Source organism: Halichoeres trimaculatus, unplaced genomic scaffold, assembly GCF_033239565.1.
Source record: "Halichoeres trimaculatus isolate MK-OKI-2021-1 unplaced genomic scaffold, fHalTri1.1 fHalTri1_scaffold_7, whole genome shotgun sequence".
NCBI lineage: Eukaryota > Metazoa > Chordata > Actinopteri > Labriformes > Labridae > Halichoeres > Halichoeres trimaculatus.
Window position 1 is genome coordinate 24,542,461 of NW_027437185.1, and position 103,379 is coordinate 24,645,839.

Consider the following 103,379-nt stretch of genomic DNA (forward strand, 5'->3'; position numbering starts at 1 on the left):
TGAGGTAGCTTAAAAGAAACTATGGACAGCTGTGTGACCCAGGTGAGGGAAAATGTTTAATATTCCACACATCAGCATTTCTTTAAATAAACACACAGACTCCTGAGGAGTTTAGAAGGCAGCTGTGAAGAGAACAACATAAAATGCTGTCTTTTTCAGTTGACTGACCCCATCCCTTCTTCTTCACTATTACTGATTAACTCTCAATCAGGTTCGATGTTCTTTAAACTTTGTGACGCACTCTAGTTTTATAAATCAACTTGAAAAAAAATAAAATAAATAATAATAATAATAATAATAATAATAATAATAATAATAATAATAATAATAATACTTATTATTTTTATTTTATTTTATTACAGCATTATTGCTTTACCCTGAGTTGCTTGAGTGTAGCTGAGTGACTTCAAAAAAAGCCTGCCTCTAAAGAGGCAAGTAGCCAATCAGGTTAGTTTTCTTGTAAGATGGTTATTGATAAGTCAAAAAAAATGTATTAACATATTTTCAAGAGTATTGTCACAGTTGTTTTTTGTTTTTTTTTTTTAGAAATGAAACTAAGCAAAACAACAAGCAAAACAGTGTATCCCCTGGTGTTGTTACCCCTGATAATAACAATGGTGGCACATTAGTAAACATAAGGTGCCATGTCTGCCCTGTGACCTATTTTCCTAAAAGAATAAAGAAGAAATGTTTGTCAATTCTTTACAACAAATATGCAATAGACATGACCTGGAGTCTTTTGGTTCATTTCATGAAAAGTATTGAGTGTTATTTGTGCTCCATGAAAGAAAATGTTTTTTATCTTTGAGTTTGGGGGCATTCTTGATGGTGTCACATTGCAGCCAAAGTCTTACCAGTTTCGTAACCTGAAGTGGGGTCGACTGGCTCTCTGAAGCCTTGTGGCAGAGTCCAGTTTGGAAGCACTTCCGGTTTGGAGCTGGAGGCTACGCTAGGTCCCAAATCCCCCCGATCGTTATGCAGTAAGTTAAGCAGGGATGTAGCATATTGCTGTCCAGTTAGACTAAGGCCATCTTGGGACAGGGAGTATGGTAAGCCAGGAACCTCTCCTGCCCTGCTGGTAAACGAGTGCCAGGAGTCAGGAGAGTTGTCGGTAGGACTGAAGTTTATGAGACGTCCCCCCACAGGAGCAATTTGGGAGTCCAGGTAAGAGTCGACAGCAGTACCTTGACAGGGGTTGCTCTCCTCTGTGAAGTACGGGGGGAAAAAAAACATATACTGAGTAGGAATGGGGTTGATTGTTTAGTTGATTGTTTTTGTTTTGTTTTGTTTTTCATTTTTATCTTCTTGAGCTTACCTTTTTTAATAGTTTTACGCATCTCCCTTTTTTTGGCCACTGGTGCCTTGGACTTGTAGCATTTGCTGAGAGCTCGCTTGAAGTGGGCATCCACCATGCTGTTGATGTCCCCCTGGAAGTATGTCAAGATGACATACTGTGAGTGTTTCTCCACCTTCACAGCCATTTGGCTGTCTGCTCTGTCCTCCATTGGGTCAGCTGTCACTAAAAACAGAGACAGGATCACAAAAAGAGGGCTGATGCAGAATATCCAGCGTTTCAGTGATTTGGTGGAAAATGTTTAGCAATCTTGTGTTAATTCACAAGTGCAATACAACAGCATTTCCAACATGACTGATTTTTTGTTGCTGAGAAATAAAGCCCCCACCGAAACCTGCTTCACAGATGTTTCAAAAGTGGCACTTCCATGTGCAATTCAATCCCCGTGGGGTCCATATTGCAGCATATGAATGTTAAACTTCAGAAATGTCTGAAGACTCATCTGTTCAGGGAACACTTAGGCATTTAATCTGACCCTTCTGCTCTTTGTCCTCAGGGGTGGAATGAATCAGGGGTCTAAGACTCAGCTCTTAGTGAATACTTAACACTGGTTGTTAAATGTCATTGAAGGTTGAAGGATATTGTTGACAATGATTTTTAATTATGGTCAAATATGGCTACAGTATTTTAGATTTTTTAAAAAGTGCACTTCCTCTGGCACTAGATGGCAGCACCTGTGGCCAAATAACTTAAAGCACTTAGTCGCACTAACCAAGGCTTTGCCTCCAGTCTAAATTCTTGCTTGTGTTGTACATCGCTTTGGCTAAAAAAATCTGCTCAATGGAATTGTAGAATTGAATTGTAGACTTCAGAGCAGAGTTTTAAATATTTTTAATTCTTGCACAACAGCTGTTTTTAGTCACCGTGGATAGTTTCTCTATTCATAAATGCCAGTTACTCATAAGTCTGCCCTTTCCTGCTTAATGAATACCAGAAGTGGTTGAATATGAATATTTTTATTTTATTTGAAATCCAAAGTCTGGTCCAGAGCTGCTCATTGTTTCAAGTGCCAGAAGTACAGATTCTCTTTTTTTCTGCACATCCAAAGCAGTTTAAACTGGACTTGCCCTGGAGGACTCCTGATCTGTGGCATGTCTTTGAACCGGTTATTGCACACAAACAGGGATAAAGTGTAGAGTACATCTGTCCTTGAGTAAACATTTCCTTTGGAAAAAAAAAAATCAATTCTCCCAAGTGTCCACAACTGGATAATGCAAAAGTAGCCAAAAAATAGCAACTAAAGCCTGTGTGTAGACTACTCCTATAAGTAGGTGTTATGTGTTGCAATGGAGTTATCCAGAGGCTACCAAAGTATTCTTTGTTTTACATTTTCAAGAATCTTCATAAATAATACTTTTAAGTGTTGACAGAGAGCATGAAAAAAGAAGAAAAGAAAAGAAAAGAAAAGAAAAGAAAAGAAAAGAAAAAGACATTAAACCAAACCACATGAGGATGGCAAAATGGCACAAACATAAAATTCCTCGAGGGAGATTTGATAAAGCATTTCTTTTGTGTTTGTTTTTGATCAGTAGAGGGCTGAAAAGCATCATGGAAGCGATCAACAGTGGAAAAAAAATCAGCTGCTCTGACTAAAAGGTAGATAACGAGATCAGGTTCATCCCATGGAGCAAACCCAAATGATCTTACATCTGACTTTATGAAAGCGATTGTAAACAAACAGCCAGACCCCTGTGTTGGTTATTTACCGAGTGCCTTCCTTCTCTTACCTGACCTGAAGTTCCACTGAAGATGACCAGCGAGCGCGTCCTTTCATTGACTGCCTTATCAAAACTGCTGTGACTGTCTACATGAGCTGCAGCCGAAAACATTGGAGAAGGACCCCTTAACTTGAATTTTAAGATGAGTGTCAGTAACCAGGAACTGAGAAACGGTTTCTTTCTTTCTATCTGTCTTCCCTCAATGGAACAAACATTTTGCTCACTGAGGCTTCAAACTTTCTTGATGTGTTCAGCTTGGAAGGCGTGTGGTACATCATGAATGCAGACAGCTATGACCAGAATGTCACCCATCCAGTTACACCAGAAACTCAGAGACACCTCATTAAAACATTCCTGGGTAAACACAGTCAAAAACTCACACACAGGTTGATGGCAGCTCTGAGATGACTTAAACGTTAGAGGAGAGGACAGATTTCATATTACAAAGACATAAAAATAATAATAAATATGTTTAAGTATTCAAGGGATGCAGAAAAAGACTCTTAACCCAGTTTAAACGGTCATTATATTTAAATGACCTTTATGTTTGGACTTTGAGGTTGATTAGTGGTCCTCACTGCAGTATTTCAATGTAGATTACTAACTGATAGTTTTTGTTTGTATGTTGCCTTGCTAACATTCCTCACTGTTTATGCTCTGCATGGATGAGTGGAGAGATGAACTTGACTGGCATTTGTAATGAAAAATACTAGTATAAATAAAACTGTCGTGGGTTAAAGTTGAAAATTAAGACACTGCAATAAAGAGAGTGAACGGACTTCATCAATCATCAGCCATTGAAATTTTCTTTTCACTTCACTCAACATTTCAGCCCTTGACTGTCTCCAATCAGCACAGGACACTGCTACCAGAGTATTAGCCAGGTCAATCATCTTCTTATCATCCTCTTGGTGAGATCCCTCCACTGGCCTCCTGTTGCTTTAAGTATCCAGTTTCAAGTCCAAACTCTCATAGATCCAGAATATTCAGTTGAACAAATCCAGCTCCATCAGTCGAAATCTTTATTTACTATCAGTTCCATGACCAGGTTTAAGACCATCTTTGTATGCTAAAAGGCCCCAAAAATATTTGCTGTAATTATGCAAAAACACAAGCTAATATGAAGATGTTTATCTATTAGTTTATATTTTGTGCCAGGTTACATTTTTTAGTTACCAGCTTTTCGAAAGTTTTCAATAAAGAATTTAAATATGGTAGTACTCTGTCAGGGATGCAAGACTTTCTCTCTATCAATAAATGAATTAATGAATTTTCAATTGCAAAAAAAGTCAAAATTTGGATGGATTGACAGCTTAACAAAAACAGACAGTCTGAGGACATTATGAATGCCAAGATTCGAAAAATATAAATAACACAAAACCTGCAGAATAACTTACATCAATTGTTTATTAAAGTATAAGTTATGACAACATGTAAAGTTTCTAGTATAGTTTGCATGATGGGAAACAGAATATCTAAGTCCATAGAAAATACACTACAATCCTAGAGCTGCACCACTGACAGTTAGTGTAACTTTACATATACTGTATTTAAAGAGAAAAGAATACACCACTTGACGTCCAGCACACTGCACCCTGCTATTAGTTGTATCCACTTGAGTTTTTTTTTTTTTTTTTAACTTGCCCTTCCCCATACAGAATATGTTCTGTTTTCTTCTCTGACTGAACAAAGGACCTTGGGTTGGAGACAACAGTTTAACAGTACGGCCTAAACAGAGGCTCGATCACACCCTCTGGTGGTGATTTGGTGTGGATCCTGTAGAGGAGTCTGACACCTTCCTGGTGGTGGTGTTGTCAGAAGCCATGGAGTCAGAGTTAACAAGAATATTTTTTTTTCCACGGCCACCTCCCACCGTCAAAGAGCGGCTCAAGTCTGAACACAAGGAGACACGAAAGAGAAAATATATCAGTCAGACTAGTTACCCATACTGCTGTTATACTTCAGCATGCCCAACAAATACTGCACAAGCATTATGTTTTACACGGTATACCTGAGGAGTCACCGGGTCCAGAATGTCCACAGCTCAGGTGAATTCTCCACTGTTTTCTTACATTCTCCTTCATCAAACAGTGAAACAAAAAAATGAAGAAGCCTGAGAAAAAAAGACAAAACAAAAAAAAACACTTTTATTTTAATCTGTCAAAGTTTTTAACAATGCTTTTTAGGTTGTGAAAGCATTATGGTGTTCCAAACTTTTCAACTCATGAATGCTGTGTGTGTAATGATGGTATGATGCAAAACGTGTTGTCTGTGGTTTCCAAATGTTCCTATTCTTTCCCTGTTTGTTTTTGTCACTACTGTTTGTGTTTACAGTGGAAAGGCAACTAGATACGTGCAAAACTTAGGTTTAAGAGCAGTGGAAAACTATATAATGTTTCAGATATCAAGGTGAATCATAATGTATCGTATCGCACCACATCATATCGTATCAGATTGAACATTACTTAACGAAACATAGTGTGGCTCTGCCTTGCGCAGCATAGCCTAGCACAACACAGCGTAACATTACATAACCTAACCAAACATAGCCTAGAGCTGCAAAATGTAGTGCAGCATAACCTAACATAACCCAAGGTAACCTAAGATTACCTATCCTACCATACCCCTGTCACAGGCACCGCCATTGGCAGCTGTTGTGCAGCCAGAGTCTGCTTAGTATAAGCTATTAGGAACTCAGAGAATCTGAGTGAAGTAAATGAGTTGTTTTTTCTTTTAAAAGTCTAATCTCTTCTTGGGTCCCCCTCCAAACTTATTTTACGATCCCCAAAAAAAAAAAAAACAGAATGTCAACTGTCAATCATTGTTAATCATGACGTAAAGCCTAGTTTTAACTTCTTATAACTGATTAAAATGAAACTTTTTTTAGAAAAAGGGGGCCTGAATGGAAGGCAGCCCAATAATATCTTCAAATCACCACAACAAATGGATATGAGAATCATTTCTACGAGGTGTATTAATTTTTTCAAGTTTGAACACAGCTCATCAGGAATGGCTGGGAAGATGGAGTTGAAGTTTTTTTATAACTACACTGCAGCCAGCCACCAGGGGGAGCAGTTTTTGTGGTGACCTCACTTCGAGCCAGGCAAGATGATGTCCATCCTTTTTACAGCCCATGGTACTGTATCGTACAATGCATCATATTGTGTCATATCATATCCTACTAAAGCATAGCTTATCTTTTTGTAGCATATAGTATCTAATAATAATTGCTAGTATCGTACAGTATTATGTCATAGCATATTGTATCATATCATATAGTTTTGTAGCGAACATATAGTATTGTAATCTTGTATCATGTCGCAGCATAATACAGTATCATCATAGCATGTCCTATTTTATAGTATTGTATCACAACATAATGTACTGTCTCATTATGTATTGAGTTTTATTACATACTTTGTTTGCCTTACTGTATCATGTTGTATTATATGATATTGGATGTTATTGTATGGTATTGTTCTGTACTTCTTCTATCTTACCACATTATATCATATTAGATTTGATCAGATTTTATAATACTGTGTTGTAATATACTGTATACTGGCTCACTAGTACATTTACAGATGTCTGTAAAAGAAATTTGTCTTTACATGATGACACATCAGCTCCTTATTACCCTGTAAAGAGTTGAAGATGCAGAAAAGGTACAGCATGGCCACTCTTCCGGGGCCAACTGCAAAGAAGCCCATCCCCCAGGTCAGACCTAACAGCACTGTGAGGCTGGCCACCGCCCTCAGGTCTTGCAGAGACGTGCGGCTGTTTGCTGAAGGCTTATTGACCCCCATCTGTTTGATTTGGATCAGAACCACGATGAACACGAAGATGTTGCACAACAGGATCAGAAGAAAATAAGCCATCACCGTCACGTATATGTAGACGTCATTCTGCAGCCAGCAACTGAAAGGAGGAAGTTTGTCATCATGTCACTGACATGAGGATGTATCATCACTGCCATAAACAGCAGTTATTTATAGTTCAGTCTGGTCTAGTCTAGAGTGTGGCTTTTCAGTGATCTGTAACATTTTCCCACCATTAAGAATTTCATGTACTCTAGTAACCTACTCCTAAGATGAAGATGACTCACCCTGTGCTTTTACTTACAATGGATCTGTGGACTGGAGAGCCACGTTTGCCTTTTCTGGAGCAGTGCCGCCGTAAGCATCTTTATCTATGGCCAGCACCAGGCTGACTATCACCAGAGGGAAACCTATGGAAACACAAAATAATAAAAAGCACTGACAAAAAAGTCAGCAATACATGCAGAAGGCAAGGAAAACAGGCTAATTTCTTAACATCTTATTCCCTGATCAACCACTGTAAATCTGTTGTGTTCTTCTGCTGTGAGGAACATTTAAGGTGCTGTCTTACCCCACCCCACGGCACAGAACTTGAGGATATAGGAGGGAACATAGATGTTGAAGACTTTGACCAGGGCAAAGTACATATGCAGCGCCTCTAGGCCCATCCAGGTGAAAGAAGCCAGCAGGAAGTAGTGCAGCGAGGCAGCTGTGGCAATGCACAGGCCGTAGTTGGAGAAGGATGAGAGCCAGGAGTCAAGCAGGAAGAGCATGCACAACCCAAGCAGGGCAGCTGAGAGATTGATGAGTATCTTAGATGGGTAGTCTCTGCGCAGCTTCCTGAAGTTTAGAGAGACATCAAAACACCGGGAGCAAGAAAGAGAAACGTCTCAGTGTTCATTGGGAGCCTTTAAGTTTATGTGTCATACAGACTCAAGTTTGATTATGAATTCTTCATCTTTTCAATTGCAGTGAAGATGGACCTAACAATATAATCCTTTTAAAGTTAGTGTCATAATCACTCACTCAAAAGCAAGGTAGGTGAGAAGAGTGATGCCCAGAAAGATGGAGGATATACCACAACCCAGATAAGAAATCACTGTCAGAATCTCAGTGTCAGTATCGCTGGTATCACCGCCAAAAAAATCCTGTGACCAAAAATCAGTAGAACAAAGTATTTGAGTCATACTCAAAGAAAAGCAGTCTGTAGTGTCACCAAGCTTTCACAAGCTGTTCAAACACAACATAGTTGTAGTTTCATCAAGAATGTACACTGTGGCTTTAACGTCAGCATCCTGCATCATCGAAAAAAAAAAGATGCAAGCCTTTAGCGAGTGGCCAGATTGTACAAAATATGTTGGTATGTACGTGGGAGTTTTCTGTTCCCCGGTTTTATTTATAAAGAGCTAACACATGACTCACCACCAGAATAGCAAAATGAGTGAGGTGATCACACCGGCAGCTGGTCCGATTAGAAGAGATACTCCGGGTATCACAACCTCTGTTGTTCCAACCGCCTTGCCCGTCTGACTCACACACACACACACACACACACACACACACACACACACACACACACACACACACACACACACACACACACACACACACACACACACACACACACCAATACCCCATAATATTTCATTGAAGCTGCTTATAAACACATTAAACACAATCTTAACACCCAACTTACCGTTTTTCTGGAAATCCCAGAACACACACTGTACTCTGTAGTTTTTCTGCAAAACAAACAAGCAAACAAAAAAAGAAAGAAAGAAAGACAACCCCACGGAAGTCATAAAGGATATATAGTCAAACAAATACTTTTCTTATTGGCAAATTTCTCACCTGTTTGTGACTTGGATGGTTCATGGTGACCACGACTGGGTCCTTTAAGTTGCTGACATGGCTGCTATTGACACTGGCAGATATTATATAGGAAATCAGTGCTGAGGCATTCTGAGTTCCATTTTTTATGCTTGGGTCCTGTTAAAAAATAAAAAAGGTTGTTACTTTAAAGCTCCTGTTAGGAACTTTTGGTCAGAGCTGATTTTGATACCCTCTTTGGACAAAGCCACCTTTACTTATTTTATATTGTATATGTGCAGTTTATGTTTCTTGTTAAAATAAAAAAAAAAAAACATCTCTCTTTAAGAGTTGGATTTATCTTTAATGAGAATCTTTTTCATGAAACAAGGGTTTATCAGCAGTGTGCTGTTAATCACCTTGTCTAACACATGTTTATTATTCTGTTTGCTTTAAAAGGTTGTAAAGAGGCAACTATATTAATTTCAGCCTGTTACATAACAGATACATAAACTCCTCAAAGGGGCTTTAAAGTGAGCAGGACTATAAATAAAATGAGGTAAGCAGCATTTCACTGTAGCTGTTAATATCAAAAGTGAAGTATATATGCTAAAGTGAGAGAATCAGTCACATTAAATATATGGATACCTATGCTACACTTGAAATATCAATCAAAATTTTGTCTGTTTTTGTTTTATTTATTTGTGGAAAGTTTGACAGTTTGGAAAAAAACACTTTTTTTATATATGATTTATGAGGCCATTTACTTTATGGCAGTGGCTCTGGAATATTTTTTTCTAGCGTCTCAAATCTTCTAAAACTGGCAATCGTACAGGTTACATTGAGTTTGTATTAACCCCCACAAATACCCAAGTATAAAAGTAATTGTGGATGCCAAACTAAGAAGTATGCTTGTGCGTACTTCAGTCATTACAAATGTAGAGAAAGAGGCAAAGTTGATTGAAAAGTCACAAAATGAAGAGAAAAAATATGAATAATTTTGGTTGGCGGTACCGGAAAAAGCTCCTGAGTTCCGTAGAATTGAAACTGAATACGCGTTGTATGGACATCTCCAGGAGGGAACAGGTCATGGAGGGCAGCGGGCAAAGAGATAGTTGCATCTGATTCAGGTAGTGGTTCACTCACAAAGCTCTGGTTGATGAAAATCTGAGAAAAAGGTAAATGAATGCAAACACAATTCAACAGAGTTACACCAAAAAGTATTCTCATCTGTTCAACCTAATTTCAGAACAGACTCCCTTGGACTTCAGTTGTTTTCAGTTTTTTTCAGCATACTACAATTCCTATGTGTTCACATTCACAGTTGCAGAAAGGACACCAGAGAAACTGAATAGAATCACATTAGAGTTCATAGAAAACTGGAATGTGACATTGCTTTTTACCTAAAAAGTTGTCACTGTGCCGTTTTTGCTGCAAATCTAAAGATTTGTGGTGGCTCACCTGTGGGTTTTGGACTGGAGAGATGGCAGACACACCAAACGTGAGGCCACTGAATTCACCTGGGGCAACATTCACCATGGACAGGGCCAACGAGGGTGCTGTTACACTAAAAGATTCCTCTTCAAAATCTATATTGTTTCCCATTCTCTCTGTCAGGTTGAGGACACTGTTTCAAAAGAAAAAGATCAACAAAAGATAAATATTACACAAGTGAAGTTTTTATGAATATCTGCACCCATGTCATTTCCATATTTAGTGGAATAATAAACAATTATTGAAATAGATTGTTTGTTTGTGTTTTTGCATTCTTACAGTTGTAACATTGAGTGGAGATTGTAAATTTGAGTATAGTTCACACAATAGTTATAACTAAGTTATATTTCATATGTAGACATAGGAAGTTCACCCCCTGACCAATACCAATTGTGTTATAGTGGATCTGATACAATCTGTGTAGAATATGAATCAATAGGTAATAATGAGTTACATAGGTCATTTCAGCTGCATCAAGACCTGACAGGGTATGTCGCAAATTTGCGACAAATCATCAAGGGTTAAAATACTTGTCTCTTTCTCTCTACTTACATGCCTGCAACCGGAGTGATGTCAGTTTTGGAAAACAGCACATCTGCTACAATGTTGACAATATTAGCACCAACAGCTGGTTTGATGGTGCCGACATCAACTACTTCGCTGAGCTTCTCCACCACTGTATCCAGATCAGAGGGAGAGAGCTCTGTACTGCTTCCCAACTGATTATCTACAAGGTCCTGAATCATGCTCACCACCTCCTCTGCATTATCTGGAAATCAATAACAACACTTTAAGTGATGTTTTAAAATTAAAGAAAAGCTTCTTTTTTTATTTCATGAGCTTCTGGAAATGCTTTCCTGATGTTTTAATGCCACACTTGTGATGATAATATTAAAAAATACACATCAAACAGGGTCTGTGAGAGGGTCGGATCCTCTTACCAGTGGTGACTGTGATATTTTCCAAGTCTGATATTGTCACCAGAGGTTTGCACCTCGACATGTCAGGATCAGCCCAGCTGGTTGTGTCAGTTTCAATATCTAATTTGCTGCAGAGAGGGAGAGAAGGGAAAGCATGGTTAATTAACAGCACATGGACAGGGTTCTACTTGGTCCTCATCCATTTATTGCAATTTTTCCACTAAGGGTGATAAATCTTTAAAACCCACCTGTCTGCTGAAGATAAACCTATTTGAACTTAATAAGCATCACTACAGAGTTTCATAAGTGACCATAAAGCACAGTATTACCTTGTCGTGGTCCATCAGGGTTATTAATTCAAGCCATAAATGCACTAGTAACAGTTCACTTAAAGGAAATTGTTTTTTCACCTGTGGTTAAACCTGGCTGGGAGTCATCAGCACAATGTGTGTTAATGTTTTATGTTGGAGCTTGTGTGCCGAGTAGGTGGGTTGAGTGAAACAGGACATTGTAATTGAGGGAATACTCTTGTAGTGCTGGGCTGTCTCTATGGAAACAGATTGTTGCAACAAAGAAAACCAAGGTTGGTGCTTATAAATAGAGCATAGCGCAAAAAAAGCCTCCCATCTTTATCCCTGTATTTACAAACCAGGATAAATATTAGCTCAGATGATTCAGGCTGCAATAAAGAACATCTCAGAAGATTAAAGATCTCAGAATATTCTTGAAGGCAAAGTTAAGAAACAGCTAAGAGCATGATGTGTCATCCAATGCAGAGTCTGTCTTTGTTTGTTACAATATGTACATTTTTGGAAATATATTCAGACCCATGAACCTGGTCACGCTCCAAGGTGTGGACATCATAAACCTGGAATAAAATATTTGCAGTGGATGACATCACTGCTCCTCTGTGCTCTTTTAGTCTTAGGTGCATGTTTGAAAGCTCAGTTGTCACTGGCTTTCTTCAGATTGAAACCTTTTGAGTACATGGAAGTGAAGTACTCACCAAAGCCTGTAAGCTCTTTCATATCTTGGCTTTGTGCATCCCATTTCTGCTACAGTTTGAGGAAATGTATCAGGCCAAAAATATTTTCCATAGATTGTTGAGGTAGGTTCCTCCAAACAAATATCAGGCTCTGAAATAAAGCACCAGTTTTTGAGTCTCATGTCATAACAACAGTTAGTGTTTGAATAGTGCCAGGAAAAAGACAGCTTACCTATATGCTTGATCACAACTTCTGTAGTTTGAATAATACAGGAGTCACTTTCATACTTTGATGTCAGTGCTTCATTAATAAGCATTTTAGTGAGATTCACATTGCTTGAACTGTAATCCCGGACATGAAAGGCGCAGTTATATCTGCAAAGGAAACACAGTTAATGGTTACTCAGTTTGCACTGCAGGGATTCATCCCTGTAGGTTCATTATTGAGAATGTATCCAACATTTATACAGGATTCAAACTGTGCTGCAGAACGAAGCAGGGAGGTCATGCAGCTTTTGGCAAAGTAATTATTTTGTGTTTTTCAGTCACCTACTTTGTTTGTTGGACAAGGGAGGTCTGAAAAAAAGGAAGCGAGATGTTGCACCATTATCGCTTTAGTATGCCATACTTTTAGTACTTAGCATCCAAGAACTTATAAAGTATAACATTTTAACCAGTTTTGTCTTCCTGTACTTACCATAAGCCCATGCCCTATGTCTCTGTAAAACAAGAAAGATTTGTCATAATCTACCTAGCACTTTAAGTATAGACACCATATTTGAAGCATTCCATGGATTCAGTGCCCACCTGCTATCACCTTGCTTGATGATGAGATTCAGCACAGTCACGGTCATATTCACTTGAAGCTGCTGTGTTAACTTCAGACACAGAAAAACAAGTCAATAAACACACTTTTGAAGCAAAGAAAACATTTAAGTGCTGTAATATTAAACCCTTACCCATTTATCTATAAAATCTTGTGGATTTGTTGGGTTGCCAGTCAAACTCAGGTTCAAATTGACTCTGAAGAACATATCAGGCCGTACTGCAAAGATGAGAAGACAACTTCAAATCGTATCACAATGATTGTTCAACAAGTAATACCAAATATATTTTAAGTCTTACTTTCATTCTTCAACTTAAGTGGATTACAAACCTTTACTTTTAACAGTAAATATTTTCCTCAGGGGACGAACAACCTTCATGGAAGAAAGGTTTTAAAAGTTTTGTTTAAATTTTAATATGAATATGTTATAAGTCACTGGTTAGTGCCCAAGGCCTTCAGTGACTCTCCTCTTAAGGTGCATATCCTCTTCTCTTTAAAACCAGCAAAGTGAGCTTCATGAGGCTGATGGTACATGTTCTCTTAATGCGTAAAAAACCCTCAACCAACAGGTGGCCGTGCAAGGATCTGTCTCAGGAGCAGAGGCATAAAGACTGAGGCATGCTGTATCCAAATAGCAACTTCATGAGTCAAAATTAAAGTCATTGTGGAAGGGCAAAAAATGCAGTCCCTTCAGAGTCCACAAGGGTTCCGAAAGCTAAAGAATCCCCTTCAGATCCCATTTAAAAATATTTTTACATCAAATTCTGCATGACAACAGCCTGTTTAGGGAGACAGCTGACAGATCAATGGGCACATTGTAGTTGAGTCTAAAGGTCTGCCTCAGCTCCACCTCTTTTGTTTTGTCTCAGTTGGACAAAAGTTTGGTTGAGTTAACATTTCCAAGCATTTTCGGACTTTTCCAAAAATCTTCAAGTGACATCGCAGACAAAGCGCATGTTTTTATTCAGTCTAAATCTTTGACGGGCGTCATCCTAGTCACCCATTGCATTGTCATTGTTTGTGTTATTTTACAGTTTAGCTAATAACCACAAATCCAGAACAACAGAACTACAAAACAAAATTTGACATGTAATTTGATGATCTGCTCATAGAGGAAGTAAAAACCCTTCAAGGCACCCCCAGTTTTTAAACCAAAAAGACTGCCTTGATGATTTTATACATTTTAAGGCAATATGATCCCACTGTTCATGTCTTTGTATAGGACTTTTTTTTTTTACCCAACTTTCAAATGTACCAGATTGTCTTGGGGTGATTTTGCTTTGCACAGATAAAGCTCTATTTCAGTTCTGTGTTCCAACAAAATTTTATTTTAAAGACTGATAACGATTTATTTAAGTAGTTTTGAGAACCAACCAGAAGTTTCGTTGAAATCTAGAGGCCCTCCAGTTGTTGATGTGTTACTGGGGCCAGCTGGTAGACTTTGAGTTGGACCTGTGTCTCCTGAAATGACATTTACAAAAAAAATCCTTGTAAAACCGCACAAGGAGAGAGTTTTGCAAAGTTTGAATTTAATGTAATCCCAATTTTGTATGTTTTTTTGTTATTTTGCATGCTCACTTGGTGTAGTTGCGTTAGCGCTGATGGTTGGAGCTGGATCTGATTCTGCAGGGAATGACTCTGAAATGATTTAAAATAACTTAGAATCAGGGTTATAACCACATCACTGTCTGAGAGTCAATCAATCAAAATTATTGTCATTGATTAAATCAACTGCCAGATATTTAAATGTCTATTGCAGACATCCTTTTCTGACATCATCTTCTGTATTATCAGTGTTTCTGATTTATCTCATTAGTTCAGCATATAAACAGAGTGAAAGTGTTCTGATCTTGTGCAGTGAATGTTTCTAGATTAAATTTTGTTTCACACCAGAAACAAACAAATATTGCAGTTATGTGGCACCAACATAAATCTTTTTGTCAGGACAGTAATAATTAGTATTTGTTTAATTTTTAAACTCATGAAGAAGTTCCCTTCAAATGGAGATAACAGAAGTTTACTCTGAAACATAAGTGAACGTACCCACAGGCAGAACGCTGATGCTATGAGGATCAGCGGTCAGGTTGAGGAAGTCATGAGAGAATGTCACACTCAGTAGTGCAGTAATGGTCGCCTGAATCACCTCTACTTGAGCAGCAGGATCCACAGTCACATAAGCTTCACAGCTGAAACTTGGAGTGAATCAAAATGACATGGAATAAATCTTCATGTTAGCTTTACCTAAAATATCTGCCTCTTCATGATGTCTATTCATGCTCTATGACTTACCACTTGTCACAGGCGGAAAATGCCAAAGATTCCTAAAGACAAAAGTCATTTTCATATTAAGCCAAAGGTCATGTCATTTTACTGAAACAATCTTTCTGTAAATAACTCACAGCCACCTTGCTGATATCTCTGCTATCATACAGTATGTCAGTCATTTCCTTGGAAAGTACACAGTCTTATTAAAAAAGCCCTTCATGTTTTCTTTAACCAGCTGTTCTCTGAGGATATTGCTTCTTCTTCCCCTGGAAAATCAAACTGAGGACAATTTGTCATGTACCTGAGATGTATGAACCACATGGCAGCTTTGGCTGTGAGGGAACACAGATAACAGAAATTACAGAGAGGAATGAAGCCATGACCACACTTCATTCCAACAACGCATCAGTCACATCTACTGTCCTCTGCTGATACAATAGAGTTGAGCTTGGCAGAAGTAGAGAGTGCTCAGTATTTCTATCCACATACAAGTTGTTTGATCATAACACAGTCTGCTGTGTTCAAATTTACTTCCCCACTAGTACAAGGAGAGTACAAAAGTGGGGACTTTCGAATACTATTGCTTTTACAGATCTGAGTTGTTCTCATACATCAAATATATTTATGAAATGAAATGTTACTGTCACTGATTAATAGCCAAAATGTTACAGTAGTTCTATCAAGAGAATGTTTAAAAAAGAGCGAATGACCCAGTAAAGCCAAAACATTAAAGGGCCATTTACATGACAACGGTTTTGCATTGCAAAAGTATTGATGCCTTTTGGCCTCGCGTTCAGACGGAAACGGCGTTTAAGCCAACCTAAAACAAACTTTTGAAAACAGCCTCCAGAGTGAAGTGTTTTCCTGAAATTCTGCCAACCCCGCTGCCGTGTAAACAGCAAGTCGGGGAAACGCTGACGTCACGCTCCGCTTTGCGCAAGCGCATACATGTTACGATCGTTGCGAACTACCGTTTCAAGCTTGTGCTGCTGAATCTGCTGAATCTGCTGACTGTCTTTCAACAAATTATACATCTGTTACACCACTTCTGCATTTAGTATTCGTCAATACATACACCAGATGATGGGTTCAACTCTACTTCAGTGAATAGCTCACAAAAGCGGTTTCTGGACGAGACAGTTATAGCGCCACCTACAGGCCTGGCATGCTTACTACAGAGTTTTCGGTCCCTCAGCATTTTTCTGCAAACACAGATTTTTTTTTCACCGCGTTTTACCGTTTTCAGATGAAGCAGTGTTATGTAAATGGGGCCTTAGAGCTCTCCAACTTACTGCTTGTAATCTGCTGTTTAGATTGGAGGCTCAGTATCTTCCAAAATAACAGATGAGACTTTGCTTAAACAACCCCTTGACTTGGCTAAGCTTTACTTAATTTGTTTGCTTTAAACCAGCAGAAAAAAACAGTTTTTCAAGTTTTCAAACCTGAGAGATCTTTGGTTTACAATTAGAAATGTGATCGAGAGTTTCACTTAAAGAAAACTGCCATGATGTCTAAACCATGTACCATGCCTGATCCCTCCCAGTGTGGCCACGCTGGGGCTTAGTCTTACTAAGGGGTAGAATATGTGTTTGAAGCTTACATTTAAGTATCCTGTAGATATTCTATTTCAGTTTACATTTTGCTTTAAAATGGTTGTATGTTAAAATTGCATCCTCTTCAGCTTCTTCAAAGTCACCTTCTGAAGCCCCAAAGCTGACAAACTCTCATGCATTGCTTCACTGATTGAAATAAATTTATCAGTGATATTTCAATTCCAAAACATTTATGGTCTCTTTCTGGTTTAAAGAAGATAAATGTGAATTTGGTACCTGTCTAGAGAGTTGTTCTACTCTGACAAAGTAATCCTGTGATGAGGGGAACCAATCATAGTTTAGTGGAACTGATCAGGTTGGATTTTAAGGTGGGCATGAGTCACCCCTGGCCACCCTTCTGAACACGCCCTGACGGTCGAGGCTTCTGCTCTGAATGTGGCGGACATCAGCTCCCGTCTCAGGATATTTTTTGACAACACTTGCTTAAAATGGGATTCAGACTCATCAACTGTCTTTATTTAAAATAAATGCTTCCAATTAGACCAAGAAAACCTGTATGAAGAATTTTTGTACAGCGGAACTGTCACGTCTAATTGATCCTCCTGAGTACTTCCTCTTGCTGCCAGCTCAGAGAAGTGCTTTGTAAACAAATGTTGTGTTACCTTGGAGATGACACAGAGATGTCATGGACAGTAATGTTCCGAGGGAAAATGCTCTCCAGCTGATAAGAGATGACAACAAAAAGAACATTGCTTTGAACTGTCTGTTTGTTCAGCATCAGTGGTGGACAAACTTTAATTACATGCTCAAATATTCCTCATACCCAGTTTCTTGTGACTTCCTCTGGTGACACTGGACACTCTTCAGCCCTTGGAGAAATATCCATGAATGTCCACATTTTGATTCTGTACGGTGACCATCCTGAAAAGGAAGCATATAAACATAAGTAGCTTTATGAACTGTGAAAAAAGTTGTTTAACTCTTTCCTGGCCTTTCACTGAACAGCATACAGTCAATTCTACAGGAGCTCACCTTGTTGTGTAAATAGGTGAGAAAAGCCTGAAAGTATTTTTTCTTTCAAATCTGGATGACCATGAGATGTACTGGAAAGCGTTTACGCTGTAGTTACCACAATGCAAGTTGCTGCCCGGCTCAGGAGGGCATTTAGATTTCCACTGCCGTGTGTCCCAGCTCAGCACGTCTCCATCAGCACAACTCTTGGCCCTAATTTCCTCTGCAGTCCACTCTCTGGCCCACATCCTGAACAGACCGATCTCACCCATCAGATCCTTCCCATCCTCATGCTGCACTCCACCGTTGGAGACAAAATGAGACGCCCCCAGAGTGAGGGTACCATTCGGGGACAGATGTTGGCATTGGGGACAATCAACAGTGGCCACATGCTCATTGTCTCCATTTACGTAGACCCGTAGCTTCTGAGTTTGACCAGACCATGTGACACAAATGGAGTACCACTTGTTGGTTGTCAGTTTCTTTGCCACGTGTACTTCTTTCCCAAACAGGAACACTGACAACATTTCACTCGAACCCTGGAGCCCAAGCTCTATGCTTCTTTCTCCTGGTGCTTTGTAAACAAAACCTGTCCATTTGGTTTGAAGTGTGAAGTTTAATCGTATGCATACAGTCAACTCCTTCAAGGCTGGTACTGAAGTGTCTGGGTTAAGCTTCCAGAAACATCTACTACCCGTGGCCTTTAGTGTCTTGCCCCACAGGCTGGGAATGTCAGAGGCATCTTAAAGAGAACACACAAGTAAAAAAGACACAAGTAGATTAGACAAAATCAGTCTCACTTTTCCTCTGAGCAGCTCAGATCTCAATTATCTCACACAACACCGTCAAGACAATAAAATAATTCAGGACATAAATGCATCCGGTATTGCTCACGGCACGTGCATGCGATAAAATCTATCTGATACTCAGTGCATATATCAACAAAAGCTTAAAAATTATGAATCTTACCTGAAGACAGTGGACACACGATCAGCAAAATAGTAAGACAGAAAGTGGCTGAAAACTTCATGGCCCCAAACAAAAAAACAGGAGTTCAAATTCCAGTCAAGTGATCATCTGCTAAAAGGTAAGAATGAGACACTTTGATACACTTTCTTCCACCCGGAAGAAAAATAAGTGAACACAAATATCTCTTTAATTTTTGAATACATAACTTATACTTACAATGGTTGATCCCCTTAAATAGTCAGATCTGAAGCCATTTGTGAGATATATAAAGCAGATCAGAGGTGAAGAGAAGCTGACAGAACTATGTGTCTGCGTCCAAATGTCACTTTAGTTTTCCATGAGAAGACCTCCACACCTTCTATGTTCTCTTTCTAGTTACTCATTAATCACCACCAGCAATAAACATGACTAACACGCACAATAATGCTATGACCTTACCTTCATGAAACTTTTGCTACACTGACTCTAAAGAATACTAATTTGAACCAATTATAACAGCTTTTCCTGTTCCCACTGAAACATTATATCTAGTGCAGAAGCTTGAGAGACTCATTGAATTTTTTATTTGGTAATAGTTTTCCTATCAAGGATTGAAGTTTAACCAAAGAGTGCAGAGTGTTCAGAAAAAAAAGTCAAAGAATGTCAGATAACAGCACATCTCAATGCATAGCCCCATTTTATATTTATGGATGTCACATAAATCCTGTTAATCCCTGATACCAACAAGACTTTAAGTGTCCAGCTGTAACTCCGGGTGTAAATGTTCATCAGTGCATGGTAGGATCTGCCCCCTCAGTCCACATGTAGAGTTGGTCTGGGAAAAAATGCCCCCCCCCATGTCACGTCATTCCACCAAGTGGAATATTTTACGTATTAAAGTAAGGTGAACATGAAAGTAAAGGCTATATCATGTCTATATTTACTCAGATGCTCCTCAAAAGACTGTGTATTTCATTGATCACTCTCAACTTCCCTTTGATCGCACATTCATTTCTTTCATAATTTCAGCTACATTGTTATCAGAAATTCTCATAAAAAGATAAAAGAAAAAAAAAACTTACAGAATGTTGTCTTTCCTTACAAAATAGTGAAGACATGTGTGTGTGTGTGTGTGTGTGTGTGTGTGTGTGTGTGTGTGTGTGTGTGTGTGTGTGTGTGTGTGTGTGTGTGTGTGTGTGTGTTTTGTTTTGTTTTGTATCTGTTTTTCAGAATCAGAAAGGAGCTATGTTGGTTGGATTTATGGCATCATACCACCACAGTGTGGCCAAACAGTAAATTACAACTTTATGATTCACTGAGTTTGTCAACTCTTATTGTATGTGGTTAACTTTTCAGTGTTTTCAGGGTGAGTGTTCAGTAACAGAACTAGCTTAAGTATTAAGTGTATTTTTCTGGCCTTCAAGTACAGACATACACACACACATACACACACACATAGTCTCTGTGCTGGAAAATAATTCTTAAACAAGGGTTTCATTGATGCAATCATTTCTTTACCCTCCTTCTCTGCCATCTCCTGATTGAAAAGCCAGATTCTGAAAAAAAAAAAAAAAAAGCAAGACCCCTGAGGGTAATATGAGAAGACCAGGTGTGACGTAAAGAGCCCAGGAGGGGGGACTTCTCGTGTTCATTGGTCCACTGGTCAATGTACTGGTCAGGAACCTCTCCTGCGTCACAAGTGATGTGATATGAGGGGGATTCCTGTAGAGCTTTCCTACTACTTTTACCTTTGTTGAATGTGAAGAAGTTACACACTTCTTTAAACTAATGAATGAACAATTTGCAAATGTGCTAAGTGTATGTTTCTTCTCGTGTTTTGGTTCTAGCTGTCTAATGTCTAACAGTTGTCAGAGTATAACAGTTGACTTTTATAAAGAAAGGGCTTTTGTGATTACAGGAAATCCAGACTATTTCATGGTTACATTTTCCTGGGAGAAGCACCATGGACAATTTGCTAAAGGAGGCTTGTTTTTATGCTGCCCTGCTCATGGTAGGTCTGATTTTTCAGTGAATCCTTAATGTTTTCAGTGACAGTCAAGAAAGAAGAATTTCAGGATGAGCTCTGCAAAAATGTTCTTAACACTGAGTAATATGTAATCTTAGGACTGTTAAACTATTCACTGTTTTAGACAGAAATTAAATGCCCCTTTCCACGGTTAATTTTCATAGTATGTGATATATTTCACTTTTTAAAGAATGCTGATATTTCTGTGAACTCTGTCAGGTTTGGTGTGTGCTGGTGAAGGCTGAGCTCAGCTGTGATCAGACTGAGTTCTTGCACTCTAATGGCACTTGTGTTGCCTGTCCTGTTTGTGGGCCTGGAGAGCAGCTCTCAGAGGTATAACAATATTCATTTACAAAATATACAGTATCTTTCTGTTTCCCCTTGTCTCCAAGTTTGTACTGTGTGCCCTTTTCAGGACTGTGGTTTTGGGGATGCTGGTGAAGGTGTCTGTATTCCATGTGAAGAGGGGAGGTTCAGTGTAGATACAGGTGTAGCCCCCTGCATGCGGTGCACCAGTTGTTATCTGCTCAACCGCCTGGTGAAGTCGGCATGCTCATCCATCGGTAACGCCCGGTGTGGTCATTGTCTTCCAGGGTGAGTCACACCTATAGTTCAGCTATAAAAAGGTGTTAATAGTTTCATAATGCTGTTGTCTGTGCAGGTATTATGAGCTCAGGAGCATGACAGGGGAAGCCGAGCTGCCTTGTGTGCCTTGTCACAGCCACTACACAGCTCACGAAGAGTGTTTAAATCTGACAACTCAAGGATCAAAAGATTTCAAAGAACCCGGGGAGCAGCGTGAGTAACCCTGCAGATTTACAGTACTGCCATGTCCCAGTGTACAGTTAATCTTGTCTGACTGTCTCAATTAAGGGGTTAAAAAAGAAACATTTTCAGTTGTCCTGATTGGTTCAGCAACAGCCTCCTTTGTCTTCCTGGTTGCTCTACTGCTTTGGGCTCTTCTCCTGACTGCAGAGAGATTCAGTGAGTTACAAACATGGCATTCCTGCTCACTTTTTCCATTCCTCTTCTAATTGCGTAGTTAATTTGGATCATGTGCTCTTGTTGCATGGTTCAGAGCCGATTCCTCATCTCTGTCCTGTTCCTGAAGAACCATTGTCCGCAGGGGTCCTTCAGTACAAACCTTTGTCCAGGCCTACAGAGACAGAGACTGAAGAATCAGAGGCCTCATCAGAGCAGCTTCCTCGAACTCAAGATTCCCCCAGGTGCTTTGAGAATACTGTAAGCTGCCTAATTACTCATGCAGTTCACCTCAGCCAAAGTAATAATGAAAATCTATTTCACTTCTACCCAGAGGCCTTAACTCAGTGAGGCATGAGAATGAGGTCCATCCTCCTTCTATTGTGATTAATGTCACCACCAACATTAAGCCCTCCGGCAAGAAAGAGGAGAAACAGCAAAGAAGCTGCAATACCAACGAGGAGGAGGTAAAGTGGTTAATGTAACATATACACCCTGATTTTAGTGGGTTAAGCTCCACATTGAATGTTCTTTTCAGTTGCTGTTACTGAGGCATAAACACCTTTAAAAAAAAATGTAATGATCTCTTACCCCCCAAAATATAAACAAATAGTTGACCTGTAACAATGGTCAAAGGATTTATAAATACTCATTATGTATCACTTCATTTAGATTATGCCTTGTCAAGACGATTAAACACTTTTTGTTTCCTTCTCTGTCATCCTTTCATGTAAAAATTAGATGGAACAACAACTTCAGACAATCTGGGAAGTGGCTCAGGGTATGTATTTTTCTGTCTCAACATAATAAAACAATAGAGTTCACTCTCCTCCTGGAAATCCATGCCATGCTTCTGTTCTGACTCTGTCCAGATCAAAGTATTGAGAAACTTGATTACAACTCAGTCCAGGACTTGTCCCTGCTGCTGGACCCTGATGATAACAAAGACATGTTAAGGATTCTGGGGCGGTCTCTGGGTGCCCCACCTCAGGTCATCGCTCATCTCCAGGACTTCAGGGATCTTTTTGAGTACCTACGCGCCTCCACATACACACTGCTGCCCCAGCTGGCCCAGGCAGCTGCTCTCCTGCCTAATCCTCAAGTTGTAGCCAGGATACACAAAGCTGTAGTGAATAAGTGACCACGTACAACCCGAAGGATGTGTTTCTATGGCACCAAATGCTCTACAGAGGATGAATAAAACTACTTATTGTAGTTTGAGTTCAAATCCTTTTTCCTTTACATAATGAATATTTTGGAGCTAATGACAATAAAAACCTGGCTGAAGTATTTGAAAGCCTAATTTGAACTGTATTTGTTTCATTGTTTTACACAATTACACAATTGAGTAATTACTTTTTAGTGTTTTTATATGTGTCCAATGGTTGATCAGGTTTACAAGTGTCAAGAAGTCACTGTTGTGAGTTTTAAGCAACACAGTATCAACTGTACCCTGCATGTGGTGTTTGCTTCCTGTTTACCATGTAAAATAGATGAGAGGCCCTCTGGCTAAAGCATGTGAGGTAGAACAAGACAGAGGATACAGTGTTCAGAGCAGGAAAAAGAACAGTGAGCCCTGAGAAAGTTTAATAGTCTCAGTAGGAGAAGTTTGCTTACAGACCCTTTACTTTGATCCTTTCCTGAGAAGATCCTTCGGCACATTCAGGTAAAATCTGATTATTCTATCGTTATATTTTTGTAAAGCAATGTCTGTACAGAGGAAACTACAGTAATGCTTTCTGCCTTGTTTACATAGGCTTTCTGAACCTAAAAGGCCTACTTACATCAGGCTATCTGCAAGGGCTTTTTATAAGTTTTAACTGTTCACCTGGTTGAGTTTCACCACATTAAGTGATGATAGTTCTTGTCTGTTTTTTTTCAACCTGCTTTGAGTCTCAATTGCTGCAGTATATCTGATAAGACTCCAGTGAGCCACGATGCAAGTCTGTAATAGGAACACTAGAGGGCGCAATTGAACTGCGGGGCGAAATTAAATGTAGCGTTTCTATCCCCCAAAGATCGTCGATTTTATCGATGAACCACCACAGTTCAACTATACAAACTATACGTTTGTACAGCTTTCGGTTGGGCTCCTAATTTGAAGCCTCACATAGACAGTCATAATCTACAAGATTCTACAACCTCTCAGGGGTCATGAAGATGTCTTAAAAGTAAACACAGGGTTGTTCAAATGTTCAAATTCCAAATCAAATTCATTTTAATTTCATTAGTTCATTTTCGTTTTTTTTTTTCATTATATATATTGCTTTACATGACTGAAAAAACGCTGAAGTCGCGTTTTGTTTTTACTTTATATGGAATTAAAACCAAATGGATTAAGGATGATAAAAGTTATTTAAATTAAGTTTCAACGATCATATGTTTACTGGAAAACAGTAGTTGATCTAATTTCAGTTGACTTCCAATGCAAAGAACAGCTTTTTGCGACGTTGTTGATGATCTCCAGGAACGCATCAGAGTCAGACCTCTTTACATTTCATCCGATCTTTGATGTGTCCACGTCCCCGCGGTGTCCGAGTCCTACCGGCTGCGATGCTTTGCGCGCCCCTGCTTTAGAAAAAAAACAGAGAAGGAAAAACTTCAGAGAAATGGCGGAGGGTGCTACTACTCTCAAAGGCTTGCGAGCCCAAATGGGTAAGAAACTATTGGAACTTGGTTTTATTTTTGCAGAAGTTGTTTCTCAAAATGTTGTATCACTTTGCAATGTTGTCTTGCAACTGCCGCCGCTAACCGGGTTATTTGAACGTCGGCCAGCCTTTCTAGCTAGTAACGTTAGCTCTGTGTCCGGTTATCTGCTGACAATGGATGCGGAAAAACCTGCAACTTAATGCCCCGTCAAACGTTTTTAAACTGCATTTACACAAATGAGTTGATTGCTGTAACTCCTTCAACGCCCTATAAACTTGTTTGACTAATTAATATCAAAGTATCTTCAGTCAACGCCCAAATAAATGAAGTTTGAACGCTGTATCTTGCAGCCTGAGCCGGTTGACATATGACGACTTTACTTGTCTGGCGCTTAGCTTACTTAGCAGTGCTTTAGCATTGCTTTATCGCATTGTATTCACATCTTATATCAAAAAGCTTCTGTATGCCTTAGTGGACAAAGAATCTGTAAAAGCTTGGCGAACTAATCTAACCAGTTGCTCTGTAACTGGCTTTCGCTTAGATATCGTTTCCAATCACTTGGGGATTACTGTCCGAAGTGATCATCTGCTATCTCTATCAGGAAGACAGCAAGCAGCGCTTCTCTCTGTCTCGTGCTTCAGTTGACAGAGGTCTGTGATAATACTTACAACAGAATCTAGTTTTTAAAGCGAGCTCATCTGTTAAGTTTTGAAGCTTATTGTCGACCAGGGTGTTACTTTCTCTCCTCCAAACACTAATCGACAGTTATTCTTATTTGTTGACATATGGCATAACCCCCTCCATTCACAAGGGAGGGTGACCATAACAATGTCTGACCTGAATTTCACATAATGCTGTGGTGTCAGACACTATCACACATTGAGCTGTGCTGAGGGGGTGAAGCTGCATGCTTTCTTTTCTCGAAAAGTCTTGATGAAGTGATAAAAGTCTGACCCGGCCCTGTGCCACAAACAGCACTTTTCTTTTTTTGTAGATAGCACTTTTTAGGCCAACTGCTGCAGTAACATCTCAATCAATGCCTGTGTCTCAGTCATGGATGTTTACCGTGTCTGCATCTGTGGGCATGAATGCATAGTTTGTTATGACTTGAGCTGCAGCGGGGCTCACAGTTTTTTTAAAGCATAAAAGGGAGTTTTCTACATACCCAACGTGGGTGTAGGCATGTTTTACTACTCCAACAGCTACTGAACCATCTTTAGTTCGGATCTTCTTCCTGTTTCCCTTGACTTTTCCATTCAGTATTTTCAACCTGGAATGTAACATCCACCCCATTCTGAGGTTTTATGAAAATAGCTGCTGTGAAATGTTGGAAATCTGGCTTCCCGAGGAGTAAAAAGGATGTCAGTTGTGCTCGTCCTCCCATCAGAGCAGAAGACTCACAATGCTAAAATAATGTCAGGAATCTGGCTTGTATGCACGATCATTTCCACAAGAATGTGAGCGAGTAGAAATGAACCCCGCTATTATAATAAAGGGAGATCACACCACTGCAAGTCACACTACAAGGTTATCCTGATCCTGGCTCAGCTACTGCTGCTGCAGGGCTAAAAGCATGAGAAGTATTTCTGAGCTGGTTGGATTTAACCAAAGGAGGAAATGGACCAGCCTTAATTTCACTGTGTAGGTTCTCAGATTTGTGTTGTCTTTTTAAACTTCAAAACTAGCCAGCAGTCTCTGCATTCACTCAAGCACAGCTCTATTTGATTTGAATGGCAAAACGTAAATTTGTGTAGGGCCATCTATCAGGAGCAGAACTAGGCAGAATGTATAAACAATTCTTTACTTCAGTCACTTTATATTTCTCTCACTAAGCAGTAAGTTCACTCACATCTTCACTTAAATCTTGGGTTGGTTTTAGGAGGAGATCTAAGCTGTCCAGTTCTAGGGAGCTGGTTACCTCTTTAGATGCAGTGACAAAGTGTATGTGAATTTTAGGGATGTCCTGATATTACATTTTCCCTTCTGATACGATACCGATACTGCAGAATTGAGTATTGGCTGATACCGATATTAATCCGATATGATATCAGCATTAAACATGGTTACTTTTATTACTTATTTTGTAGTATGTCTGTCATGTTAGAAAAGGCTTGATTAAGTGATATTATTCAAACAAAGAACAGTAGTCACCAACAGTAGGTATGAGGAAAAACTGACCCATTTATTATTTACCAATGGGTAACAGAAATTTTAACATTAAACATAGAAAATACAAATAATTAAATAAAATAAAGAATAAATTAGAAGACCCAGAAAATAACCTAAATAAATCAAATAAAAACAGCAGGAGCTGAGTCTGGAATTGACTGCTTATATCGGAGATTTTAGATGCATTCCGATACATTACCGATATTTGTTTTTTTGCTGATATCGGACCAATATCCGATATCAATATCGGACTGGGACACCTCTTGTGAATTTAGTTTTTACCATTGTAAAATGTCTTCACAGCATGCTTTTGGATTAGACTGTTGGGCTCAAAACTCATGTTCTAGCTTGTTTTAGATTTAACAAGATATTCCAGAATACTTTGACAACATGTGCTGGCTTCAAACTGATTATTTATTTGTAGATTTATTGGGTGTGTCCTCTGTTTTATAGAGTCTTATCTTAATGTAAGCAACAAAATGTATTCATTGCTGTGAAATCCTCTGTATTTTTTATTTTTTCCAATTAATATCCGTATATTTGTGCGATAAATTAATGAATCCTTGAATTAAAGAAATACCAAGAGCTTAAAGAGCTCGCTTCACGTAGCTTCTTTTGTCCAACCAACTATCTAAATCCCAAAGACACTGCCATTATCACAATTTGGCAAAACCAGAAATGATAAATCTCTTGTTCAAGGTTAATTTTCTTTATTCATTTGTTGCATCACATCAAACAAAATGGTACAGTCTTCTTGAAAGGTCCACCTCGTGGAAATACTGGTCCACCTGTAAGAGGAAACTCCCCTGCAGACTAAGATGTGTCATCATTATCCTGCGAGTACTGCAAATAGCCGAGGCTTACCTTAACATGAACAGGTCTCTAGTAATCCCATGGTAGATCTGGTGTGTTTGTGAGCGTGCATGTGTGTGCACGTTTGTGAGCGTGCATCAGCAGTGTTATCTGAGGACCTGAAATCTTGAGCCACTGATTAGACGTTCTGTGGCGCAGACAACCAAGGCTTTTTGTCCGTCAGCCAAGTGCTACCCAAGGTGATATGAAGGAGTTTTTTGTCACAAAGAGAAACAGTAGCAATGGACTAACCAGCTAACCTGTGTTTGACTCCTGGTTAAAAAAAGGAATCCCAGCACACTCACTGGAGAATGGCAGTCCACCCTTTCATTAAGCTTTGCAGACACTTCCTGTGCAACAAGCTTCTTAATTATAGCATGCACAGTGCACAGTGAAGGCTGCAGTTGGAAAGGGGGACTGAATAGGGATCTAACCTGCGCCTGCCTCTATAACAACATTGTCTCCTCAAAAAAATCCTACCATTACGTTGTCTTTTTCCAGAGACAGCCTTTGATCAGTGTTCGCATTCAACCACAAGTGTTATGATGTAATCCAGACTGGGTCGTTTCCTGTTTGGTGTTTTGTCTGGGCTACAGAGGGGGATGGTCATCAGCAGCCCCCTTGGTGGTCTTTAGTGCTGCCATAATAACTCTGTAGCCAGAAGGTAGAACCACATACAATCAATGTGCATGTGTTCTACACGGACTTGTCCCTGCTCCTCTCATACCTGAGCCTGCTGGGTAAAATTCTAACTCTGTCTTTTACTTCAACAGAGACGGCGTTATCTTTTATCATACATTTGTTCCTCTCATCTTGTGCAGGGTTTTGCTGAGTCATTTCACGCTGCCAGCAGCAGTGATGTATGTTAATGTGTGCAAATCTCCATAGTGATGGAGTGATGCAGGACAGCTCCCCTGATCGGCTCTTCCATTTCTAAGAGCACACCTGGCCCTCTTGAGGTCTGTTGGGAAAATAAGATCTTTCCTCCAATCCCACAGAAAAGCTTCAGAGAGGCTTGTTTCACTGGATACGCACGTTAATGATGTGCATAAGAGTCTTTCTGGTTGTAGCATAGCAGCTGCTACTTTTCAGGCCCCATGGCTGCAGAGTCTGTTTTTTACTTCCTTCATAACTCATGCAGCGCCTGCAGTTTGAAACCTTTGATGACAGAAGTTCAACCGAAATCTTATTCTGGGGTTCAGAGCACAGTTGTTTTAGCATTCTATAATGTATCTATCCTGTGATAAGTACTGTTCATCAGCGTCTTCATTTATTTTATGTTGAGTCACCCATTTATTGGTGCAGCATCAACATTGTTCATTTCACAAAATGTTATTTTGGATGGGTGGATTTAAGCAGGTATGAGCTCTAATTCAGATTTGATTGTATTCAAGATTTGGTCTTTACAAGTAGGGATGCACCAATCCAATTTTTCATGTCTCCATACTGATACTGATACTTGGGTTTTGTGTAATGACAGATACCAATACTGATTTGATATCAGTGTTAAACAGTAACCTGCATGCCCTACTATGGGAAAGACAGGGAATGTTTTGAGTAAAAGACAAAAAACGTGTACATATGGAATAACTAAAGTGGATATTTATTTAAACTATGAGTGTTTAAATGTTAAATAGCAGTTTGGTTAAAACAAAGCTTTAGAACTTACAGAAATGACTATTTAATTGTAAATTTTTTATACCCTGTATACTAAATTATAGTTGGGACTTGTAAAGTTCGAACCAATCCTTTACCAGGATTGGATCCGTGCATCTCTGATTACAAGCGCACAAAGTAATCCTGGTATAAGTGGTAAATACTTGTATCCCAGTTTCTGATGACTGCGTCTTTTTTGTCTGGAAAAAAAAATAGACCGCTTAGGTGTATTGCAGGAGCCACAAAGGGACAGTTCAGTTTTTTTGAAGTGGGGTTGTATGAGCTCTATGTGACCACTAAGGATATTAGATACAGTAGAAAGTTGTCTCCTCTCCCTCAGTAAGACACAGACTGTAATCGCTGGTGACAAGGAAATAGGCGCTAACAGGGAAATACGGTACCGGATTCAAAGGCTATTTTCTCTGCTTACAAGAACTAAAATCAAAAAGTAATACCACAGTTTAAGAGTACGCTATATAAAATATTTTTTTAAGTGCATTAAGTCTTCGGAAATATAAACATTTATTAACATCCGTGGATGTTTTCTCTGTATTCCTTTCAGTCGCCATCTGTGGCAGCTCTTCTTCTGTGTTCTCCGGTTCATACAAGTATCCTTTTGGTTCCAAAGTGAATGGAACTTCATCATCGCAGTCATAGTCACTCATTTTGAATTTCCTACGCTGCCTCACAATCCTTAGAGTACAAACAAAAGAATTACGATACATGATCAAACTTACGCGGGGCTACAACCGGCGCCCGAAGCATAGCTTGTTTACATTCCCTACAGCTGAAAGGAGGAGGGGGGACGGAGTGCACTAGCGCTGCGCGGAAGGATACATGACCAGTTAGTTAGGTCCGGATAAATGTTAATATTTCCGAAGACTAAATGCACTTAAAAATTATAATATGTAGCGTATTCTTAAACTGTGGTATTACTTTTTGATTTCAGTTCTTGTAGGCAGAGAAAATAGCCTTTGAATCTGGTACCGTATTTCCCTGTTAGCGCCCATTTCCTTGTCAACAGCGATTACAGTCTGTGTCTTACTGAGGGAGAGGAGATAACTATCTACTGTATCTAATGTCCTTAGTGGTCACATAGAGCTCATACAACCCCACTTCAAAAAAACTGAACTGTCCCTTTAAGATACCCAGCTGTAAGTTTGATGAAGTAGTGAGAGCTTTGCTGCCACCATGTTTGTTTTGCTGATGACTCTGTGCCTGTGCAGGTAGTCAGAAACTGGAGTAATATGTAAAAATGCCACAGTATCCCAGTTTCTCTCCAGGTTGCAAAACTGTGTTTCTCAAACCCTAGGGGAAAGGTTTTTCCTGGTTTCAGAACTCAGGATGATGTTTTAATGCACAAAAGTGAAAAAAATATACTTAGAAAACTCAATTGAGACCTCAGTTTCATGTAAACATACTCAATATTGAGTAACCAATCAAAAACTGTACAGTTCAGTTCCCTTTATTTAGCTATGAATGACCTAATTTTACTGTCCGTGTCTTGCATCATGCAGACCCAAGCCTGGCTGAGAAGCACTTCATTCATCCCAAGCTGCTGTGTGCATCACTTAGCAACAGGAACTGAGTTACACTTCATGTCATACAAAGCTGGAGAGAAACAGTGAAGATTGTGAGATATGATGCGACAAAAAGATCACAAGCTAAATAAAAATTCTAGTCGATGATCTATTGTTATGAGGTAAACAGCGTTTTTATCCGTGACCCTAAAACATGCAAATCTGTCAATCAGGCATGGCGTGTGTCACTGTTAACATGCTCTGTAGTTGCTTTAAAGCTTCATTTACTGACAGAAAGGGTCTGTTTTGAAGTTTTGAGGGAAAAACTAATGTGACCTGTTTATTTCCACTTGGCATTAGCTGCAGACTTTGACCCTTGTAAGCCTCTTTGACCAGGCAGTGATGCTTCTGCTGAAAACAGGTAATCAGAGCGTGATTGATCACCACTTATCCAATCATCTCTGCGTCCTCTGTCTCTATTTTTTTGTTTTTTTTCTACAAAGTTCACCCAAATTCCTTTCATTAAAAACACTGAACATGTGATCAGGCTTTGAATTCCCATCTTGTTGCCTGGTTTAGTTTGATCATCAGTTTGTGATCAGATCTTATCAGTTGTGATGTCAGTGTCAGTGCAGTCTGCTTTCAGAAAGAGTGAAGTTATTTCCATAACGAAGGAACATGCACGCAATGCTTTTCTCTGTCAAACCATAATCGTTGCCTGTGGTGAGCACAGTGTGAATATTGTCCATATGCAAAGACAACAGAGTAAAAGGTGTTGCCTGCTTGGATGATGGCCAGTAACTGCTATCATGCGGGTATTGCATTTCATTCTGGCAACTCTTGTAAAGACAAATAACTTATTCTCCTCAAAAATGTAAAACTGTACTGTAACTCCCTCTCCAATGGTGTTGAAGTCTGAGGTTTGCATTGATGATGATGATGCTTTGCATCCGGGATGAGAGATTTGACAATTATGCTGGGAAACAGTGTTAATCTGACTGAAACCATCATTCTGAAGAGTCTGAAGACTATGCAGCTGCTTTGTGAAAACTTGTTTTCGTGGAGTTTCTAAAGACTGAGCCTCGCTGCACCACAAGTGAAGCTCTTTGCCGGTGACAGTGTGGCTCAAAAACACAGATTCTGTTTGTTTAGAGATGATCACAGCCCTGTTTTGTCAGCAGTCATCTCTTGGTTTGAGAGCATGTATGATTCTGACTTGACCGATCCAGTTTTCGGTCTAAATAGGGCTGGGTACTAAATTAGGTACTTTTATAGGTACTGACCAAATTCTGTCAAAAATATCAGGTACTGATTCATGTAAAATCAAAAGGTACCATGTTTAGGTACCTAAATGCATTCTTGTGACTGTGAGGGAGTGGAAGAGTAGGTGATTTTCCATTCTGGACATGAACACAGCATTGCAAGGTTATATATTGAAGAATAAATAAGTTAAATTGAAAAGAGTTTAGGTTTTATTATAAAACAAATTGATATTTTTTACCACATGAACACACAAAAGTACCAAGTTTGCCAGGTACCGGGAACTGATACTGTATCATTTAAAATGTGAAAGGTACCCGCCCCTAGGTCTGCATGCAGATTGCTTCAGGAAGTTTTCTATGTTGTGTGATTGTTAGGCCTGTCACAGTAATCAATAAATCAATTAACCAAACGATAAGTAAAAACGTCCTCTGTAAGTTTGCCAGCCTCGATAAACTGACACGTGCATGCATGTTTGTTTTCCTCCTCTCTTTCAACCAAAGAGGCTGAATGAGAAGATGGCTCACTACGTCTAGCTTTCCTAACATCGGGGTGCATAGGTTCTATAGCAGATTTAGCAGATTTATAGCGCAGTGAGCATCTGTCAAAAATGCAATCTTTAGGGTGAAGACGGGGCTGCTCGTGGGTACACACAGAGAGAGCTGAAGCGAGCGTCCTGAGGGGTAAGGAGGAAACACGCTAATATGAGTGATGGCACAAAAGATACGATTCTTAAGCCGCCTGCCACAGTCCCAGTGTGGGAATATTTTATTTTTTATCAGAATGAACAAAGTGTGAGCTCATGAACACCAACGAGCTGATATGTCGCATTTGTTTGAAAATAGTGGCTACGAAGAAGAAGAGGGAGGTGCAGCGGAGCCTTGTTCTTTGACAATCTACTCTTACTGAGGCTTTTGGTCGCCAAAGTAAATAGAAATAAAAGCGCCAAATGGTGGGCGCTCAAAGAAAGCTACATTGCTAAAGAAATGCAGCTCTTCAATACGGTTGAAAGCCAGAAATGTTAAAAATGTTTGACAGACAATACAGATTGACTGGGAAAAAGGACATGTTACAAACAATTCAGGAACTGTATAAACTCCCTTTTATTTAGGCTATAGTTTTTATTTTTGTTTTTTTGGAGTTTTGTTTTTTCTTTAGAGACAGGGTCTATGTTTTATTGTTTTTGATTAGTATTAATTATTTTCATTGACATGTATTTTTTTCTAAAAGAGTCCATTTCAATTTCATTGTATTTTTTTCTCTTTCTTGTTTGTTAAATTTATTATATTTTTTGTTTAATTTATTTTATTTAAAAGATCCTGACCTTTTAATTACAGTTAAATACTCTTAAAAATTAAAGTTTCTTGCTTTTGGTATGGTGTACTCACTTTATTATCCCATTTATCATAATTACATCAATGAAAAAATAGAAAAAAAAAATCAAAATAATGACAATAATATCGTTTATCTGCAATAATATTTTGGAAAATTATCGTCTAGCAAAATTTGTTATTGTGACAGGCCTAGTGATTGTGCACATTCACAACCTGGTTTTACAACCCCAAGGCAGCATGTATTTTTGGCTGCTCACTCTCAAAACTTTGATGCATGTTAACATAAATACCACAAAATGATACAAACATGTCATTTATAGTAAGCACTAAGTGTCTCAAACTTGAGGCAGACTAATCTGTTCACTGAGACAGAGGTAGCTGTAAAGGTAGCTGTAAAGATAGCAGCCGTTGCTGATCATAACATTTGGTTTTTGCATTTTATTTAAAAATCAAAACACAGTAGTTTGAAAGGTTTAGGCGACAGTAAAGCTTTATTTCAGCATTTCAGGCAGAGAGAGGGAGACTTTTAGGACACAGTTTGAAGTTTGCATCAATAATGTGAGTATCACATGACTGACTATCCTTTGTCACTTTGTCAGCAGTTCTTTAATGCTGAATGCACACCAGCAGAGGAGGAAAGAGAAAGGGCTCATAAAGCTTCATCATGTCCTCAGTTTCCTTCCTTTCTGTGTCTCCTAATCTGTATTTTCCTGTAATAGTTTGCACTTGCAGTTGAATTGAGGCCCCGTGGTGATCTGTTGGTAGTGTCAATGTCTCGACCTCTCTGAAAGCTTGTCTGCTTGAGTCCAGAAATCCTCAAACCAGGAGGCTTCATAGAAAGTGGTTATTAGTTTGTTGCAAGTGTACCATAAACTGAGATATCAGGTGAATTTTACTGATGCAGAGGTGTTTGTATGGAAATGTACAAAACATGTTCACATTTGGAGTTTTATCCTGTGTTTTAATGTTTTACGCCACTTGTAAAATTGACAGTTTATGGACTCTTCCTGGGGTTGATTCCAGGCGTGTTCCTCACAGAGGCTGTTGCGCCAAGGTCCAAGCTTGTCACAGAAAGCAGTGTAGGGCATGCTGCGCGGTTGACCATGAGCGGGGGGTTATGTCAAACGGGTGAATAGCTGGATTGTTCAGCGCCTTCAAATCCGTTGGATCTCTCTCGAAGAAAAATTCCTCTGGAGGGCAAACAAAGCACAGAGAAAATGGCTTTTTTTAAGTTAAACTGAAGTGCTTCAGGCAACTTTGCTTCCAAGATAAGCTTAAATATACCTGCTCAGTCAAACTGACACTCTAGTTCTGATGTGTAACGTGTACATCTCTATGTTCAGCTGCAGCTGCACAGGCACAAGCCGAGGAGCGGCGCAGCTTGGCAGGGAACAGTCCAGGACCTACAGCCACTGCACAAGCTAAACCTCAGGGGTGTAGGCCAGGTAAATGACACCACACCTTGACACAAAAAGAGATTGGTTCTCACAGGAACTGCTCTGTCACCACTCTATTGTCTTTTATAATCTGAACCATTAGATGCAACACAATTCCACCTCTCTCAGTGTATTCTGCAAGCACACCTTAGTCATCCTCTGTCACTGTAACACATGACAGAGCTTATACATGACAGTGATGTACATAAATACGCCCGACAGATTCAAGGTCTTAATGGCATTAAGGCACATGGTAATCACAATGAACGGTCTTGTGTTGTCAAACTTTTCAGTCCTTGACGGTGCTGCATTGAGAATAGACGACCGACTGCGAGTGGCAAAAGAGAGGCGAGAGGAAGCAGACAGACAACACGGTAAGATTATACCGCCACTTTCTGTTTGAAGTTATTGTAGCAAAGTCTTACTCCAACTTTCAGAACAAATCGTAAATTTTATCCTGTTAGACTAAGAAATGACAGAGCCTATGAATACTGTTTAAACAAGGATCTATGTACTGTCAGATCTCCTGATTAGAAACATTTTTACAGTAGTAATTTGTCTTAAAAATGTTGAATAATCCACACAGGAAGAAAACTTTTAATAATTAATGATCCTAACTGCTTGCTCTAACCATCAATCATGTGCATAATGTATGTGTGGGCAGCTTTGCGAGAGTCTCAGATCATGGAGCGGGAGCGCAAGGCCAAGCTACAAGTGGAGCGGCAGATGGAGGAGCGCCAGAAAAAGGTTGAGGAACAGCGAAAAAAGGAGGAGCAAAAACGATTGGCTGTGGAGGAGAAGAGGAAGCAGAAACAGGAAGAGGAAAAGGTATCTCAGGCACTTAAAGAAGTCATAAAAGCTGCACAGTGGAGTCTGCCTAGTTTGTTTCTAAAGTATTATATTTACGTAGAAGGAATATTTTATTGTTTAAACTACCTAACATCTTAAAGAGAATGGATATTCAGTGCTTGTTTGCCAAGACACACTTTCCTTGTTCTGTAGTATACTAATCTTGACCTTAGGTCTTCTCTCCTTTCCACTTATCTTCTTCTCTTCCCTGTTTGTCAGGAGCACTACGAGGCAGTGATGCGGCGGACGTTGGAGCGTAGTCAACGAGTGGAGCAGAGGCAGAAAAGATGGTCCTGGGGAGGACTTTCCACAGACTCAGATGGACGAACAGGTACAAGAATAAAAGACTCCAACCCCTTGAACCAGATGTTCTGCTTTACTATCATTAACCACTTCCTGCAGCAAATCACAGACACTAAGATAATCTGGTAGCTCCAGGTAAACCTGTCCAGTGCACAATCATTTCATATTGAAGTTAATTTTTCTAAAAGTTTCCAAAACTGCTTAATTATAGATCAGTTATTTCTGTGATATTCAGATTTGTTCTTAACCACTTGTCAAATGAGTAATCCAGTGAACAACACCCAAGCACAAAATAGGCTAGTTTTTCAGATTGTCATATTGCTAATAGCTCTCTCATATTGCATTATCTGTCAGTAATTCTACATGACCAGCTACTTTGTGCCAGAAATGTATCCAGTTTATCAAATGAGATTTGAAGAAGTGAATTCTGACTCCTTGATGATGAACTCCAATATTCTGCAGAAATCCCAAGCCTTAGTCTAAGCTATTTAGACCATTTAAAATTACATTAGGGTCCAGTAGATGTCTACCAGCCGGATTAAACTCCTGCTTTCATACACTTTGTGAGGGTGTGTGGCAGCGTCTCCTATTTACGGCTCCTCCCTGAGAGCTCTTTTTTCCCACAGGAGACTCCGATGCCAGCGCCTCATCTCCCGTAACAATAGTTATCTCCCCTGCCTCTCCAGACAAGCCCCCAAGGAGCCGACAAGGTTTTGTTTGTTGATTATTTACTCAGCAGTGTAGCAACACAGCATGGACTGGCACCAGCACTCTCTTTTGCTTTTTTACCCATGATTCCCCTTCCCCACCACCACTTGTCACCCACCAACCCTTCTAACCAGCAGTTTCTCACTAACAGGTTCTTTTGATGGGCTGTGTTTTGTATGTGTCTTGACTGAGTGAAAAACTGGAAATGAAACTTGAAATATTGACTCACAGAGTGCAGCACCTCCAGACCACATGGTGGACTTTGCATGAAAGCCCACAGAAAAACCAGGCTAACATCGCCTGTGGATTCTTGGGTGCAGGCCACTTTTTTGGTTTCATGTCTTCACTTTATTGAATAAGTAGGAACTTGGTGGGTGTTGCTTGTTTCTGTTTGTAAACAAAGCAACGTGAATCTGTGAAATATTAGGGATATCAGGCTCTTTCAGAACTCTTTACCACCTCATGTGCACCCCAAAGCCCTTCCCCTTTTGTTAAACCTCTAGTGTAAACCCCGCCTCCCTTGTTTGTCTTTCCTCCTCCCTTTTTAGTGGACAAACGCTCCACATCCACCACAAACCTGAAACAGCAGTCTGATACTGCAATCACCAGACGCCTTTCCTCCTCCTCTGCCACCCTCATCAAATCTCCTGACAAAAGTAAGTCCCCCCCTCCTCCTCCTCCTTTCTCTCCTCCTACTCCTCCTCCAGACCATCCTCCCCCTGTCCCTCTTTGCAGCAATTTGCTGTTTTTTTTAACCTGTAATTTGCTGAACAGTCTGTTATTATGCAGGTGAATGCTTTATCCTGATCCTCAATATACCAAGATTTGACGTGACAAATTTATTTAACAAACCTACTTTGTCCTCAAACACCTAATTACAACTGTTGTACCTTGTAGTTAAATGGAAACCTGCTGTAGTATTGAAGAGCATATTTTGATTGCCACAATGTGTATTTGATACAGAATTTTAAAGATCAATATAGTCTTTTGATTCATATCTCTCCAGAGCTCCTTGGGCTGCCAGTGCCATTTTGTCTTTGTGTTATTGCTGGTTCTCCTGGTTCAATGTTTATGCTTTTCTTCTCTTGGGGCTTTAAAAAAATCTAAGATACTTTATATCATTTACAACAAAGTGCTGTGTTTCATCATTGTCTGTCAGGTGTTAAGCAGAGGAGTTCATCTTGTAACCGGTTGCCTAGCAATGGCAATGCTGCTCAGGCCAGTAAGGAAGATGGCAAAAAGCTTCAGGTGGAACAGACAGGTGCAAAAGATCCCCTCTCCATCACACACTTTACTTTGGTAACAAAGATGATGCACAAAAAGTTTCACTTTATAGGGAAAAGATGCATTGAGTTTTGTGCATATCAAGCTATGACAATCAAACAGCATGCTGACTTAAATGGTGTTAGCAATTCTTGACACTATAAGACCCCTCTAGTGGAGTTAATGCTGTCATAAATCCCGTGCTATAATCAGACGGAGCTGTTCAACTCTCCACTGACTGCCTAAGGACTTTTCTTAAGACTTGGACATCAGCTGCTGTAGCCTGCTGACTCACACTAAGGCCAAATGAATTGCACATGACTTGTGAACTGTCTGGGATTCCTTTCCAGAGCTTCCCATTGCCTACTTGGTTAAAACTTCATTTTCATGTTCATAGGCCGTTCCATGAAGAAGAGAAGTTCCTCCCTCACACGAGTAAGTGTGGGCAGAGCACAGACCCCTGCCAAGCCTGATAAGGGGACAGCAGATAATCAAGGTGGCTAGCATGAACGATTCGGATGTTTTTGTTCATTCTATATAACAAGCATGTTGCTATGGTGCTAACAGCTTGCCCATTCAAAATATGCGTGTTTTTTTAATACTTGACACTGGCTAAGACATTTCGGTAATAATATTTTCATACGGCTTTATTCATTGCCTTCATTTAGTGGGTGTTCAAAACTGGCCAGCTCTTCTTTTAACAAATCCATCATTTTATTCTAACAACTCCCTTAAAAAAACCTGGCTTACTAACTGCTGAATTACCCTTAAGCAGCTTCTAAGCTTCCCCACTCTATTTTCTGTCTGTGATTAATTGGGAACACTGTGTCTGTTCTGTTTATCTGCCTCTCCGCTGTCTTTACCCACCAGAACCTGCACTGTGTCATGTTTTCTTGCTTGTTTTAATTTTGGTTCTAACCTTTTGTATTTCAGTCAAGAAATGGTGTTGTGGTGTACCATGTTTGTACTAACCCAGTGTAACGTTTTTTTGTTGTCACAAAGTGTTGATTGTTTTCCTCCTCCCAGATGACGTCCTAGCTGGATTTCAGTCACTGAGATAGTGCTGCAGTGTGGTGTATGCCAGTGCCATCCCATTAACCACCAATGCTTTTGTTTGTCCCATGGCTACTGTCAGCCTGTCTGTTCACATCACGAGATGTTTAAGTGTCCCTGCTCTGTGTACATGTTTATTTTCTGTGGTTAGCAGAGGCGGTAGTACAAAACTTATAATTTAATCATAATCCTCACGTGGCATTTATTATAAAAAAAAATTAACAGGTAATTTAACCAAAAAGCTCTCACACTTTAGTCTTTTCTGTATAAAACCTTATGTTTAAGCCTAGACTTTTGATTCCTGGGTTCTGAGTTTTACTCTGTTGTAGTGTTGAAAGAGCTAGCACTCAGCAGCTAAAAAATACAGATCTGTCTGAAACAGATGTCCTCTTAGTAAAGGGTTAAAAAGGAGAGTGTACCTACTCTCTCATTTTCAGTCAAAAGCATTTAGGGACACAGATCAGCTGGTCAGCATTTAAAACCATCCCCTGAAACAGTGTCTTCTTCAGCCTTCAAATAACAGGAAAAGGGAAATTAGGTCTTCTTTCATTTCATGGTTGCAGAAGCTCTTTATTTCAGCTGTGAAATCATAGCTTATTTATGTGTTTCATTGTGCTAAAACTGGTTCAGGACTGGATTTTGCAGATGGTTTATGTTTATAATCAAATTTGATACTTTTAGATTCTATCTTAATCTTGGAATAAGATAAAGGTTTGCACAGCAGGAGCTAAAGAATCCTTGCCTGGTCACAGCTAACTCTTAAAGTCTGTTACCACTTTACCACCAGTACTGCATGGTGTTGGCTCTCCTTAACTCCACTACGCTGGATGCACTTTCTTCACTTTGTTTTCAGATAGTTCTGTACAGAAGCCAGAAATCTAAGTGGTGGTCATCAGTTTGTGTTTTCATTAATGTAGATTGTTTAGAACTAAAGCTGAGATGAGACCCAAATCAGTAGGAGGTACTGGCTAAAACTTTTCCAACTGAAAATCAAATTGAATAAATCCAAAGGAATTGAGCTGAGCCATACTATGCATTGTTGGGAGAAAAAAACCCTCTGGTATCTTTCACTTCTCATCTTCCTCCCCTTTAGCATTCCTCTTTTGTCTGTGAAGTTCACTAATGCTTTGTTTTGACCCATCAGCACACCTCCCTCTGACTCAAGGAACCATTGATTTGACCTCCTTTTCTATTTTTTAATCCGATCTTCAGTTACCAGACAATCACTCTTTGGTCTGTCCCAGGATGCTTCCATGGCAGCCTTCTCTCACTGTCTTTCACTGTCTGTCCTCTTGTGATTGAGTATCTCTAAAACGTAACAGGATAAAGACAGTTGATGAGGAGCCCATGTAAGATTATTGGGACGCAACCTTTTGTTGTTGATGTTGATTCTATCCTGTTGGTTAAATCACATGGTGACCTTTCTATACTTTATTCCTTTATCCCTCATCCCCCCCTTCTCACCCAATTCTTCCTTCTTGGCCTTTTTGTTCCCCTCTGTTTTTCGGGTGGGTTTTCCGGCCGTGTAGCTCGCAAGCCGCCGGCCGGCTCTGTGGACGGAGGGGTCCTTAGTCGTCTGCTCACCCCCACCCAGGCCTCACTAGCTAGGAGCAAGAGCGCCGCCGTCCTGTCAGCTGAAGGAACAGAGACTCCAGGTAACCTCCGTTTGGAGACCCTGAAGGAGAGAAGGGATGGCTGCTGGTCCTCCTGACTTACCTTTATTAATCAGTAGAAAGTCGGCCCAGTATAACCTCACTAGATCAGAGCTCATCCCAGTGCCCTGCTTCAGACTGATGCTTTTGGAACAATCCTGCCACAGTGTGTGGTGGCCTCTTGGTGGTGATTGAATCACATTAGTTGTTGCACAGCTCCAACGTCAAAGCTATAGTTGTAACAATTAGCTGTTTTTGTTACTGATTTGCATGATTATAAAGTCAATATTGACACACACCAAAGCACTTTCTCATGCACTCCCCAAACTAAAACAGTTGATTGCTGTACGCTGAGGCCTGCTGAGCTGGACTGGCTTGGCTGGGAGTACTTCTCCACACTTGAAGAGCCTCAGAGTCCATGCTGGGAGATTTACTCTAAGCTGCTTACCTGCTGGTTCTTGTTACGTCAGAATCAGACTGTTTTGCTGTTGCATGTGTAAAGGTAGTGTGACCAGAATGCTGGAGGAAGCTGTTACATGTTGTCTAAGTAGTTATAAAAGGCAGTTGTAAAGAATGTACCTGCTTGACATAAAATAGCTTAGATTCCGGGCTGAAATTTTTAGTTATGGGTGACCTGAAGCTCCATAGTAGGGGTTTATGTGTTATTAGTTGAATTACATACCTTACAATTCAAAATTAGCTGTTTGTGTGTTAGACTCATAGTACAAGGTGTTTGTAGTCATATTTAGCCCAGACCCAGCATTGACAGCTACAGTGACTCTTCTAAAGCCCACTAATGAACACAGATCCTTGTTGAACTTATGTACTATAGAAAGAATCATGCTGTGAAGCGCTGACTTATAAAGCTGCGACTGCATTTCCTGGGTCGGTGTTTGGTTTGGTTGTTATTGACCGGCCATTACAAACCCATTAGTGGCTATAGATCTTCTGCTAAGTATAGCCCCAGTAGAAACATGACACATCTGCATTAGCAGCAGCAGTGTGGGCTTGTTGCAGGGTACATTTCATAGCAAAAATATCTGCTCAGTTTGCAATCGGAATGAATATCAAAACACATTTGTTGTTACCCTGCTGTGGCAGGGAGAGAGTCGTCCAGGTTTTGGGATTATCGTGCCTAATCCCTCAATCTGACACAGCAAGCTCATGGCCAGTGGGCACCATTATTTACTCTCTTTACAAACAACAGGCAACAATCAGTGCCAAGGACAGTTTTATCTATCCATTGACATTTTAGGTTTTAGTTATTAGCAGGAATATTTGAAACCTATCAGTTGAGGTTAATTTATGTGTCACACTTCATGTTGTCATAATATCCAGAACTGCACCATAAATGTCACTCAGTGACTCTGAGGCAAGGAGACTACTAAGTACTTCTCATTTTGAAGTTATTGTAACATAACAGCACGACAAAAACATTGTGTGGTTACTAATACATGTGCGCTGTGTGTGCTCTGTCAGTGTGTGTTGGTGGTAGTTTTATTTTTGTACTCCGTGCTGTGCTGTGCAATGCTGTGGTGCTTTGTGTTCAGGTTTGTTCATGCTGGGTTCAAAGACTGTGGGTTTTGGGGTTATTTTTGGGATTGTTGCTCCCTGCTTCTTATGTCTCCAGTAATCTGCAGCTCAATCAAAGCTTTATAAATCAAGCTGTTCCCTGCCTAAAAGGCCATTTCTAACAAATTGCTTTTTTTGTGCTCTTTTCCCCTCATAAAATCACTCCTGCTTCTCATTCAACCAATATTCACCTTCCATCACTCTAATTCCTCCTCTACTACTTCCAATCTCCCCACTCTTTTTATCTCCTCTCTCCTTTTTGCTCTTTGCTGCTTTTCTGCCCAACTTGGCTGTTTATCACGCCTTGCATTGGTTGTGCTCCGCTGGCCCTGCGATGACTGTTTCCTTTATCAGAGTGTCACCTGTGTCCTCGCTCAGCCTCAGCCAGTCCCCTGAACCCGACTCGTGGACCCTTGCGTAGCCGCAGCATCGACCGGCAGAAGAGTGGCATGACCACATCTGTGTCTGCAGATGGAGCCCTAGACCCTTCATCAGTGAGTGCATGTCTTTGTTTTTATAGTACTGACAACACTATTGTCCAAAGATTTTCAACACAATCCTCTTCCCTACATTGTATTTTCACATCTTCATTTAATACTCACATCTCAAGAAGCATTGTAATTCTCTGTGCTTATTATACATAAAAACCACAGCACATGATTTGACTGAAAGACTTGCTTTTGTTCTCTTTTTTTTGATCATCTTTCATGTCAGGATGTAGTCACTCATCATTTTGTATGACTGCTACGAGCGTTATCTACCAAATAATGTTTTATGGAAATCCTGACATCTGCTGTCAAACAGTAATAATTCATTTAACAAATTTTACAAATTCTTCTTAGGCACAGCCACATAATCATAGTCTTGAAGTCCTTAGTAACGTTAAAACAATCCATTTTGTTTCACTGACAGTAAGCTTGATGCAGATCTTAGATAATCTCTCTGACCAAACCTGTATTCAAACTACCGAGTGATAACAGATACTTTGAAACTCATACATGTGAGGAACTGTGAGGAGTCTGTCATTGTTGATAAATTGGCTCTCTTACCTTTACTGTGTTTGTAAATCAGTGCTATTCTTAAAGTGTTATTAACCTGCAATATCCATCTCACATATTAATTGAAAAATAATTTATTTCTACTTTTTAAGAACTTACTTACTTAAGACAAAAATATTGAAGTATTTGACATGTGCCTTGTTTTGCCAATACTGCTGAGAGACTGAAACCTCAAAGTTTAAGGTGACTTGAAAAATCTGCTGTGCATGCTCAGTTTTGTTACATTCAAATGGCATCTTGGAATTATGTGCACGCTACTGAAGGCTAACTTATGTGCACATACCCGGATCAATTTGCTTAACAAAGTTTTCCGGCAGGATGCTAACCATAGGGAAATAAGTTCCCCCTGCTGCTCTTTAGCCTCTGCAGGTGTATACACTTCATGAATGTTATCCTTCTCGCCTCTTCATTGACAAAATGTTACAGATGTGTCGCTTGACACCTTGCTGTGCATTGCCCTCTCTCAAACTCTTCCTGCCGTTCTCCTCCTCCTCCTCCTCCTTCTCCTCTGCGGCTGTGAGGGGCTTTATTGTAAAAGCTGAGACAAAGAGATCCACAGCAGCCTTATTAGCAACAGATCAGGCCATGCAAAGTAGACCACTCCCTGAGCCTGGGGTCAGATGTGAAAAGCTTGAAGCATTTCTCACCATTTCATTGTCCCCCTCTCTGTCCTCATGCACAGGTTAGTGTGCAGATAAATGGAATGGTGTGATGCTTGAAAAATTAGGTCTTTTAAGTCAGCTGATCTAGATTTTCTGCTTAAAGTGGGGGTAATTATTTAAATACATAACCAAAAGTTACATGAAGTTATGTTTTCTTATTTATTATTCTCAGTAAATTACTGTTACTACTGCCTGTATGGGAAACACACTTGTACCTCTCCATCTTACAAATACGCTGCCGTACTTATATTGAATTAAAGGGGTAAATAAATATTTCTGCAAGGAAATATCAAACCATAGTCCTGTTAACTGCTCTACTTCCAGCCATCTTAAGAGAACAGAGGTCCCATTGTAAAAGTAAAAGTTGATAAGAGCAGAAATACATACATATCCCTTCTGTTTACTCTGCACTCAGCACCAAAGGCCTGCAGGGGTCCAGCTGTAAACCTGGCTGAGTGTCACAAGGGTGACCTTTCTTTGGTGCTCTGTTGTCAGGTTTACAGTGACAAACAGCACATGAGCATTAAAAATAGATGAATCCAAATCTGACTCCAGGCTCATCTCATACCAGTGTTGTCACTGCTGAAGTTTCAGTGGTACTGAAAGAGGAACACTTTGTTAAAAGGACAGTTTTACTAAAACCAGTTTATTTAAGGAATGCTACAATCTCACTTCAGCTTTATTCATGACTTATTTTTTCATCTTTGTTCAATCTTTGACAAACCATAGAAGGACAAACACTTATCACCTGGAAGGCAACGTCCCCCCTCCCCATCTTCTACTCTGGGACGCCACCGATCTCCATCACCAGCCCCCATTCCAGCTCCAAAGAGGACCCCTTCTCCATCAGCAGCAAAGTAAGACAACAGCCTTGTCCAGCCAAAAAACAGATTGATGTTTCGTCCGTTTCAGTTTGTATCATTTTTTCTCTTTCTTTTTCTTTTCATTTTTAATTCCAGGCAAAGCCCCAAGACACGCCCACCCTCACCTGGTGCAATGAAACAACGGCCCCCATCCCCCCAACCGACATCTAAACCTCCACCTATCCAGAAACCAGCTCTCACTCCAACAGGTCCTCCCACCCTGCGAAAGAGGGATTCCAAGCCCAAGGATCTGTGTCCTGTCCCAGGTGTAGCTCTGCAGTCCCCAGACTCCAGCAAGACCAAAGAGAAAGATGGTGAGCATTTCTCAATAAACAGCGTGCAGTTCACTGTTTGGATCTTCAAATGTTCCTCCTGAAATCATATTATACGCTTTATAGATCCTCCAGGCAGGCTGAACACTCAAAGGCAGCTGATTTTTATTCGTCACCACCAATATTTGCCAAGACAGATTGTTCTACTGACAACCAGGATGTTTACACTGATGCATGGGGACATGCCCCTTCTACTTATACTCTGTATATCTCTGTTATCAGCAGTTCTTGAAGCAGCCCTTTTTTACTTCAGCAGAAAACCCTCATGATCAGTACCGTGTAATGTAAGTGTGTGTGCGGGTGCTGTAAACTGACGTGGCAAATGCTCAGTTTGCTGTAAATCTCAGTAAGGCAGCAGACCTATTTAGCTCCAGCTGTAGTCACATCCTGTCACTGAGTTTGTGTTGATTTGGCTGCCACCAACTGGACAGAATTATGCACTGCATGATGAAATAGTTTCATGAAATGTGTTGTGCATCCCTGCAAGAATTTTTTTCTTTGGAGTTTTTTGTTAAATTTGCAAAAATTCATGTTTCAGCAAAATTTAATAGTATTCTCCATGATTTATTCAAAGATCCCATTTTTATTTATTTATCCCCAAAACAGTGTGCAGTACAACATTGAAAAGTCAATCCATCCTCCATCCCACAAGCATTTTTTTTTCTCTTGAGGACAGAAATTATTAGAAAGCTTCCTTTTTTGACAAATCTCCATTACGTTATGCTCCAGCATCCTTTGGAGCAGCCACGTGTAGTTAGATATTATCTTTGTAAGTTTAGCATCTGTGTAATTTACCATCTTGTGAGCACTGAGACTCCCTTGAAGCAGTCAAACAGGTGCTGCAGGAACTTAGGTTGTGAATGGTTTACCTTGAAGAAGAATAAAAAGTTTAAAGCTACAGTTTTTATTTTGAAACATTCATATAGAAGCAAATCAAAGCCCAATAGACTCAGATTTCCTATCAATATAAATGTAAACATACTTTTTAATTCCTCCTTGTGTATGTTGCGAGACCTCGCATTCTGTTTTCCTACTGAGATGAACTGGAATAAGAGGTCTCTCAGAGAGCACAGAGATGATCTCATGATAGTTACACAACTTACAGCCCTTTTTCTTTGTCACACATAACTTCCAGCATTAATCTGGCTTTTGTCCCTTTCATCATCATCATCTCATCTTTTTAAGAGTTGAATGATCGCACCTTGTGTCAGTAATGTAGGAGTGATTAAGGTGACACTGGATTTTAAATGTTTCACTGAAATTTTTGTGTTTCCATCTGATTCTCCAGCCCCATCTGGCACTAACTCAGCTGCTGAGGCAGCCAAGATCCTTGCAGAGAACCGCAGGCTAATGCGAGAGCAGAAAGAGAAAGAGGAGCAGCTCCGGCTCCAGAGAGAGGAGGAGGAAAAGTAAGGCTATTGTTCAACGAAATACCCTCAAAAGCATATTTAGCCCCTAAGTAAAACCAAAGTGTGTGGTGTGTTCTCTGAAATTACTTTAATTTACTGTTTTCCAGTTTAAATGAAGTCATTCACATTCTTTTTTAAACTTTTTTTTTCGTACAGTCTATAATTCTTTGCTTCTTTTGCTTTTACTCCAGGTTAAGAAAGGAAGAAGAGGCCCGTTTGGCGGAGGAGGCTCGACTGAAGCGCTTGGAGGAAGAGGAGAAGCTCGCAGAGGAAAGGAGACTAAAGGAAGAGGAAGAAGCTCGCCTGGCAGAGGAGGACAGGCTGAGACAGGCAGAGGAGGAGGCTGTGAAACAAGCAGAGCTACAGAAGGAACGTGAGGAGGCCGAGGCCAGAGCTCTTGAAGAGGCCGAGAAAGTCCGTCAGGAGAGAGACCGCGTCATGCAGCAAAACCAGCAAGAACGAATGGAGAGGAAGAAGGTATGAAGAAGAACGATGAAGGAGAGTATCTGTGTTTGTAAAGGCTCTTTTTGTTATAAGGAAGCAGATCAAACAGTGTCTGTAAAGATAGAAGGCTTTCCTCTTTACCAGCTGTACTCAATCAAAGAAGCTCACATAAAAATCTTTTAGTTTATTTAATTTGTAACAAATTATTCCTATTGTGCCTCATTGTGCAGATTACCAAGTTCTCTTTTCTCCATTTCAGAGAATCGAAGAGATAATGAAGAGAACAAGGAAAGGGGACCAAAATGACTCGAAGGTAAGCTAAGGATTATTTGGCCAACATGTTTAGAACAGCATCTACACTGTATAGCCCCATTTCCACCAAGCAGTTTAGTTTGGTTTGTCTCTGCAAGGCACACATTTTATGGCATTTCCACTGACTAATACCGGGACAGATCCCTTAATAACCGTGACGAGCCGTCCCACTTTTTGGCACCCTTCTGTAGGGGTGCCAGACTAAACTGAAGGTGGAGCTACAACACTGCAGTCCATTGATTGGTTGAAAGAATGGTCACTTACTGTGTGACAGCAGCTGTATTCCACCTTGCAGCACACAGCCTTCTCTGAAACAAAGCTTGATTGTGCTTTGTGACAAAGAGCCACATGCCAATCACAACGAAGACAAATTGCTGGATGTCACCCTTAGTTTTACATGTCTTACACGCCGCTTACCACAAGGAGGCACGGTTGGCTGTGGAAAGGCAAGCAGGACCAGGCTTATCCGAGCCAACCTATACCAAACCGTACTGATGTAAACTGGACTGCTTGGTGGAAACAGGGCTTGAGTGTGTAACTTTACGTGTTGTTATTGTCTCTTGTATAGAGAGATGCAGAAGATGACGATAAATGCGGAGGTGAGGATGGAGATGAGGAAAAGGACCAGATAAACTCTGAGACCACAAGTGAGTATACTGCTAACCTTTGCATGACTGCATCATTTTTGAATTGACTAAAGGTGTGTCTTCTCCATTTGTGTTTGTTTGCATACTCTTTAAATAAGCACTTTGTGTGTGTTGTTACAAAACTCATAATGATTCATCCTCTGTTGGTACTGTAGGCCAGTCAGATGACACCCCCATGGATGATGACATAGAAGAGTCTGGTATGTCCTCTGGAGAGCCAGGAAAACAGCGCCAGGAGCCCCTGGGCAGCGTGAATGGAAACCCAGAGACAGATGACAAGGAGAATAACAACGGCTTAAGCACAGATGAGACTCAGGCTGTGAGGTACGGCTATGAAAGAGATAAGAAACTTAAACAGCTTGATGTTATTACTCTTTTTGCTCTCAATATGCGTTGATAAAGCTTATTTGGAATTTGAATTTGAAACCTTAACAGACCCAGTGTAGATTTGTGCTGACAATTTTTGTGATTGTAAACTGTTGGACACTGTTCTTAAAATAATAAACAGAAGAGGTGCAAACCTCAAAAAGTACTGTGTAAGAGCAGAATAGTGAAAGGTCTGCGGTGTTGCACAATCTTTATCTTTTAAGTTGGCAGCTTGGTAGTTCCTGTTGTGAAGGGATTCTGAAGAAAATGATATACTGATATGGGAACTCATTTTTATCTACAGTCTACATACCATGAATCAGGCTAACTTTGTGTAAAAATACCATATTTGTCTTATCCCCCTCCACCCTGCAGTCCAACCCCAAAAGCGCGCCTCGTTGAGGGCTCGGAGTTCTTAAATGAGCAGGACTCTGCCAAGGTGGTCTCAGGTCTTAATGGTAAATCCAACCAGTGGAGCTTTGAGGAGCTCATTGATCTCAACGTCCACTCCAAGACTCACCCCCTCATTGAGGCAGAAGACTGTAACCAGGTCTTGATCAATTGTGACGGGAGCTCAGATGGGCCCAGGGTTGCCTTCGAGGACAAGGGAGCCCCAGTCAACACCCTGCATTCCTCTAATCAACCTATGGAGGCCATGTCAGGTGAGTTACCCCTCATGTGGAGGAAAGGCTTTTTGTGACACCCCTGTAAAGACAAAAGACCGTAACAGTCTCCTCTGTTTTCTCTATAGAGATTTGACCCTGCAGCCGTCAAAGACGAGCCTCTCGCTGTTGCACTCGTGAAGTTCCTGTCAAGCTGAGCTCCTTTAAAAATAAAATTCTTAACCAGTTCCAGACAACTTCCCCATTTTCCTCCTCCTCTTCCTCGTCCTCCAGAGATTGGAGCAGGAGGTGAAGCAGAAACACCACCCTAAGTGCTACATTTGCACCCTGAATGATGAGGAACAAAGTATATTAAAGTTATATATAAAGGTTATGCTTCAGGGAAATTCCATATATTCCTTTAATGTGCTTGCTTCAACCCCACCCCACCCCCATGTGTTTAGTTGTTGTCAGATATTTTTTCTATGTTGTGTCTAATTTTGATGATGTTTTTTAAGAGTTTTGTCTTGTGAGGGGTGCATTGTTGTAATTTATTAATTTTTGGCTTCTTTACCGTAATTATTGTTACCATATGTTTAGTCTCTTTCTCTTGTATAAAAATATTCCACGACACATGTACATTAGGCTGTGTTAATTGAACATGATGTTAATATGTGATTTAAAAGAAGGAGCATTGATACATTCTGTTCTCTGAGGGGGTTGGAGCTCACCCAAATTGACTTGTCTGGCTGCTTGTTGCAGCATCCAGCAATATGGCCTTACTAATATATCCCAACTTCCAATTTCTACGTGTGCATTGCCTTTACTGAGGCCAACACACACAGTTAAGCAAATGTCTGTTATGCGCATGTTAAACAGGTGGATTCTGTACCTGTACGTCACCTCACTTGACAGGTCTCTAAATGATATTTTCGAGAAGAGCACAATGCTTCCCCAGCTTCTCGTACCATGTTCCCTTCTTTGGCCACTAGAGGGCCTCAGAAGCACAACTCTAGCTGTTACATTTAAAGTTGACAAATGTTGAGATTCATGATAACACTGTAGTGTAATTTACATGTTCACACATGCTTCAGCAGTTTGTTCGGTTTAGTTTGTGTTGGTTTTTACAAATGTACATAAAACTGTTGTAATACTAACAATGCAATTGAATTCAGGTTCTGACATGCACCCTTAGTGAAAACAGCTTCATCCACTATTTAAAAAAATGTAACAAGCTAGCTTAATACACATTTTATGTCCAGTGGTTGTTGTTTGCATCTGATAAAAATCCAACTTGAATATGTTTAGAGTTCACCGGCCTGAATTTAAGAACCAGATTTCTAATCCTCACCCATACACATGCAAAAACAACTTTCAGTCACCCCACCTCCTTCATTAATTAATATTATTTCCCACAACAAACAAGCTGCTACATCAGAAAAAATGCATTTCAATTATTTTTTTAAAATAAAAATTTGGCTGTTTGTTTATATAAGAAAATACATTTCTACATATATTTAAGTGTTATTGTCTTGTGTATATAATCAGTATTAGGCGAGCAAAGCCATGTTTAGGATGGAGTGGTGTCAGGATGTGGATTATTGAAGTTTATGTGACTGTATGTTATGTTTTAGATTTTTTGACTCGTGCCCTTTGGCAGCCTGGAAATCCCAAAATTCACTAAAAACCCTCATCCATCAGAGCTCCTTAAAACAAGGCATCAAGTGAAGACCATATTTTTGTTTCTTTGTGGTCCTGTATGAGAACTTTGAGCCTCAGTTTCACAGCTAGCAACATGTCTAACACATGAAATGAGTCATAGCTGTGCCTCTTCATGATGCGGTGAATGTCATCAAACTCTGTTCTGCATTATGTCAGTGGATAGGATAATATTAGAGAGTTATGGTTGGCATATCAGCTCAGGTCACAACTTTTCTGCTTTGTAGAGAAAACCAGGGCACATCATAAAAAAGGTTAAATACATGTTGTTTTACAGAAAAGTTCAGGATATGTTGCAGATTGTGTTTATATTTTTATTCCTTTTGCTTGAGCAGTCCAAGCATGAGGTTTTGGGGACCTTGAATTTTGCCTTGTTCTCCCTTAGCTTTCAAATCACCTTCCTTACAAACATCCTTTTGTACATAACAAAGAGGGGCTTTAGGTTCAGAATGTAACAGCAAACTACAGAAACCGTCCTTCATGACTCACCGTGTCTCCTGGAGCTGCTTGCTTTTAGCTTTCTTACATTGTTCATCAAAAACATGAGACCCATTGCACTGTCAGAACTAACTCATTATATTTAAAGTGTGGTTACCAAGAGTAGCTTTACTGTACAGACATGTGGGCATGTGGTGGACATGTTGTGATGTCACATTCAGAAGCATAGCTCCCCTTAAACCTGCCCTCCTCCTGCACTGCTCCTGCTGAAGGAGGACAGTTGTAGTTGCTGCTTTAACCGATACTGTATCTATTCCAGGTCCTGCTGCATCATTGAGGGCTTCAGTTCAGAGCTGACTGTCCTTAATGTTGACTTTAACAATAGTATAGAACGGTGCCTTAGATGAGATTTAGTCTGTTTACTGTCACACCTAACTGAAATCACTTATCCTTACCTCGGCCTCGACAATCAGTCCACCCAACCCTGGGCGACTATGTGAATATGAATATTTTCTCTGGAACATTTACTAAACCTAATACAACCCAGCTAATACAATTTGTACTGTAAATATATCTAAAGTGTACTGAGATGAAACAAACTGTTCAACAAAATAAAGTCTTGCTAAAATACTCCTTTGCACGTCTTTGATGTTGTTAATTTAGAGGCTTGACTGTTAATCGTTTCACTTTCTCTTTTATTCTTGTTTCACATTCAGGTTCACTCTGTTTTGAGTACACAAGCAGTTACATTGAAACTTCTGTCTCATAGTCCCAAACTGTAATCCACCTTAAACAGTCTAGTAATCCCTTCAAACATTTAGACATAATAGATCTGCAGTCAAAGCTGGTATGAATGAGCAGTAGCTCATAAGAAGCAAAATATTCTCTGACAGATTACAGTAAGGCACTGAAAATGCTTCTGTCTCATAAGGCTGCATAGAATATTGGATTAGATTAATCACAATTTAACAAAAGCAGGTCTTTTATCATGTTAATATCCTACCCTAACTGAAAAGTGTGTTAATGTATCTGTAGATAATCAATCCAAGCTAGTGCAAGTTTTCTGAAATGACCTCCACAATCCTCAGGAAGAATATTCACCAAAATTGACTGTTTTTTAAGCTAATTTGTTAAACACACACAGCAAAAACTCTCAAAGTATGTTCTTTAACACTCTAAACATCAGTTTTGGTGTAGTTACTCTCCTAAAGAGTGATGCCCTGCTGAGCTGCTGGTGCAGTTCACAGCTTCTTGGCGCAGTCGGGGCAGTAGATGTGTTCGGCGTGGATGACAAAGCGCTTGTTGGCCAGTGAGAGGCTGCACCTCTTGCAGTTGAAGCAGTACTCATGCCAGGAGTATCCTTCGTAGTTGACCACATTGGTTCCGTGGCCGAATCCTGTGGAGTCATACACACGCCTGTCAGTCAGCAAACGAAAGCAATCTACTGGTGTGTCTGTTTGCAGAAGAAATCATTTGCAGACACATCAGCTTATGATCATTTGCTGACCTGTGATTGGGTTCTTGCAGCCATGGCACTTCTTGGCCACGTCAGTCTTGAAGCAATCCACGCAGTAATAATTGTTCTCATGGGAGGTGAAGCGAGCTCCAGCCAGTTGTTTACTGCAGGTGCTGCAGACAAAGCACTCAGCGTGCCACGGCTGGTCCTGGTAGCTGATCCCTCCAGAGGTGATGGCCTGACAAAGACAGAGAGGAACACTTGAATAAACTGAACTAATATTTTGTTGTTGTTGTTGTTGTTGTTGTTGTTGTTGTTGTTGTTGTTGTTGTTGTTGTTGTTGTTGTTGTTGTTGTTGTTGTTGTTGTTGTGGACTTTAACTGTAAAAAAGAAATTGCTCATACCTGCTTGCACTTGAAGCACTTCTTGGCAAACTTCTTGTCATGGCAAGGAGCACAGTAGATGTCATCACCTTTGGTCAGGAAGCTCTGCGTACGGATTGGCTGCTTGCACTCAAAGCAAGTGAAGCATTCCTCATGCCACACTTTGTTCTTGTACTCAACATTCTTGGTTCCTTATATACAAAAATGAAATACAACCAATTAGTTTGAATTAAAGTTCATCCATTATCAATTCATTTTCTGTTTAGTTATACTTGAGTCAATTTTACAGTACTTTATACAAAGCAAAACACTCTTAAACACCAGTGAAAATTGAGGTCAGGTAGCATCATAGCATTTCATAAAAAGAAGAATGACAAAGATAAGAAATGAGTTGAACCATTCAGGAATGAGCTGAGTTCTGAAAGACTCTAATGCCAGTAAACATTTGCCTCCTCTTTATCAAATCCCTAAAATCTATTTATCTTAAAAAATGAAATATTGATGAAAAAATAATCAACTTTCAAATTTGAACTTTGAAAAAATATTTATATTTTCTTTAACCACAAAGACATTTTTCCTTCAAAACTTTGATGGTGATATGCTTCATACATACAATGATGATGTGTTTTCATGAAGCTCAACTCTGTGGGAACATAAGCCAGAGAGAGCCCTTAATTATCTCCAGATTTAGGATCAAAGAGCATCTTATGAGTTTAGTATTAAAACTTGTCTTTGTTATCCCAATGAACATAAAACTAGAAAAAAAAGAAAACAACTGTGTATCTGTATGGATTTTGTCGTAGTGCACAGTATGGTATGCCAGGTATCATAATGTACCATTTTTAGCTGATTACCAAAGACATTGTCAAGTGTTTGGGTGTGTTTGGCACTTTTTTCAGTCTTTTTTATAACTGCAGCTCTGGCTCAAAATGGGCTGAAAGAAAAAACAGTTTAAAGGTCGTTAATTTAAAACATAAAGTATGCTGGATAAACTCACCTGGCATCACCACCTTATAGCAGGCCTGGCAGCGGTTGCCATCCTCTCTGGAGCCACACTTGCCACACATTATCTTCCCATCATCACGTGCGTTGAAGGGTTCACTGGCCAGGGCCTTGTAGCACTTGGCGCAGCGGAAGCAGTCCTCATGCCAGTATCGATTCTTGTGGTGCAGTTCCTGGACAGATGGAGGAGGTGCTGGATGAGCAGAGGTGCCCTCACTAAGTCCTCAAACAGAACTTCATTAAAGTGGACTTTGTTTACCCATTTTGTGGATCAGGGCCAGAGAAAAGAATCAGGCATTACTGTGGAGATGAGGTGAAGTGGGATGTGGTGAGGCGTGAAGGAGCTAGAGGACTTGGGTGGTGCAAATGTAATATAGAGTATTGAAGTATCATTAGAAGCTATAACATCCATTTCCTGGTTTTAACCATCCGTGACTGAGAAGATTCTGGAAGAAGAGGTCACAACTGGATGAGAGGAAAGGTGTCTTACAGCAGAGACTACGGTCACTCTGAACAGACTAAACTACAAACACAACGATCCATTCGTCCTCTTTGTTTTCAATCTGTTCTCGTTATCTGTTTTTCTTTATCTACCAGCGTCCATAAAAAGAGGACGATGTTTACTACCAAGTTTTGGAGAAGGCTTTTAATAAAAGTATACATCTGCAGTTTAGTTTTGACTTTAAAGAAAAGTCACCAAAGCCCCTATTCTCTCCTCTTTTCCTTTATCTTTTTCCTTTTTCTCTTCTCTCTTTATCTTTCTCTGACTGTCTCTCAGTTTTCTGTCTTTCTTCCATTTATTATTTCTCTATTCCTCCCATTCTCTCCCTTATCTTCTTATTCCCACTCAGTCTCCTCCCATCTCTATTCTCACTCCCCCTTCGCTTTTACCTTCTATTTTCTTTCCCCCTATTTTCTATTTTTCTCTCCCTCCCTCTTTTTCACTCCTTACCCCCTCTTCCTCCTCTTTTTCTTTCTCTTTCTCTCTTGCTCTCCATCTATCACCCTCTCATTCTCTATAGTGAAAATTACAATTTTATGTTTTTTTCAAGAAGCTTCTTTTATCATGGTTCCAATCATATTATTTATGACACTTCTTACTCTTTTCTTTTCAAGTATCCTGTAACGTGGTGTGGTTTTTGTGATCACAGTGTGTCATCATCATCATCATCATCATCATCACCTTAGAGTCGGCACCGATGGGACGTTTGCACTCAGCGCAGGTGTTGGCGCAGAGCTTGTCGAAGCACTTGGTGCACACGTGCTTCTCGTCCTTCTTCACATACTTCTTGCCGTGCAGGTTGTCACGGCAGTAGTAGCAGTCGAAGCGGTCAGTCATGGTGGAGGTGAGGTAGCTCCTGGGACCTGGAGGAAAACACACAGGAGAACTGTGAGATGTCATCTACAGATGTTTCCTTCAGACACCAGATGGGGACAGTGTTGACTTTTTCATCCCTATGGTTCTTGTTACAATGCTGTAAGAACAAGAGGAAAACCTGAACATCAAGATGAGCAAAAACATGAGTATGTAATCAGTGTGAGAAGGCCTTATAGAATGACTGGAATTCTGACCTCTGTAACTCAAAAAGTATTAAATATCTGGAGATATGAGACACATCTCTAATAGCAGCATAGCAGACTGCTGAGAGAAGCGTGAGGTAAAAGAGCTGCTCACACATGTCTGCCTGTTGTCTGCATGACACGCCGTCTCTATCAAACTGCCCTCAGAGAGCTCAGGTCATATTTTTAGACCCTCTCCCCCCTCACACCTCAAGATCCAGCCCACACGGTCCCTTTGTCTGCATTTTGGCTGGGTCACTTTATTGGCTGTTAGAGTAAACACTGTAAACGGAGTTACTCTGCTCCTTCATTCATCAACATTCCTACAGCTCCCATCACAGGCGGCCTCCACAGGGATAGGGCCGAGTAGTTTTCTGGAACAACTGTGCCTTGGGTGGAGTGTGAGGACATATTATGCTTATCTACATCGCTTTAAAGCCCTCTTCTCTCAGGACATCAGAGAGAGCAGTTGAACATTGTGTCAACTTTCCAGGGCGTCAGATATCATTTTTATCCAGACAGTTCAACAGGAGTGATGGAGGACACAATGGCTGGAATGGCATTTTGTCCAGGTTACCATAGGAACGAGGAAAATATTTACTCAGGGGGAACACAACTATTTAAGTGGGATGTGGTAATCAGCTGGGATAGAGAGATGAGCCTCCTGGAGTGTGATGTGCACCCCTGATATGTGTGTGTGTGTGTGTGTGTGTGTGTGTGTGTGTGTGTGTGTGTGTGTGTGTGTGTGTGTGTGTGTGTGTGTGTGTGTGTGTGTGTGTGTGTGTGTGTGTGTGTGTGTGGATGGGAGCTATCTGCAGCTGTGTTCCTGGGATAAATACGACCCAGGACTGAGCCCTCACACACCCCGCTCTGCCCACACTCAAAGATTTCATGACCTTATAACAGAACAAACACACCAAGTCCAACATGTAAATCTTATCATATCATGCACACACACAATGCCTGAGCCTGAGACCTATTTCAGTCATGTTCATCTCTATTTAAAGTACATTGACCTTCCCAAGCGGACAAATGGAGATGGATGCAGAGTGATGACTACCGGGACCGAGCACTCATTGTGGTTCCAGTTCTTTAATCTGTTATGAGCAGCAGAGCGACAGCTGCCTCCTGTCAAACAGGCGAGGTATGTACCCACACTCAGCTGTGGACAGAGTAGAGAAACCCACTGCAATCCCTTTGGGGGAGCATGAAAGGTCAATGTGAGAGCATTTAGAGAGGTGAGTCAGAGACAGAGGGGATCAAACACTGATGGTGTACATCAGCCCAGTCAACAACTACACCGACAACACCCCCTGGAAAACGGCCCAGTGTTTACTTGGCACAGTCATGATGATACGTACAGTGCAAACCCTGAAACAGGCCATTCTGTTGCTATTCTAACATATGAAGAAACGGAAAGCAGAAGACAGCTCTACACATTACATCAGAGATTTTGCACACATTAGCACTATCATGAAACTCTACAAGCAGAGCTCATCTGACATCCTTTTGATCAATTCATAAGGTTAAATGATCTGTGTGAGTCTGGCTTGTCACACTGACCAGAAAGAAAAGTTGCAGTTAAGATTTTCTTACTGGGTTCATGTGAAGCTTACAAATTTATAACAGGAAAGTAACCAAAAATTAAATTTTTACAGCACCTTTCTTTACTGAAGTCGCAGAGTGTTTTATAACAATAACAAAACAATCATAACACAGATTAAAAAGGAGAGAAAAAAAAACAGAGAATAGCTGAAATAAAGATAAAATTGTGAAAAATTGGTTCAAAGTGAGATTTGTTAAAATTGATGTAAGACTTAGCTAAATGCAGAGCTTTAACCAAAAGAGTGAAAAAAAAAAAATTACATTTTAATCCACATAATGTGTCCAAATCTGAAGCAGTTAATCTATGAGTTACAATGTAATGGAATAAAATGAATCCTGAACCAGAGAAAAATATTTAAACTTTGACTTTTTAAGTCGTTAGTTGTTATACCATCAATGATTTCCTGTTACACGTAAGAAAAGGTTCCAAATAGATAAATGGTCCCTTTATCCTGCAATTATAAATATTTGTTAAAGAAAAGTGAGAAATTGCAGTTTGGAGTAAAATTATCTGAATAAATTGTTTTTCAATTTCCAAGAGCAAGACTAAAATAGAAAGCAGTATTTTTTGTTGTTGTTGTTGTTGTTGTTATTTTTTTTACCAATATCATAAAAAAGTCTTCATTTGGGGAAATCATAAAGCTGTTTGTTTTTAAAAAGCACAGCAACATAATTTTTTCATTTTACATTTTTTATATTATAAAATTGGAATCAAAATGAACCTGAAAATTGAGGATAATTCTTCCTGAACTGAACATTAAGGCTTTCTAATTGCAGACAGGTTTTACACTCAGTACAACATAACCAGGTGAGATATTAAAAAGCTTCAAACCTCGAGCGTTTGCATGCATAATTTTTGTTTCTTTCAGTTTACCTGAGTGTTTGTAAGACATGTTTGCTTCCAGTCAGGAGGAAAAGAAGATGGAGAAGAAAGAAAGACGATGGAGGAGGCAGTAGCATCCACAGAGGGTCAAACCCAGCACCAACACGCCTGGTGGGGTTCATGGTGGTCTGTATATACCCCTCTGTGACCTGCACACACCCCCAATCCCATGTTCTAATCCAACCTGCAGCCCTGCAGTCCTTTTTAGGGTATGCGTTAAAGAATAGAGCAGATGATATGATGCAGAGGGGATAGATTAGGTGATGGAGGCTGGATTCCACAGCTGAAGCATCAGAAGGTATAAAAAAAACAGAAAACACAGTGGAGGTTTTGATTGATCCCCATGAGAGATAACAGATACTCCCCCTGCCCCGATATGAAACCTTTTGTTAAGACGAGTCAAGAAAATGCACAGATGACATGTTGAATCACATCGTAATTCAAAGGGATGACTCATCAGAGAGGGGAGTCTGTATGACTGACTGAGCCAAGGACATACACTGTATTACAGGAGTCTCCTCTCTCACATCTTGTGTGTGTGTTTACATGTTGACTATAATATAATAGAATGAGGAATGCTCAGACATAAACTGTAAAAGAGTCCGAGTGTTTACAAGAGCCATGAGTGGAATACTTCAGGGCTTGAGAGAAAACATCTCTGGATTTTTCCATCTGTTATTTTTCTCTCTGTTATCTCACAGATTGCTTTTCCCAGACAGAACATCTCCTCTTAAGCTGCAGGGAACTTCAGCACATTCCTGATAAAACTAGAAAAAGGCAGCATAAATCTTCCTTGACAAAAATGTCCTACTTCGTCCAAACTTTAACTTCTCTGACTGCAGCAGCTGACTTAGGAAGTCATTTTAAGATTCATCGCTAACAGAACTGCAGTTTGATGCCAACAAGAGCTTTTAACGCCACCTTTCACCTTTGTATTTTTTTACTGCTTTTCTTGGGCACTTGGGGGCAGCAAAAACAAGCCATGATCACAACAATGACTCTTCATCGTTTATGTAGATGGTTAACTTGTCAGCACACCAACACATCCTCATATCATAGAGAACATCACATCCTCTATCAACAAGTTGCAGAATTATGTATCGGTACTTTGTTAACGTTGAGGGATTAGCAATGTCAAAAATGCTACGAGGAGGATCTGTTTCAATTTGACTGCCTCGACCAGAGTCTCACACACACTTATCAATATGTGACTTAACCCTAACCCTAACCCAACCCTAACTCCAACCCGTAACCCTAACTCCAACCCGTAACCCTAACTCCAACCCTAACCCTAACCCTAACCCTAACCCTAACCAACCCTAACCCTAACCCTTAACCAAGCGTTTGTTTGCTTCGAAACAAATTTTAGATTGTTCAAGACAACTTTTTAACAGATACAACACAACAGGGTAATATGTACAGTGACGTAGAGCTGTTGTTTGAAACATGATAACAAGCAAACATACGCCAGTAACAGTCTATATTTAACAGTACTAGCAGCCCAGCAGTTGATGTGATATGTGTCTGTTTTGTATAATGTTAGTAAATCCTGGTTATGTCCTGCCAGCGCTTATCTACCAAGTGTTTTAGCCTTTAGCTATGACTCTCCTGTTTAGCTTTATTCTGTCCTGTTTCTGTCAGTCAGGCTCCTATGTCCACAGTTACTCCAAAATTGATTGAAGAAATCATTTTCAGCAGAGAAAAACACGTGTATCTTCGTCAGGCGGCGATTCCCTGATTCCCCTCGGGAAGCTAACAACCCTATCGGGAAGCTACGAAGTAGCATTATAAAACAACCTGTAACCAGTAATATTAGCGCTGATAATCTCATTTTCAAGTGTGGATTACAATCGGGCATTTATCTAGAAAGGAGACTTTTTCAAAATCACTTTCAAACTCCTCACAGCCCCTTTTAGGAACATTAGGCTAGTTATGCATCTAAAATGTATGTGCCGTTTGGGTTATGTACGTGACCTCAAAGTCTTGTATGTAATTATTTAAATTTCTGTGAGGAACTTTTAAAAAATTAAAAAGTATTTCTTGTTGTGGAACATATAAAACATCTGTTTACAAAGTATTTCTATGCTGTTAATCACTTTGTCTGACACTGAACCTGAAACACCAGTCTCAGATATCGACAGTAACTAAACAGAAACTATAATTGTTCATGCCAAAGATGTGGTTTTGCTGTTTTTCTGTCATAAATAGACATCAGTATTAGTTTCAGCCCATTTCAGAATCAGCTAAAGTTCCTCTTAGAGAGGGGTTAGGCTTCAAGATCTCCATGCTGATCTTCAGTTAGCTCCAAACATGTCAGACACCTCAATGTGTTTGACTCCTAGCATGAAGTTTTTTCACTTTATGCTATTTCACCTCACTTTATCCTCTACTTCTTTCACATATACACCACCATCGGTCTGAGTAAAAGTCTTCAATAAGCATATGGCTCATAGATTATTTTTTTTTTTAAGTTTCATTGCGACCCCACTATGGCTCATGCTGCAGTGGAGCAAAAATTTTTCCACAACATGAACCCTTTCTGATTGTTTGGATCATTGGAGGATCGGTTTCAAAACACAAATACAGTATCATAATGGAAACAAGAGGAAACAGGGAGCCTCACGAGACCAGTTCAGCTAAAAATAAATGAGTTATTTCGAGTCATGAAAAATGACCTTGGTTAGAGATCATTAAACTGTAGTTACTTTAAAAAAAAAGAGAGAGACTCATCCCTTAACTATATTAAATGACTGTGTTTATAAATCAGAGATGGAACAAATCAATGCAGTTTGCTAGCTTGTGTGTTTATGTGCCCGGTTATGGAAAGGGCAGCTGGTTGTAATTACAGGTTTGATTTGGTCCATTACCATCGAGCACAGCATCACTCTGTTCTTTGAGAATCTATCATCCAATTACTCCAAACCCACAAAGACTAATTAATGAGGCGGAAGGCGCCATGAGTCCTGAACCAATAAAACTGCCCGCACTGCTCTGTGATTCAGCAGGAGACCACTTCTTCCTCCTTTAGTTCGCTACTTTCATTCACATTAAGACTTTTCATGTTTTAAAGGCTTTAATCGTGACATTTTTTCTACTTAACAGGTGACTCAGAACCATATAGATATATAAAATCGGACTGCTAACAGAGTGATGGTATACATTTGCGAAGGTTTGTCTGGCACCTCAGGGATGCAATCCTAGTGTTTCTGTGTTTGTTGTATTTTGCTTCCTAAGAAGGGGATCAGCCCATTCCCAAAGTGATGTCAGCGGTTAATGAAAAAAACTACATCTATCATATTAAGAGCCTCAAAGAGGTTTTTGTGATTGAAGCTGATGATGTTGATGCTACACAGGAAAATAGTGATGAAGATAACTGATAATTGCTGAAACAAAAGAGGGAAATTTTTGAAATGTGCTGGATGAAAAAGAAAATGTGAAATATAGAAAAAAAAATCCTACAGTCAGATTTGTTTCTCTTTTGGTTCATTTTATACTTGTTTTACAGGTTTTTCTATGTTTTTAAATTATTAAGATTACCATGTGTTTTATGTATGCCTTCTCTATGTATGTCAAAAACTTTTAATACAGTGCTGAAGCCTTTTTGAGCAGGATACTTCCAAGAAAGAATACTAAGCTAAAAAAAAAAAAAGTTAGTGTCTCCTATATTGTGATATAGTATAGATAAAGTGTTTTAATGTAACTACCTGTATTAGCAAAAAAAAAAAAAAAAAAAAAGTGGTTTCTGCACATACTACCTAACTGAAATATACATACCACCAAAAGTATTATCAAACTGACAATGTCAGTTTGATGACTGTTTCATATTTTGAATAAGTATCATGTTTCTCTTTCTCTGATATCAACATCAGCAGTTGCCATTTCTCCTTCTGTTTTCCGTTTCCCCTCTATTTATGTGAAATATTTCTTATTTTTGGCTTTAGAATGAACACTGATAGAATTATGGAAACAATAACAAGGAAGTTGGAAAACAGACATTGCAAAATCCTTTTCTTTCACTTAAACAATATACCACTAAAAACATTTTTTGAAATTCATCTGTCACTATCTGGAATTCACTTTCAGGGCTGCAGGGCATGTTGGTTCACCCACTGTCTTTCTTCTTTTTTAAAATGTTTCTAACAGCAAGAATAGAATGTACCGTACATCTGTTGACATACTGCATTGTACAAACCGAAGTGATGGTGGTGTTAACTTAATCCCGCCACTGCTGTCCAGAGAGCCCATTAAAAGCTGGAACACAATGCTATCCTCCCCACCAGCCCTTACCAAAGCTTCACCTCTGATAGAGCAAAAATAACTCCTGATCACGCAACAACAACATGGCCTATATACTTATTAAAAGGAGAATAATATAATGTCAGATTGAACTTTTCATAACTTTTTTTTTCCTTTTGTTTTAGACCCATCCTGTCATCAGAATGATGTGTGTAATACATCTTTATTGCCTCTCTGAGTGTTTCAATGTGGCTCTGCGATTAAATTGAAGCAGGAAATCTGTTGTGCTTTATAACAAAATGAGAGGAAACTGTTCTGTGTTACCGGAACAAGCAACCCAAACACTCTTCACTGTTACCAACAGCAACAAAAGCCTGGTGTGTTTGTGTCTGACCCTCCTGCCCAGCACGTCTGTGTGTCTCACTGAACCTCAAGATCTGATTAATGAGCAATCTGATCTGAATCTGATGCAGCCTCACTATCACTGTCAGGGGACTCTGTGACTCACCATGCATATCCACAAAAACCCTGTGTCAAGACAACAAGGCACACACACACACACACACACACACACACACACACACACACACACACACACACACACACACACACACACACACACACACACACACACACACACACACACACACACACACTCTCATTTGTAAACACAATGGTGAATGACAACATGGCAAAAGGTCAGAGAGAGGCTGTAAAAACCGGGGCGTGACTGTAATACCAGGATACATGGAGGTCAAGTACGTGTGGACAAAAGGGCAGGAGGGGAACTCTATCAACACGATAACACTACCCTCCAGTGAAATGAGACACACACACACACATTGAGATAAAGCCTTCACTGTGGGAGGGGAGTGCTTTAGCCCTCAGTGATCTCACATGACTGAGCCTCTAAAGAAAAAGTCAGATCCTCCCTGACTTTTTGATTCTGTAGAAGAAGTGGCCTTGCTGAAGCTTTCTTTGAACTAAATATTAAGTCAGAATACTTGTGAAACCAAGCTTTTCATTTCAGTTCTTAGAATATTTTCCCGACACTCAACAGCTTCAAGAGAGAAAGACACCAAATCTCTCTGCATTCATTATCCCAGTTCTGAAAGAATTTAATAAATTACATTCCCTCAATGGATGTAAAATTAGCTCTGAAAAGGGCATAGGAATACAGTGCATTAGCTTAAAAGCTGTGGGAGACTTTCGATTTGGTTTTGGCACCCTGTGCAGACAAAACGCTTTGCTTTCCTTTCAATTTTGAAACCAATAAACTTGAGTGAAAAACTTATAGAAAAAAAATGACTGTACCTATTTCATATAGTACATTTTTGATATACACACATGATCAGTCTCTGATCATGTGTAGGGCTGAGCTCCATATAGGAGATCGTTGCCTCCTCTGGATAAGCTCACTCAGCCCTGGTGATGGTGCTGTTTCTGTGTTTCTTGGTGTTTCTCCCTGTCTCACCACTCTGTTTGCAAGAATAACAGAAATGATGAAATGTGTTTTCTCCTGAAAAGTCTTTGTCTGATCAAACCACAAAGCTCCAAACCTTCTTTGCTGGACCAGAAAGAAGAAAGGAAGTCCCTGGCACTGACACACAACAGCTTCTTTAAAGTTAGTTATAAATAACACATCACATACCAGCCTTTATGAATGAATCATTTGTAACTGCCTCACTGGATTTATTTGCTGCCTTTGTGACCATTTTTTATCATGAATTTGAAATAGACTTCTGAGATCATAGCCTGAAAGTGATTTATAAATTGCTGCAAATAAATAATAAGTGCTCCTGAAAAACCATTTTCTTTTGATCTCCAATGTGGTCTAAGTTATTGCTAGGAGAAGTACAGAGTTTTTAATGGACTAAGAAGTATGGTGAAGTCATACTGGAGCCACAGGGAGGTCCAGTGTACCAGAGAAAAGGACTGTAATCTGCAGGTCTCTATGATGACATCATGAGTTTGGTTTGGCTGCAGTCCAGACCAGAAGGGAGGAGATGGGAAGCTCAGTGATGTTTTTAACAGTTTTTTAGTAAGCAATGGTACCTTTTTGTTCTGATGTGTACTGTTAAGGTGCCAGCAGTAAAACATTGTATTTCACAGTGTTAAAATGAAACAACATGCAGCTATTAAAGTGATACAGAACACGACTCAGCAAGACTCCATCTTTTAAATATTCAGACACAATATGCAGAAAGGGGTTCTTTATACATTTAGCACAGTTTATATGACTTTAACATAAACCTCGAATATAAATATGAGTCGCAAAACAGGAAAGGCGTCACAGGCATTTTTTTAGACATATATATATGTATGTATTTATATATATATATATATATATGTATGTATTTATATATATATATATATATGTATGTATTTATATATATATATATATATATATATATATATATATATATATATATATATATATATATATATATATAAGAAACAGCCATTGTTTACTTTTTACATGGCAAAGATGTTCAGTTTGAAAGTTTGAAAGTTGAAGGCTGAAGGTTTTCAATTTGCAACACAGCTTTTCATATAGACATGGGGAGTTGACACTTTGTCCACATGGGGCGCCAGAATCAACACAAATTTGATCATTCTCCTAGGGAGTTATGTATTTAATTTACTAAAAGCAGATTCGTGTTATAAATGTATTTGAGAAACGCAAACTTGTTATTTATCTAGTATGGAAAAATTACAAAGACTTTGAAAAAATGTACAATAGAGTTTATTTTCATTATGTAGTTATCTGATGAATTATCATAAATGTGTTTTTGAATGTAACTGTGTGTCTTTACACCTATGAAATGTCTTATTCAGAAACTTAGGTGCCCTTTAGAGGCGTAAATGGACTTAAGGATATATTAGCTACGTCTGAAATGCCTTGTAACTGAAGTAGTATATAAATGCCCATTAAAGTTTCTCCGAACAGTAGCAAGGTTAAATACTGTCCATGCAGTAGGACTCACCATATAAGACTGAAATAATAATTATAATAATAATACTAACACAAACATATAAGGAGAATAAGAGAGGTGTATGCAGAAAGACTGCGCACAGGATGCCAAACTATGTGCATCACCTGTTGCGCAGAATAGAGAGTGGTCCAGTTGAATAATAAAAATGACAAACTTTTCGGTGTTTGTCAGAAGGACTAAACGATCTCTTATCCCTTTGTCATAAACCGCTGTAACTACGTGTTTTTGTATAAGCGGTCCAAACCAAAGTCGTTTGATAAACTCCTTTCTTTTCTTTTTTGAATCTGACTGTGTGTCATCACCTGAACTGAAAAGCATCCTCACGATGTGAATTGAAGTCTGCAGGTTTGGACTCACCTCTCCTAAGCGATCAGATGAGCGTCTTTCACTCCACCAGCAGTGCGTCCGGAGGGTCTGACTGAGAGGTGAGAGCTGCTGAGGCAACACAGCTTTAAAGACAGAGGGAGCAGAGGAAAAAAAAGACTACAGGACACGAGCCAAACCTCTCTAAGCTCTCATAAACAATGACCTCAACCAGGAATTTAAGCTTCTTCGTAAACTTCTCATTGGCCTTACACCCCAATCCAAAAACACGACATCATGAAGAAAGTAAGTCATTATTTTTCTGCGCTTTACTGAGACTATAAAATCACCTTTATGTGTATACAGTCTGTTTTCCTCCACAGGGATCCCCACGTTAAAAATAGATCTCCTCATGATAAAACACACCAGAAATGTTTATAGAGATGGTCAGACTGGTTAAGTTGACACATTTTTCTGTTATTTGTGTATCAGCCTCACTCCTCTCCTTCTTTGGTAATGAATGAGGGAATTGCATCAAGATGACTCAATCTTAACTAGAAGTAAATATTTGCAGCCAGTTAACTTAACCCCTCTTTTCTAATCTATTAAAATACATAATAAAATGACTGAAACTATTCTTATTATGCTAAAAATATATCCAAAACACCACATGTAGACTAAACAGTTGTTAGGCCCTTGAACCACATCCACCAAAATAACAACAAATGTCTTGAAGCATAAGAGCAAGGGTGCTGTGATGTGTGCCACGAGACATAAAAGTAAGTCTTCTGTTGCTTCCTCTCATATCAAATAAAAATGTGCATAATTTCATCCAAAATATTTAAATTTAGTGCAAAATGTTGCTATAATTAAGTACATGTATCAATAAACTTTGAATTGTTAGCCCTTATACTGAAAAGCTCAGCAGCCCTGGTGGAGAAAATATGATGGAGTGGCAACCAGTGTGAAATTATAGTAGAGACAACGTGAAATGTGAAAAGTATTTGGTATCCCTTTGGAAAAGCAAAAGTCCCCATTTAAAGTGTCATTTTAGTGGAGAAAATTAATAAACTAACTTCTGGAGTGGCTTTCCAAAGGAGAAAACTGGATACTGTGGACACCCTTCCCAGTGCCCTCTAAAACATAGCCCTGGAGTACAAAAAAAAAAAAAAAACTCTTTTAGCACCCTTCACAGCACCGAGTCTAGTAGAGAAAATGAAATAACATGCTCTTTGCAGTGCCTGTTCATTAGAGAAATGTGGCTTTATAAAATGAATGGACTTAACTGATTGATTCCCTCAGGTTGGTTTTCCAGTGGAGAAAACTTGATGAAGTGCCGACAGAGTGCCATTTCATTGGCGAAAACAGGAATACTTGACTAACAAGATGCCCCTGTAGTGGAGAAAATGTTTTATGATGCAAGGAGAGGGTATATTTTCTGTGGAGAAAACATGAAAAAGAACCTTCCAAAGTCTTTCCATTTTAGGAAAACAGTAATCCCCTCCAGGGTGACTTAGTGCAGAAAATGTGAAAAAGTGCACTCCTATTGACTTGTCTTTTATTGGGGAAAATATGACTGATTAAATACCCAGAAGAATGTCTTTCACGTTGTGAATGCATGCCTCTCAGGTTGCCCTCACAGTGGGGAGAAAAACATGACGAAGGCCTCGCAGGGTGCCCTTCAAGTGGAAAACGTGATACAGTGCCATATTGGCAGTCCCACATCTTTGTGAATGTTGTGCATGCTTCAGGGTCCTTCTTTTTCCTGTGTCTGAATTTACAGTTATTCATAACCAAACAATACAATCAATCATACAATTTGCCACAGTTAGACATAGTTTATCAGTCAGTTAAATACAAATTTCTTAAAAGGCTCAATAACTTATCACTCAGAGTATAAAAATGTAACAAAGTTGACAAGTTAAGAAGTCCTTTCCTGTGGAGGAAATAAATAAATCTCTCAAATCACAGAGTTTTTGCTTTATGTAATGCCATTACACAACTGTAATGTTAAAAAACATCAAGACTTGATTCCTGTTGTTTCAGTCTTTGTGTTATTTGCCATGGTGTTACTCATCAACATCACCGTGTGGCGAGTGGAACTCAGCCAGTGCAGCCCAGAGACAAACATCTGCTCACGCTGAAGCTAAGTGGCCCTTTAAAACTACTATTTCCTGCCTGAACCGTAACTTCACTGTACAGACATTCTTCAGCAGACTGGAGGGAGTTGTGTCCTTATTAGGAACATGTTACCTGATATCTGGCACAGATTGTTACTGGGAGTATAAAAGCCATCAGTCTTTGCTGTGCAGGATGCGGCTCTGATACAACGCAGATCCAACCCCTTTATTAGGACGAAGGAGTAAAGTTTGTGACATTATTATTTCTGAGGGTTAAAGTGAAAGCTGTTTTTCTGGTTTATTACATTACTAATGGCAATTATTTATGAAGAAGAAGTCAAAACTGTTAAAAAAAAATCAAATATGAGACATAAAAGATTAGGGATGGGTACCAAATTAGGCACTTTTATGGGTACCTACTGCATTCTGTCAAAAGTACCAAGTACTGATTCACTTAAAATCAAAAGGTACCATATTTAGGTACCTAAATGCATCCTGGCGACTGTGAGGGACTGGAGGAGCAGGCGATTTTCCATGCTGGTCATGAACACAGCATCGCAAGGTTATACACTGAAAAATAAATATGTTAATTTAAAAAAAAAAGAGAGATTTTATTTGTTTAAACAAATCTAAATTTTTTATCGCATAAACACAAAAAAGTACCCAAAATTGGTACCACTGAGAACTGATACTGATTGCTGGGTATGGGGCCTCAGTATTGCATTGTTTCAAATGTGAAAGGTACCCATCCCTATACCAAATGTACATCTTACTTCTTGAAACGGATTTTTTTGAACAAATAGAGCATAAGAAGGAATCTTTCAGTTTATGAAACACACTTCTGATGGTGTAGTATCCAAACAGGATAAAACAATATCCAACGGTGAACCTACAACAAGGATTTATCCATGTACATCATCCAAAGCTTTAATTTCAGAGTCAAGGCTTTTATAGGTGACTCGAAGTTCAGGGTTTGTACTTTTGTCTATGACAACATGATTTCCAAAATCCTTACATTGTCAAATGGTAATCATGACAGCTGGATAATTTCCCTAGCTGTACCCATTGTGCTTGTTGTGAACAGTTCAACCATATCTGTTCAATTTCCCCAATTTGTACTTCAGACTTTGCAAAAAGGAAGGGAATTTTTTTTGGTTAATTAATTTACTTATTATCCGTAACAATGCTTTGTGATACCGATTCAATCGTCAAAGATTCTGTTTAATTCCTGTTTAATGGACCACACATGTCTAGGATGAGCAGCAGAGCTGAGTATGAGGATTGTTTGCTGAATCTTCTCTGCCAAATGAAACGGCTGATTCTGAGACTCTTGACATTCAAATTAGGTCAAACAGTTACATGTGCTTTAATGTATTTGCAAACAGGGGACTCAAGTTTGCCTTAAGAAAGCTAAAGGATTTTTTTTTTTTGCTGTAATTCATAATTTCACTTCTAGAAGAACACAGCAAACATGTTCAAACTTGTGATATTTTCTTCTAAAAAGTTAGAGAAAAATTCAAATCAAGATGATCCAGTATATACTGTATGAGCTCAAAGCCCTGCACTGGTGTATGGGTTGGAAGAGTTGTATCAGTGTATCATTATTTTCTCATTGTCTTCTGACCCTTTGATTTGCCCCACTGTTTACTCATACCCAAATAATTGAGGTCGATCCTACATTAGAATAGGACCAGCTAATCATAGATCTTATCTGAAGTTGGCTCTGTCCCTCTGGAATATCTGCAACTCTTTAATATCTTCAGGCCTGGGCTGTCTGCCATGTTTCATTTCTTAGCACAATGTGAAAATCCCTTCGTAGATTCACACAACTCAAATGAAATCACTTCTGGCACTAATCTTCTTTCATACGTCTCTCAGATGGGATGATCTCAGGAGCTTTGCCGCTACATTCTCACACAACACTGATGTCCAATAAACAGGAAACAAGATGAACGAGGCCGTTACAGCGAGGGTTCTAACCAAAAGCACAGGCTTCTGTTTATTGACTGCTGCACGCACATGAACAGGTGAGAGGATATTTACACAGATGTAAACAATCAGTACCTGCAACAGAGGAAAAGAGAGAGAACACAGTGCGTCTCTTCCTCTCTCTCATACACACATACAAAGGCAACACATCCATGTACACTGGCACACACACATTCGCACACAAACACACACATATGCAGAGAATTCGCAGTATAAAGACAGAGTGGACTGTCCGGAAACACAAAGCACAGCAGGCCTCTTTGGTCAGCTACTTCAGACGAGATTTCCAACCATCAAAGCCAATCACAAGTCACCATTCAGAGAACAGAGAGAGAACACATACTGACAGAGCAGTAGGCAAACACCAAAACCTACATCAGCTTTTGCAGAGTTCACATTATTCAATGTGTCATTTGGAGATAAGTGGCACACATTTCAGCTTGGATACATAGTTTTTTTTTTTCCCTTCCCACCGTTAAGGAAGGACGAATGATTCATGCTCTGTAGAAGTCACAGTAACAGCATTCAGTTTGTTGCAAACACACACACTAAGTACCTGAATGGTGAAGTGATGGACGACAGTACAAGATGGTTTTTAACCATCTTCACTGCGGCTTACAAAGTTACAACAATGAATCAAGAGTCATCAAACAGATGTGAATTTGCTCAGTTTTCCACAACCTTCAGAAACATAAGAGTAAATGATATTAAAAGCAGCTGTAAGATAAAATAAAAAGCAAAAGAATAAAATGTTCTCCATGAATGTTTGCAAATCTTACTTCTTTGTTTCCCTTCTACAAAACAGAACACATGTACAACACAAAAAAAGTATAAAATGGTAGAGAGAGTAAATCATTTCCTGGATGATGTGGCGTGACGAGGCATGCCTGATTAATAAAAAAAAGATTAGAAGTTCCTGCACAGCAGAAGATAACTGAAGAAGGAAGAAGCAATATCTAGAAGCATCCTCTTCCTTATGCTCACACACAAACAGGACCAAAGTATCCCCTTTACTCATATTGATTACACCTATTTTTTTTTCTCTTCCACTTCAACCACAGGGCTGTTCATTTGACCAATGCTCACCAGTGTTTTCTGGTTTCTATCCACATCAACAGTGTTTCCACGGTTACACCCTATCACCACTTCCTGCATTAACAGCTGCTACTCTTAGCAGACTAAGGAAGGAGGTCACCAAATCTCATGTTGTTCTTACACAACTTCACTGGAATTAGACTCAAAGTAACATGTAACATCCACTCATCAGTACCCTTTGATGGTGTGTTTTAATGACTTAATTCTGTTGAATTCATTTCATACGATCAATCTGTTAATCCTCACACAGGACAACATCCAGCATAAAAGAAGCTATTGTTGTTTTCCTCTGTAGTTAAGTAGCATATCTGCTGATATTAAAGCTCCCGTGAGGAGTTTTTATTTGGTCATAAGACAGGCTGAAATTAACACTGTTGTCTCTTTGTGTCCTACAAAAGTAAACTAGAGCATCAGTGTACAGACAGATTACTCCAGTACAGTAATTCTGAATGTTTAAAACTGCCAGCATGGGGGTAGCTTTCAGCTGAACAGCAGAAAGAGCCTTTGGTTGCACCCACCACAGCAACAAATTACAGTAAAGGATAAAAGACCGCTGTAGGAGTTTGTCTTCATCAAGGACTTATATTGAGGACAAGATCAGAAAGAAAAAAAAAGACTTTGTCCTCAGAGGCCGCCAAAAACAACACAAGCACAAAGTTCCTCACAGGAGCTTTAAATGTAAGCAGAATAACATCTTTTCTTGAGAGTACCGACCACGCTGTAAAAAATCTAAGACAGCATTCAGTAGATTTATGATAGCTGCAGTATTATCAGGATCATTGACAGAGATCATATCACAAATTTTACCAAACACTAAGAAATACAAAGAAAAAGTCTTTAGTATTTCATAACTATGGAGTGAATATCTTTGGGTTCTTACAGCTAATCAGACCAAACTAGATAGTTGCCAACTTCCACTCTGTTGGCAAAGTTTTAGTGCCATACTCATGTTTGTTCCTGTGGTTTTTGGACCATCAAAGTCTGGACATTAATGCATGATTGTAATAGAAAACACACACACGTGGCTACGTGTGTGTGACAAACATGATTCAGTGTAAAGTGCTCCAGCTCCATCACAAAACAATTACAAAATACTTTAAGGTCGCCTGCATTCAGTTTTCACAAAATGTAGACAGAAATGGCACAAAGCTTTCTTGTTTAAACTCGTTTTTTGGATCTCATTTTTCACAAACAAGAGCCCTTCGTTCTGCCGTGAGCGCCGCTACTGAAATACGGTGTGAAGTCCCTCTCTAAGTCACAGTCAAAGGTCATTGGGAGAGATCCACAACTTTCATTGCCAGGTTTACACTGCATCAATGGCATCACATTAAACACTATTTACAGGCACAGCACACACTGACAGCCCAAACACCTGCTGAGTATATTGCTACCTTATGAACAGAAGTGTTGGTTTTACTTTTTTGTACTTTTTTCTCTTTTTTACAAAGGAAAACTACAACCTGCGTGACTGCTCATCCCATTGCTGATCCAGTGTGGGTTTCCAGGCTGCAAACTACAATTCCCAGGCACTTGATTGTAACAAAATGTACAGTGAAGTTTTCCACTGGGTCAGCATGGCTCTGGTGCACAGAGAGAAGGCAGCAACATTCAAAGTCAGACCCAAAACACAAAAGCCCTCGACCTCCTGAACAAAGAAAACAACAAGCATCCTCAGCATGCATATCAAAGTTAAAGGACTCTTGTAATATATATACTGTACACAAATTAGCTATCGGTTGCATTTACACACAAACACATGCTGCTGGACCTCTGTGCAATGCTACAGTAAGGTGACCGACGCTTGACTTTAAGCCGAACTTAGAGAAACTGACTTAAAATCGAGAAACCTGCAAATAAATAAGATTATGTTACAATAACGCCAAAAAAGGGTGTGGAAACGAGCAGAACAAGAATGAGGTAGAGACAGTGATTTGCCACTAAGGGAGTGAGTAAATGTTGCTGTGAGGATCAAAAAGCAAGAGAAATGAGGCAAAGTGCAAGAACAAAAAAGGTGAAAAGAAGAGTGTCAGGTACTGGTCTCTTGCTCGATGGCTGGGGTGATTTTGAGTTGGACGGTTGTCTGTGTTTTAATGTGTCTAAAGGCTATCTTTACATCCGTAGGCGTTGGTGGGGGTCCGTAAAAGGAGGCTCTGAATCGTCCATGGGGAGCACCAGCCGTGTACCTCTCATCACCAGCTCGTGATCTCCATGCATTAACTCTCTGTCCAAGTCATCGGAGGTGGTGGTGCCTGCGAAGGCCAAACCTCCACTTGTGTGAGCACCTGTGGCATCTGTGCTAACGGTGATGTCACCATAGCTCAGGTTGATGTCACCATCCGTCAGGATGAGGTCAGAGTCGTCGTCCTTCAGCTGGCACTCGTTCTGAAGACAGGGGAGGAGAATGATGTCAGATACTTACACAAACCAGAACAGAAGTATGTTCTAACTTCTCTAAGTGCTTATTTTTTCCCCTCATCTGCCCGCTAACATAAACCTCAGGTTTCAAACTGATCCTCTGTTCTTTGTGAGTCATTCACATAACTCTCTTTCATCTGTTAATACAGGATAAAAGTAGGCTACAAATAGCTCAAGTGTCTGACCTCATAGGCCTGAGGACTGGTGAGGAAGCGGGCGAGGGGGCCGCAGCAGGGAGGCAGTGTGGCTGTGAGAGGAGGGCCGCTGTGGGTCAGGATGGGCTTCAGGTAGCTAGAGGAAAGGCTTCAGTAAAGGACTCATAATAACAAGAACATGCTGAGCTGTAACCGTGAGATAGATTTAAAGATACCAATTGATTATATTAAACAAAAAGTGTTCCAGGAGAAGCATAAAAGGGCAGATTGCTGAAAATAAAACTAAATCAAAGAGAAGAATACAACTTACTGATTTTAAACCTGATGATCAACAAGCTTCAACCAATGGAAGGGATAAATTATCCTAAAGTCTACACATGGTGCTCCCTCTGCTGTCTGACACAGAGAACTGCAGCTTATACCACAAGATAGTTTTCCTCAGTTGTGGTGTAGTTTTTTCTTACAGTTTTATTTGTGTTGCTTTTTTAAGTTTCATATTTCAAGTTTTGAGTCAGAGATTTTGAAAGCTTGCAAAATCAGCTTCTCGATTCATAATAAATAAGAACACATTACATACAATACAAAGTTTTGGGTACCCAAGAACCACATTTTTTTGAGATTATGACAGAAACTCATCAGTCACAAAAAGGATACTTGTGGTCAAAGTTGTACCAAATCCTGAAAAGCCAGGCACTTTCCTGCTTTGTGCTTCTCCTCTCTGAGCCTTCAGCGATGCTAATCTGTACAAACAGAGAAGTACGGTGTGCGTGTTTAGTCACTATCATTGTCAACCTTGCAGCACTGAAGTATTGCACAAGTCACACTTACAGAGTTGTCTTGATCTGAGTCCACCCCCACTCTGGTGAAGGAAAAATAAAGACCTGTTAATCAGCTGTAGTAAACTGTTGGAACTGTGTTGTGAAGCGTGTTTCCCCTGTTGGACAAGTTCCTAGCTTAGACAAACAGGTGGGCGCACTGTAGACAGAAAACCTCAAGCAGTCAACAAAGCAGAACCTGAAGTAAAACTGAATAAATCTCTGAGTTTTGACCTGATAAGAAATCAAGATAACAGATCAAATAACTTAAAGGGCTTCTCTCTGTAAATACTCAAAACCTCTCCAGGCAGAATATCAACTTCAATCTGTACCGTATGCGCTGGCAAGACAGCATCTGAGTGGTGCCACCTCCACAGATCCACACAGTGAAGAAGACCACGAGCAGAGTGGTGGAAAACATCATCTGACGGGCGTATGTGGCTGTGTCTCTGATTGACAGGGCAAAGGTCATCGCACCTCGCAGCCCTGGGGAGCACAGAGAGAAGGATATCAAACACAAACCTCTGTGGCCTCCTCTATGAGACAATCAGCCTATGCAGTTCATCTTTTACAGATCCACTCCTGGTCTTATCCTTACTTATTCATCATTTCACAAATGATAAAGGTTCTTTCATAGAATAACATCATGCCTTAAGGGGGTTGTCTTATATTTCTGAGCCTTTACCTTCATTAAGTATGTCTAGATGTATGAATATGCAAACAACCCGCCAGTGATGTAAGTAGCAAGCTACAACACAGACCTTATAGCAGTGTGGTGATGTTACTTGTTCCTTATTTTTGTGATATTAATTTGCTTAAGTGCTTATTTAGCTTCTGGCAAACATCCAAAAGACTGCTATGTCAACAATGTTACAGAGTTTTCATTTTTTTAATTTACTCACATTGATTTGCAGCAAACTAGAAAATGTTCCAATGAATCCATAGGTCAGAGAAGCCTAAAAGCTTACACCCCAGTGTAGCTGGAGATCACTCACCTGCAAACATCATCATGTGCTGAAAGTTAGATCTGATCTTGTAGCGCCGTCCCAGATTTAGAAGAAATGAAAGAGGGTAAATGTTTGCAGCTCTCCCAAGAAACACTGCAAGCTGGTTTGGAGTGAAGTTAAGGAAAGCACGACCAAACAGAGAGCTAGAGAGAATTCTCGCTCTGTGCCAAGCTTATTTACTGCATTTCAATCAATAACCCCTGCTTCCTGGTTTTTAGTTAAACACTGAGGGAGCTTTGCTCTAGCAGTTCTCTATTCTGACACAGGTGCTAAAACATAAGTGGTGATGTGAAGCAGTGGATTGTGTGTGTGTGTGTGTGTGTGTGTGTGTGTGTGTGTGTGTGTGTGTGTGTGTGTGTGTGTGTGTGTGTGTGTGTGTGTGTGTGTGTGTGTGTGTGTGTGTGTGTGCAGGCAGTTTCATTTGTAAAAGATACAAAAGCTCCAACAATGAACATGGGATTGAAGACATGGCTCTGGAAGGTGAACAGGGTCAGACCCATGTAGGAGAAAATGAAGTTCTCTGCCAGGAAATTGAGCAGCTCAAACAGCTGCAACACAAGAAAAACATATTTGATTAGAACAACACACAGGGATTCCACTGGAAGAGTTATATTACTGCGTTGGTTTTTAACTGGTTTGTACGGATGTTGCTGATTCTCAGTAACAACAGATAATACTTGCTGAAAAACCCATTACTTTTGTAAATTTCTATGACATGCCTTGATCAGACAGTTTTTACTCATTTAACATCTGCAGCAGTAGCTGTTTGAAAAAGTCATCAATATTCTCCTTTTACCTGCTTTTAAAAGATAAAGGCTAACATTCAACTTCAAAAAGGGTCAAAAAAGACCCAATGGAGTGAGTTTGTAGTCCAGGTCTGACCTGTTTGGTCCTGTCCTGGGACTCTGGCGACAGATTGTTGAAGGTGTAGTGAGCCTGAGTGATTCCACAGAACAGGACTGCAACCACACCTGAAAAATACCAGGAAGGACAGAGATAGAGGAACAGAGGAGGAACAAGATTAATAAAGACAGATCGCGGATTGATATGCCAGTAGATCTATTTATAGTTTTTCAATGTGTGTGTATGTGTGTGTGTGTGTGTGTGTTACCTGTGAAGCCACAGGCCTCTGCCAGCAGGAAGGTGCTCCATGACATGAGGAAGAACAGAGCTGTCTCTAACAGCTGGAAATCCCTCAGTTTGGTGAACTTTGTCACTTGGAGACATCAGTCAAGGATTTTAAAAAATCTGGACCTGAAATAAATATTTCAAACAAGTTTGACTATCTGTCTATTTCTACTTTATTGTGCCCCCCATGAATAGAAGGTTGAAGACTTTGTCAATTAATTCCTAGTTTAATCATAGAACATCCAACATTGAGCAAAGTTATTTTTATAAAATCCTCATTGATAGAGTGGTTACACTTGAGTTTTTCCAAATTAAATTTTCCTCTTTATATATGTAATCATCTTATTTCTGTATTTAGTCTTTTAAAGGAGCAGAAACAGAAAAAGATATTAGAGCTGTCACGACTCCAGTTGCCACTCCCAGAGCAAAGGAGCCGCTGAAGACCCCGAGGAAAATCCCAAAAGACTTTAGCATGGCCATGCCCTCGAAGGTGTGACTGTTGTCTCCTTGTGGCTGGTATGCGACTATGGACCTGTAATAAAAGAAAATGTATAGTTTGAAAGCATCATGTATGTTATATGTACAAAAAGGCTGAGTCGTGCAAAAAATCATCATGAGTAACTGCACACTAGAGATTGTAGAGCAGAAGATGAAGATAAGGTCTAATGAAATTGAAGGTGAAGATACCCGAGAGAGATGTTGTAAATTGTTAAATACTGACTTTATTGACATTTGCATGAAAAGCCCTCTCATATAAAAATATTTTTTTTGACAAAAAAAAGAAATGCAGAGAAATGTAAAGATCAGAAAAAAGTGGAACAAAAGAATCAAAGACTCTTTTTTTTAATTCAGTGTTAAAACTCAACTTACTTCCTCGCTTTAAAGTTTTGATTAATAGTGTCATGAAAGGTAAAGTTATTCATACAGCTAGGTATTCTAGCATGACCTATGAGGGACACATTCTCCTATTAATCCTGTAAAATTCAGAAAATTCAATGTCATCACTTTGAGTTTTTTAGGCTACATGATTAAAAAAAGACTCCTCTTTAGACTGAAGAAGGAAATGAAACCACCAGCTGCTTGGTGGCTATGATTTGATTCTTTGGTGTACATGTGGTAAAAATCTGTAACTGCAGGTTTGGTTTTGACCTCCCTTGACATTGATTCCTTGTCAAAACACTACCTTGCAGAATGTCTTAGGAGTTAGGAATGTTGGCAGAGATTAAGAGAACAACGCAAACTTGGCTTGACACACAGGTGAGGTGAAAAGCCAGTTTGTTTTGCTATCTTAACTTTGTTGGGTGGTGAAAACATGACACTTACTTTGAACAACTGGATATTTTTGCAAGAGAATAACATTAACACCTTGGTATTACAGCAAATGCAAAGCGAGGAACAGGCTGAATTATCACTGTGTAGACTAATCCTATTAGTTTAGGATGCTCAGGAGAGAGACATTCATAAAACTAGAGATTATTTCTTTACATTTGCTTCATAACGTTGACACACTGAACAGCCTCTGAAGTGTTTCAGGCCACAACACAATAAACTAATACATCAGTGTTGTAGCCACCATCTACTGTGTGCTGCATTAGCATACAAGCAGATTAAACTGTCACTTTAAATAGTATCTTTGTGTTAGCTGGTAGCTGAGTTTTAACACGGAGCTGTCTCAGCAGGCTGTAAAGAGAACAGAACACTTGTCAGGAAACTTGAGTCAGATGGTGTTTGAAAAGAAAAGAAGTCTCTTGCTCTTAGACTGGAGTTTGAGACAAGAGGGATTTATCACAGAAGTGAAGTTTTAAAATTCAGCAGAGTAGCAAACAAAAAAATGTACACCACTGTTTGGCAGAGGTTTAAGTGAGATAAAATGTATTCAAACTGATGTACCCACCCTCACACACACAAAACAAATCACCAGGCTTTTTGTCTATAAGAAGTCTTGGCTTTCTGCCCCCTACTCAGCTTTTATACTGTGTCCTTAAAGGTAACAGAGTGGGGCTCTCAGCAGACTGACAACAACACAAACCCTACTAAAAAAAAGCAAAGAATAAATGAATAAATAATGAAATGCATCTTTAGTTGAAAAATAAATGGCTGGTGATTTGTCATGTCTGTCCCAAGGCACTGCAAAGGCACACAATGCCATGCTCTACTTAGTGCACCCGTTCAGTGTGCTGCTCAGAGTCTCTCTGCAGGGCCTGGCCTCGCCACTGTGCCGGCTATTATAATTTACAATCCTGTGGGAATAATAATAACAGTCCCACAGTGTGGAGGAGGAGGAGAGGAGTGGAGTGTTAGGTTAGGTTAGGGACCATCTCTTGTTTGGTACAGAGTTAAAAAAAATTTATACCGGGCTGGTTAAAATGTCACCGGCTGAGTGACATGAAATGCATGACATGCAACATGCGAAGTCATGGTTTGAGCAACTTACGAGGACAGAACGACGGCCACTGCATCGTTGAGCACGCTCTCTCCAAAGAGGAGAGCATACAGATCCGCGTCTACCTGCAGCTCATTGAAGATCGCGAGGACAGTCACTGTAGACAAAGAGTGGACAGGTAAGTTCCTCATGTTTTCAAACTGATCAAATGATACAAGTTTTAGAGAGCTGTGTGTTAATCCTATACCACATACTTACGCTTGTGTGTATGTATAAGTAAAAAATTAATAGATGAATAAATATAAGCAAGAACTTGTAATCATATGTGGAGATATTTGGAGTTTCAAGTAACCACTAAATCTTTATTGAAATGTTGCTTGGCCCTTGTCTCTGACCCAATTGATTTTCTTTTTTTTTGACTAACTTCACATCACATTTCTGTCTTAGGTTTTAGAAAAGTAGTTGCCGTCCAACAGATATGGCATTTCTAAAGATTCGTCTCTTGTCAATTTCCATCTCAGATGATGTAAAGCTTCAGCAATTCGTAGTAACAACAAGTTTTTTAAAGAATTGCTTGTTTCTGTTTCTTTCTGTGGGAACATACAGAACATGCTTCCAGCGCTTCAATAGAAACAAGAAAGTCAAGTTTCTAATCAATGAATGAAACATACCTGGGTCTGTTGCAGAGACAATAGCTCCAAAGAAGAGACAATCAGTGAAGAAGAAATCTCCAGCCAGCTGTCCTACCTGCTTCATTAGCATCACACAGCCGTACATCAGCAACCTGATGGGGACAAAGCAGCTAGCTGTAGCAGACTTAATCATAAACCACACTTCAGTTCGACCTTTATGGTCACATTACCACCACAGCTACTCCCACATGAACACAGCTCAGGCATACAATGTCTTGTGTAAAAAAAAGTTCCACATGACAAATCTGAACAGTCTCAAAGAGAATATTTACCCAATAACAAAACAGGAAATAACTGTTCCTAGGAAGGCAAAAGCCAAGATGGATCCCATGTTACGGAAAAAGTGTCTCTGAAAGAACAAAAAGGAAAAAGTTATTCAGTTCAACCATCATATCTTCATTCATCACTATTAATATCTTCATTTTCTATGAGTATTTTATATGAAAAGAGAAGACTAAATGTGTTTTACCCTTTTCAAGCTGTACCCAGCATGGAAGATGATTGGTGGCAAGAGTATATTGAAGAAAACCTCGGGGTCAAAGGTCACCTGAGGCACACGCAACAAACATTTCCACAAGAAAGCTCTCAATCGTTGGAATTAGAACACAAATCAGATTACAGGAGATTTTTTTTAATAGATTTATTTGTCTTCCGGGCTGCTGGATGAATTAATGAATCAGAAGTGACACATCTGGGACAGCATGAAATAGCTTCCAGGACACTAAGAAATGGTTGTAACAACAGGAAAATACAAGACAAGGAATGAGGACAGCATGTGTATACAGGAAGAAGCTGGCACATATTCAGTGTTTGGCTGTAACTCTTCATCTCTCCTGTTTAAAAGTGCATGATTTTGTTTTTTGACAAGTTAATTCATTATAGAAAGCATCTGAGGGTGGGAAAAACTGAACCAGGGACAAATGATGCAACATTGTGAAGAAGCCTCTGGTGCTTTTGTTTACATACTGCATATATTCTGACATCATTCTGGGGTTTATTATGCCAAGATTTTAGAGGTGCAAAGCAGCAAATGCACACGGGCTTCAATCCACACCACAGATCCTCACACTTACAGGAAACCTCTCTACCATTGATATTTATCTGAACATTTTTAAGTGCGACACTCTTCTACCTGTATGACACTTTAATTTCTTGAACTCCTTTTTGTTTTTATAGTCGCTCACCCAAATTAAAATTAACCTAAGTTAAAGCTCCCTCTGTGCACAAAGCTTGTCTCTTTGATGATTTTGTCCTGTTCACACATAGGTTTTGTTTTCTACCTTGTTTTAACAGTAAAATGTGTTACTTATTGTGAATATTTGCAGGAGGCAAAAGTAAACAGAAACTTGTTTCTTAACCGTGCTCTCATCCATCTAGTCTCACACACACAATTAGTTGTATTACAAATGACGATATATATAGAAACTGTCCATCTTGCTTTTGTAGGCCATCGAAAGGCATCATGATCTCATGTTCACTTAATTCTGCATTACCTCAAATAAAAACATATCCAGTGAGGAGGACATCAAATTATTAATATTAAAATTTCATAACCATGAGTAAAAAATGGTTATGTTCATCAACAGTTTATCTCACAACATTTTTAGAGTCTACTGTGTCTGTTTCCTGTCAAGTAAGAAGTAATACAGTATCATTTATGTTCAACTCAACAGTTTCATGTAGGTGTTTTGCCTTACGAACACAAAGCAGTGGTGATAATGTTCTCTGCAGATTTGATAAATCAACTTATCATACATAATAGATTCATCCACAAAATTTCCAATCCATTCAAAAAAAAATCATCTGTAGTGGCACTGATGATAACATGATAGTAAAGACGGGTAAAGGTTGCTCCATACCTTTCGTAGCATCTCATTATCCTGTACGTCATTCACCTCATTGGCACCGATCTCTCCTTTAAGAGTGTATTCGTAGAATTTACCATGGACGTTGACCAGCAGAGTGGCCGGGCTGGAGTTAACATGACAGCTCAGCGTCATGTTGCCCATGTCACGAGGAACATGGATGCCGTATCGCAAGACCACGCCAACCAGCAGGCCTGAGAAACAAGACAAGAGCAGAGGAGATCCATGAAAAAAAATTGGGAGAAAATGTCTGATTGGATCTATATGTACTAAAGTTTTTTACCAAAACTGTTTCTGAAACCCACAGCCACTACAAACATTAAACTAAAACCTGTCACAGACAAGACCTTTGAGTTGCTTAAAATGTCAATTATTCCATTATGATTAGCAGTAGAGGTGAAAAGAAGAAATGGAGAAGAAGTAAAGTTAGCTTCAAAAATAAAGAGTAGAAAGCACAAGCACAGCTACTGCTTTAAAATAAAATCTACAAATCATCCATTTGAAAATCACTTACCTGGTAAGAAAAGTATCAGAAAAATAAGCAATACTAAATGTTTAGAGATTACTCCAATAACTTAAGTCACTGTGCGTGACCTGAGGTCAGACCAACATTGGTTTTATGCAGGGAATTACATGATGTCACGAAACACTGCCTACTTTATCAGGATGATAAAATAAAACCCTGGCAGGTGCAACGAAACAAACGGGATTGTGTAGGAGTCAATGAATCACAGTGCTTGACCATTCCTTGTACATAGTGGTGTAACTGTTTTAAATATGAATTCTTGACTCATCAAGCAGGAGATAAAAATCTAGCTAATATTAGATCTGATTTGGCTATGTGGACACTTGATCAGGCACATGTAAAAGTAGTATGTTGAAAATATCACACATGTGAATGGAATGTCCAAATCTCAGGAGCATGAAAGGCTTCTTAGGACTCTGACATGAGTAATTGATGGTTCCACTGGAATTTTTTACCAATTAGTGAAACTAGCAATAGTGAATACAAAAAAAGATTCTTACAATTGTGCAAACTTTGGTCTACACAAGAAATTATTCTGGTTCTGTTTGGTAGAATCTATCCAACAACAAAGTGTTGTATCATGTGTCCTTGGGTGTTTTGAAAGGTGCTTTTAAATAAAATGTATTACTATTATCATTATTATTATTATTATCATCATTATCTTCTCATATAAGCTTTTCAAACTGGACTATTGTGCTCTTCTTCCTCTCCAGTTGTGTACACTGTTTGGTGAAGAGCTGGTTAGCTAGAGCTGGCCTCAAAATGATCACAAGCTGAGAGGTCACAGAAGAAAGCTTATCTGACCACTTAGTCTCTCTTGCCCTTCAAAAGATTGATAAAACAACATTCCTGATGTAAACTGACAACTTTCAGGTGTGAGCACAAGGGGTTCCTCTTATGAAAAAAAAGGAAACGCAAGTCAAGAGTGAACCACTGGTTTCACTTTATATTCTTTGCGAATCAAAGTTAATTCCCTCTACCACATAAGTGAAGTGAATTAAAGCAAATCAGTTTCTCTGAAATGTAGGGGGATTTTTGAAGAAAGCTTTAAGCAGAAAAAAACAATTATAAATCACTATGTAAAGTAGTGGGGAAAAGTACACTGCAGTTCTCACAAGCAAACACTTCAAACAGTCCAGTGGACGGTGTTTATCAGATTACAAACAGGAAGCAACACTCAACCACATGCCACAGCCTGTTCAAAACCATTCCTATTTCCAGCGTCTGAGGAGAATAGAGTTGTAGTACAGTGAGCAGAGAAGTGAAAACTTTACGTTGTATATTTCAAACTACTAAAGTTCTTTTTTGGGACCCCAAATCCTTAAACTACTTTGACGTCATTTGGAGATGGAGTGTGGTTTGAATGGACAAGGGGCACCTGTCAACTTGTCTGGTACATTGGTACATACGTGTGCTAAAATTGACTCTATTTAAGTGATTTGATGTCAGTTAGCAGAATTGGGCCTGGATACAATGTTTGAATCTCAAAGGATACCCGAGAGGACCATGACAGTCATTAATCTGATGACGTTTGTCAGTCACGCTGTAGCATCTCACCATAAATCATCGCCAGTCCCGTCTCGTGCAGAAACCTGAACCGCCGGTGTTTGAATAACCAGATGGTCAGGATGGTGAGGGTGAGGAGCATGATGAAGATGAGCAGGTCTGCGCTGTCCTGTCTGTGGCTCTCCTCAGCCTTTTTTTCCGTAACAATGTTCTCCATGGCACTGTCCTCCTCCTGAGCTGATGCTGATGCTCGGCAAACACAGATGCTCACAGAGAGGCTCACTAGCATGAGCAACCAAAGCGTCCTTGTTGCCCTCCGGGCACTGTTGACAGTTACTTTAGAAACCATTTTGGCTTCTCGGTGTTCAAATGCTGGTATGTAACGGCGAAAATAACAGCAAACTTTGTACAATATTTTTCGGAGGGGAGAACAGAGCAGAAAGACGACAGCAACAGAGGAATCGATTCCGGCCCGGAAGTGAAAACAAAAATGAACGATGTTTACTTCGAAATAAGAGTACATCAAACGTATTCTGATAATTAATGCCACCAATAAAGGCTGCCCCTGCGCTGACCGCATTACATACTAACATATTCACTTTTTTATAAAACAAAGTGGTAGATATAGATGTCATTCTACCGATAAAGGCCAGATATCACAACATTCATTCTAGTTTTGAACTTTTATTCTGAAATTTCAGATTGTCACATCCAGTGCAGGAAACGAGACGGATGCTCGTATTTTCTCGTTTTATGTTTCTGTTAAAAATTACATTGTTGTTCCGATGTGGTAAACAGTTAAATCAAGTGAATTTGCTTTAGAGATTATTATTGAAGAATTCAATTAACCTTGAACACATTTCAAAAGTAGACTAAAGACGGGTAAATAGTATGCCATTTAAATCATTGCAAGAGCAAATGTGCTTGCTTTTAGTTGTACTTGGTTAATACCTCATTAATTTTTTCTTCTCTTAGATCATTTGGAAACTGTTGTGCGGATAGTGTTAATAATACAAAAAAAAAAAAAAAAAAAAAAAACAATGTGAGACATCCGTACATCACTGCAAGTACGCCACCCATTCTGCTTTATAAATAATTTCGGCGAACATAAACATTCCGAGGTGACCTGAATGCAGCATTAGTCGACGTTTGCTTCCTTGGCTATGGATGTGATTGCTCCGTGTTTTAGCTTAAGTGTTTAACCAAAATAATCGTGTATGCTAACACCTACTTGTGTTTTATTTAGTCTTTATCGCACATTAGTGCAGCAGAGTTTTCAAGGAACAGTCGAAAATGACATCTAAACAGAAAGGTACGTTAAAACCCCTCTCCATTGGTTTGCCCCCTGTGTTATTCGCCAAGCTAACGGTGGCTAACAAGCTTTGTAAGCCTTTTTCTCGTATTTGTGTTAAAGTGGATTGTTGTAGTAAATCACGGACAGGTAATTTCTAGTTTCTGAAAAGCTGATCTGGGTTTTTCTTTTACCAAATAGAGGCCCGTTGTATTTTTAGGCTTGTTTACAAGGCTACTACACATACTGATAACCCTTGATGGACTGGACCGATCCAAACATATTTTAATTCATGTTTTTGGATGCGATAATAAATATAACCACCAACCCCATATCTACACACCATACCACAACAGCTTATATTCACCTTCTGAACAGTTAACAACTAAACCTCTTTAGTTACACCTCCATCAACCCAACACAGAGGTAATTATCGTGTAATACATAATAATCTAAATGTTAAATAGGTCTTTTTATGGACTCATTGTCATGTAAAATTAAATCGTCAAAACAAGCAGTTGAATGGGTTGAAACGTGAAAAGACCTCTGTCAGGTGTTGTATTTAATGCTGACTTATTTGTTTGAAGTAAATTGCATCTTTAAAGCACACGAAGGGCTGTATCAAGGTGCTTTACAAGCACAGACTTAAGTTGTACACAAGCTAGTATAAAATCAGACACAGTTCAGTTCAGGGGTCACTTATGAATCTAATTTAAGATTAAAATTAGAACGTACTCAATTAGAAGTATTCAACATTATTTCTGTGAATTGTAAAGGACTTAACTATGAGCTACTGATCTTTTGTATGGGTTGCACTTTTAAAAATCACAACAAGGTTTAGTTTAAAGCACATAAAAGTCAAGGGAAATAAAACCACATCATACATGCATTATCACTTCTAAATATGTTTACGTAAGCATTGTAATGATAACTGACTTAAATTCCCCCAAAATATGATTGTAAAGCTATAGTTTCTAGAACAAACATAGTCTAGCTAACAAAGTTATTAACTTCCATGTTCACTGTCATGTGGCTTCATTCTAGCTGGGAAGGTCGGCTCCAAGAGTAAGGAAGATGCTCCTTATGAGTTGGAGAGCCAGTATATCTTGAGGCTTCCTTTGGTAAGACAGTTGATCTCTTTAAAACCATTTTTGGAGGATTCAGTTTGACTCCTGCTGAAAACTACATTGGTTAATTTTTTATGAACAGGAGTATGCCTCAACAGTGAGGAGGATTGCCCAGTCCAGCAGTATGAACATGAAGGACAGACTCACCATAGAAATGCATCGTAAGTGGATTTGTTACAAATCTTTTCCTTTTTCTTATTGAAGTGCTTCACTTGCTGGCATTTTTCATTCTGTGATAAAACATTTGAATTCAAGAGGCTTATACCCACGAAATGCATTTTTTTCCTTCTATTTTTTTTGTATGTTTAGTTTGTGACCACAGATCGACCAACATAACTTCATACTGACTCATTACTGTTTCTGAACTAATTTTACAAATCAAAAACAGAAAGAAAGTATTGCTTACTAGACTCAAAGGGGAGTTTATTGTGTTTTGAAGGAAACTGTGATAAAATAGCATACAGACAGACCTTAGAGCACTTTCTTTTAAACTCTTTATTGCCTTTCTTGTTAAGGCATGGTCATCTTGATCTTAAACAACTCGTGGTCCTAAGTTCTAGGATCTAGTGACAGCTATTTCTATTTCATTCATAACAACTTAATGTTGTTCCCCTTATTTTCTAGCTGATGGTCGACATGGTATAGTGAGAGTGGACCGTGTCCCTTTAGCCTGTAAGCTGGTGGACGTTCCCTGTATGATTGAATCCTTGAAAACAGTGGATAAGAAGACATTTTATAAGACTGCTGATGTTTGCCAGGTAAAAACACTTTGCAGTGACTTTGCTTGAAGATTTTAAACTTTATTTTATAGGTGACAGAAGGAAATGTAAGGAAAAGAGATTTGTTCCATTTGAAACCCAACTTTTTAAAATTCTAGTCCAAGTAATCAGCAGAGTTTTTACTAATTCATGTTTCCATCTCTGGGTCAGATGCTGGTGTGTACACTAGATGGAGACCTTTACCCTCCACTCGAAGAGCCAACTGGCACAGACCCTAAGAGCAAGAAGAAGGACAAAGACAAGGACAAGAAATTTATTTGGAACCACGGCAGTGAGTAAAAGAAACTACACAAGACAGCTCTCTCAGCCCTAAGTGATGAAAACTTGGAACATCAGCAATTCAGGACACATATTCTGCCCTCCAAAGCTGATTGAGCGATTTTGACTCTTCTAATCCTGTTGTTCTGGTCTCTAGTAACCTGCCCTATGAAGAACACGCGCAAGAGAAGATTCCGGAAGACTGCTAAAAAGAAGGTTCTGGCTTCACTTGTCCCCTTTAGCATGCACTCCCCTCCCTTTTCCATTTCTTTCTGTGGCATAGCATCTCATGATTTATCTCTTTCCCAGGCTCACTTCCAACACAGCATTTACATTTTATAAACCAGGAACAGTGGTGGAAGTGAAAACTAAGATTTACATATAAATAAACCCTTTCCTTCTTAGTTTGCCCCAAAGGCATGCACAAAAAAGCAATTTCACTGTTGCTTTGATCAAAGTGAAAGTGAATGTGCTTGAGCACAACGTGTCTTCTTTGTCTTCAGAATGAATCCTCCTGAAGATGCAGAGCCGAGCCATATTGATTTGGCCCCCTTCTGTTTTTAATCGCTAATGTGTTTTCTGGCATGTTGCCAGCTGCTACCTTTGAGGGTGTGTGTGTGGAGGGATGCTGCTAACACCACATGTAACGTAATCTCCTTCTCTCTCTCCTGCAGTACATTGAATCTCCTGATGTGGAAAAGGAAGTGAAGAGATTGCTGAGCACAGATGCCGAGGCTGTCAGTGTCCGTATCCTTCGAAGATACCTACAAGTTTTCTATTAAAGCTGATGAGCTTGTTTGCAAACAAATTGACTCTAAAACTACAAGGTGCACCTTTAGCCTTCCTCTACTTCGACAAAAAATAACCTCACTCCCATATGACATTCAAAATAGCTTGATGTAAGTCCTAGGCATAAGCCTGGACATCTTTTTGACTCACCTGACTTGACTCCATTCATTGCCTTTGTGAGAGAGATACTCGTTGCAAAGAGGCTATTAGCGCTCTAATGAAACCTTAAACTTGCCTGACAGAATAAGAGCACAGCAGGGCTGCTGTGAGTGGCTGCTTGCTGTGTGTTAATTTGGATAGACTGTTCATTATCATTGCTTAGTTGGTCACAGAGAAGCTAGATTCTAATTATAGTTCAAGCAGTTGCATGCAGCAGTAGCAGCAGACATGTGCATGACACTGTAATGAAGGAAGTTCCTGTGGAGCTTCATGTGGATTTTACCTTTCAAGTCAGCTTCAAATAAGAATTTGTGAACCGTAAGAGTTTTGGTAGATTGCAAATATTTTAGAATTCAACTTTTAAGATTGGAGAAGATGCCATGGGGTGTGTTGACCTTAATTAAAGGTGTTCAGGGTGGGAGATCATAGCAGAGGATGAATCCAAGGAAGCAGATCAGCACGGTTCCTTGGGCAACCTGGACTCTTCACCGGGCACCTCAGGACACAAGATGGGTCATGGGTCCTCAGGTAAGTAAGGTCGTGGTTATTGTGTTTGTGAAACCAAAACAGGTGAGGGGGAATGTATAGTGAGTGGCTTGTCATAGCAGATTAAAACTCTGACTGGGTGAGTAGTGGTTGTCAGTGAACCATAATTTCTGTTTGAGCTGTAATAGTTAAAGTAGTAATTTTTTTAATCTCTTTTGGTGGTTACTTAACAATGAAGACAATAGTTCCATGGTGTACTCCCACTTCATGATGTCATCAACTATGCATTTAATTTTATCAGAAGACAAAGAAAAGATGGCAGATAGCACACAGTTTAAGTGTTTTCTATCAAGACCAAAAAGTGCAGTGTGATACATTTTTGAATCAGAAAACAGACTTCATATATTTTTGACCTGATCTTGAACCATCCATTATGTTTCTATCCTGAAATTTTTTCAGAGAGGTTTTCCCTGGTAAACCTTCAGCTTCTTTGAAATGCACTTTGCACAAAGGTTTCTTTCTTCATTTTCTTCATGCGCATCGCCCTTGTCACTCTTGATAGCCTTGGCCCCGGTGGATTGAAATAGAAATAGAGCGCACTCAAGCATAAGCTACTCTTTTGACTTAATTATTTTTGCCTTTAGATTCACCAGAGGACCTTCCTTACTCTTAGGTGCAGAGTGCAATTGTTCCAGTGCACTCAGAGATTGGGTGCACAAGCAGTATGACTAATGTTTCTATAAATACGTGTTAGCTGGGGAGAGATTTAAAAAAAAAAAAGATTAATAACTACTCAGCTGCTTGTGCATGAATAAAGCACATGGACATTGATGGTCCACATTAATCATACCTGGTTTGCATCATTGTACACTATGACCCTGACATCATCTTCTCTTCGCTAGACTGTTGTTAATGTAACCTTTGTTCAGTCCAAGAAAGTCTCCCACTGTCTGGCTGTTCCTATCTTAGTGCATCTTTTTAATAACACAAATGTGTTTTCCACATGACCAGCTCAGCGCGACGAACTGAGGGAGATCTTCAACGACATCAGCAGCTCCAGTGAGGATGAGGAGGACGAAGGGGACCGTCACGAGGACGAGGACCTGAACATCATGGACACTGAGGATGATCTGGTCAGACAGCTCCATGACAAACTCAGCGAGTCTGATTCAGGGCAGCATGAAAGCGACAGAAACAGCCAGATAGGTGAGTGGAGATGAAAAACTGCATATGAATGATGGACAGAGGGGATTGTTTGACAGAGTTTGTAAGTATCAGAGATCCACGAATAGTTGGAATAACTACTTTTTAATGTTTTTTGTAGTTCTTTTTTCTTAACCCAAAGTGTCTTATTTTTCAAATAAGCAGTAAGATTTGAGACAGACTGCCTGCTGCTGAGACGGTGTAACACCCCCTCACTGCTGACATTTTCTTATGAAACAGCAGAAAAACATCAGCAACTGAAATCAGAAGATGACACATTCATTTATTATTGGCCAATGTCTTGTAGTGGGTGATTTTTGCCCTTTTGGTAATCGGCATTTGTGCATCGGTTCTTGGTCAAGATTTTCTCAACTCCCTTTATCTGGTATAGCATTGTTGGCTCGGAGCATCAAGGGAGTTACGCAATCTCTACTTTTATGCTTGCATTTATCGTGAAACAGAGTGAGTGGTGTTTTGTTTTCTGTCCGACTCAACCAGCTTAAATTTTTGATGGTGGTTACTTTCGGCAGTAGGAGCAGTCACGGCACAGAACTTAACCTGATGGTTTATAAACAGACACATGCACTGTTCAATACAAATAAAGAGAACTCCAGCCCCTACAGTTACTGTACATTCAAGCAAAGCCAGGGTCAAAAATAGCCTGAACCAGGTGTCTGGACTTGTAACGAGAGCTGAGTTTTCTAGGTCAGGTACCATGCACATACAAATCAAATGAGTAGCTCTTCTTTCCCTTAAGTACAAATGCTCCACGGCGATGCAAACGCTGACAGCTCTCCTCCTCTGCAAACCAGCCTGACAGGTGTTGAGGTTCAATGTTCAGCCCAGGCAACTGTCCAGCCTGACAGCTCAATGTCTCCTTATCTACATACACAGAGCTGCCACTCAAAGCAATGCCGGTGGTCATCTCAGATGTAGCTGCCCAGCAAAGCCTGTCCTGGTGTGCAGAAGTCTGACTGTGTGTGGCTGGTTTTGCTAAACTGTATGAAATGGATCTGCAGGGTTCTCCCCTGCATGCTGTTGCATGTTAGATGGTCTGTAACACAGGAGTTAGAGTGTGCCGGATGAACAGAGACGGGAAACAATTGGCAAATAGTAAATAGCCATGAAGCCACAGGTTGTTGCAAGGCACTATCACTTTAGCTGGCTTTAATGAGAAGCCTCTGTGGAGCACAGAGCGGGCTGATTTAGTTGTCTTTTAGTGTTTCGGCCTGCTGGCTCACGTCCTTTTTAAATGGATTTGTTGTTCCCATTAACTGCAATTTGTCAAACTGAAATGGAGGCATCCTTGTGGTTCAGCAAGTTAAGGCGCATATCTTGTCCTCATGGCTTTGCCAGTGTGATGTTACTCTCAATTATGTCACATTGTAATCTCTCTCTCCCTGCTGCTGCCGGCTGTGTGAACAAGAAGGTGGAAGCATTAATAACGTTTGTGGTTTTTTCAGTAACATGTTGCACCTCCTGTTGTTCTCCTGCAGTTATGGACTATCAGGTGCAGATCAACAACATCAAAGGCAAGCTTCAGGACACTCGTGCCCGCAAGAAACAGCAAGAGGAGCTCATCATGAAAGTGGAAAACCAGGCCCTGAAAGTACGCACAATCTTTTCTATTCAAAGTTATCCTGAAAGTAGGTCTGCATGTACAGAAACATGAAAACAAGAACATGGAGATGAGCTTGGAGGCAGAACTCTTCATGCAGCAGAAGTTCTCTCTGAGGTGAAGTAGAAAGACATTGAAAGACAGAAAAACAGCTGATTACAAGAAGTATTGGAGGCCGTTATGTCACTGTGTGCATTTAAAGCAGTGAACATTTTCCCCTGTCAGCTCTTTTACTGTGTGAGTATGATTATGCAGAAAAAAGGCATGAAAATTCATTGCCCTTCCAAGTGCTCTTTAGCAAAGACCTTGCTAAAGATGAGCGAAAACATGAGCAGACACGGCTCTTTTTACGTTGCTATTTAGAGCTTTCATTTGGCAGCGTTTTGGGACCGTCAAAGCCCTTTCTCCAGTCATTATTATCACAGTGGCTGGGAAAAGGTCAGCTGTCTCTGACTGGCATTCCAAGTGGCCTTTCTGTCAGAGAGGAGATAGGGACACAAGCGGCTCAGGCAGACACACATTTAAAGCTATCACAATTTAATGAGGCTCAGCATGTCGACTCGGAACAAATCTTGTTTGTCTCTCTCCTCACACAGAATCGCTTCCAAGCTTTGTTGGACGAGATTATTCAGCAGGAGGAGAGAGAGATGGAGCAGGTAAGAGCCTTTTTTCTTGAAAGTGGGGGATCAGTGGGTTGCTGCTTTCTACAGATTTCAGCACTTTGCATGTATTTATCTTGTATGAATGTGACACGCTGTGTGCAGAGGGCTCTCTTCTTCCCATCGCTATTAACCAAGCATTATTTATGCGTAACAGCAAAGAACAAACTGAATCGTGTAATATTTAACCTGTCAGCAGCAACCAGCAGAGTCCTCTTTGCAGCTAAAGCACACTGACCACCCTCTGTTTGGGGTCGTTGTTTGTATTGACAAATGAGGGCAGTGAATTAATTTGGAAAGACATGTTAATCATCATCCACTTACCCTCCAATTACACTCTGAGAGTTTGGGGATATCAATCAAGCCTTCTATTTTCTGCTCCAACAGCTGGCCTCCCTGCAGGAGCAGCTGGACTCTCTGATAGAGAAGTGACCACTAGGGGGCAGCATCACGTCATCATCGGCCACTTAAGAGCTGGAGTGAATATGAAAAGGAGAAGAAGAGCCTTAATCTGTGGAGGAGGGCATTTTCATCAGACTTTTAGTTCATTTTTACTTTAACAGTATACTGATCACTGTGTGAAAAGTTTTTTATCGAGTTGAGAAAACGCTTCTCTGTGCTTTGCTCTCATCGCATCGACATGGAAAGTTGCCTGTTTTTGCTTGTCAAATAAAAGCTCAGTTATGTTTGAAGTTGTATTTCATCATCCATGAGAGGAATAAAATACTGTAATTCACAAAATGCCCAAGACTTTGAACCTTTTTTCAAAAGTGGGCAGTTCAACATCCGCATACGGATCCCGTTTTCTGTGTGAATGTACTTTTTATCAAGAGGTTTTGAGTTGAGAGAAGTTTATGAGTCATAAGGCTGCTAGAAGTTTAAGATTGTGGGGTTGTGTAAAAAGAGATTCAAACATCACCCTCCCAAAAGCTGGCAAAGTGAACAAGCTCAGTGCCCACTAAAAAGCTTGTAGAGTCAGTAGCTTGTGCTAGCTCCTAGGGAACTGAATAATTCTTCAATTACACAGTTGAAGCTCTGAACACTCTCAAACCTGCAGTTATTTCGTAGTACTGGTACTCTGTGATAATTAATGTGCTGAGCTAAGAGTTTAACAGGAAGTCATGACACGATTCAATGGGATAAAAACAGTTTTCATCCCTGATAATGAACCAAACTGAAAGAAACATGCCTTTTTATGATCTAATAAACAAGCCAGACCAGGAATGTCAAGTGTTTCAAAATAACAAATGCTTGTGACCAGTGGGGTTACAAGCATTGCTTTACCAAGGCTGGAAAGATGAGTTTGTGTTGTACAAGCCATGTTATTGACTAATTGATCTGAGGTCTGATGAAGCACGAGCATGCATCCTCTTTGTCACTGCATAGCCACTTAACTTCTTCACTGATTCTTAGGTGATCAGTTTTCAGTAATGATGAAAAGATTGAGTTCCCAAGGCTTTTACTCTCATTCCATTTGTAATGGTTGCAGTGTCACATAATGGAAAAAAACATCAAATGTGCAAGATCAGATTTGAAAGAAAGATACTCAATACACAAGTTAATGTAATTGGTTACATTACACCTGTGAAAAAATCCAGACTACATTACTTCAGGGAACATACTGCTATGCCATTGGAGGGCACAAAAATCCTCACAGGGTCTTTATATACCAAGCATACTAAAGGTCTCTTTGAGCCTTCTTGGACTTCTTTATTAAAATGAAGCAGATAAGAAGCTTTAGAGTCCTGTTGGCCTCCACATGCATCCTCTGTCACCTCTGTTCTGACCTGGTGAGGGTAAGCGAGAAAATGTGGTTTGAGGTGGTTAACTGGTTGTGTACGAAAACAAAGCAGACTCATGTCTTTAACCTTGTGATAATTTATCAGCAGTGCTCACTAGTTTTGACATCTCTGATCCTGCTCTGAAGTACATGGGGGATCACCCTCTGAGTTCACCATCTTTGAAGTCTATGTCAGATTTGCACTCATCCATTCAATTCCAGATTAAAACATATACATATATTTTTGCATCTTTTCTTAGATAATGTTTCCTTTCAAGTAAGAGCCAATAAAATAAGTAAACACAATAATTAAAAGTGCCTTGTTCAATAACTTCTGAATAATGTATTTATTGCTTTATTTGTCTTTTAAGGCGCTTTGCTTATTTCTTGATCCTTTATGAACATACATTGAATTTCATCTATACGTTAAAAAAGAAACCATTTGATTTTCTGACATTATGGTAAAAACTAAATGTAAAAAAAAAAAAAAATAAGTGAATAACTTGATATTAATTTGACGTTCAGAAATGATGGTCTAAATATCAGTCAGGTCCAATCTTTTGTGCTACAAGGACTTCTTCCGTGGCTTCACAGCAGCATCGCTAAACCGTCATCTACGTCATCAGATTCCTGTCCTTCCAGAATAATCTCAACCTGTTGGAATGATCTGGACCTTTCTCATCCACCTGATTCTGGTCATCTCCACCTCCTCCACTCCTTCCTGCAGGTATTGTTCCACCAATCACAAGGGTAGACAAGAGATTAGCTTCTGAGATTTAAGTGTTCAACACCAACCCCTACCTAATCCCGCCATCTGTCAGAGAGCAGCTAACCCAGCCAAGACTCTCTCCTCTAGACTAATTAGAAAGCCATAGGACCTGAGGAGGAGGAAGACATCTCCAAGCACACACATAGTTCTGTCTGTTGCTGCTTAAGGCCAAGTAACAATGGAGGAGACCTACCTTCTCAACCATCCAGGAGTCAAGAAGAAGATTCTGGCAGGAGGAACAGGACCACTGCCACACTTTCCACCTGGGGCAAAGGTAGCAAGTCACACTTAACCTGCTGACCCAAATCATATGAGATGTAAAATGAGTGTGAGAGGGCATAATGTCTATTTTTAGCCATGTGTTGCTCTGCCCACTTCTATTAGAGTCTGCTGAATTATTCATGAAGTCAGGGAATTTATTCTGAGTCTGGCACTTCCACACAGCACAAACATTTGGTCAACCAAATTGCAACATGTACTTTGGCACTGTATCTGTGTTTCTGTTCAGCCACTGATCCGCTGGTTGCAGACTTTCTTCCTGTCTTGGTCAAATCCAGCCATATGGCACTGATCCGGGACACTGTGACAAACATTTTCCATGACAATGTCAGCGTGAATTTCCATTTACCTTTGTGTCCAGTGTGCGTATATGCGTGTGTGTGTGTGTGCGTTCCCTCCCAGGTGAGGTGATTCCCACTTGCTCACACTGTAATCAGACCATTATACGCAATCTGTCAAGCTATAAATAGAGGGGTTACATGGAGCCAATGTGATTTTACAGTGGGTGGGATAAAAAGGCTCTGGTGCTCTTCCACATGCACACAAACAGATGGATCACATAATGAAAAGCAGCATGTTTTTGTTAGAGAGCAAGAAATGGAAATAGCCATAGACAACTAATGAAAATATGAGTCAAGCTTGAGAAAGCAACAAATTGTTAAATTAAAAAAGGAAAGAAAGTTCTGATTATTTGCTTGACGTTTTTAAATGAGTGAATTAATGCTGTGGGGTATTTCAGAAGTAAAAGAGGAGGGGCTGGTTGGCCCAGTAGTTTAAGTGCACTCTCCACTGACTAAAATCCTTGTTGTAGTGGTTGCAGGTTTGAATTCCCATCATGACCCATTGCTGTATATTGTCCCTTGCTCCAGCTGTCCCAATACTGAAAATACAGGAGTTGAGAGAGACAAAAGATTTTAAGGGCTGTTACTTATTATGAGTAGTCAAAGAAGACGATAACCCATATTCGGAGCCAATGATATTCTTTTGCAGTAAAAGTGAAAATATTGGCATCAAAATTTTAAATTCAGTGGTCAATGACACATGTGTCTGTGGTGTGAAAAACTCGTAACACAAATTTATTGCTGCTTTGCACAGACTTCAACTTTGTTTAAATGCTTTTAAGAATATGTTTATCAAACAGCTCCAGGCTCAACAGCATGTCTTAAAAAGTTAAATGGAAACTTAAAAATATAAATAGCTCCCTAATTTTTTTTTTCTTTCTCAGCAAGTAAAGTTTTCCAAAAATGGGCTCTGTGTGTAACCAATCAGAAGCTACTGTGGGTGGGACAATACTATAAACAGAGTAGTGACCGCAGACAGAGAGGCTTGGCTGCATCAGAGTCAAAGTAACTAAATTTTAAACTGATGTCTTATTGGCCATAGGATTATTAAAAAAAAAATGCCAATACTGATCAATACTGCCTCAAAATGCCGAATACCAGCACTAATAATCAGCCTGGCCTATAATCTAGCTATCCCTACACGAGCAAATCAAATCCAAAGATAAAAAGTTGTGCAGCATTGTTGGACTTGATGAAAATTTCAACACCAAAAGGAAACCCTTGAAAACAGGGATCCAGTGTTTTACAGAGTAATAGCCTGAGTACTTTATATTGACTGTCCACCCTAATTGAATTTGTGATGTATTGTACCTTCTTTGTGTATTTCGAATAGGAGTGGTTTCATTCATTACTCACCTTCCTCTTACCCTCCATGTCCTCTGCCCCCTCACTTCCTTTCCAGCTGGTTTTCCATTTCCAGACGCTGCTGGACAACTTTGAGCGAACCGTTATTGATGACAGCCGACTGGCTGGCAGGCCAGCCGAGATCTTTGTTGGAAAGATGTTCAAGATGGAAGTCTGGGAGACCCTGCTGACATCAATGAGGGTTGGAGAGGTGGCTGAGTTCTGGTGTGATGCTGTGGTAAGTCAGACAACCAAATCTACATTTGAGCAGAGACACAAGACATTCATGGGGATCACCCCTCATCGTGATGTACATGTATCAGCTCTCTGAAGCCTCTTATGTTCAGTGTTGAAACACAAACAGAGAAATCTGTGTTTACAAATAATTTCTCTCATGGAGGCAATCGTCATTTGCAAGTAAGATTGTGGCCATTTCCTGTGTTTCTCTTGTAGAGCTGATTGGCACAGTCTGACTGCCAGCTCCGGGGAGTTAGCATGATTAAACAGTGTTATGCGTAGTTGCAGGCTTGTTGTATGCTTGTTTTGATTATTTCATTTTTCAGCACACAGGCTTATACCCCATCGTCTCCAAAGGAATGAGGCTTATTGCTCAAGGGAGAGACCCTTTCGAGGGCCAGAGACACATGTGTGGCATGGGAAACATGTTCCACTATCACTCCACTGGCTTCCCAGAGCTGGATGAGTTAATGAGAACTCCTCAACCACTCATATTTATCATGGAGTTGGTACAGGTAAGCACCAGTGGCAAGACACTGTTTGTCATGCTGGAAAGCAAAATAAGAAAAAAAAGACAGTCAAAAACACTTAGCTGTCATCTTCTTTAACAAGACTTTCTCTGAATATACTGTCTGTAAACATTGGCTGACAGAAAAAAGGCATTACCTTTTCATCTAACCCTCTTGAAGAATGGTGACGCTCTGACACACCATGCTTTTGGATCTGCTGACAGGAATGACAAAAGAAAATCCCCACTCAGCCTGGCACATTCAGCTTTGAAATAATATATTATCCAGACATAGCTTTACTCTCTGCAGGAGGTCCGGCAGCTGTAGGATTGAATTAAAACTCTAACTGTTTCTGATAGTTTCAGTTTCTTCACACCAGTTGAAAAATTTCCAGTAGTGGAAGAACTGCTCAGATCCTGGAGCAAGAGCAGTAATAACACAGTGTAGAAATATGTGGTTGCAATACAAGTCCCAGGTTTAGAGCATTCTGGAAAAAGTACAATATTAAAAAATGCACAAAAAGAAGCTAAAATTAAATGATTTGTTGTGTCCAGTGAACCCTGCCAGTGTATTACTGTTTTGCTTTTTTTGGCAGTGAATAATGATTTTGTTTTGGTCAGGCTGTTTGTTATACAGTAATTGTGTGAGTTTCCTGATTGTTTTCACTATTATGAATTAAAATCAAACCAATCACATTCATCCCAAGCAGCGGTTAAAGGCAGCGTTTCTGTTGTGCAGTTCTGTCCATCTCTTGGGATTCACAGCATTTTATTATTGATTTAAAAAAAAAAAGAGAGAGAGAGAAATACCAAATATGACAAATAAATCATCCGTAACTGAATACTGATGCCCTAGCCCAGATAGGAAACCTAATGGCTTTTACACAGAGTCTATTTTTCTTTTGGATGCTTTTTGCACTTAGACCTTGCCCAGTGAGTCTGTTCCTCGTCAAAAAAGGAAAAATAAAACACTGGATTTATCTACTCCTGAAAAAAAATGAGCAAGGAGAGTTTATCCTACTGATAAAGGAGCTGCTATACCAATTGACTCCAGGTATTCTTCTGGATGTCAGTGGTCCACTTTAACATGTTATTATCAAACCAGGAACCATACATTTAGAGGAAGATCACCAAATTTTAATAAGAAATGTATGCCAAACTGCTGCTAGCAACAGGTGAGAAATAGGACATACAGATACATGAGTCATCTAAAATGTGCCATCTGAAAAATGTGATCCATGGGTATTCAGACAAGATTATAGCCGATCACTGTACATGTTTTCTCAGCTGAAATGAAATCACAGGACCTTTAAAATGAGTTTGATGAATGAAAAACCCCAGCAGAATTAAAACTTTTCTGTCAAGAATGGCAGATAAAAGTACATGCTGATGAAAAAACAGAATCTGTTTGCAAAGGCCTTAAATCCACACCTATCTCTGACATAAACATAACCCCAAACCCTAAACCTTTGCCCAGAACTCTGCTGTTAATATCAAACCTTTAAGGAAGGGTCTTCAGGATTTTTCTAAAAATAAAATACCAACTTTTACATGAATAATCCTGCTCAGTTGCCACTTGTCACTTCTGGGCCTCTACTCATACGTGTTAGTGTCTGTATCTGCCTTGACCCCCCTCCTCTGCCTTTATGTTGAAGTTTTGGTTGTGTTGGGATGTTTCTGGGTGGAGAGTAAGCATAATTAGTGGAAGAAGCTAACCCCGAGCTATGATAGTGGAGGTTGCAGGGAGGTAAAAAAAAAAAAAAATACAACCAAAGTGAAATGAAATGCCTAACAGGCAAAGCTGTTTACTTGTTTTTACTAGAGTGAAGCTTGGCTCAATTTTCACTCACTTTCTGCTGTCTTATGCTAAGCAGGTATGTGTCAGAAAACCCAGCCATTAGCTTGTGCTAACATGTCAAGTCAGCTGCACAGCTCTCGAGTCTCATAAATGAAGAAAAGTGATGCTACAGGTGGTTGTTACCCTAGTGAATGTGTCCACGTTGTTAGGGTTGGAGGCTGTGGGTGTGTGCTACCGCTGGCACTGAGCCAAGGAGAAGGAGCCCTCCGCTTGCTGTGTTTACTAACAAGCAACAAAACCTTCTAAACCCTAAATTTAATCACAATCATCAAGCAGCATCAATTCAAAATGTTACTTTAAGAAGCTATGTTCATATAGTCCAATGAGAAATGTTCTCAGTTTCTCTTTCCCACTGCAAGTCTTTAAACCTGTTTATACCTGACAATTTTGAGCTGTTGCACTCTCCTCCGGCCCCTGCTGCTTCCAGGTGGGAGACCCCTTGTCCTACCACAGAGAGTCGTGGATGATGGAAAAGGATGAGAAGCTGCAGATGGTGCCAACTCTCCACATGCAGGGCAATCAACTGGTCAAGCAGAGAAAATTCAGAGAGGCTGCCAGCAAGTACAAAGAGGCCGTGCTGCTGCTGAAAACAGTCCAGTCCAGAGTGAGTGAATGATTCAGCAAACGAGACAGAAAGAAAAATGAATTATCTGTGCAGGATTGTGAGGTTGTCTCAGGATTCAGGGTTTTTGGGACACTGCCTCTCTTTTCCTGTGGGGAAACCCTGTTTTCCTGTTTTGCTGTTTCACAGCATCCCTGATTACAGGCAGCAGGGTGGGAGGGCTGGGAAGGAAAGGGGAAGAATACGGATGGGTGTCTGGGATGAGAGAGGCATGTGAGGATTACTGTGGGGAGAACATGCTGTGTATCAGATATGATAAGATAGAGAACAGACTTCTTTTGTGTTTAACTGTGCTTTTTGGCTGCTTTCGACATGCTAACAAGTTTGATTATGGAGGCCTTAAGATACTTGGTCTGTGTGCTAACAGCTTATATAGCTCTCTCAGGCTGAGAGCTGTGTCCCTGTGCCATGTTATGTTTGAATCATTGTGAAAGAATTGAAATTACAGAATCCACATGAATTATGAAAATATGTGTTGGGGGATGCCAGAGAACACAGAAGCAGCACTGGTCATGTTCTTTCTCTTGTTTTCCTATCTATGTGTGTGTGTGTATGTGTGTAGGAGATGCCAGGCGATATAGACTACATTAATCTGGGTCGAATGATCATCCCCCTGGAGCTGAACTACTGCCAGTGTATGTTGGAGCTGGAGGAGTATTATGAAGTTATAGAGCACACCACTGAGCTGCTGGAGAAACACAAAGGTAAATTGTTGAAATTGAACCTATTAAACTAATTAAACTGCTCAAGTTGTGTCTTATTAAGTCTCACAATTAACTTAACTTTACCACGGAGAGTGGGCACTGTTTTCCAGTGTCAAAAATCCCATTTACCCATTTAAAATTGTGAAAAGGATAGAAAACTGCAAATCTACATGAGTATTAATATGACATTCATATCTGTTTTAATACGGTGGAAAGGGATACAAAGAAAGTAAAGCTTAGCTTGAGACTTCAGGCAGCTCAAAACAGTAAACTGCCTTCAAGAAAAAGTTTGGATACCATGGAAAGACCGGATCCAAGCTAGCTGTAAGTGCCTCTAGTCCTTTTGCTCAAGTAAGCTAACCATCTCCTTACTTTTATTTGGATATTTTACAAGGCAAGATAATGATTAGCACATATTTGCCAGATAGACTAATGCAACGTTAAAGTGCTGCTTCAAATTGTACTATTTCATTTTGGGAACACACTAAAATAGAACAGCGAAAGAAAAAATCATACAAAGAAAAATAAGCCATTGACTCGCTCAGTCACTGGTGCTGATGATATTGACTGTTGTCATTTAGGTTCTTGGTGGCTCAGCCAAAATGGTCTATAATGTAAAATCAGGAGGATCACACCCTACCTAACCCAACAGGCCACACAGCTTCTTGTACAGGCCCTTGTGAGTTCATGCATCGACTACTGCAGCTCTCTTCCAGCAGGCCTCTCTGTGTGTCTGTTTAAACCACTGCAGATGATCCAGAATGCAGCAGCATGTCTGGTCTTTAACCAGCCCAAAACAGCACATCACCACGCTGTAAATCGCTCCTCACTGGCTTCCAGTGGAAGCTCAAATCAAATCAAAGCTCTTCTTCTGGCTTACAAAACATGGACAAGAACCGCTCCTGGTCTACACTCCTTGCCTGTTCAGGAACCACTTAGGAACATAATCTGACCCTTCTCCCCTTTGTCCTCAAGGGCAGAATGAATCAGAAGGTCTAAGGCCCAACTCTTAGTGAATACTTAGCGTTGAAAATGCAGAATTTTGAACGCTGAATGATATTGTCAATGTTGAATTACAAGTTGTGGCTATATTCTTTTAAAGAAAAAGGGACTTCTTCCGACAAGCTTGTTGTTGCAGCAGATATTCAGTTACAGCTCCTCTCACACACACTCTAATACAATGTTAGATAAATCAAAAACATGTACTTTTAACCTCATTTTCAAAAAAACAACTGATGAAAAGAGAACCATAATAGAGCTGTGCTCTGAAAATCAGCATCAACAACAAGCCTGTCGAGACATGTGTATCACTTTTAAGTGTCCTCTGGAAACACTTCAGTTGTGTTACGCTGTATTAGCAGCATGTTTTTCTAATGTGTTGTGTTGAGGTCTTTGCAGCGTGTTTTCTAAATTCTGCGCACATGTTGTGAAATTGATGAAGACGTTTTGTCAATTTGCTTGTGCTTTGTCTTTTTGCATGTGTTTTCTTAAGTTTGAGCCCTCTAAGCTCTTAGAGCTACCATAGCTCAGGGAACAAACTCTAGTTCAATCAGAGCTTCACATGGGTACAAACAACATTGTGTATTAGTAATCTTGAAAGCTGATATTTTGTTTTATAAATGAGCTAGACATTCATTTCCAGGTTGGTTATTATTATTCTGTGATCTCATCAACAGATTTTGTTTTTGTGCTTTTGCATATCAATTTATAAACAAACGAACATGTTTTTTTCTAAATTCACAAAATGGATAAGGATTCTACAAAACAAAAGGGAAAAAAGATTTTATTTTTCTCTTAAATATTGAATAAATTTTACACTTGGAGGCAGAACCACTTTTAGAAATTAATGTGATGATAGCTTCAATGGTTTACTTAAGCTTATTAAAGGATAGTTGGTTATAGTTTGGCCTACAGCATAATGAGTCTCCTCCCGTATAAGCACAAGCTATGTTCTGCATGTGTTCATTTGTTGTTTTTTTTCCACTATTCAGTAGCAAATCTTAAACACCCTCCTCATGTCCTTATGTTAAACCAAGCAAACTATCTCACCTTTCAGAGTGGTGGCGCTCTGATTTTCTAACCCTCAGCCAGATATAAAGAGAGTATTTCTGAAAATGTCAAATCATTCTTTGTAATCTAGGTCAGGAAAAGCTGCTCAGTGATGGGTTAAATGAGGAAATGTAGTTACAGAGTTATTTCAACTTGGTCTGAACACTATGACAAACAACAATTTCAAAAGTTGTAAAAGGTTGACAGGTCAGGGTAGTGAGTGGGCCGGCTTTATTGCGCTTGCTCTTGCATGTTGTGTATCCTGAGAAAGTGTCTGTGAAGGCTTTACTGTTGGAGCAGCCCGAGGAATTGTACGGTCACACCCTTGGCTACTCGTATAATCCTGGAGGAGCTCACATGTTGGCACACTATCCACTTCAGAGCTTTATGAATTATCCCACTCACCCAGAGACAGGGTCCACAGAGGCAGTCTTCATTTTACTCCCAGTCACACAAAGTTAAGTGTGTGTGTTTGTGTGTGTTAGGAGTGAGGCGTGCATACAGCTGTGTGTGTGAGCATTTATATGATGTGTGTGGTTGTGTAGCAGGAGGATGGATGGTGTAAACGTGCCTGAATTTGTGAGCTCCTCTGGCCCAGTTCAAGCTGTAGCTCTGCTCCAAAGGATCAAACAAAGATCCTCTCAACACTCACATCACTCCACCTTCACCTTATTCTCCTTCTCTCCTTTATTAGGCTTTAGCTGCCTCTTATTTCATCCCCCTCTTCTCTTTCCTCTTCATCCATTTCATTTCCTTCTTGTTCCTTTTGTTTTTATTGTCATGTTGTCTGTTTCTGTTTTAAGTCAGCAACTCTACTGTTGTTTCTTCCATCTATTTAACCCAGTTGTTTTTCTGCCAAAGCACCCAGCGGTGGCTCATTGCAGTGTTTCTGCTTTGGCCAGAGGCAACAAAAAAATCTGTTTAAATGCTGGCTGAATGGAGAGTTAGCGTTAAGGGAAATTAAATTCAGAGGAACAGAAAATCTGAGCCATCAGTGGGTACCTCACAAAGCACACAAGTGTATTCTGCTGAAACAGAGGCATTACGGTGTGGATTTGTGTGGGCATTTTGGGAGGTACACTTAATCGCTTTTGATAGAGAAAAAGATTAGAACACTGATGGCATTCACATATCTGTAGCATATAGACGGGAAAATAGAGTCTGAATGAACAAAAAGAGAAAGCCATCAAATTAAACTGCTATGATTCCTTTATTCAGGAGACAGAGGAAAGCTCTGGAGTGAGTCATGTGCCCGATCTTTTTAGCAAGGCACTGTAAAGTGTAGTGTCTCTTACATACCCATACACTACAATACATAAGCACTAATTATTGAGCTGTCTTTTTTTTTTTTTCATTGTACAGCAGGATCAGGCTACACTGTAAAAATGAAAAAGTTGTGTCAACTCTGGATTTTAAGTGTGCTCACACTGCACCCTTAGCTTAGAATAGAATAGAATAGAATAGAATAGAATAGAATATTATTTATTGTGGGGGGGGGGGTTGCCACAGCAGCTCACAGTAAAAAAGTGCAATAAATGCAATAACAATAAAATATGTAATAAG

At 39.7% G+C, this 103,379-nt stretch overlaps 6 protein-coding genes across 21 annotated transcripts; 3 read left to right on the forward strand and 3 right to left on the reverse strand.

Moving 5' to 3' along the window:
- Positions 1 to 4,527: 4,527 nt before the first annotated feature.
- Positions 4,528 to 14,555, reverse strand: adgrg4a (adhesion G protein-coupled receptor G4a). Its single transcript, XM_074673657.1, has 21 exons — positions 14,503 to 14,555; positions 14,299 to 14,385; positions 13,058 to 13,143; positions 12,906 to 12,976; positions 12,796 to 12,817; positions 12,652 to 12,674; positions 12,331 to 12,473; positions 12,120 to 12,249; positions 11,135 to 11,241; positions 10,746 to 10,962; positions 10,161 to 10,326; positions 9,714 to 9,866; positions 8,742 to 8,879; positions 8,587 to 8,632; positions 8,313 to 8,416; positions 7,917 to 8,038; positions 7,462 to 7,730; positions 7,195 to 7,300; positions 6,710 to 6,990; positions 5,084 to 5,185; positions 4,528 to 4,965 (listed from the first exon to the last, which is right to left on the reverse strand). Exons 3-21 carry the CDS (start codon positions 13,130 to 13,132, stop codon positions 4,817 to 4,819), a joined length of 2,424 nt encoding a protein of 807 aa, XP_074529758.1. The 5' UTR covers positions 13,133 to 13,143; positions 14,299 to 14,385; positions 14,503 to 14,555; the 3' UTR covers positions 4,528 to 4,816.
- Positions 14,556 to 20,664: 6,109 nt separating this feature from the next.
- Positions 20,665 to 22,849, forward strand: LOC141793170 (uncharacterized). Its single transcript, XM_074673658.1, has 9 exons — positions 20,665 to 20,712; positions 20,947 to 21,060; positions 21,143 to 21,321; positions 21,389 to 21,525; positions 21,601 to 21,711; positions 21,806 to 21,953; positions 22,043 to 22,175; positions 22,450 to 22,489; positions 22,581 to 22,849. Exons 1-9 carry the CDS (start codon positions 20,665 to 20,667, stop codon positions 22,847 to 22,849), a joined length of 1,179 nt encoding a protein of 392 aa, XP_074529759.1.
- A 1,382-nt stretch (positions 22,850 to 24,231) lies between these two features.
- map7d3 (MAP7 domain containing 3) lies at positions 24,232 to 51,466 on the forward strand. 16 transcript variants are annotated; one of them, XM_074673495.1, is made up of 20 exons: positions 24,232 to 24,363; positions 34,492 to 34,593; positions 34,878 to 34,958; positions 35,249 to 35,412; positions 35,653 to 35,764; positions 36,363 to 36,446; positions 36,993 to 37,100; positions 37,604 to 37,705; positions 38,105 to 38,203; positions 40,290 to 40,415; positions 42,339 to 42,478; positions 44,434 to 44,561; positions 44,664 to 44,881; positions 46,188 to 46,308; positions 46,500 to 46,785; positions 47,012 to 47,065; positions 47,633 to 47,711; positions 47,867 to 48,035; positions 48,453 to 48,739; positions 48,829 to 51,466. In XM_074673495.1, the coding sequence occupies exons 1-20, from the start codon at positions 24,318 to 24,320 to the stop codon at positions 48,834 to 48,836; spliced, it is 2,514 nt and encodes an 837-aa protein (XP_074529596.1). In that variant the 5' UTR covers positions 24,232 to 24,317; the 3' UTR covers positions 48,837 to 51,466. The 16 variants fall into 16 exon arrangements, with proteins under 16 accessions (XP_074529596.1, XP_074529598.1, XP_074529601.1 ...); XM_074673497.1 differs by having other exon boundaries at positions 42,363 to 42,478; XM_074673500.1 differs by lacking the exon at positions 40,290 to 40,415 and having other exon boundaries at positions 42,363 to 42,478.
- Positions 51,467 to 51,519: 53 nt separating this feature from the next.
- fhl1a (four and a half LIM domains 1a) lies at positions 51,520 to 65,382 on the reverse strand. Its single transcript, XM_074673513.1, has 6 exons — positions 65,315 to 65,382; positions 54,861 to 55,042; positions 53,673 to 53,850; positions 52,697 to 52,866; positions 52,344 to 52,530; positions 51,520 to 52,232 (listed from the first exon to the last, which is right to left on the reverse strand). Exons 2-6 carry the CDS (start codon positions 55,014 to 55,016, stop codon positions 52,078 to 52,080), a joined length of 846 nt encoding a protein of 281 aa, XP_074529614.1. The 5' UTR covers positions 55,017 to 55,042; positions 65,315 to 65,382; the 3' UTR covers positions 51,520 to 52,077.
- A 3,958-nt stretch (positions 65,383 to 69,340) lies between these two features.
- slc9a6a (solute carrier family 9 member A6a) lies at positions 69,341 to 83,419 on the reverse strand. Its single transcript, XM_074673758.1, has 16 exons — positions 83,008 to 83,419; positions 80,919 to 81,118; positions 79,529 to 79,606; positions 79,332 to 79,408; positions 79,039 to 79,151; positions 78,419 to 78,524; positions 76,375 to 76,516; positions 75,968 to 76,073; positions 75,739 to 75,827; positions 75,291 to 75,404; positions 74,845 to 74,956; positions 74,182 to 74,335; positions 73,863 to 73,893; positions 73,689 to 73,774; positions 73,065 to 73,170; positions 69,341 to 72,846 (listed from the first exon to the last, which is right to left on the reverse strand). The coding sequence occupies exons 1-16, from the start codon at positions 83,303 to 83,305 to the stop codon at positions 72,574 to 72,576; spliced, it is 2,085 nt and encodes a 694-aa protein (XP_074529859.1). The 5' UTR covers positions 83,306 to 83,419; the 3' UTR covers positions 69,341 to 72,573.
- Positions 83,420 to 84,073: 654 nt separating this feature from the next.
- taf7 (TAF7 RNA polymerase II, TATA box binding protein (TBP)-associated factor) lies at positions 84,074 to 92,061 on the forward strand. Its single transcript, XM_074673759.1, has 12 exons — positions 84,074 to 84,268; positions 85,292 to 85,368; positions 85,457 to 85,535; positions 85,999 to 86,132; positions 86,304 to 86,424; positions 86,569 to 86,627; positions 87,086 to 87,158; positions 87,774 to 87,887; positions 88,857 to 89,051; positions 90,545 to 90,657; positions 91,263 to 91,322; positions 91,713 to 92,061. Exons 1-12 carry the CDS (start codon positions 84,250 to 84,252, stop codon positions 91,755 to 91,757), a joined length of 1,089 nt encoding a protein of 362 aa, XP_074529860.1. The 5' UTR covers positions 84,074 to 84,249; the 3' UTR covers positions 91,758 to 92,061.
- The last annotated feature ends 11,318 nt before the right edge of the window (positions 92,062 to 103,379 follow it).

Excerpts from the sequence above, each read along its gene's own strand:
- adgrg4a (XM_074673657.1), bottom strand. The coding sequence starts at position 13,132 with ATGTTCTTCAGAGTCAATTTGAACCTGAGTTTGACTGGCAACCCAACA. Across the intron at positions 11,242-12,119 it reads GAAAGAGCTTACAGGCTTTG|CAAATTAGATATTGAAACTG; the intron begins GTGAGTACTTCA and ends CCCTCTCTGCAG. Across the intron at positions 10,963-11,134 it reads AAATATCACAGTCACCACTG|ATAATGCAGAGGAGGTGGTG; the intron begins GTAAGAGGATCC and ends ATTGATTTCCAG.
- LOC141793170 (XM_074673658.1), top strand. The coding sequence starts at position 20,665 with ATGGACAATTTGCTAAAGGAGGCTTGTTTTTATGCTGCCCTGCTCATG. Across the intron at positions 21,322-21,388 it reads TGTGGTCATTGTCTTCCAGG|GTATTATGAGCTCAGGAGCA; the intron begins GTGAGTCACACC and ends TTGTCTGTGCAG. Across the intron at positions 22,176-22,449 it reads GCAATACCAACGAGGAGGAG|ATGGAACAACAACTTCAGAC; the intron begins GTAAAGTGGTTA and ends TGTAAAAATTAG.
- map7d3 (XM_074673495.1), top strand. The coding sequence starts at position 24,318 with ATGGCGGAGGGTGCTACTACTCTCAAAGGCTTGCGAGCCCAAATGG. Across the intron at positions 37,706-38,104 it reads GCTTCAGGTGGAACAGACAG|GCCGTTCCATGAAGAAGAGA; the intron begins GTGCAAAAGATC and ends TCATGTTCATAG. Across the intron at positions 46,309-46,499 it reads CAGAGAGAGGAGGAGGAAAA|GTTAAGAAAGGAAGAAGAGG; the intron begins GTAAGGCTATTG and ends CTTTTACTCCAG.
- fhl1a (XM_074673513.1), bottom strand. The coding sequence starts at position 55,016 with ATGACTGACCGCTTCGACTGCTACTACTGCCGTGACAACCTGCACGGC. Across the intron at positions 53,851-54,860 it reads CCATCGGTGCCGACTCTAAG|GAACTGCACCACAAGAATCG; the intron begins GTGATGATGATG and ends CCATCTGTCCAG. Across the intron at positions 52,233-52,343 it reads CTGCAAGAACCCAATCACAG|GATTCGGCCACGGAACCAAT; the intron begins GTCAGCAAATGA and ends ATGACTCCACAG.
- slc9a6a (XM_074673758.1), bottom strand. The coding sequence starts at position 83,305 with ATGGTTTCTAAAGTAACTGTCAACAGTGCCCGGAGGGCAACAAGGACG. Across the intron at positions 76,517-78,418 it reads GTGGCCGTCGTTCTGTCCTC|GTCCATAGTCGCATACCAGC; the intron begins GTAAGTTGCTCA and ends CTTTTATTACAG. Across the intron at positions 73,171-73,688 it reads TGGTACAACTTTGACCACAA|CTACCTGAAGCCCATCCTGA; the intron begins GTATCCTTTTTG and ends CCTTTCCTCTAG.
- taf7 (XM_074673759.1), top strand. Across the intron at positions 85,369-85,456 it reads ATATCTTGAGGCTTCCTTTG|GAGTATGCCTCAACAGTGAG; the intron begins GTAAGACAGTTG and ends TTTTATGAACAG. Across the intron at positions 85,536-85,998 it reads ACTCACCATAGAAATGCATC|CTGATGGTCGACATGGTATA; the intron begins GTAAGTGGATTT and ends CTTATTTTCTAG.